The sequence below is a fragment of the Sphaerodactylus townsendi genome, linkage group LG08 (genome assembly GCF_021028975.2).
Source record: "Sphaerodactylus townsendi isolate TG3544 linkage group LG08, MPM_Stown_v2.3, whole genome shotgun sequence".
In the NCBI taxonomy this organism is placed as follows: Eukaryota; Metazoa; Chordata; class Lepidosauria; order Squamata; family Sphaerodactylidae; genus Sphaerodactylus; species Sphaerodactylus townsendi.
Genome location: NC_059432.1, coordinates 86,018,877 through 86,155,972, shown reverse-complemented (window position 1 = coordinate 86,155,972; position 137,096 = coordinate 86,018,877). Strand labels below are relative to the sequence as shown.

Genomic DNA, 137,096 nt, shown 5'->3' with positions numbered 1-137,096 from the left:
AATCTTCATTATGTTGTCTCAGATTGGCTGCAACTGTTTTAAATCGATGCAGTTTTGAAAAACAAAGTGCCACTAGCCAATCTGATTAAAATATCTGACATGAAAAAAGCCAATGAGGAAACATATGAAGAGAATAATGGAGTATAATTCCTTCCATCATAATTAAGCAGTGTGGGCAAAGGAAGGCAGAATGGCTGTCTGGTTCCTTCTAAATGATCTAAGTAATAGAAGAGACAAACTGTAGAAAATGGCCTAAGAGGGGGGAAAAAACCTTCTCAAAGGCCGATTCTGCACTCAACTGACCTAGGTTCGATCCATCGGGCTGAAAGTGCCGACCTAGGTTGATTCCTCCGTTACTCCGCACAGCAGCCGAGGTCGTCCTGCTGGAGCTGAGCTCAGAGGGCGGGATCACCTTGGCGCATCATTCGCTCCTCGAATTCCTGATAGGCTGCTGCGTTGCTATGAGCAGCCCTCCATTTATGCGCATGGCCGTCGCTTATAGAAGTGGGGGGGCGCGCGCGGAAAAGAGCTGATGCTCGTGTCCACCCCCCCTTTTCTCTTTGCAAAGGATCCAGTGCTTGTATCCACCCCCTTTTCTCTTTTTGAAAGGAACCGGGGGAAAAAAGGTGCGCTTTTCGCCAGCATGAGTCTCCCATTCTGCGCATGCCCAAGACATTCGTCTGTCATTGGCTGAACTGGCGAATCGAGGTGACGGAGATTCTGCACTCACTAACTCAACCTGGGTTCGACCTAGGTTCCTGAAAAAACTGTACCTTGGAGGTGGAGGTGGAAATTTAACAGCGGGACGGAGCAGAGCAGGAATGGACCTGCTTCGAACTCGCCGGAGTTGGTGAGTGCCGAATCGCCCAAAATGATAAGGAAGGTGTAATTACATGTTTTTTTCAGACTACTTTCTTCAATTAGAAAGAAATTTGTTTTTGAGGTATACAATAAAAAATTTCAGCCCTTGGGAAGGCGAATTCATGCTGAGGTTATGGTTTAGAATTTGCCCCAAACTCTAACCTAGAGCGTTCCCCCTTCAAGACATGGCTTGCAGTTTGGCACTAGATGTGATGTCATGTGCCAGTACAACACCAGTTCGCACCTCATTTTCCCCTACTGGACTGTGATGCACTGGCAGAGGTGGGGGGAAATGCCTGGGACACTATATCCTGTATTCTTCCTTGCAATTTGTTGTATTTTTCCTGTTTATTTAAATAATAGAATCATAGAGTTGGAAGAGACCCCAAGGGCCTCAAATCCAATCCCCTGAGGAACACTTAATCAAAGCACTCCTGACAGACTCTCCAAAGAAGGAGCCTCCACCGGACTTTGAGGTAGTGCATATTTTTGGAAGCTGCTTTGGATCCTCATTGTAGAAAAAACACCCAGGACTAAATTATTAACTAAATGATTACCCCTCCTCCATTTTTGTTTGCAGGGTCAGAAGACATGCTCACACTCCTGCAGTATAATTCTAAGCAGAGTTACACCCCTTTAAGCCCATGGACTGCTGATTACTGAACTGGGCCCATCAGTACAATTTTTCCAGAGGGCTGAATTTCCCGAGGATGTTGTATCCTTTGGAATGCAATTTTCTCCAGTGTTTGAGATACAGTTTGTCAAATTGTACTGAATCACCGCAGTGATGTGTAGTGGTTCACTGCTAGTCTAATATCTGGGAGACTTGAATCCCTATTGTGCCACAGAAGTTTGCTTGTACTGCATAGCATTGTTGAGAAGATAAAATGGAGGAAAGGAGAATTGTGTATGGGTCCCAGACTTCCCACTGAGGAGAAAGGAGGGGTGTAAATGAAGTAACCAAATAGTAATAGCTGAACTGTCTTAGCTGAGTTGACTAAAGTTTGGGCAAGTTTGATGGGTAGCTGTTCTTTAGGGGAACTTAATGCAAAGCCTCTATGTCCATTGGTTCCCTCTGTTGGTTCCCAAATGATTCTGCTTATATATCCGTCAATGAAATGATAGTACAAAAAGTCTCCATAGCATGAAGGAAGCCCCGAAGGAAGTAAAATGCTTTATCATTAACTTCTCACTACCCAAGAAACTGAGAAATGCTTAGCAGCACCTCTGCCAATGAACAGCAACAGGTAACTATTGCTTGACTGCCACCTGGTGGCATGAATTACTGATTTCTGATGCAAAGCACAAGGTTGCTCTTGCAAATTTTAGGGCAGTGATGGCAAACCTTTTTGAGACCAAGTGCCCAAATTGCAACCCAAAACCCACTTATTTATCACAAAGTGCCAACACGGCAATTTAATCAGAATACTGAGGTTTTAGTTTAGAAAAAATGGCTGGCTCTGAGGCATGTGTTACTCGGGAGTAAGCTTGGTGGTAATCGGTGGCTTTGCTTTGAAGCAACTGTGCAACTCTTTCAACGGGTGAATCACGACCCTAGGAGGATTTACTAAGAAGCAAGCCCCATTGCCAGCAACTGAGCTTACTCCCAGGTAAAGGATTGTGCTTTAGTTCTTCGCATGAAAATCAGTGGGGTTTAACAGCCCTTAACAGGGTTACCTACGCTGCCTCCCCAAAACTAGGTCTTAGGTTTAATGCTAATAATTGAGCCCAGCGGCCCAGGCCAGCCTAGATGTGTATGTGTGTATCCTCGCCCCCACTCCCAGAATGGTACCACATCTGAATTCAGGTTGAGAATCATATTTGAATTATTCCCCACATCAAAAACTCCCCTTATTTTATAGGGAACAGATTAGGGCTTAGCTAGAATGCTTCTCACTTAATGTTATCAAAATTAAGAAGGAACTATATACCATCATTAGGACAGGTAGTTCAGTATGTTACACTCACAAGTTTTTTTTTAAGGGACAAGCTGTGTTTGGAGGCAGTAATGTTGGAATGTTGAAGTGGATGTATGTGTGTGTATGTTATTCCCCACCCGGAGTTTCTTTGTTCCAGATTGCCTCCATCCATATGGTTTCATCTGGGAGATGCATCTTTACACACTAGTTGCACTAGATTCTTTTTGGGGTTTTCTTGGGGGTTGCATCTCAATTTCTGTGCCTAAATTGGAGATTACTATTACCACTACTTTGCAAGACAGTTGTGCCAACCAAGGCAATGAAGGTTTATGCCTTTTATTCCAGTCTTATCAAATCCCCATGTACAGAAGAATTGTACAGTAGAATACGAAAAAAATACCCTACCATGAAATTGTTTACTGTTCTGGAAAAATGCCTCTTGGTGGGTCCTTGCTATAAAAATAGTAGACCAATCTTTCATTTGGCCATTACCCAGATTTTAAAGAATGTCAGCTGAAGTTAACTGACCTCTATCTGTTGAGCAGAGCTGACTCTTAATAGGAGAACTACTTAAAGTAAATGGATTATGGATTGCTGTTAGGCCACCATGTGGGCTAACTCTGGTGGCATCCTATGTGCTTGGCTAAGTGGGACCAAACCATTCAGTTCAGGTATGCAAGATGAATCCTTTTCTGTTAAATAAAAATGGACAAACTGACCTTGCATGTCTGTAGTTCTTTAGAAAAAGACTTTAGAGTACAACTTAGGATACCAGCAGATCCCTAGTGGTGTTGTACCTCCTGTTGTCTGCCAGACTGACAGATAGTGTACAATGCTGATATATGGGAATACACGAACACATAAGGCTGACACATTCTGAATTAGACAATTGGTCTTTAAGGCCAGCATTGCCTACTCTGGCCAGTGGCAGCTCTCAATGCATCAGGCAATAGTCTTTTTCATTGCTCATTATCTGGTCCTTTTAACTGGAGATGCTGGGGATTGAATCTGTGACCTTCTGCATACCGAGCACATAATCTACCATTGAACCACAGGGCCTCTTAAGATTCATATGGTGCGGAACTAATCCAGTAGAGTAAATGCAAGAGAAGGCTTAGAAAATCAGTTGACCTTCATACCCAAAAAAGTGAGAAAGAAACTGTGAACCAAGTTTTCTTTAATAGTTCTGGGCTGCTGTTTTAATACAGATGATCCAGGACATAGCTGGCAATATATTTAATGGCTATCAAGGTCTCCTCACAAGTTGGCTTTATTTGAGACTCAGGAAGAGCAAAACCATAGCGCCCTGTGTCACGAAGCTCGAAGGTGAAGGAATACTTGATGCCCTGGTCATAAGCCCAGTCATCAGACCCACCAGCAGCTGGATCTGCAAGGATCAAAGAGGGAAGAAATCCTTTGAAAAGGAGAACGTAGGCAAATAAAGCATCACTTCAAAACTTTATTGCATTTTCACCACATCATTGCCACTGGGACTGCTGATTTTTGCTTTGATAAGAAGAATTTTACCTCTGGATTTCTGATTGGGTACTGATGTATGGTAAAACCCAGCTAATGGCATAAGAACATAAGAACATAAGAACAAGCCAGCTGGATCAGACCAGAGTCCATCTAGTCCAGCTCTCTGCTACTCGCAGTGGCCCACCAGGTGCCTTTGGGAGCTCACATGCAGGATGTGAACGCAATGGCCTTCTGCTGCTGCTCCTCCCGAGCACCTGGTCTGTGGAGGGATGGAGGGATGGAGGCATGGAGGGATATTACAGGTGACCACTGTAACAAATGGTTATGTGCATCTCATGGTAAATCATCAATTGGGAAATGGTTGGGCTCACATTCCCTTGGTTCAAGAAGGTCAGGATCTAACTACACACAGGAGCAGCAGTGGCGTAGTGGTTAAGAGCAGGTGCATTCTAATCTGGAAGAACCGGGTTTGATTCCCCATTCTGCCGCCTGAGCTGTGGAGGCTGATCTGGGGAATTCAGATTAGCCTGTACACTCCCACACATGCCAGCTGGGTGACCTTGGGCTAGTCACAGCTTCTCGGAGCTCTCTCAGCCCCACCCACCTCACAGGGTGTTTGTTGTGAGGGGGGAAGGGCAAGGAGATTGTAAGCCCCTTTGAGTCTCCTACAGGAGAGAAAGGGGGGATATAAATCCAAACTCTTCTTCTTTTCTTAAGTCCTTGTGTTGCGTCCAGGACTGCTATAAGAACGTTCAGTCAGATGTGAGTTTCAAATTGAGAATTCACTTCCCAAGCATGTGGGCATACAATACAGGGTAGGACTTTGGCATGCAGGAAGAAGGGCTTATGACTACCCGCATATCATTTTCTAACCAAAAGGTGTTGGCTCTTGGATGTGCTATTTGCCCCGTTTGGGAAACTTCACTGGGACAAACAGGACTCATGGGGCTGTTGCAGGTCAGGAAAGTGGCACATGTGGAAGCTCTTCTTCCTATGCATGGCCATCATGATCTGCACTGGAACCCTGTGCACCTGGGAAGTGGCAATTTCTGTCTGATTGAAAGTGGAGGACCTGGACACATCCCTGTGATCAAAATGAATGTGATTGAGCAAGTCAGTGCGTTGCTTGTCTACTGCATAGTTGAGTGCATCTGTAGAGCAGTACAAGTTTAGCAAACAATGAATGGTAGGAAAAGTAAAGGTATATTCATTTTCCGGGGAAACTTCAGGTGATGATATACCCTTGTTTAGCACATTCGATGCCTGATGCTGGCACAGCAGTGTAATAGAAATGTGGGGAGAACATGATAGAGATTGTCAGAGAAATGCAACATTCTCAACCCCCCCCCCCCCCCCCCAAAAAAAAAAAAAAAAAGGAAATCCAGCCCTTCTATGTTGTTTAATGCTAATGCACTGATTTGGGAATGTGTGCATTTGCAGCATAGAAGGTATAAATGAGACCTCAATGATGCTGAATTACAACCAAGTTTGAACATTAGGGTAATACTTACAGATAGTTGAGGCTCCTGGGCCATATGTGTATTTTGTGCCATGCAATGTAGCTAGTTCTTTAATAGTAGCTTTAGCCAGGGAATTCTACAGGGAGAAAGTAGGTAAGGTCAGATATGCTGCAGTTTTACTTGCCTAATTCAGCTAAGTAACTTGCTGTGTAAATTCAAGGGTATTAGTTCATCAACAAGAAATGTACCTTTTTGGCACATCAAAAGTTCTCAGCCCCTTTAAATTCAGAGTAATCCTACTAATGTTAGTGGGAGTACTAGGAGGATAATGCAACCTATCTTCTGATTGCAAATCTCATTTTCTTTAAAGACACCAGAATAGAACATGCCTCTGCAAGGAGACCTTCTTGTCTCCCCCACTTCTCACCTCTGACCTGTCTCATCCCCATCCCCTTCACTACTCACCACCCCTGTTCTGACACCTGAACTCTTGTGACCTCAAAGGTTTGGAAAGTCTCATTGGGCATATGCAGCAGGCAGTGCTGTCTTTTGACTCTTGTGGAACTGGAACAGAAGGAACAATTATCCTCTACTCTTGGGTATTGGCTGGGACGCAGACAGGTGGCAATTCAGGGGTGGTGAGTGGTGGTGGGGGGGGGGGGGTTGAGCGAGGGCAGGGATGAGTGGTGGGGCCAGGGCAGTGAGAAATGGTAATGACAAATTTCCTTGCTAAGGCGCCAAAATAGCTTAGTTCACTGCATATTCATTGACTGCTGCATCTCTTTAAAACTGTTCTGTTTAAGTTCAGATGTACAGATAGCGGAGGCCTGAAACTGACCTGTTCCTGCCATCCTAAATGACAGCTTGAGGTTTTTACTTACAGGATAGCATAGCCTCGTGCCTTTTCACAGTTGTGAGATTGCAGGAAGTTGCTTCGCAATGCTTGCTCAATTCACCAAATCAGATTTATCTTAACAAAACTGCTTCTGCTTAAATATGTCTCAATTTGGGGGCTGTTTGAACAAAGTCATCATAGCAATATGTAGCTTCTACATTTTATTTATTTGTTTATTCTATTCACATCACAGGCTGCATGAAAAAGATCTGAACTCCTTTGCTTTTCCTCATAAGAAAGGTGCTCCCTGCAACCTGTCATTTTTCTGCCCCCTTTCCAGTGCACCAGTAATTTTTTTTGACATATGGAGAACTGAATACAGTATTCCGAATATGGTTACACCATAAATCTATAGCATGCCCCTTCTGTTTTCAATCATTTTTCCTAATAATCCCTATTATAGAAGTTGCTTTTTCATTATTGCCACACGGAGTGAACATTTTTATTGATCTACAAAACCAAAAAGCTCTTTCCTTGTCAGTCACCACCTGTTCAGATCCCATTCGCAATGCTTGTTTTTCTTTGAGCTTAATAACTCTTTAATAACAGTTGCCCCCAGTTTCTTTGAAACAGGCATTAGGCTAACTGGCCTTCAGTTTCCAGGATTTCCTCTGAATTTCTTTTTAAATATGGCATTATGTTTGTAACCTTCCAGTTCTCAGGAAGAGAGACCGCTTCTAGTGGCATGTCACACATTTTTATTAGGGCGGCCCCCCCAAATGCCTTAAGAATCTTCAATGTATGTCATCAGGTGTATGGTCTGTTAATTTTAAATTTTAGCCCTTCAACTTCTATCAGATTTCCGTTCTTCTGACACCCTTACTACGATCAGTGGCACAAGAATGAATAACCACCTCACATTTTCTGCAGTGAAACCTGATCCAAGCAATTCCTGCAGTTTTTCCTCTAATCTCACTATCTTTCTTGAACAATCTTACCATGTATTTGCTGTTCATGGGCCCCACTCCCTCCCCGGCTGTTTTCATGTTTTGGGCGCTTTTAAAGCATTCCTTGTTGTCTCATTGTTTTTAGTAACACACACTTGACACATTCCCACATTGCTACCAACATGGTTTCCTTGACTTCATCTTGCACAAAACCAGTGCTTTTTTCTTGTTCACTTCATTTGGGCAAGCCTTTCCATTTTAAAGGAAACTTTCTTATCTTTTATGGCTCTCTTTTCTCTGCTTGTTAACTGCATTGACATCCTTTTAGATTGGTGGAAACGTTCTTAGTCTGTGATATGCATTTATCTGAGCTTCCAGTGTCGTGGATTGTTTCTGTAGCAGGCAGATATAACACAGCTGAGATTAATACTCCTGATCATCTGGGGGCATTTTCAACAGATGTGCAACCGTGGGGCTGCCTCCATTTTTCCAGCCTCACATACTAATTAATAATCCTGCTGTAAAGTAACAAATTATGAGGCTCCTGACCATAGTAAGTATCCAGGGAGTGCAGGAAGCCCAAATGTGGAGACTCAATTGGTTTTAAGACTTGTAGGGCATTCTTCAAAAGGGTTTTTTTAACAGCAATATGAAGGCTTATTGCTCTGAGTGAATACAACGTCCAACACAAGAACAGGTGGATGTGCCCTTGACAGCATTGAGTGCTGCTACCCGCTCTGTAGCTCAATTCTTGCATAACATGAGCACATTGAATAACTTGCATGAGAACAATTATGGAACTTCCATCACCACCTCTTGATAAGGTCACCACCTGTAGCAAGGGCACCACTTCTTGAGCAGCAGTGGTGTAGTGGGTAAGAGCAGTGGCTAAGAGCAGGTGCACTCTGATCTGGAGGAACCGGGTTTGATTCCCAGCTCTGCCGCCTGAGCTGTGGAGGCTTATCTGGGTAATTCAGATTAGCCTGTGCACTCCCACACACGCCAGCTGGATGACCTTGGGCTAGTCACAGCTTTTCAGAGCTTTCTCAGCCCCACCCACCTCACAGGGTGTTTGTTGTGAGGGGGGGGGGGGAAGGGCAAGGATATTGTAAGCCCCTTTGAGTCTCCTACAGGAGAGAAAGGGGAGATATAAATCCAAACTCTTCTTCTTGATAAGGGCACCACTTCTAGTAGGGCCTGAAATCTCTTTCCTAGTGAACTCACCCTGACCTGACTAGCCCAGTCTTGTCAGCTGTTGGAAGCTATACAGGGTTGGCCCTGGTTAGTATTTAGATGGGAGACCACCATGGAAGCTAAGGGTTGCTACACAGAGGCAGGCAGTGGCAAACCACCTCCAAACATCTTTTGCCTTGAAAACCTGACAGGGTTGCTATGTCAGCTGCAACTTGACAGCAAAAAACCTGATGCTCAGCAGCAGTAGCTGTAATGCTTCCAACAAACCATTGCATAAATTATCTGTGCTCTGAAGCTAGTCTAAATTCCACCGAATCTGGCCTAATTGTCAGAATGAAGATGGCCAAAAAGAATCCATGGATGTTCCAATTGTATCTTCAAATTCTCTCAAAGGAACTATGAGTAATGTCTCTGTCCTTCCAATAAATGCTCACACAACTACAAATCCTTTTTAAAAAAGTACTAATCTTCCATGCATATGTCTCCTGGAAGGATGTTCCTATCAAGCATTTTCTTTTTATGGTATGAATAACAAAGATAATGGTACCCCCATTATCACAGCTCTTACACAATAGTCTTTGGGTAATTTCTTGGAAGCAATGCATCATCTACAAAAAGTACATTGCCAAGGTTTCACAACTCTGTCCACTTAATTGCACTCCTGACAGTTGTATTCACATGTGTGCATGCACATACACACAATACATGATCTCTAACTATCATTTTTTTTAAAAAAAATTGAAACAGTTACAACAACTTCCTTTCCTGCTATGTTACACTTGTACTCTTTAGTTGGGACCAGTTGCTTTTTATCTTTGCAATCAGACTTTCCCAGCTTTCTTTTAATATTTACATTGAGTCAGTCAAAAGCTGTGTACATTTAATTACCTTTTTAAAAAAAGAAACATTTTGGGCTGTATTTTGAATTTGCTCATACTTTGGCCTGGGTTCTTGATTAGATCATCTTATATTCCCTCCCGGTCCAGCAAAAATGAATCCAACCTGTTTAGCCCTTATTTGTCCTTGCATTTCTTTTTAACTCTTGGAAAGTGATAGTGTGGCAAATACCCTGTTTGTAAATGTCAGAAGTCTGACAATAAACCGTCTGAGTTCTGTGCATAAACTCAGGAAGTACTGGTGAAGTCACTCCTAGACCAAACAATAAAATAAAATAAATCCTGGCCTATTTGTTCTGGCTACATAAACACTCTGTTCAGATTTCTTTAGTTTTAGTTCTATTAATTGCCAGATTTCTTTTTCTACTGGTATTATATTAATGGGGTTATCTTACAGTAAAAAAACAATAACCCTGTACATATTTTTATGAGTATTGCTTGGGAGAAGTACTGAATATATTATGTTTAAAATTGTTAGAATAATAAGTATCTGCTCTGTGTTGATAGGTCTATTAAAGCCCAAACAAGATTGTCAAAGACTGTACACCGCCATCCATCTTGAAAAGGGAATATGCACAACAATTCAGCTCCTATTTGGTTTGGCTGTTATGGGTTTTCTGGGTTGTGTGACCATGGTCTGATTTTTTGCTCCTAACGTTTCACCCACACCTATGGCTGGTATCCACAGAGGTATGTCACAGTAAGATATGTTCCTCTCCATGGCACAGTGTGGAGCGATAGTGTGGTGACATGCATTTGCATATGTTTGTCCATTTCACATGTAAGGGTGGGATGAGACGCATTTGCCTGTGTCTAGATGGCAGTGGCATACCTACAAAAAATTGCATTCTTAGAAGATGTATATTTGTCTGCATCTCGACGGAATTCAGAAGAGTGTGCAAAGGAACATGCCATCTTAAGGACCGTGAAAAGATTTACACACCCCAAAGGTCATTGGGCTTGTGTTCTAATATGCCACAAGATAAACTGGGTGTAATTTCAGTGGTAGTTTTTGATATGGCATGAGGATTTGGTATTCAAAGAACAAAAACAAAGTGAAAAATACAACTAACAATACTGAAGTCCTTGGGTGAGCCTTAAAGTAGCTTTCTGGATCCCTGCCTGTGTTTTGCTTTTGATTTAGACCAAATGACAATGTGTGAAGTTAGAAACATTCTGTAAGAATCAAAGGCCAACAAGAAAACAGAGAAACAATTCCAGTTTTCTGGAATAATCTCAACAAAACTCCTTGGATGGAGTAATAATGTAATCTAGCTTAATGAAACCAAACAAAAATACATTTTAAAAAATGGAAAAAGAGGGAATTGTGCTGCCAGATGTCCAAGGCAAAGACATTAAGCTGCCCCTGCTCTTAGTTTCTGACTCAGAATCCTGATATTTTCCCTTGGGAGACATCATAAATCTGTCAGAGTTCTAGGGCCAACTTTTTGTTTTGACCTTGGACTTTAACAGCTGAAAGAGAAAATTAAAATGCTGTTAGTTTTTTTAAAAATGGGTTGTTTGTTGTGGTGTTTTAGTGCCAGTAATATCCATTTATTAATATTCCACAGCATTGAAGTAATTTTCTACTGAGAAATTGATCACTCTTGGACAAAAAATTATAATATACTAAGAAGAGAAATTTGCTTTTTAAAAATCAAATTGTATCATGTTCCTAGGTTTAGAGTATTTTAAAGATGTGTTTTGAACATGATTTAGGAATAAAACACCCATTGCTATTTTAACATATTGGCCAAGTAAGTCAGAGAACAAATTCCATTTCTCCGGATGTTACTTTACACTATTAAGGCTGATAGAAGCTTGGAAAGAATAACTGAAAATAAGAATCCCATTATTTCCATGTGGGGCTGTACATTTACTCTGCTTAGGTTAACTCTGTGTTGAACAGTTGAACAGGAATCATTACTTAAAAAACAGCAGAATGTCAATAGAGTCAGAAAACTGTTTATAAAAATAAGATGAAGTGAAGCTGACATACCCCTCAGTACTGTAGACTGCACAGGTCAACCTCCTTGCAAAATGGCTCATCTTAATAAAGAAGTTTTGCCTCTTACCTGTGATTATACACCTAAATATGGTTGAAGAGGTTGTGTGAAGAAACTACTACTACTACTACTACTACTACTACTACTACTACTACTACTACTACCCCCATTCTTAGACCAAGGTCTTGAACAATAAATCCATAATATTTAAATGTAAGATCCACATGCAAAAATACCTCTCATAATCTCTTCTCTGCAACTTCTAAAATGAGTACCAAAATAAGTACATTGAGGGTTAGAGTCCTCCAAGAGGAACTGAAGCTTTCCCTCTGAAGTTGCTCAAGAAAACCATGTATTAAAACATGGCATAATCCATTTTAACCCTACATTGGGACACAAAAAGGGCATTGCAAAAGGGTATGTTCCAAGCAATCCATTAACTGAAGAGGGGAGGGACAGTTGTGTGGAAGGAAATAAACTGTAGATGTTGCACAAACAATTCATTTGGACACTATGATTGTGATACACTAAAACTGCCACACTATAACTAGAGTGAGAGCAAAAACATGTCTCTTTTACATCACTGAATCTGAAACACATATGTCCAATCCAGAGGGCACCATGGTTGGAGATGGCTCTGCTGCTACAACACCCCCAAAAGGTTTTCAAGTGATGTGCGGGTGCAACCAACAAAAACACCCTCGCCACCTGAAAGCCCTCCATTGGGTTGAATGGAGTTATGCCACCCTTTTGGGTGGTGTAATTCTAAGGCCCTGATTGCAGCATTTCTGGCTCAAAAGGTCGGATGGAAGCCTACTACAGTCAGCTCCATCCCCTGGAACACCTTTGACATGCCTCTGCTGCATGTGCCCTGGAAAGAGCAAATCTGCTGGTGTGAGCCCACACCCCATCCAGAAGCCAATTCACCCCCCTCTCTGGCTTGGGATGTTTATCTCACATCTGACCATTTCTCTTTCATTTGTTTCACTTTCTTTTGTTTTTACTCTGTTGACCGACTTTTAAATATGTATCCCTCAATCAACTTTTAAAGAAGTATCCCTTGATAGGGCTGTACTTTGTTACTTCAATTATTGTAACTCAGTTCAGTTCCACATGACGTAATAACTTTACTGTGGATGCCTTCCACACACACATGCCACATTTTAAATGCATTTAACATGTACACCGGCCCATTTGGATGAAGTGTTACTAGGACAGTGGTTATGTGCTAATGCTTTATGCAGATGAACTGGCTCATGTGGTAAATGCATTTAATATGATGAGATACACTGCAAAGTTTACACGTGACCTATGACATGTATAAACTGGTCATCGAGCAGTAAAACAATAGGTTCCATTTCTTATTTTGTGATTATTACAAGACATTCACTTTCTTTACCAGATGCAGTTATGGTTGCCTTTTTGAGAGGGTTGCCAGCTTCAGATTGGGAAATACCTGGAGATTTTTGGAGCAGAGCCTGAAAAGTGTGGGGTTTGGGGAGGGGGAAGACTTGAATGGGATTTAATGCCATAGAATCCACCTTCCAAAGCAGCCATTTCCTCTAGGTGAACTGATCTCTATCATCTCAAGATCAGTTGTTATCCCAGAAGATCTCCAGCTACTAACTGGAAGTTGGCAAACCTAAAAGGCCTGGGAATCTTTAATAGCTTCATTCTCTATCATTTTGCCAATCAAAAAGTCATCCTGACCTCCTTCTCCTCCCTGCTGGGAAAAATTCAGAGATACCAAATGATGTCTGCCTGATTGCAGATTTTAGCCATTTAAACTGTGCAAAACTGGAAAAGTAAGGACTTCAGACTGAGGGATCCTGTAAGAATTAAATTTGTGAAGCAAAAATGGTTGAGACAACTAATGTAATCTAGCCAGGGGAACAAGTTTGCCCCAACCATTCTATCTTTCAAAACCACTCTAACCGTTCAAAGCTGCCATTTTGTTTCTACTTACCAGTTCCACGTTGTTACTTGCTACGTCATAAGTATAAGAATATGGATACAGCAGCATCTGGGAGTAAGAGTGAATAGTCAAGTAAGCTTTGATGGTTGAGAGGTTGTTACGGATGAAGTTAACCAAGGCCTTTGTCTCCTTTTCAGATTCAGGTGCACTGCCACAGTAAGTGTCATCACATGGTCTTCTGGAAGCACCGACACCTGTATGCCAAATAAAGAGAAGCCATAAATGGAAAGAAGGTAACAAACAATAGCCGTGTCTCACAGCACTGGCTTAGATGGAAGCAGAATTTATAATGTTAGCTTCCTAGGAAGCAAATCTAACCAGGTCTATTCAAAAGTGAGTCCCATGGTATTAAATGAGGATTACTCCCAGGACTATATCTTTGGAACTGTGGCTTTAATTTAATAGAATACGTGTCAAAGTACATGCCACATGGGACTTCTATAACTAGATCTTCCAAAGTTTTAGGCAGCAAAACTGAATTTGATTAATGTCAAGACACTGTTCAACAGGGGTTTAATCCCCCCCCCCCGCCCCATACCGTTTCACTAATCAAAACCATCCCCTGAATCTTCTGTGAACTGCAGTGGAGGGAAAAAAAGACACACCTATTACTTCATGCCACTCCCAAATCTATAGGAATTTTTCAACTCAGCGCTGGCAAACCTACAGTCCAGTACAGTGGCCCAGCTCTGATGAAATCCTGCTTTGAAACCTTGAAACATTTGAAAACCTTAAACTTAATTTTAAAAAAAGTTATCACAAATTTCCTGAGAGGATAGTTTTGGCCAAACTGCAAGTGACCAAATGAGCTAATTACATGTTACAACCTGTTAAAAATATGTGTTTATTTACTCCACTTCTAGTGTTCCTTTCTTGTAAAAACTCAACCACCAAAACTATGGAATAAAATAGTAAAACACATATAACTGTAAAACTAAATTACAAAATTGGAGAACAATATTAAACATACAATTATCGTTGCATTAAAAAAGCTGCCTGCAGATTTTTCACAGACATTAAAACTACAACCTAATCCTTTTACAAAATGCCTTTTCCATTTGCAAAAAGTTGGCTTTTCTAGAAGTCTCCAAAATGTCTCCTCCTCTGCATCTTTCTCCTCATAGGATTCAAAATGTACCTTTACACTCCCCCTTGATGCACAAAATACATCCAAGAGCAGGTTTTTTTTAAAGATCCCAGGACTCCCTTGTACATGTCTGTGCAAGCCTCTCTGTGATGAAATGAGATTATGCAAAGGAGAAAGAAAACAGGCCTGGCATGCTAACACAGTCCCTGGAAGATAAACAGTGGAACACTATGCAGAATTGCCCACTGAAATTAGTGTACAAAATATATTAGTCTGTATGGGATTGCATTGAAAGCAGCCTGAAGGGTCAGAAAGATACCCATTGTAGGACAGGATCTTGCTTCCAACTACAAAGACGTTAATGTATTGTTGAAGGCTTTCACTGCCGGAATCACTTGGGTGCTGTGTGGTTTCCGGGCTGTATGGCCATGTTCTAGCAGCATTCTCTCCTGACGTTTCGCCAGCATCTGTGGCTGGCATCTTCAGAGGATCTGATGTTGGGAAAGCAAGTGGAGTATATATATCTGTTGGAGTGTCCAGGGTGGGTGGAGAAACGTTGTCTGTGAGTAACAAAGAAGGCAACCAGGTCAATAGTTGAGGGCATCTGAATAGAAGTATGAGTAACAATGAAGACTATAGCCTGGGAGTGTCAATGGAGATAGCAAGGTCACTGGTGGGAGCATCTGAATAGAAGTATCCTGGCCTTTGTTTCTTTTGTCTATGGTCATCTTGTGTTTGTGTGGAGCTGGTTAGACACTGTCTTGACTCTAGTATTTTTCAACACTGGCAGCCAAGTTCTGTTCATTTTCATAGTTTCTTCCTTCCTGTTAAAATTGTCCATGTGCTTATGGATTTCAATTGCTTCTCTGTGTAGTCTGACGTGGTGGCTTTCAGAGTGGTCCAGAATTTCTGTTTTTTTCAAATAATATTCTATGTCCAGGTTGGTTTATCATGTGTTCTGCTATTGCTGATTTTTCTGGCTGAAATAGTCTGCAGTGCCTTTCGTGTTCTTTGATACATGTCTGCGCGCTGCGTTTGGTGGTTCCTATGTAGACTTGTCCACAGCTGCATGGTATGCGATAGACTCCTACAGTAGCTAAAGGATCCCTCTTATCCTTTGCAGAACGTAGCATCTGTTGAATTTTCTTAGTGGGTCTGTAGATTGTTTGTAGGTTGTGCTTCTTCATCAGTTTTCCTATGCGATCAGTGGTTCCCTTCATGTATGGTAAGAACACTTTCCCTTTAGATGGCTCTTTATCTTTGTTCATGTGGCTTGTTCGTGGTCTTGCAGCCCTTCTGATTTCTGTATTAGAGTAACCATTAGCCTGTAGAGCCCTGTTTAGGTGATTCAATTCATCTTGTAGGAGGTGAGGTTCACAGATTCTGTTTGCGCGATGTACCAAAGTTTTTATGGTGCTCCTTTTTTGCCCTGGATGGTGATTGGAGTTTTTGTGTAGATATCTGTCCATGTGTGTAGGTTTTCTGTATACTGTGTGTCCCAATTGCTGGTTTGGTTTGCGGATGACTAAAACATCTAAAAATGGCAGTTTTCCTTCATTTTCTTTTTCCATTGTAAATTGGATGTTTGGGTGGATCTTGTTGATATGGTCCAGGAACTTGTTTAGTTCTTCTTCTCCGTGGCTCCAAATGGTGAATGTGTCATCCACATAACGGAACCATATGGTGGGCTTTTTTGGTGCTGTTTTCAAGGCTTGTTTCTCAAAATGTTCCATATAAAAATTAGCTATTACAGGGCTAAGAGGGCTACCCATGGCTACCCCATCTTTCTGTTCATAGTATTCATTATCCCATTGGAAGTAGCTAGTAGTGAGACAATGTTGAAACAGGGCTGTGATGTCTTTTGGGAATTTCTGGTTAATGAGTGTCATGGTGTCTGCTATGGGGACCTTGGTGAATAGGGAAACCACATCAAAAATGTGGACATAGAATATTATTTGAAAAAACAGAAATTCTGGACCACTCTGAAAGCCACCACATCAGACTACACAGAGAAGCAATTGAAATCCATAAGCACATGGACAATTTTAACAGGAAGGAAGAAACTATGAAAATGAACAGAACTTGGCTGCCAGTGTTGAAAAATACTAGAGTCAAGACAGTGTCTAACCAGCTCCACACAAACACAAGATGACCATAGACAAAAGAAACAAAGGCCAGGATACTTCTATTCAGATGCTCCCACCAGTGACCTTGCTATCTCCATTGACACTCCCAGGCTATAGTCTTCATTGTTACTCATACTTCTATTCAGATGCCCTCAACTATTGACCTGGTTGCCTTCTTTGTTACTCACAGACAACGTTTCTCCACCCACCCTGGACACTCCAACAGATATATATACTCCACTTGCTTTCCCAACATCAGATCCTCTGAAGATGCCAGCCACAGATGCAGGCGAAACGTCAGGAGAGAATGCTGCTAGAACACGGCCATACAGCCCGGAAACCACACGGCACCCAAATACAAAGACTTTAATTTGCCCTCTTGTGGATTTCTTGCAAAAGCTGACCTTAACAGACAAAGGCCACAAAGATCTTGAGCTTGCCTGACCATTTGCCAAGTCAAAATTCCCTACTCTAAAAGGGATGGATTTCCCACCATTTCGGGTAACAAGATGATTTGTTCACTGTAGATAAACTTTGAAAGGAACAAATCAGCAGCACAGATCTCCAGGAAAACAAAGCAAAAACCTTGCTGAGGTACAAACATTTAAACTGATTATGACTTCAGAAATTAGACTTTTCTACAATGCTTTCAGGTACAAACATACTTTTATTGATGAGCTCCTAGGTTGGATCCTCTCTTACACATAGGATTCCATTGACACCAGCCTGTCCTTTTCCGAGAGTGAAACTAAAGTGTACAAGGTCTGCTCATCACTGGAGTCAGGTCTAATAATAGAGTCCTCTCTCCAGATAAAGCTAAACCCCTTTGCCGCTCTCTCAGGCAGAGCTACCCTTCACTCTGTTCTTTTTCCTGAGTTAGACCTGAGCTGTCACTGTTCTCTCCTTAAGGCAGAACTCAACTGTCCCTTCCACTGTGTTCACTCCAACATCTCATTCCCCTTCTCGAAGGTGATTGGATGTTGGAGCAGCACTCCTATGGGCTCATCTGAGTGGCTGATTTTCCCGTCAGGGGTAGGACAGCCTCCTGTCCATCACACTATCCCTTTTACTTTGCCTGCTCTTCAGGATAAATAGGAACATGGACATACTTGTCATAAAAAGATAAAGCATACTTACTGCACCAGCCAGCATTGAAATTTCTGTTGGGATCAGTTCCAATGCAGCTGGTACCAGGGTTTGTAGAACGGGTCTTTCTCCACATGCGAGACTGAAAAGGAGCACATTTGTACATTGAACATTGAAGATCATAAGAGGATACGTGGACGTTTGAGCTTTTTATTCAGGAAAAAAGACAAATTAGTTACCTTAGTCCAAGTATAGACATAGCCATCAATGTTGAAGACAGGCAAGACATAGAAATCCAGCTGGTCAAGAAGGCGGGTCATGATAGTTTCTGTCCCATAGGTTCTAACAGCCTAGGTACAGATTAAATAGTTAAAACAATTAGGATAAGTCAAACTGCTTACCTAGTTTTATGTTGATTGTTGGAAACTACCTCCCTATTTGGGTAATTGCTATAATTTGTTGTGAAAACATTTTGATGTTGTTTGGCACTTTCTCCTTTCAAAGTATTGATTTTTCTGTGCTTTCCCCCATCTCCCCTCCACTGCCCAGGCCCCTGCTTGCCCTCACTGCCCTTTAATACTTATGGCTATCATTGGCTATGTGATTTTGTATATAATGATACCTTTGACATGCTGACAACACAGGCAGCAGTAAAGAAAATTGTTCCACGGTCTATCTGATTGAACTCTTAATAAAGATAAGAGGAGCAAAGGAGAAAAATGGTGCTGAGAAGCAGCAACATCCAGGGAAACAAAAGGATACCAAACAGCATAGCAGAAACACAGATGTGGGATGTTGTGGGTCTGTTTTCCAGCAGCTGACTCAGCAGCACTGAATATAACAATTCACAAGAGAATGTCTAAATTTCAGCCCTACCCCTGATACGTTTGTAAAACTCATGTCTATAAAATGATATAACATGTTCTGTAACAGGCACGTTTTCATGTGATATTAAAGCTCATGCAGAAATTAGTGTACTGTAGTAGCATACTGTACGAGTGTACTGGTATAGTGTATTATAATATCAGAGTATTCAAAAAGAATGGTACTGATTACAGGAGCTTTATTAGATGGCAGCTTAAGGCCACCAAAAAGTAATCTTTTGGCACAGAAATCAGTCAAAGATGGATTTCAGGTGAGAGCTGAAAGTAATGGCTTCAGGTGCGTTACCTCCAGGAAGTCGTTCTCAGGGGAATTTGCTTCCAAGTAAGACAATGATGCAATAATGGTACTTAATAGTGAAGGATTTAGCAACAGACTCCCTCGACTGAATGAGGTATAAAATGAGAGACTCTTGGTTGCAATTCAGTCAAACAGATCTGCATGCAAAACCCAGTAAAACCAGTGGATTGTGCATAGCCAGCTTCAGCCAATATTCAGGCTATTTCCTAAATGTGGCACCAATCCCAGTGAGCTAAAATCTGGGACTGACTGTGCTAAAGGGTGAGTGATAGCGGCAGCAACCAGAGCTGCTAAATAAGGTTATGCTTTATTCTCTGCTGAGTTACTGAGAGAGATAAGGCGATCACATTTACAAAGGCATGACTGGGGTGTCACTTTCAGTTTCCAAGGCTGCTTGTGCACACATATCTGAGTGGACAGGAGGGGCTGGCCCGTCACTGCTGGGTCTCTGCCAAGGCTATCAAGTCAAATATTTTCACTCACTTGATTTGGATTTTAACAGCCTACTGCTGCTTTAGGTTATTTTTTTAAAACTTCAACGTACTATGGATGAGAATGAAGCAGCTGGAAGTTGCTTTTTAAGGTTATTCTGATAAAGGCAAATGCGGATGACTGTTACAGCTGTAAGTATTACAGGAATGGAGCTTACTGATAACACATCTCCTTCTCAAATGCCAGTGGCCACTGGTCAGCTGACTGACTCTTGAGAATTAATGAAACTGGCAGAGTGTCAGGGCTGTCAAGGAGGAGGAAAGGTAGAATTTGTCTAGGATGACTGTAGTCAACAAGGACAGCAGAGGCTGCATTTGATTGGCAGAAAGAGGATTCGCACAGTACAGGCAGATCATTCTCCTTGGTTTGCTGGGGGGTCGTATTTGCCAAGGCATGTAGGGATTCTTCCCTGGCTTACTGAGGGTACAAGAGGAATCCCTCTCTGATAATGCACTTATTGACTTCCTAATGTGCACGTGCTGTCCCACTTCTGTCAATCTTATTAATTACCTACTACATCTATAATCTGTAGTCCACCACAGAACAGTATAATACATACACAGTGGTGGGATCCAAATTTTTTAGTAACAGGTTCTGATGGTGGTGGGATTCAAACAGTGGCGCCGCTGCACACACGCACCTCCAGTCCCTATTGGGCAGGGAGGTTGCTTTAGTAACCCCTTCTCGGCACTCAGAAAAAATTAGTAACCACTTCTAGAGAAGTGGTGAGAACTGGTTGGATCCCACCTCTGCATACGAACAATTATAATACATACAATAAACAGTGCAATAAAACTGCCTCAATTATTTCCACAGAAATTAAAACTACCACCCTTTATAAAAAATGCCCTGCTGAAGAATTCTGTTTTACATATTCTGTGGAATGATGAAAGCATGGGAGTCTTCCTGACCTTCTCAGCTTGGGCATTCCACCAAGTTCGAGTCACACCAGAGAATGTTTGGGCACAAGCAGCTGTTGATCTTACCCTTTGGCAGGGTGGCATCTTCAAAAGCCTTATAAAGTGGAGTGAGGCAGGAGAGAGGGTCCTGCTGATATGGGAGACCTAGATCCTGAAGAGCTTTATTGATGCGTTGAACTCAACCTTGAATCGAACTGTTTTTTTAACTGAACCCAGTAACTAATTGGTAACCATCAGAGTGACTACAGAATTGCATGCCCACATAGCTCCTGTAAGTAACTAAGCTGTGGTGTTAGGTACCCTGATACCCAGAGAGGTCTGCTGCTATTCTCAAGTATTATCTTAAGGAGAAATAATAGGGTTTTCACTTTTGGTATTCCATTGAAGAATTAACTTAAGACCTATTTAGCTTCAGCAAAGTTACTTTATCACTGTGCATTCAGACTGAATCCTGCTAAGGGCTTTATTTGCTTTATTTACTTTATTAGATTTATAGACCACCCTTCCACATTGGATGGACTCAAAGTGACTCACAACAGCCCCACTGCCAGCCTCCATGCAAGAAAGCCAGCTTTTGAAAGCTGGCCTGTGTGGAGGTGGGGGCTGGGGGTTGGTGGCAGTGAGCTGCCCAACCCGCCGCCATGCCCTGCTCCCGCCTCCCTGCAGCCAGCTCCTGGGGCCGGGGCTTGGTGGCATGTGGCTGGGGCACATGCTATTTGGTCATGTATGTATGTGTGGTGTGTGTGTGTGTCCAGCACCCCCCATGTGACCAAAAGGCATGCGCCTGGGGACATGGGTGACCCCATGACCCTAGGTTGGTACGCTCCTGGCTGCACCTCTGTTTTGTGTAACTGTATCAGATCTGAACTGCATGTAGAAAAACTAGGAGAAGAGGAAAAATCAGGGCATCCTCTCTCATGGTGCAATCAGTTCTTGCTACTGAGGAGACGTTGCCCAGTCTGTTTTTACACTGAGTTAAACTTGAACTGATCAGCAGAAATAGACCTCCCCCACCAAAGAAAATAAAAAAAACCTGGATGCTGCATTACAATACTCAAAAATTATATTGTTGGGGCAGGGAGAGAGATTTGGAAATGACAGTTTTAGAAAACCTAGAATGAGAACTTTCCCAAGAGAGGGTTTTTTTAAAAATAAAACTTTTTCTTCCAACAGAATCTGTGGGCTCTGCGCATATGCTAAGTTAACCAACCTGTCTCACAAACCACTGGCAGAATGCAGGTGAGATCCATTCTCTGGCATGGAAGCCACAATCCATAAATATGGCCTTTTTGTTTGCACCACGCTTTCCCACCTGCACAGGTAAAAATAGCACAAGAAGGAAGAAGCAATCTATATGGCATACAAATATTCAGTTCTCTTTCTTTAGATTGCAGCCTCCCTTGAAACCAGAGAGTTCTACTGTTGGAACTGAAGTCGAGAGCTGGGAGTATATTCTCATCTCCAGTGAATTACACACAAAGAAACACAGTGAGAAAGAACACCTTTTATATAAACAGAAACAAAGAGTGGTCAGAGGCAAACCAGGAAAAAGTTTCTTTATCTGTGGACACTGGACAGGAAGAAGTTTGTCAGATGAAATTTATCATGCAGGAATGGCCTAGGACTGCCAACTCTGGGTTGGGAAATTCCTAGAGGTGGTGCCTGGGGAGGGTAAGGTTTGGTGAGGGGTGGGACTTCAGTGCCGCATAATACCATAGAGTCCACCTTCCAAAGTAGCCATTTTCTCCAGGGAATTGACCTCTGGAGACCAGTTGAGAAATAGTGGAACTGCCATGTCTTGAAATTGGCCTCCTCAACTGGGTCCCTGAGTAGATGTTCAGTGAGTCACTATTGGATTTCTTGAAGACCAGGCTGTTACTCAAAAGCATAAAAATTACAATGCTTTCCTGTATTATGATTTTACTTGTAGGAGTAATCCACATGAGGTTCTTATTATGGTCACACAGAATAAGGTCTGTATACACTGGTTTCCAGCTCCATACGGTACATCCAAACTGAAGCTTCCTCTAATTCTGGTTGGGTTGTGTAGGACATAATGGGAATGTAGGAAGTTCCAGGGAAGGCAGACCTCCTTTCCTTTGGGAAAGTGAAGGCCAGCCACACAAACCCCATAGCTCCCACTGCTTTCATATGAACCCAGATTCCACACATTGCTTGAATTGCAGAGATCTGACAATAATTTTTTTTAAAAAATAAGAGTCTGGCAAAACAGTTTCCTTTTGTTCAAAAGCGCTGTTTGATGGAAACTATTTCAGAAGGGGGAAAAACTGATAAATTGTTTGCTTCACACAGTAAAAAAAGAAGAAGTAGTTCTGAAGTTTATAGATTGCTTCATAACAAATAGGTTTACAAACAACAGATGGAGTTCTCAGTTACACAAAGGTGGATTACCATTTACCTTGCTTACAGGAACACAGTTAAATTTATATGTGCAAACTGTCAAAGCTGTTATTATGGTCTGTGCTATTTAGAAAACCTTCGCTATAAATCAAAAGGATAAAAATGTCACCATAATGGAATTCACAAAACCTGCTTGGTTTCCTAAAGCATTTATTAAAAATACAGATCTGGAATTTTCGAGGGCCTAATAAATTTTATTTCCTACACGCCAAGAGACAATAGTACAGATTGGCTGTGAAACTCAAAAACAAATACCTTAAGGAGATACATTGGACGTCCCTCAAAGGTTGTTCCTATCTGTGACCGAGAAACGAGATCTGGGTTCTGATTGGCAATGTCAGCTGTCCAAGCTGCTATCTGTTGAATTAAAACAAATGTGTACATATGGGCATTTCATGTCATCAAAAAAAAAACCAACTACCTCATACCGAGTCAGGCCAATGGTCCATCTAGGTCACCGCTGTGCTTGTTGATTGGCATCAGCTGTCCATAGTGTCAGTCAGAGATAGCAGAGATGGAGTCTGGGACTTCAACAAAACTGAGATGTAGAAGCAACAGTCACCAAGCAAAATTTTCAAGTGAAAAATAGAGGATGATTTTAGCATACGAATGTTTTACCGTTTCCCAGTTGTTATATTTCTCGTACTGGTATCCAGCAGAACGAACATGGCTGTCAAACTGCCTGTCGAGCACAGTCTGAAGGTTGTCAATTAAAATTCTGCAATAAACCCAACAAGGACAAGTCAAAACTGAACTTTTTGATTTTCTTCTGTTCCGGGGCTTTCTCATCCTCATGCAAATCAGTGCTATGCATACAGCAGTCATTTCTTTCCCTTTTGCCTAAAAAGTGTCATATCTATGCATCACAGCACTGCAACCTCTTCCTATTTGTTTTATTCAGTTGCTTGCAATATTTTTTTTTTGCATTTATCTGTATAATAAATAAATAAACTTCCTAAACTTCAGCCTGCTTCCTAGGCTGAAGCAGATATCCCCCTCCCTCCCTTGAATAAACTGCAATCTGTTTGAAAAAGAGATTGCTGTACACGGTATGTACACTAACCCAATTTACTAACTCCACTTGCAACTGCAGTGAACAGTCTTTGCAAGCTTTATGTTGTTTCAAAAACATGAAGAAACCCTGCTTACCAAGAGATGGCAGTGGATTACATGTGTGCACCATAGAATGCAAAATGAATTCAAATCTTTAAAATACTGTTTACTTCCTACTGAGATTCACTAGTCTCGTTCTTAGAGCTATCTCCATACATTCTGGTTGGTAGCTCCTCTTCCTCTCTCTTCTCTCCTCTCAACCCAAATAAAACAACTAGATAAAGAAATGTGCAGATAGGATGTCCTTGACCAATGGATTAGAGAGTAAGAGAGGCCAGTTTACAATTCACTCCCAGCCTTCATAATGAACACTCAAACTGGTTGCATTGACATGATGTCAGGACACTGCAGCTGCACATCAAAGGCTTGCTGTCGCAAGGACAGCGCACTGACGTTTTGTCAGGGACAACCTGGCAGACACACATTTGGGTGCAAGAACTTGTGTAAATTCATTATTAGCAGCGGCTATTTTGGCACATGGCACAGTAACTCTTCCATTGCCCCTGAGAAAGGATGCTAAAAGGTTGCACATCTGGAAGACGGTTGTGCTGCAAATTATCTGCTGCAGAGCTTTTAGGCACTGTTTTTCTAGTGCATGACTGTTTAAAGAAATGTAAGAATGGATGACCTCTTGATGTACTTGCCTTCAATTTCAAGATACAACCTTATGCTTCAGGACATTAACAGCCCCACGAGCTAATGTCCAGTCACTGTGCTGTGGTCGCCCCTGGCTACTGCCCCAAAAGAGGCTTCCTGGTGAGTCTGGAAGCCAAACAACGTTCCCACCACCGAGGAGCCTCTATGGGCCACAATGGACTTACACCAGTCAAAAGTTTGACTTAAGTCTTAACTATGGCCTACCAGTGTAATGCTGCCAAAGGCCAGGAGGAAGTGAGCTAATGTTGGTTCCTCCCCTGGTCATGCCCTGGTCTGCCCCTGATATGCTAGCAGCAGAGGGAGTGCTGGGAAGCTGGTGTGGTGTTGAGTGTTGTGTTCCAGTGCCCTGGAGAGAGCAAATCCTCCAGAGCGGCCATGTGCTGCTCCCACAGGTGGATTTGCTCCCACCCCCAAATGGGGCTCTTTGTGGTCAAATGTCCTTGAACACATTGGGAATTATCAGCTGCTTCTCGTGGTTTCTAGCAAGTCATTAACCATGCCTGTTCCTTTAGAAGCTCTCAGTTTCTTTTAGTAGACTTCAATGCATAAAGTACCTACTGTGTGCAACTCAAGGAGTCTACTCTTTCCTGTGCCTTTTTCTGGCTTTCAGCTCAACCAGTTCTACTGCCTACTTCTTTCTCCACCTACATACACATTTATGGTGGTTCATATTTAGCAACATGTATCTTAGCTTCTCTTTATCCGAAAACCATGTTTCCATGACTTTATTTAATTAAAGGCACATTCAAATTGCCAAGCCACTCAATATTTATTTATGCTTTATTTGAAACATTTTGAGCCACCTTTCTGCCATATTTAGGGTTCCCAATGGAGTCCTCAAGGTGGGGAACCCTATTTAACCCACATATTAATAGAACAAACATAATAATAAGAAAAATCATACTCATAGTTCAGTCCACTCTGTTGCAGAAGTCTTTCAACTTCAGAGCACTGATCTGCTTCAACTCGAAAGTCAACAGTCATGCCTGTTTTCACCAGGGTGACAGAATCTGGGTGCCAGAAGTCAACCTGAACAGGAACCAAGCAAAGATGCCCTTAAAACCAAACATGTAGCTGTACTGTGCACCCATCTGCATGTGTGAATTTGGCTTGATCATACCACTTCTTTGTCATTGTAAGACATGGCTGTTTATTTATCTAGAGTAGACTGACTTCATCAAATAAAGGTCAACAGAAAAATATCTAAGGAATGAGTCTTACAACAGAGCAATCTTGTCAAATCAGTAAGCTAACAATGAGGTCGTAAAACAAACTGACCCAATCCAGCAATGGAAGTCTGATGTAACCATGTTTATTCTTATTTTTCCTCTAAATCTTCATACTTGAAAATTAATTTGCTACTTTTAAAAAAAAGCATTTTACAGACTGACCATGAAATTCTAAGCAGAATTACATCCTTCAAAGCCCATTCACTTCAGTGGACTTAGACAGTATAACTCTGTTTAGGAATGCACAGTACTTGATCCCCCAAAAGGTCTAAACTCATTCTACCTATTTTGTCTTTAGCACACAGTACATCTATGTGCATCTATGCACATCTATGCATAGAGAGGGGGCGGGACTGAGTCCATTTACCCTGCTTATGATCAAGCACACTCAGAGGCGTAGCTAGGCCAGAGTGCGCCTGGTGCACACTCTGGCTTTTTTGCCGTCCATGGCACCCCTGGCGGCCCCCCTATCCCCTGCAGCCCCCCTGCCCCCCGCGGCCCCACCACAGCACCCCCCCATGGCAGCCCCTCCCCCGGCACTTTATTCCACTTACTTTTAGGAAAGGAGCAGGCCAAAGAATCCTGCCTGCGTTGCCTGGGCCTGGTGGGAACTACATTTCCCAGGAGCCCCTGGGAAATGTAGTTCCCACCAGGCCCAGGCAACACAGGCAGGCTTCTTCTCTGGGATGTTCCATTCCTAAAAGTAAGTGGGGGGTGCGCCGTGGGGGGGCGCTGTGGGGGTGCGGGGGGGAGGGTGCTGCAGAAGGGGGCAGGGGGCGCCACGGGGGGAGCACGGGGGATTTTTCTGCCCCCCACATGACCAGAATCGGTGCACCCAGTGCATTGCGCACCCCCCTTCCCATGGTGGCTTCGCCACTGGCCCCTTCCCATCGTAGACATGCTTGTCTGAGGTTGCTAACTTTCAGATGTAACCTGGAGATTTTCTAGAATTACATAGACCATAGATATCAGTTCCCCTGAAGAAAATGGCTGCTTTGGAGAGTGGACTCTATGGCTGAGATCCTTCCACCTGAGCTCCACCCCCACATATCCACGATTTTTGCAACCTGGAGTGGGCAACCCTAACCTAGCACAATGCCTACCTGTGCAAAAGCTCTAATCTCAATTGAAAATCATTTCACACGTTTTCAAACATTACAAAAACGTGCAAACATTTGACTAAAGAAGGAATCAAAGGCAGGAAGAACAGGGAGCTCAGTGCATCCAGCGGAGGAATATGGGGACCAAATGGCGCACCTCCCCCCATGTGGCGTGGAGCACTGAGCAGCTGACTTGCTAGTCAGAGGCTGAGCAGCTTACTCGCATGTTGGGCTCCAGGAAGAGGCATGGCAGCTGGAGCACTCCAGCCGCCACCATGCTTCTTCCTGGAGCCCGAGAGGCTGAGTGGCCCAGCAGCCACTGTGTAAGGAAGGCATCTGATCATGGGGGGGGGCGGGGCGGATTTTGCACCCCCATGTGGCCAATTTGATATGAACAAATAGTTTGTAATGTTTTAAGCCATTGTATTTAATCATATACGTTATATGAGTGTAATTCACTAGGCACTAAGCACTTCAGAAACTTATTTTTGTTGAGAAAAACAAAACTCAGAGCAGCCCGACACTGGCCTTGAGTTGAAAGAGAACAGGGCCCCACCAAGGAGATAAGGAATTAGCAGAAGCTCACAAATACAGATAACAGTAAAATAGAAACTTAGTTGTTATAAAAACCTTTGCGTAAGATGTTTTTAACTTAAGTTGCACCAAATATGGGATGAAAAGGTGTGGTAAAAGGTGGGATGAAATGACCGGGTCTGTACGTCTTCTTGACTCAAACCAATAGTCAGAAGACAAGGAGGAATGTTTGTAAGAAGGTATAAATTATGTTACACAGGCAGCAGCTCTTTGAACCTTCTCCCTGTTGCTGACAGAGGAGAGTTCCCTCTTCTGCGCAGAATTGAACAATAAAACTCTTAACACTGAAGAAGCTTATGGATGGTTATTTGTGAGTAACCGGACAGAGCTTTTGCTCTAAGGACAGGGCCCTGACCTGTCCCTAACAAATTAGTTGCGCAAATACGCCACTTGTATCCAGTAGGGAAAGAAGCTGGTTGTATAGAATGCATAGACCATGCTGATTTCAGAATAATTCATATCTGACAGAGACCATGAAGTACCTGAGGTATTCATAGTTCTGCAATATGATGCACTGAAACGTATACCTGGAACCCTAAAGCAAAGCTGGATCAATGTGTCTTAAATTCTGAAGTGAATCAGAGTTATAGACACAATTGAAAATTTCAGCTTGAGAAAAGCGATCCCTAATTTTGTATGGTGGTGTGTAGCATGGTCATAACTGTGTTCTTGGACACTGTCACTATGTTTTAATTTAGCACACTGACCAAATTAATTATTATCTTGGTATAGATTCCAGTCAGACTTAATTGACTTTTAAATGACCCTACTATTTATATTTTTTTCACCCTCACATCTTTCAATAGCTGGAAAACAGGTTGGACATTTCACATGAAGAACACTGTAGTCATGATAGTGCCATCCCTTAAGAGAAACAACTTACAGTTTATGACCTCACAGTGACTTTTGACTGAATTTCTAAGAGAGGAACTAGTGGCCTAATTCTCTCTGGATGAGCCAAAACAGTCGGTAGGGACTTCTTCAGCGTTAAGTATTTCTGAAAGGTGCCTACTATGTTGGTATCTAAGCAGTGAGCAAAATATTTTTACCTCAGGGATTACAGTACTATAAACAGGGAAAGCTATCATCTAAATATACCATGATAAGTTGGAATTTTCTCTTAGGTCACATATAACTGTCTTTTCATTATAATTAAAAATAACTAGGCCTCCTTGTATTTGTTGTGGCCTTGTTTTATTTATTTAATCTTTTCTTTCTTACTCCACATGTATTTGTGTCATACCATTCCTTAAATGGAGGCTTTTGGATCTACTCAGTGGTAAGTTAAACAAATGTTCTCTTTGTAGAGGATTCATAGAAGTGGCTTTTGAAAATATATTGGATTCCTTATCGCTCTTACTTTTTAAATGACAAAAGTGCACAAGGGAGCCCATTTATCTTGTTTATTTTAAAAAATCAGAATCTAAATCTTGCTTTCTGCACAGGGGTGTATTTAGAGTGGGGCAAGTCAGGGCTCATGCCCCAGGCACCATTTGCCAAGGGGCGCCCTGGCTGCCCCCTTCCCACTTATGCATAATAATCCCTAGTCATTGGAAGTGATAGCCACTGAAAAAAAGCACAGTTACAATTGTGGCTGCCTGTGAACTGGGGACAGGGACAATGGGGAAACTGGGAGCCAACACCTATCTGGTCTTACCCCAGCCAATGCAGCTTTCTCTGATCATGTGGGTGAGGCAAGCAACCGTTGTACTAATTTAAACTGTTCACTGTCAGGCAGCTCCTGTGTTGTGCTTTTAGGCTGCTAGTGAGAGTTTGGGATTGCTAATAATGTGAGTTTTAAAGAAGTAGCGCGGGGGGGGGGGGTTGAGGGTGGGTGGTCGAGCTGAGGGCAGCTGGTGCACTGTGGGCTGTTGGCTGGCTGCAGGGATGGGGGATGGGGAAGCTGAGAGTCACTGCAAGCCTGGGCTGGGGTTTGGAGGAGGAGGACCTGGAGCCACTGCATTGGGCCCATGCCCACCACTGCCTGGAAAGCTTTTTAAAAACATCAGGCAGCAGCAGAGATCACACACTTTCTGTACTGGGGGGTGGGTGGGGGTGGAGGGCACATGTCATGTGTATATTTGTGTGTGTGGAGCTGGAAGTGCGCAGCTGAGTCAAGGGTGGCTGTTGTGAGCACTGGGCTGCTGACTGGCTGGCTCCAAACCTGGGGGTGGGAAAGTCTGGAGTCGATGCCTTGAGCTCTTGCCCACTGGCCTGCCACCTGGAAAGCTTTTTAAAAAACTAGGCAGCAGCAGAGATCATGCATACGCCATAGCATCTGGAGGGTGTGTGTGCTGAGGATGAGTAATGTACTGCTGGCTGGCTGCACACCTGGCCTGGGATGGGGCTTGGGGAAGAAGGCCAGGAGATGCTACACTGAGCCCTTTCCTGCCACTGCTGTGCTGATTGGCAGCAGAAAAATCATTCACTCCTTGTAGTGTTTGGGGGAGGTGCCCATGAGTTTGGAGGAGGAAGAAATAGAAGAGGGAGAGCAAAGGGTGCACTTTAACTTTGCAGGATTTGCTATTTGCAAGATGGGAAAGGACGTGGGGTTCCTGCTTCATAGCAGTATCCAAGACAGCTGAGGCTACAACATGCAGACCTCAGAAGGTCCAGCTGTCTTTAGATCTTCAGAGGCACTAGTCCTAAAAGGAGAGGGATACCTCCTCCAGCACCGCTGAAGCCCAGACTGACTTTGACTTTTTCAGCCTATTGTGTATTACTGTTTTAAAAAGTCTGTTTCTTTCCACAATTCTTCCCCATCTTCACTTGTCCACCTTCTTAAAGGAACAGCCTTTGTCTCAGGAGTGGGGAAGATGGCTGGACAAGAGTCTCTCTAAAGCATGTCATGTAAGCCTTCTTGCCACTGCCTAAATGTAACTCACCATTGCTCTAGAGCAGGGGTAGGGAACCTGCGGCTCTCCAGATGTTCAGGAACTGCAATTCCCATCAGCCTCTGTCAGCATGGCCAATTGGCCATGCTGGTAGGGGCTGATGGGAATTGTAGTTCCTGAACATCTGGAGAGCCGCAGGTTCCCTACCCCTGCTCTAGAGGGAATTCATGGGTGTGTGAGCAGTGGTGGGATCCAAAAATTTTAGTAACAGGTTCTCTCGCCAGCCCCCCCCTCAGCAAAGGGGGCAGAGGCGTACCTAGGCAAATCTGAGCCCTGGGCAAAACCTAAGTTGGATGCCCCCCCATGGGCAGCCACCCCACCACAACCCCCAATTTTTTTTGCGCCAGGTCATTTCTAAATCATCATCATCACATTATAGAAAATGCCCCAACTCACAAATCTGAACAGAGCAATGGTGAAACACACAGGTTCTTTGATAGAGACTGGTGAGATAAAAGGTACGAAAGGCTGAGAATCAATGAATTGCAGTACCTGAAAGGGATTAACCCAGTTCAGGGAGTTACATTATTAGTCGCAATTGCTATATGGAACCTTCACGTTCAAAGGCAGTATGCCTCTCGGGGAGGCGAGGGCGTGGAGATGGAAAAGCGGACCCAATTAGTAACCCCCTCTCAGCACACACAAATAATTAGTAACCCACTCTCGGGAACTGGTGAGAACCTGCTGGATCCCACCTCTCTGTGTGAGACACATTTATACAGGACTGCTCTCTTTGAAAAGGGCAGTGATTCTACCCATTGAATGCCAAAGAAGGGGTTGAACAGCCCCCCCCCCAAATTCATAGACGTTGGGTGGAGTGTCTCAACATGCCTGATAATTCTTCTGAATGGGAATCAGCTTGAAGAAAAATTAAAGCCTGCAGGTGATAATATTTATCTTTGCAAAACAGGCAGCTATAGAACAGGGAAAGCTTCTCTCTTGCTGGAATGATTGTTCCTTCCCCTCACTCAGTAGAGTGTGAATGTCAACCTGTGTAACTGTTCAAGTTACTTTTCCCACTTTATTCCAATTTTAAATTCTTTATCTTTCTTGTCTAGAAGATAGAAATCAGTTAACCTGAGATGTATTTCATATGGGGGAGCAATCACACAATGGACAGAAAAATGACTAACATCCTAGTAGGATGAATGTTAGAAGCAAAACTGGAGGCATTGAGTAGTGCTTATATTCAAATAGGTGCAGAACTTATGTGAGGCAGGTTAAGCTGAGACAATATAATTGTCACCCACCAAGTTTCATGGAAGTGTGAAGATCTGAAACTAAGTCTCACAGATACTAGTCCAACTCTTTGACCATTACATTGCACTATGTTGTTTTGAAAATACATTATATTAAAAAAATATGCTTGGAAATTTAGCTATATAAACTGGTGACCCTCAATGAATCACAAGGGGGAAAAAACACTGTGAACCTCCCGCCTCCCTCATTTTCCATTTCAAATCAGATAAACTGTCCAACTTGAGCAGATAAAATCCCCCTCCTCCCAATTCAATTGATTCTCCACTGCTGTCAACGTTTAGTGCTTCCTGGGTCTATTCAGTCCTCAGCAAACTTATCATTCTTGGCATAGGGGTATCTTTTAGGTTAGTCTGCAAAGTTATATTTAATCTATAAACTTATATTTCTGTATATTCCCAAGTATGTAGACTTCCCTGCTTGGTTTATGGGTGGTCTAATGTTGCTCTGTGTAGGATTACATAGGGAACCTATTTTTCCACTGAAACGTGTGATAACCAAGTTAGAATTGTAATTTGGATTACTTAGGCTGATATATGTTTGTGACTGTGTGTTCTTATCAGGATGTGGTGGATAATGGGCAGGTTGTCTTGTTTGCCTTTTAGTCTCTTTCAGATCTAGGTTTCTTGGTACAAAGCCCTAACAATTGCTTCTGGCAAGCTAAGAAGCAGTCTAACACATGGCTGAATTTTTGGCTTAATGAAAGAGAATGGCAGAACTATTCATTTGAATATACAGGCAATACAATGGAGAGCAGAGGTGGAAGTGGAAGAGACTCTGACAATTAGACGCTGTCCAAGAAAATCCCTTCTATATCTGTATATCACTAGAAATGCTACATTTTGTGGTACAAAGTATAGCCATTTTCCCTTTCCTTTTGTAACTGTTTCTCAACATCAAAGCTCCACACAAATATTGAGAACAGATCTGCGATCTTGGGTTGTTTTGTCTCATACCATAATATATCTGCATCAAGGTCACACAGCATAAATTTGGAATGAAAAAGAAGTTTAGAGAACATTCAAAGAAGAGAAGAGGGAGGGAATGAAGACTATGTGTAAACACCAGGCCGCCACTGGAAGGAGTCTTACTTTGTTCGAGGAAGGCTTCTCATGAAACATGAGTTGTAAGGTCTAGCTGCTTTCTGATGTTTTTAATAGCATTATGATGTAGATACCTTTAATACAACACTATGGAATGATAAGATCCCTTAGTTCAAGTCATCCTGCTGAAAAGGAAACTACACCCATTCTGACATCTGTGTTCAATTCCCCTATGCCTTCTTAAAAATAAGTAATATTTAGTTATTTCAATATTTATGCTTTTCCCCCCATGGGGGATATAATTGTTCCCCCTCCTTCATTTATCCTCACAACAACAACCCCATAAAGTAGGTTAAGATGAGAGATATGACTAGCCAGTGGTCACACAGTGAACTTCCATGGCAGAATAAAGATTTGAACATGGCTCTCTCACATCCTAGTCTGATGGTCAAACCCTACATCATGCTGGCTCTCTGAGTTCTATAGCCTCCTTTATTGACCCCAATCCCGAGGGCAGGAGGGGAAATCCACCCATGGGGGCGTTATGTGGCCGCACTGGCTGATTCAGTCTCCTCAGGGCACTTACCCTGGGGGAGGGTAATCCCACTGGAGTGCAGCTGCTGTGGCTCTTCCTGGAGCTGGAATATGGCATCAGGCATGGCACCAGCATTCCAGCATTTCTGCTGCTACCACCAGCATAGTGGGGGCAGGCCAGTAGCACGGCCAGGGGAGGAGCTGATGTTCATCAGCTCCCTCCCAGCCGTTCACCTCATTGCACCGGCATATTCGGACCTATGCAACCTTAAAAGGTGGTATAAATCCATTAATTCCAATGGAGGCTTCTTGGTGGCAGGGAGACATTTTTGCTTTTTAAGTCTCCCTGTGCTGCAGGGACACCTCTGTGGGATGGCCACAGTGCTGCAGCCAACCACCTGGTCCTGTGGATGGGTCTGCCCAACAACTATCTTTCAGTAGCAATGGAAACAATCAGTAAGACATGCTCCAAATGCAAAATTACTTTTAATTAATGTCACCTCAAGGCTTGAGCTTACCTGTATATTACTGGCCAAGGCAGTGAGGACTTCTACCTGTTCTTCATTGTGAGGGGTTACACGAAACACTTTTTCCCTAAAGAAAATGGTGGACAGCAATTATGTGTACTAGAGATCTCACGTGTACGTATTCTGAAACATGCAAGTGATTAATATTTTCTTACCCTTTGAAGGTCTGCGTGGAAGCTTCAGAAAAGGCAGACAGAAGACCCACCGAAAGCAGTAATACCCACATCCTTGTTTTCATTTGCAACAGCATGGAATCGGACCAGATTATTCTCTCACCTGCTTTTATAATTTACTGGTCCTTTTAGTTTTGATTGATGAAACCAGCAATTCAGTCCTCTTGCTCATTGATTGATGACTCTCCTGGCCTTGTTTTGTTTGCAGACTATTTGTCATCTTTGTATTGCTCACCTGTGGAAACTGGAAAGAAAATCTCACGGGTTATTAATGGATTACGAAAGGGGAGATGGTAAACAATTCTATTTACAATCCTGATAGAATATTTAATATTATTCCCAATTCTTTTTACCTCAGTTGGCAACAGTTCTCCCAGGTATTTGTGCAAGGGAGAGATCATGTCTGCCACCTCACTTCTTACCTGTACATGTGAGCAATTGAGTGATTGCCCAATTAATTGAGTCTTAATTGAGCCCGCATACATAGTGAGCATAGAGTTTTGAGCAATCACTCAAGCGTTCTAGCCTTCGCTTCTTCACCAACGGCATTCTCACACAGATGAACCTTTGGGCAGGAGCCATAATGTTTGTCTTTCGAAGTTACACCACACTACAGACTAAGCACTTGCTTTTGATTTTTTGCCTTCCAAATTAACCAGTGCAATGTCATTCATGACTGATGAAGCTTCATGAATCAAAACAGGATCTTAGCTGACATCCAGTCTTTCGCTCTTCTCTAGTCTGTAAACTTTTTAAAAATAGAATTGCCATATTGAAATTGCATTTGGTATCTGTATGGAAATTATTTTCTGTATTTGGCTTGTAAATAATTTGATAGTGTTCCTGTTTGTTGCCTTATCTGGTTTTGCATCATATTGTGGTACAATCTATAACTTTTGTAATTACAACAATAATCTTTTGTATTTTCCATTACATTTCAAAAGTGTTGAAATATATATGCACATTTTGGTATTTTTGATGTTTCTACAATTATTTTGTTTAGACCTTTAAATACTCTTCACCTCTTGTTGTTTTGTTCAGAGGTTTCCCCCCTTCTTTTTTATAAGCTATGACAAGTCATGGGGCTGGATCTACCAGAGGCTCCAAGGGGGCCGGGGGTGTGCGCGCGCGATGCACCAGGCGTGGGCCCCTTTGGGGGTGTGGCAAGGGCGTTCCAGGGTAATGGTGGGGGCATTCTAGGGTGGGACAGGGGCAGAGGACTCCAGTGCACCGGGCATTTTCCCCCCTTGCTACGCCTCTGGGATCTACTAGAATGGGCAGAATGATTTCCACTTATAGAGTGTGATTTTCCTGACCTTTTTTTCATTTGCTGCACAAATTCCCCTGACATACTGTTCCTTGAGGGGGTCTCTTATCCCTGTCTTCCAGTGGCAACATTCTGGGGGCAATTTCAGCTGGAATGGGGATTAGTAAGAAAGTCATTTTCCATAGGCAATAATTCTTTCTTCTGCAAAAATCCTCCTGTGGATCAAAGCCACAGTTGCCATCATCTTCAAATCATGATTTGAAAGCACAGTTTGGGGTAGTACTTTTGCAAACCATGGTTTACAGTTTGGCATTAACCATGGTTTATCATTTCAGATGCTATGCCCTGGCAGTACATCTGCATGTTTTTCCCCATTAATAATCATGGAAATTTGAGAACTATCTATAGCTTTTCAAGTGCGCCAACGTGCGAAAGGGAGAAGCAACTTCTTTTTGATAATCAAAAAGCTGTATCAGGGATCACCAGACAGACCTGGAGAAAAACCAGATGGAAGCTATAAGAAAGTGAATTAGGTGAGAATGAGTGGCAATATTGGCAAGGTCTAAGTCACAGAAACAATTAAACTGTAATCTAATACCAAGCTCTTAATGAACCTTGACCCTGGGAATCCTTAGGAAAATCCTAAGCATTTTAAAGTGGAAAGCTGTGTAATGGTTTCCTGAAATGCATCTCCATATCGACAAACATATCCTAAAATATGAATGCAAATGCAGAAAGTAGGTTGTTCAATGGCTAAATTAAATGCAAACCTCCTATGATTTGAAGCAGATTCTACACTAGTTAATTTACTAGGTGGCCATTTTAGTGCAATAAAACAGCCCTGAATGACATCTATAATTAAATCAACTGAATTGGGGGGAGTGCTGCCTACAGATTCCTCAGTGCTTTGCTTGGAATCAGGTACACTAAGCATGGTGACTGCAGGAGCTATCCTGCCAAAATACCAGCTCCGACGTCAGAACATTTAATCTGAAAATAATGAAATCTGCAGTATTTGATACAATTCTACAGGCTCCCAAGCAGGGCAAAGACAATAACGTTGAGTGATCAAACCAAGAACTCACAATAAATAAAAGATCAAAAGGAGTAATCAAACAAATTGCATATGTCATCATTCCCTGTTGAGAGGCTGAAAGATACTCAGAAATAGAAGATTGTCAGATTTCCCCACGTTTGAATGCACTTTTAAAGAATTCTTTGTACTTTTACAAGCAGTTGGAGACCATTTTTAAAAAACAATCTACAACGCATCATTAGCCCGTTGGTAACTACTGAGATGCCAAGCTATATGAAATATTGTAAACTTCTGATGACAGTCACAGTGCCAGTGAAGATTAGGTTAGAAACACTAGGTTGCATGGCATTCCAGTGGTGATTCATTTTTCTGAATCCAAAGATTGACAGCTATATGGCAAGCTATATCAAAAGCAGCCCTACACATGTTTTTCTCCCTTCTCTCTCCCTCGTAACTGCAATAGAAAAATGTAAGTATGATAAAGGGCCAGCGTAGAGATAATAAAATAGCAAATTAAATTTGGGGAGGCCATCTGCTCTTCTCATTTTATGACTCTCAGCCTGCAGCCTATCTGCTGGCCAATGATGCACACGGTACTCCCTGCATAAACTTAAAAAATGGAGACAACTGTTAGCAAATTCTAGCATAATACAGAAGGCTTAGAAAAATATGCAGGATTATGATTGCACCATGTATCGAAAAAGCTGGCTTTTGAGAGTAGAATTTCCATTCCCTCAATGACCCGAAGCATGCGACCCAGAAATAAGCATGCCTTCACCCCCACTGCAGAGTGTGCTAAAGGCTTAGAAAAAAATCACCTGAGGCTTAAGAAAATTAGAAGTAAGATTTTTAATCACACTGTTTGTGCAACTTTCCATTGATGTGTTTTATCAAAGTTTGGAATGAAGCTTGCTTAAGAGAGAGAGAAAAAGTTCCTTGCTAAGCCTGATCTACACATACACCAAAACTGTACATTTAGAAGGCAATGTATGGCTGACTTTCTGCAGACACCCTGCTTAGAGGCTTTATGCATCCAACTGGGAATGCTAAAAAAAACAACCCAATAAAAAAACCACGGTCCTCATATAAAGGACTCACTGAAGATGCTCAAATGTAGGAAAGGGATATAAGAATGCTGTTTCTCCCTGAACCCCTGAGCTGGGTTAGTGAGCAGGGCAAATCTTAGTGTGGACAATACCATTTCAAATTGTAATTAAAGATACTACATTTTTAATCTTCATTGATCTGACCTGGGTGGCCCAATCATGTGATATCTCAGAAGCTAAGCAGGGTTGGCCCTAGGAAGTACTTGGATGAAAGACCTCCAAGGAAGTCCAGGGTTATTGTGCAGAGTCTCTTGCATTGAAAACACTATGGGGCCATTATAAGCCTGTTAGGACTTGGTGGAACTTTCCAGCACCAAATGTCCATTGTCCAATAAGGAAGCTGGGCCCATTATTTGTTCCTGTGACATCTAGTAAAGATAAAATGGACACAATGTATGCTGCCCTGAGCTCATGGGAGAACAGATGGAATCTATAGTGTGAAAGAAAGGAGACATGGGGATTTGCCATATAATTCTTCAATGTGATTCTTTCATTGGTAATTTAAACATTTCTGGGGCAGCAAAGACTCTATTCTGGTAATATAAGAATGAACATTTTCAGACGCTACCCTGTAATTCTGTATTATTCTTCCTAGGGGATGGGAAGTTCACACTGAAAGAGCTGAGACCCAGTATTGCAAGAACTTATTCAGGCTGGTATAAGGTGGTAGTATTTAACATCAATGTGAATCTAAATGTATCTATTTAGTGGTGTTTTAAAATATTTTTATATTACTTTAGATGCTGTATTCAGGCACTGTGTATCTGGGCCTTGGTTAATGCTTAAAAATATGCAAACAGTTAAACAAGTTGTTAGTTTGAACCAAAGCATCAGTCTTCTGATAGGCAGTATCTAAGTGAGATGAAATCCTCTCAGGCCTTGCCCAATTGTGGCACAGGAGAAGCTACAGCATCACCCTCTGTGAGTGTATTGATGGAGGAAGACAGGGTGGAGCAGGTAGAGACAAAGTCTCGTCCCTATGCAGATGGGAACATCTCTATACAACATGCTGGGCAACAGAAGGTGTCCCGGAAGTCAATCAAAAGAAACAAGGTTGGTCCCCAAACAATGAATCTGGGAAAATATAAAGCCTTTGATGTGAAGTGAAATGATGTGGTATTAATAATATATTAGTGGAGATAAGGCCTTCCCAAAGTGTGGCACATATGGCTAAAGGCAGAAGCTACAGCAAATAACCTCTTCAAAGGGTTCTCTGAGGCCTCTTGAGTGTATTCCGGAGCAACACCTTTCAAAATAAGCGACAGCATATTACCTTATCAACAGCTCTTGCCATAATTGAACTGACTCAAACCCCTCCCAACCAAACACAAAACAATGGATTATATGACACAGGTCAAAATTATATCTTCAACAGATTTTCTAGTAGCAGGAGCAATTTTTTCTCTGCATCAAAATTAAACAGAATTCTCTGTATATCTTAGCCATTTACTTTGAGAATTGAACTGTGTCATGGAGGAGTTTCATGATCAGCAACCCTACCCTTTCTTTGAAGTTAAACCACCTATGGGGAGGGAGCAAATTAAATCTGGGTTGCAGTACAGGTGCTTCTATCCTCCCCTGTGCCAATTATTCAGTTTAACACGCACACCCCTTCACAAGAAGCTGTGTGTACTTGAGAAAGAGCATAGAGATACTATACGTATTCCCTGCAGGAAAAAAATGGCAATTTAGGTAGAAGCAAGGGTTAAAAAGTTTTTTTGGGGGGGATCTGACAGACACATCTCTCGAAAACATTGACTTCAAAGGTCAAATTAATCAAGTTGCAGGAGGTCCATAACATTTAATTTTCTAGGCTGGGAGTTGCAGTATGGGGTTCAGGGAGTAAATAGGATTGCCAAGAGGCCTGGAGACAATTTCCTGCCCTTTTAATGGAGGATTAATGGGCAGCTGAAGTTTTTCATGGCATGGAGGCAAATTATATCACTTAGTAAATACCGTGTTTTCCCAAAAATAAGACAGTGTCTTATATTAATTTTTGATCCCAAAGATGCGCTATGTCTTATTTTCAGGGGATGCCTTATTTTTCTGTGTTCTGTTCGTCAGGCATGCTTCCAACAAAAACTTTGCTACGTCTTACTTTCAGAGGATGCCTTATATTTCGCAGTTCAGCAAAACCTCTACCATGTCTTATTTTCAGGGGGTGTCTTATATTCGGGGAAACAGGGTAGTATTCACTTAACCCCCTGTAAAACAGACAGGACATTTTCTGTACAGTCACTTGGCAACCCTGGAATCTGTTTAAAATTTTGGAGCAACTATTTGAGGAGGGGAACGGTGTTACAGCTTTCATTCAAAGCCACTGCTTGCAGTTTTTTTTAAAAAAAATCCTGATCACAGATTGACCTTATAATATGCAACAATTGACATTGCTCTTTAAGGGCAATTGAAAGAGATACTGCAAACTACAAGAGTTTGTGATGGGGATTTGCAGAAATACTGTAGCTAATTCCTGGTGGCAACTTGTGAGTAAATGCTCAATCCAGGGACTGTGAATGAAAGTGGGGTTTTTTTCTCTGTGGGAAGCCATCAAGTACAAGCATTAAGTGAATAGGTTGGCTCCCAGAAGGGCAAATAATTCTTTTTCAAAATCTCCAGGCTGTTTCAACTGCTGAAAACAGCACAGGAGCAAAAGCAGGAATTCTTCCTTCTCCAGCACAGGAATCCCAATGCAAATTTATTCACAAGTTGCCCCCAGGAACCAGTAGCTGTAGCAAACTTGTGCTGTTTGTAACTCCCTGTAGCAAACTCGTGCAGTTCGTAACACCCAGTCTCTAATTTTGCCAGATCTCTGCATCTGGTATGACTGAATGATCTAATTACATGCAACACAGAGACACAGCAGACTTTCCCAAACTCAATACAGAAGACTGATAAGAGGGCGCGTCAAAGCAGACAATCATACAAGGACACATAACACATATTCCTCTTGGTTGGGTGCTTTAGGATTTTAAAACTGTTAATTATTTTATATGTTATTATATAACACATTATACGTTATGTAGCAGACTTCTCTCTGTGATACACCTCTGAAGATGCCAGCCACAGATGCAGGCAAAATGTTGGGAACAAGATCTACCAGACCACAGTCACACAGCTTGGAAAACCCACAACAACCTACTGAAGACTACAGTGTATTATGACAGCTTGTGTAAGAAAGGCCTATGCCAGTGTCAAAAGTATTATACACCTGGATTTTGAGGCCCTACGTTTCAGCCTGACAAGGCCAGTTGTTCTCAACCTTCCTAATGCCGTGACCCTTTAATACAGTTCCTCATGTTGTGGTGATCCCCAACCCTAACATTTATCCACTTTACAGATGGAGAACACTGATGCAGAGAGTCTTAGGCGACCCCTAGGAGAATCTTAGGCGACCCCCCTCGTGCTGGCAAGGGATGGTGGGAACTGTAGTCCATAACATCTGGAGGGGCGCAAGTTTGACACCTATGACCAGAGGTTGGCAACATAAGCCTGCAGGATGAAAAACATCCTGAGGTTCAAAAACAGCATCAACTTAGGGATCTCTAGTGCTAAGCCTCCATGGCTTTGACTCTTTATTTATCACTACAGTATACTTCCTGGTGTTTGACTTGTGTTTCTTACCGCTGCTAACACCAGCTAACACAATTTTGACTCCATTCCTTCCTGTCACACAACTGTGATTTCCAGGGTTGTCAGGTCCCCCTTGGCCCCCAGCGGGAGGTGGGGGAAAGGTTGCCAGTGCCAGATTGGAAAACTTCTGAAGATTTGAGGCTGGAGGCCGGGAAGGGCAGGGAGTTCAGTATTGTACAATGCCTTAGTGCTCACTCTCCAAAGCATCCAATTTTCCCCCAGAGGAATCAGTCTCTGTGGTCTGAAGATGAGCTCTAACCACCTGGAGTCTGGCGTCCCTAGTGATAGCTCTGTGTGTCCTGTGGTACTGTCTGAGGGCTTTAAAAATGAGTTCTCAGTCAGGAAAGGTTGAAGATCCTTAATTTAGATCATCAGGTGCTACTTCTGCTGATGCAAGCTGTTGCTCAGGCTAACATGGCAACAGAAAGGTTAATGAGTTAGAATGGATCTGATTAAACGTTTGGTGTCTGTTGGGATCCTGGGAATAATCAAAGGTGGAAATGCTATATTTGTCACCTGCAAAATTTAATTAACTTTGCCTGTGGCTCCAGAGAATTTCCAGTGCTTCTCAGAAAAAAAAAGTCTTGGCCTCTCTCGTGTCTTTTTGGAGCTTTTAGTGGAACTGTGCCACAGAAACCCAACAGATAGACTCACAAGGGATTGCAAGCAGGGCTGGGAAAAGGCGATGTCAGACATTCTTCTTCCTCCCTTTCCTGGATGCACATGGGAAAAAACCCCCTGAAATTAATTCCAAGTGAAAACAAGGCCTTCCATGGATGAGAAATGCAGTGCAAAATGCTGTTAAAGCATACCTAGCATCTGGCACAATTTATTGCCACATCGCTAGTAACTACCTCAAGTCTTTTCATGGGGAAATAAATGACATATAAATTATATTTACAACTCTGCTAATACTAGCCCAAATCCACGGTGTTGGTTTTAAGACTCTGATTAATTCAAGGCCATCAAGAGCTGTCCTTCTCTCTTTAGAAAAACTGGACTCCCATTTTGTGAGGCTGATTTTTGCTACTTCCGAGCGGAGGTTAATTCTTGAGAGCCAGGATGGTAATGTATTTGGAAGGCTTATAGTGATAGATTTGGGACTTGATATTTTATCATTGGTTTTTTCTGGAGATGTTTTAGCAATTATTGTAAGCAAGCTTGAACCAAGAGGAAAGATGGGATGTACATCTTTTGATAATGAAATAAAAATAAATGTTGGAACACCATCAAGGTTAGCAGCTGAATCAAATCTTGATCCTGAAAATGTCTTCTGAACACCAACTACCAAATCCATACCCTTTCCCAAACTTACATTCACAATCATGCTCCAACATATAAAATGTAGCAACATACAGAAATACACACTTATCAAAATATAGCAATATGACCGACATCGCTCATTCCTTACATTACAACAGAATGAAGAATGATTCACAGAACTTGGCACCAATCATGGTTCTTGCAGTCAGATAGAGGATGCAGCCATGAGATGTGCAGTTACATGCACATATCTTCCATGCTGACACAGCTACCAGTGAACCTGAAAAATAGCTGTATCCCACTGGAGAATCCCCATGTTGCCCAATTCACACATTACAAGATTGCATATATTGGGTATGTTGTGGGGACCTGCACATTCCTTATACATGTGACTGATAGGCTACTGCAATGCTTGAATTGAACACCATCACAGTATCTTCAAATGGCTAAAGAAACAGCAGTTTTTCGTGACAAGAGTATCCCAGGAATTTTCTCTCTCCACCTTGCTTGGCACACCAAGATTGAAACCTTCCAGTTGGTAACAAGCTGCAAATTGCCATGATATCCAAATGTTTTCTTTGGTTGTCTGACTGCAGCTGGAACCTTTCTGTCAACCGACTTTAGGGGCTGTGAATTGTAAGCAAGACCAGATGTTCTAAGCCACTCATTTGATGACTACACCTGGAAGTTTTGTCAGTGGCCTGACAAAGGAAGAGCATTCTCTTCTCTCTGTTTTCTATAGTTCTCTTGTTAACAAACTTTATGCTATTCTATGGAGCCAGGCTTTAAATGGATCAACACAGGGACAGCCGGACTTGAGAACAGAGAAGAAAGGTGGAGATGGGCTGCTAATGTTTTTCTATCTGGTTCACAGTAATTTACCATTCTGTTTTGCTTTTTCTGTAAGTTGACCTTCATAGATGACGTAAATCATGACAGTTCCCTTTTTCTCTGTCTGTTGTTTGTGATCCTTCGGCATGATAAAGTCTAAAGCACAGGGGTTACCTTCAACTCCAAGAGTTTTAACATGTGGTGGGTGACCTTTTATTGGAGTCCATCCTTCAGTTAATTCAGAATTGTTTGACCAACTAGTGTAGAAGACTGTTTATGAGAGAGTTCATTCTTTTAATGGGTGCACACTCATTAGAAGTGAAAGAGTGTTGTTGAGACAGTGGGTCCAGTTCATGTAAAAATCTCTTGACTGAAACCATTTAAATTAATAGGCACTTGGTAACAGGAGACAAAATTCCTGGTGGATGACACTGGAAGATGCAAACTTGCTGAGGCTGAATGAGACTGGCTCTGGTTGGTGCCTGAATGGGAAACCTTCCAAGGAGCCTGTGTGCACTGTGTTGAGTACCACGATGTAAAACAAGTAGAGATATCAGTACTGTGACACTGATAGTCTGCCTTTCTTTCCACCTTGGAATTCCATCAAAGTAACATGCATAAAGATCACACTCAGGTGATGACCATACAGAGGCCCGTTTAGTTTCAGCCATGAAGTGGAACTTCATGGAGTCATCATGGGTTGATTGCAACCCAATGGAACTCATCTAGATTTCCCATACTAGACTGATCTTATCAGATCTTGAAAGCTAAGCAAGGTCAGCCCTGGCAGGGGAGACCTCCCAAAAAGTTGAGAGTTGTTACACAGAAGCAGGCAGTGTCAAACCACCTCTGAATATCTCTTGCTCTGAAAACCCTAAGGGATTGCTAGAAGTCGACTGTAACTTGACAGCAAAAATATTTGCTACATCATCTAATGAATACATAAATACAAACTTCAAAGGAAATTTATATCAAATGGATATAAAATACAGCCTACTGTACTGAACTGAAATTCAGCTGCTTGAATGGAGAATAAGAGTCTCCTATCCATCTACTTATTTATGGACTACTGAAGTCCTGGGATTTCAAGGCAATGCTTTTATTCTGCAGATTGCTATATGTGTACATCACCCCCACTGCAGACATTATAAGAATTTTAGCTACTGCTTAGTTAAATAGCCTCTGCTCAGCATGCACAAGATCCTAGGTTTAATTCCTAGCAGCTCCAGTTGAAAAGGACCATGTACTAGGAGGTGATGTGAATTACCTTCCTGAGACCCTGGACAGCTGCTACAAGTCTGAATAGATAATGTTGACCTAAATAGACCACTGGGCTAATGCACTATAAGGCAGATTCATGTGTAAATACTTTATTCAGCCTCATTACATTTCATCCTGATTTGCCAAAGAAATGACAAATTTGTAAGATCATTAGAGGGCAGTATGTTATCTCTTATAATCTATATAACACATGAATTACACTCATGGCAGTATGCCTGTCACCATATTGTAACATGTGAAACTAAAAATTAACTTAGCTAAAACACAGTAACTCTGAATGCCCTTCAAATCTTTTCCAAATTTATAAAAAACTATGTTATTCGTAAATATGGAAATCTAATTACACCATGTTCCATTCAAAACAGTTCCCTTTCTTTAATTTGTGAAATGTACTCATCAGGCAGCTTTGAAAGCAACTAATTAGTATATTAAAATAAACAAATGTTTTTTCTTATTCAATAATACACCAGTGATAAAAAAGGAGCTGAATAATTCTAGGAAAATTAACAACTCTGCCCTTGCAGTTACATTATTTCATCATGAAAACAGATTATGCTGGAATTTAAGAGAGTCATCCGCAAAGGGACAGATGATACTATGAGAGACACAGTACAAGAAAAGTAAGCACATTTACTCAGACTTTGCTCTGCAGTGGTGATGTTCCCTTCTACCTTTCCTGACAACAATACTCCAGAATGCACAAAGTTGCATAGATTGCCCTGCATCATGAAAATAGTCATTGTGGGAAACACTACACTTGTGACAGTATTGCCAGATCTAGCATGCAACATTTCTGAAGATTTGGGAACAGAATCTGGAGAGAGCAATGTTTGGGAAGGCAATGGAGCTCAGTTGATCTGTGTTGACATACAGTCTTTCCTTAGATGCTGCCATTTTTTAAGGGAGAAACTTGTGAAAAGTACAGGGTTTGAAATGGACTCCACTATCATGTGATTAAACTTCCATCCTTGTAGCCTTGCGAGTCTGCCTGCTTTGGTGGACAATCTCTTGCTGCCACCTTTTGGCCCCCACTGCTGCTCAAATGAGTGATGGTGGTGGGGAAATGGGGGAAAAAAGAGATGTTGTGTATATATCTATGCCACTTCCTGAAAAAAAATAGAAGGGACATGATTATCAGGGTAAAACCATAGAGACTGGTAAAATTCTAAACTGATGGTGCTGTCACTTCTAGATTCTTGTTAGAAGTGACATTGACATGCATATGACAGTTCTCTCCCCCCCCCTCCCATTCCACTCTTCAAAGTCTCCTGGGGATTGCAGATGTGTTCTTGGCAACTCTACCTGCATGACATCCACACAAGATCATCTCCGCATCTCCCCATTTTTTCCTGTGGCATGGGAGATGTTTCAGTGCTTCATAGACTCAAAGGGTTATGGTTTCATAGATCAAATAATAGCCTCTGTGAAGTTTCAAGAACTCCAAACTTGGTTCAGTTCTGGAGACCAGGACTTAACGTGAATGATCATTTGTAAACATGGCAGTTATCGCCAGTATTGTTTCCTGAGAGGCACAAAGAAGTGGCTGTTGTGGGTTTTCCAGGTTTTGTTTCTCTGAAACACATCTTACCATGACAGACCTCTGAAGATGCTAGTGTAACCTCAGCTTGTGGGTTCTGTGGGGCAGAACCTGGAATGAGTTTGCAACACCAATTTTTAAAAACAAAACAGTTTACTTCTCTTTACAAATAACATTAAACATCAACATTTACAACATAGAAAAAACAAACAACTACCTTCCCAGTAGTTCCCAATAATATTGCAGTTTACCTTAACAAGGCGTTAAGGGCTTATAGAACCAAGGTCCGAGTCTGGTAGCCTTGTCTTCTCCAAAGAGCTCTGCAGCCTTTCTGCTGCTCTGAGTCTCCATCCCCTTACTGGTTCAACCCATTCTGGGCATGGGGATTACACTAGCTATAAATGTGTGCAAAATGTTAGAAGCAAAAACTACCAGACCATGACCACACAGTCCAGACAACCCACAACAGCCAGTTGATTCTGGCCATGGAAACCTTCAGCAATACACACAAAAAATGGCTCATGTAAACAAGCTAAAGCATAATGAACTACTGATATATGACTCTCAAGTAAACTATAATAATGAGTTTTAAATTAATAATAAGTTTATGGTGCTACAAAATTGTTAAAGGAAGCAAGATGGATGTAATTAAAAATGTCAGACCTTTGGATCTGGAATTACTTAAAATAAACTCAACTTTTGGAAAAGAGAATGCATACATATTTCTGGCTAATTTAGCTCTATGAGGAAAAGACAAAGAGAGGGCCAAACAGAGGGTTCATAGGTAACAGCAAACTTTATTGTAAACACAGAGACTTATCAGGAGGAAATCTTGAAATGAACTGGCTGCTAGTCAGAGCCAGACTAAACTGGACAGTGAATCTGCTTTTGCTAAGAAATAAACCCCAACACTTTCCAATAGGGCAAGCTGCAAAGTCAATATGCTGCAGAAATCTCATTTAGAATCAGTGGTGGCACTAAAGATATAACATCTAAGAATAGGGGGGGCATTTTGAGGTAGGCTTTATCCTAGAAATAGCAGAAAAATCCTTAGATTTGATTACCTTAAGGTTTAGAAGCAAAGGTGCGTACCATGTTTAGAAGGTTAACAGGAAGCCTGAGCAACCCCAAACAACAAGAACCACTGTGCAATATGAGAAACAACTCAGCTGATAACCCATTAATATGGACTGGTGGGAAATCCTCATGTAAGATGTATTATAGTTAAAAGTGTTATAGGTCATTTCCTTCCTTCCAAATACTGTTTTTTTAAAGTAGTTCCAAGTTGATGCAGCTGTTTCAGTTACACTGTATCAGAAGCATATGGGTAAGACAAATGTCTAACAGATGCTGCTAAAGAATTGACCACACAATGGATACAAGGCTACTTTTAAAGTCATTGGTTTATTGCCGGTAGGTTAACTGGGTTTACCAGGTTCAGATATGGACAATCTTCTGCAAATTTAGTGATTCAGCTGGAAAGATTCCATTCAGTTAATTCTTCCCTAGAATCATTCTTCTCCCATGTTCATAGAATTTAGGGGTATGTGACTCAGGGCATCTGCTTTGCCTGCAGAAGGTGCAAGGTTCAATAACTGGCATCACCAGTTAAAAATGATCAGGTAGCAGGTATGTGACAGATGTTTACCAAGACTTTGGAAAACCACTCCCAGTCACAGAGTAGACCATAATGACCTTTATAGTCCATTGGTCTGACTCAGTACAGAGCAGTTTCACATGCTCATGTGTATTCTTGCGAAACAACAGAAATTTCACTTTGCCTCATAACAGGCAACTGGAGAGTGCTGGTGACTCAAGACACAATAACAGTCCCATCTTGCATTGGCACTTTTGGGTACCTACTGGAATGTAAGAAGCTTTACCTAAGCCACTTCAGACAGACAGTTTTATTACGGCCATTAGGCCAGCAAAAAGAGAACTAAGCCACTTCATATTTAAAAAAGCCCTAATACTTTGTCATGAACTGGCCTAAAGGATCATCTGTTGGAGGAATGCACCATCAGAGTTCTTTGAATAGTGACATGGAGATCTCTGTGCTCTCCTTGAGTATGCCCTCTCTGAGGTAAACCATAGCCCTGTGCTAAGCTCAAAATAGCTCATAATACCCAATCATTTGGGAATGATTCCCCAGTATTTGACTAGCACCAGGGAATTCTCCATTCAGGTGCACTTTGATGCAATGGGGAACAATGAAGTTATTTGGGTGCTGTGTGGTTTCCGGGCTGTATGGCCGTGTTCTAGCAGCATTCTCTCCTGACGTTTCGCCTGCATCTGTGGCTGGCATCTTCAGAGGATCTCATCTCTTCAGAGGATGCCAGCCACAGATGCAGGCGAAACGTCAGGAGAGAATGCTGCTAGAACACGGCCATACAGCCCGGAAACCACACAGCACCCAAGTGATTCCGGCCGTGAAAGCCTTCGACAATACAATGAAGTTATTCTGGTTGCATACATGGGTGCATTTGCACTGTCCTTTGAAGACTGTCCCTTCAAGAGGTTGTCTGAAACTGAGGGCATGTCCAATGAAGCTTTGTTTGGCTGTCATTTGTTGAACAATTTCCTTAGCTCAACATCTTTGTTTCAAGCTCCTCCTTTCATGCATAAGTTGATTCTTCTCTGCATTAATTCTGACTGAGCTGTCAGCCCTGACCAATCCCTTATTTGTTTCTGTGTCTTACAGATTTCTGATTAGGTGGTAGTGCAAATGGCCAGTTCTGAAAATCTGTTCATCCACTGAAGTGTGTCTAGGGCCCAATCCAATGTCGGCATTTCCCTTGCTGGAATGGGGGATAGTAAGGTCTGGCTAATGGAAATCCTAGTATGTATTCAGACATCAAGACTAACTTCTGTTTGTTTGCTCCTGCACTTGCTCCTGCCTTCCCCTCCATCCTTTTTTTGGATATAGCAGAACTGAAGATTTCTGATCTTTGAGACTTACAGTCAAATATCAGTTTGCCTTGATGTGTGTGAATGAGGTCGGATAGGCAAACTGAAGTTTGTTTCCTTCCCACAACCAGGATTCATAACCATGTCAAACAGGCAGAAGGTTGAAAAAGAAAATGTTCTGTTTGCTTGCTTGGCTCAGTTTGATGCTCTTTTAATCGAAGTCATTCCTTCAATATTGCCATTGCAATTAAATACTTCCTGCTGCTGTCACAAACTCAAAGTAACATTCAGCTGCCAAAATGACACACCATGTCTCAAGGGACTAATGACTTTCTTTTTTTACTCCCTGATCATATTTTTAATAGCTTGTTTTCCAAATGCTGCATTCTTGAGCTTACAAGGGGAGAAGAATAGCAATAGGACATTTAAGAAGCAGCGAAAAAGTTGGAATTTTATTTTTACTCCAGAGGGATTAATTTTGTTATAAACTTATCCCCCTTGAGATCCCCTAAGTTGACTTCTGGCTGCTAGAGGTCAGCTTTTCTCTGTAATAACAGGGGCAAGTATGTTCTGATCAGCTTTCTGTTCCTGAGACTTCAAATTAAAGAATCTCTGGATTAGGCTTTAGCATAGCAGTACAATCTTATTAATTCTTTCCTGGGAGTAAGTCCCATTGAACAGACAGTGGTAGAATTATGAATCGACACGTTTAAGTTTGCACTGTAAACACACCCTAATGTTGCCAACTTCCAGATGGAGGATAAAGTTCTTCCAGATTTCAACTGACCTCCATATGACATAGATCAGTTTCCCTGGAGACGATGGCAGTTTCAGAGGATGGACTGAACAGCACCAGAACATCACAGAGCTGCATCCCCAGACCCCACAACCAAATCTCTAGGAATTTCTTAATTTGGAGTTGGCAACCATACCTCCTCCCCATTTTATAATTGTAGGGTGCCAGTCTGTAAAACTTTTTTGGGACTTAAAGAAAGGAGGTGACAGAGATATGTAAGCCAGGTGGGCATACTTTAGGCTGATCCTGCACTGAGCATGAGTTTGGACTACATGGCCTGTATGGTCCCTTCCAGCTCAATGATTCTATGTTTTGTAGGCGGCAGTGAGACACGTGCATACACAACAGTAAGTAAAACAAAGATTTACAATCCTTTTTTTTTTTTTTTTTTTAATATTTTTATTGATATTTCGGAATTATTACAGATTTATATTGTATACTTTATATACATCCTCCATATCATTTTTCCCTCTTTCTCCCCCCTCCCTCCTTCTTCTTCTCTTCTTTAGATGCACAGCAGCAGGTCCATTCTTTTCAATCTTCTTATCCATTTTTCTTCTGTAATTCCAATTTCGTTTAGCCAGTCTTTGAATTCCATCCAAATCTCCTTCATATCCTTTTGTTTTTCTTGCCATATTTGATTTCTTGACATTGTGTCGAAAATTTCTAATTGTATTTGCTCCCATACATATTCCAACCATTTCTGCATTGTCCAGATTTTTTTGTCCTTCCACCCCAATGCTATTACTGCATGGACCGCTCTAATCATGAATTTGAAAAGTTTTCTTTTTCTTTGTTCTATTATAGTATAATCCACTATACCTATAAATAGTAAATCTATATTTATCTTTATTTTTACCTTTACATATTTTTCTATGTATTTTATCACATTTTCCCACATATTTTTTACTTCTATACATTCTAGCCACATATGGGTATATATTGCATTTTTTTCTCCACAATGCCAACATTTCGGACTGAGCCCACTTATCATATATGCCAACTGTTTCGGTGTTCTATACCATTTTAATATTAATTTCTTCTCTAGTTCTGCATATTTATCTATTTTTATTTTATTCATATTGTCTATAATCCTTTTAATAAGGTCTATGTCTTTCACTCCATCTTGTTGCCATTTTTCCATTATGATTCTTATCATGAATTCTTGATCTTCTATCATGTTTTTGTATATAACTCCTAATATTTGTCCTTTCTTTTCCTCATATATTTTTATACAACTTTTCATTATACACTCTTCCTCCCTCCTGGAGGCTTTTATCTTTTCCCAGATTCCTCTTAATTTGAATATATTCCAAAGCTACCCGTGTTCAAGTTTATTTCATTTTCGAACTTCATCCATCTGTCTCTTTTATCTATTTGAATTCCCATCAAACTTTTTATTTGAAATGCCTCGTAATATTCCTGTAATTTTGGGAGCCCCCAGCCCATTAGTTTTTTAGACATATAGACTATTTTATTCATCACTCTTGGTTTCTTTTGATTAAATGCCCATAGTTTAATTTTCTTATCCCATTCTTCAAATTGTTTTTTCTTAATCTCCAACGGCAAAGTACGAAATAGATAGAAGAGTTTTGGCATTATACACATTTTTAATGCTACTATTCTCTTAGAAATAGATAGATTCTTCCCTTGCCACTCCTTTAATTGCTTCATTATTTTTTTCCATATTACTTCGTAATTATATTTAAACATCTTTTCCTTCTTATTTGTTAATGTTATACCTAAATATTTAATCTTCTTCTTCACCATTTCTTTTCCTAGTAGTTTTTTTTCTCATATTTATTCCCAGGATTTTCAGATTTCTCCATATTAACCACCAAACCAGAATGCTTTTGAAAGTCTTCTAATATTATTTTTAATTCTTTTAAAGTTTCTACAGGGTTAGTTGTTATTAGTAATAAATCATCTGCAAATAAGTTTAATCTTATTTCTTCTTTATTGATTTTATAGCCTTTGATCCTACCATTATTTCTAATTCTATCCGCTAGGTATTCCATTGCTACTACAAATAATGATGGAGAAAGCGGACATCCTTGTTTCACCCCTCTTTCTATCCTAATTTCTTCCGACCATCCATTATTTATCATAATCTTTGCTTTATTGTTTTTATATAATTCTTTTAATATCATTATTAATCCCTTTCCAAATCCCGTCTGTTCCATTATTTGGAATAAATATGCGTGGCTAACTGTGTCAAATGCTTTATAGACATCTAATTTTATCATGGCATATTTTTTTATCCTTACCATGTTCCATCACATTCAATACATTTCTTATGGGATAGCTAATATCTCTATCCTTCACGAATCCGTATTGATCTTGACCAATTATTTTTGGTAATATTGCCTTTATTCTGTTCGACAATATTTTAGTAAATATTTTATAATCCTGGTTTAATAAACTTATAGGTCTGTATGATTCAACCTGTTCTGGATCATGCTCCTTGGTTTTAATATAGTGATTATTTCTGTTTCTCTCCATGTTTCTGGTATTTTCTGTCCCTTTTACACATCTTATTATATAACCCTTTGTAATTCAGGTAATAATATTTCTGCCATTTCTTTGTAATACTCTTGCTGTAAATCCATCTAAAACCAGGAGACTTGTTGGTCTCTAATTCTTTTATTACTAAGCCTATTTCTTCTTGTGTATATATCTTTCTCCATACTTTGTTTCTCCTCCTGTGTTAGATCTTTTTTATGTATTTCCTCTATCCCTTTCTTGTGTCTATCCTTTTAAATAATTTTTGATAAAATTGTGCAAACCTTTGTCTAATTTCTTTTATGTTTCCTGTTATTCTTTCTTTGTTTTCAATTCTATTATTGATTTAACTCTTTGTTTTTCTTTTCTTTTCTTTTAAATAATTGGCTAGTTGTTTCCATTGACTTTATATTGGTTCTTTGAAATTGATTTTTTGACCCATGTGTCTTTTTCTCCATAACCTCTAATTGATCCCATTCCTCCCACATGACATTTTAGTAATTTTAATTCATTATAGTCAGTTATAATACTTTTGTTCTGTAGCTCATCTCTGCAGTCTCTTGGATTTTCTTCCACCAATTGATGTCTTCCCTTATTTAATGCCTTTTTCTTGTCTTCTTTTTTGTATTTCTATACAATAATTCCTCTCATTACTGCCTTCGAGGTATCCTTAATAAATATCCCACAATAGAGACGGTAGTTTCTATTTTCTAAAAAATAGTTTTTCATTCCTTCCCTGTAAAATCTTCTTATTTCTTTCATTTCTCTCATTATAACATTGTCATATCTCCATCTATACTGTTTGTCCCTCTTTTGCCAGTCTGGAGTAGAAGCTACCAATCGAGTATGGTCTGACACCCACTCTTTTGTGTGTCTGAATCTCTACACATTGTATAGACTCCATGTTCTTTGTCAGGATATAGTCTATGCATGTAAATTTTTTATGTCTGTTAGAATAGCAAGTTGGTTGTTGTGGATTTTCCCGCCTCCTCATACATATTAGTTATATTCCATTGTTTTAAAGCCCTTATAAGTTCTCAAATCCATATTACAGTCTCCCACCATTAATGTTTCTCCTTTATATTCCCTTTGTACTCTGTTAAATTGTTTCTGTAGGAAACTCCTTTGCTTTTTGTTAGGTGCATATAAGTTCATTAGTGTTATTTGTATCTCTATTAAGGAAACCTTGTAACAAAATCCATCTCCCATTTTGATCCTTCATTATTTTTTTGCACTTGTATGTTTATATTATTTTTCACTCAAAATAGCAACAATTCATTCTTCCTTCCCTCTGCCCTTGATTCACATAAGGTTCTCCAGCCCGGTAGCTTTATTAAAGGAGCAATATCTCTCTTTCTTTTATGTGTTTCTTGGATGCAAACCAAATCCCAGTTTTCTTTCTTAACTAGTTTGGCTAGTTTAAATCTTTTGAAATTGGAATTTAATCCGTTAATATTTACAGATACAAGTTTTAAATCTCCTGCCATAAGTAATAATTTTTGTCTACTATTTTCGGGCCTGCTGCTGTTTCATATTCATTCTTTTTTCCCCTCATTTTCCCCCCTTCTCCCCCTTCCCAGATGTTCTGAGGAGAGATTCCTCCCTCCCACATCTTGGATTTTCGGCCTCTGCGGTCTTCCCTCCCCCCCCCCAGCATATATTCTTAGTCAATTCTCTCTGTTAATGGCAATCAATCAGTTTAAAAATTCTTATAACATTCCAATAAAAAGATACTTCTAAATACATACATATCAACTAAATTGCATCTTACAACCTATTTTTCCCTCAGAAGAGAGTTTTCTGTCTGGGCATTCCGCCCATTTTGATGTTTACTGAAACAGTGTTAAAGCTAGATAATACTATTCAAAACAAATGTCTGGGAACCTTTCCCAGATTGTTAAAGTAAACAATGTTAGAGCAGATTACTGTTTTAATATCTTCCAAAAACTACATACAAGAGTTATTTTAGTTAGTGATTGTTATTCAGTTAGATTCTATTAGTACTTAGAGTGAAATGTTATATAGCCATTTAAAAGAATTTTTGAAGAAGTCTTGGCTTATGTTATCTTTCTTTGGCGCTTTGAACGTCTGGTATCTTGTGAAGTCGCAGCCTGGTCCTGCATGTCGTCTTCTTCTGAATCACTGTCTGTCTGAGGTTCTGCAGCTTCCAAGGAGAGACCCAGTTTATCCAGAAGTTGTTGTGCCTCTCTTGGGGTTCTTGCTATATATTTCTGATTGTTTTCAAAATGTAGGATCGCCATTGGTAATATCCATGAAAATCTTCTATTTGCTTTAAATAGAGCGTTTGCATATGGCATTAGTGTTTTCTTGATTTGCAGCGTTTCTGGTGAGAGATCTTGTCTCACAAAAATTTTCTTTCCTTTATACATCAAAGGCTGAGCATTTCTCAGCTTCTTGTATAGTGTTTCTTTGATCTCTTCTGTGGTACATTTGAAAATAATGTCTGGAATTCTGTTTCCCTGAGAAAATCCTCTGTGGGCTCTATCTATCGATTCCGGTGTCGTTGGAATGTTTATAGAATTGAGCCACTGTATTAATTGGTTTTTTATATCTGTTTCGTCCTCCATTCTCGGGACTCCAATTAAACGAAGGTTTGCGCGTCTTTGTCTATCTGAGAGAGAGGCTATTTTTGATTTCAAGAAGTCAATATCGTCAGTGTTTTTCTTTATTTGTTTCTCGTTTTTAATCACTCTCTCCGCAGTGTTAGAAAGTTTCTTTGACATGTCTTGTATGTCTTTATCAATTGCAATCAGGTTGATCTGTGTTGTCTTAGTAAAGTCATCAAAGGAAGCCTTTATCTGATTTGTTAGCTCTGACAAATCTGTTTTAGTTACATAAGTTTCCTTGGGCGCCATGTTTTTGCTTCGCCCTTTATCTTTTTAGTATTTTAATTGGACTCACCGGTTTGTTTTTCGTCTCTTCAAAGCTGTCCGGTGTTCTCTCTTTTGAGTTCTCTGTTTCAAGTTGATTATTAGTCTTTATCTTCTCTTTTATGCCATTAAATCTTTGTTGTTTGCCGGGAGGGTGTCGAAAAGCGTCTAATCCTTGTCGGACATGCGCAGAAAAGCCAAGATTTACAATCCTGGGGCTTGCACATATGTTTATTATGGTTACCAATGGGAGTTGGGCTGTTGTGACTTTGGGCTGGACCAAGATAAAAAGTTTGAATCTTCCTGACAGGTGTAAAGTTAACTACTATCATACTTTGGTGGGAAAAACTGGGGAAATTGTTACCTACTGTGATCAAATTCTGGATGGGCAGGGCAACTTGTGACTGGCAGTACGCTGTAACTGAACACCAACTTTGGGGCTGGGCAGGTATCTTCAAAGGGAATGTATTGAACAATGAGTGATGTCCTTAGAGTTGAAAGGTCTTTGTTCTTAAGAAATATTTGCCACAGAGCAGGTGGAGATTACATTTAATCTCTTTTAATTTCAGCAACACCCTTCCTCATTCCTGGTACTCTCTAATGTCATGGCTGAACCCAGGTGCCTTTATGAGACTACTCATGTTTCAAATCCCCTGGCACTTAGGCACTAAAAGGGGGCGCCTATTAAAACAAATAAGTCCAAAATATAAAAGAGGACCATACTATCTAAGGGGCCTCAGCTGGAGGACAGGACAGGGTCCTCACACTTCTTGACTCCACCACGAAAGCTGATGGGTGACCTTTGACCAGTCATACAGTCTCAGCCTAACCTTGCTATCAGCATTGCTTTGAGAACAAAATGGAGAAGCAGAGAACATTGTAAGCCATTTTTGGTCCTCATTAAATAGAAAAATGGGGTATAAGTGAAATAAAATTAATTTTTACAAACTTATAATATTTTGTGGTTACACTGTTATACCAGTGCAGTTGTATTTTACAGTTTGAAGGCACTGAAATGATTATGGTGTCTTGTTGCAATGCTGCAATGCTATCTCAGCGGTTCTTCTACTAGGGCCCCACACCTGACTCTCACAACATCTTGCCTTATGGAGCCAACGATCACAAGGCTACAAGGCTGAGAGTGACCTTGTATTTATGATATGAGATGGTCAGCTTGATGAACTAGGGAGGGTATATTGCTAGCCAGACTGTGATCTCAATTGCACATGTTCAAATCCCAATTCATTGGAGTAACACCAGCAAAAAATGAGATCAGAGTTTGGCTTATTGAGTCGAGGGCGCTGATAGATACAAGAAAAACGGAATCATTTACTCGCGAGGCAAGTGGGCGTGCAACTATTTGAATCATAATTCTTGTATTTTAACATCTGGTTTTGCTTTCTCCACATAAAAAAGCCTGAGAATTTTTCCTGACTCATAGTTTCTGTCTTGTCTGATTGGACAGGGCAGATTGACTAGGAAGTAAATCCTATTGAAGTCAGTGAGGACTTCCTTCCTGCTCAGGGTAAGGGGAAAATTTGCTCAGGGAAAGCAAGAAAAGTGTTCCTCTGATGTCAGTACTTGATGTAGCAGAAAAAAGTGGTATGGTTTTGTTTCAGATTTATCCCAATTCATTCTAACTGGTGGACCACTCAACATCTTCAAGCATATAACTTGTATTAAATTTTTCCGTCATAATTCATTACCAACAACTGAGTTTCCATTAGTGAAGTTCAAAGTACATATGGAGTTTAACCCAGTCAGTTTTCTTGTTGGTAAAAAAGAGATGAAAGTATTCCATTAGACTACCTAAAAGGCTATGCAAGGGGTTATGGGTCTGGTATTGTAAAATGGGAAGCAATTGGATAAGATTTAGTTAAAATGATAATTGCTCATCTGTTGTGTGCTGCGCATGTCCTTATTTATTTAGGGAGGCAAAAATAATTACTTAAGAAGATGTAGAATGGGACATTTCTTAGTCTCTCTAGAAATACTGATATCTAAAGAAGAAGAGTTTGAATTTATACCCCCTTTCTCCCCTCTAAGAGGACTCAAGGTGGCTTAAAAACTCCTTTCCCGTTGTCTTCCCTCAATGAGGCTGAGGTACTTCACGCTTTGGGCCAAAAACGACGGCGTTGAGGCTGTAAATGCTTGTCGCCCCGAGGCCGGCGTTCGCTGTGACTCTGCTGCATACGCTTTAGCGCCGACTTACAACTGTGCAATAACTTCCCCAGGGCGGCGTCAGGCCGCCCTAAACAACAACCCTTTAAAGGGTTGTTGTTGAGGGGAAAGCGTCTTCCAGATGGCGCGGTCGCGAACCATACCGCCGGGGAACCTGCGCTGTTTCCCCTTCCCGCGCCTGTACCTCTCGCGTAAGCGTCCTGCTGGCCTCCTAAGTCCCTCGCAACTGTCCTCCAACCCCTGGAGGTTGGAGGGCAATGTGGGTAAAACTGAGGAGAACCAACAGGACAGCGACACGAAAGGTACATGCTGAAAGGGAAGGGGGGAAGAGGCGGCTCCATGCGGAACCGCCTGCCATTTCTCCAGAACGTCCGCATGCCTTCATGCAAACTGTATCAACATCCACGCCGGCGAGTTATTCCTGCCGGTGATGGAAGCGCCCATAAACACGTCGCGGAGCTGACCTGAGAGAACCTGAAAGAGCTGTGACAGGCTGAAGGTCACCCAGCAGGGCAAATTAAGGAGTGGGGAAACAAAATTCCGGTTCACTGGATAAGAGTCCTCACTCATGTGAAGGGGTGGGAAATCCGACTGAGTTCTCCAGATTAGAGTCGCACAACGCTCTTAACTTATTTCACCCCATGCTGGCGGCTGGTTTTATCAATGAAGAGATGAGCAGCATCTCTTCCCGCTGTTGCATCAGCCCTGCATCAGCAGCATGAAGATTTATGCCATGCTGAACAAAGAAAATGAAATACTCAAAATCCATAATTTTCTTCAGACCAGTTCCGCAGGGCTGCAGTAACTGGCATGTCCATTCTAATTTTGCAGCTGTGCATAAGTTGTGAGATGGCAACCCCTTTATCAGGGAGTTTAAATGATAGTATTAATGTTGCTTTTTTGTTCATGGAATAATATATCAGATAGAGGAATGGATTAATCAAATTACAGATGTCACCCATATCCCATCGCATAGCATTTATTTTCAGCAATAGGATGTATTCATGTAACACAGCTGCCTATTTTGCGCTGGGGTCACTCTCAAAAAAACAGTACCTGGCTTTTCCACTGTAATTTGGCATTTCAACAAATGGTTTCTTAGGCAAATATTTGTCATTGCCAATAACAGTGATTATATTTTGATCCATGAAGGACATTATAGCTGTCACATCTGGACTTTTTACAAAGTTAATTGATTATTCTATTTGCCGTTATCTTGTACCCCACCAAGCAAGCTGCACAGCCAAGGACTAGATCTCCAAAGCTAAACTAGGCAATCCATTGTCAGCCATTCTTGATTGACTTACCTGCAGTGCATTGCCACCAGCCTTGCTATTTGTTCACTTTTCATATAATTGTTATCTCCTTACCTTTTTCCAGTATAGCCAATCGTACATTTCCATTGCTACTGTTAGCTGGTTTTAATTTTGCCACAAAATATTTTTTCAGCATCTGTCTTATCCAGTCAAAATGCCTCTGCATTTCAGACTTTTCATGGCTTCTTTCTCCATTTTTGTCTAGAACTTTCTTTCTCTGCATCTCTTTTCACTGCTTTCATTTCATGATGCTTTACACTCCAGTATTTGTTGTACCAGTTAGCTCACCATGCAATGTGCCTTCTTTAGCGGGCAGTCTGTGAGTTTTCTTTTTCCTGCACACTTTCACTTTAAAGGCAAACAAGATTTCCAGGGTATCATTTTTTGAAAGTTATATCCTGTCAGCTTATATCCTGGAAATGTTGTTGGTCTTTAAAGTGCTATTGAACTGGAAACTTTCTCTTCTACTGCAGATCCACATGGCTATCCTCCCTGCAGTAATTCCTTTGTGAACTTATCCTGCCACAAAGAGATGACTATACATGCTTTGTTGTTGTAATTATTAAGGATATGTATCATTTCTCTTTTTGTTGCTTTCTTTTTTAATATACGTTATCATTGTGACCTATTTTGTTTGGCTCATTTGCATTACTGGTATTTCCAATTGGTTCGAGCCATTATGTGAGCGCCCTCTCTGCTGGCCACCCCTGCAGGAAGACCACCTTGGCCTCATAGGAGCTCAGCTGCTCTCTTGGGTCAATTAAGACAAAATTCTGGCTTCTATTCACAGGTTGTTTACTTCCGTCAGGTAGTTTACAGCACTCCTGCAATCTTGAGCCCCTGTACACATCAACCCCTGACCCTCTTGTTCTTCCTGCCTTTTATTCCTCTCAGGAGGTCTTTTCTCCCCTGGAAGCCTCCTGTTCCAACCTCGTGGTACTGGCTCTTCAGCCTTCTTGGCCTTTTTCCTGGCTAGGGTTGTGCTGATCACACTCCATTCCCTAAGTCTGCAGTGGGCTGCTGATTGCAATTTTTTTCAGTGACCCTACTGTAACCAGATATTGTTGTGTCGATGATGGTCACTATCTTGTCCTTGATCACTGTGATGTCTGGTGTATTATATGCCAACATTTTGTCCATTTGGATTCAAAAGTCGCACAAGATCTTGACTCTGTTCGGAACGTCCATAATATGAAATCCATCATTTTTTTTCCTGATGGTGAATCACCCAGATTTAAGATTCTATATGGAATTATAATTGCATCAAGTGTGAACGTGTATCTAATGTGTGTATGGGAGGGTACATCCACAGCTGTTTTTTCTTATTAATGAAAAAAAATTGAGAACTTGCTTGTGATGGTATGGTAGATCAAAACTGGGGCACTTTGGAGGAAACATAAGTCCAGTTCACACACCTATCTGAACAATGTTTTTTTATTTATGTGCTAGATGTGTGCTGGGGGAAGGCCCAGGACAGGGTTGCTGACCTCCAGGTGGTGGCTGGAAATCTCTTGCTATTACAACAGATCTGCAAGTAACGGAGATCAGTTCACCTAAAGAAAGAGGTGGCTTTGCAAGGTGGACTCTATGGCATTATACCCCATTGAAGTATCTCCTCATTGTGCCCTTCTCAGATTCACAAATTCTCCAGTTATTTTCTATTCTATTCACAAATTCTCCAGTTATTTTCCAACCCAGAACTGTTAGCTCTAGCCCAGGAAAGGTTGTGACTCAGCGGCAGAACTTGTGCTTTGCATACGCCCAGGACCTTCTCCATTTATAAGTTAATGTTATAGGCCTCTGTCTTAGTTCCTGGAGAACTGCTGCCTATCAGAGCAGACCATACTAATCTCAATAGATGAAACTTCAGTCTAGTATATATGGGAAGGGCCCCATGACTTCAGATGCAGGCATGTACACACCTGTGATGATCCCTTGTCCCAGATCAATTCTTCTCCCCTTTTTTGGGGTCCTGAAATAATTTTCAGATCCTATGAGGTGATTACTGTACAAAGCTTTGAAAAAGGGGTGGTTTGTTTGTAATCTCTCAGAGATTGAAAATGTGCATTATTTTAAAGAAAAATAATAATAATATGTTCTTCTTTTCAAGGAACAGTTCATTTATGGAATAAAAAGTTGATACTACATTGTTAGTTTTGGCAGCTGTGGGAATGTAAAATGGCAGGAGCTGCTAATGTAAAATAGACTCTGGTGCTATTGACCTTTGTCTTTCTCACATTCTTTTTGTGTCATAATTTCTTTTGGTGTTCGTTGATAAAATTATTTCACATCTGCTGCCCCTTATAATCTTTTCCCCATAACTGGGTTATATGTTTGCCACCTTTGTGTGACATAATACCAGCGCCAAGTCATAAAGTGCATGTTATTGCTTCAAAGAAGCCTTCCTTGCTGACAAGAATTAATTAAAATTCTAAATTGTTATGTAAAGTCTTCTGTTCTACAGTGGGAGCTTTAGTGAAATGATGGCAATGGATAATTAGCAGCCACTATTCTGTCTCTTCAGTTTGGATAGTCCATAAAAGATTTGATGCATCCTTTTTCCTGAAATAAACAAAAACAGCTTCTGAACTGTCAGAAAACAACAGCAGTTCTTGAAGGCTGATCATTAGCAGGCTTTGTCATGGTCTTGTAATTGGTTCATGAATTCTGCTCCAATCAGGGAAAAATATGCTTAAGTGCCAATAAAAAGTTTTTAAGCTACTATGATGTTTTCCCCTCTGGGTTTGGGATAAATATGTTTTCAGACAATTCCTGTCTGTGTTCAAGATGTCACAGGAGACAACAGCCTGTGTGTGTGTGTGTGTGTGTGTGTGTGTGTGTGTGTGTGTGTGTGTGTGTGTGTGTGTGTGGTTAACATCTACTTGAAAGAATTCAAGTACACAATGATAGTGGTGGGGTTGTTGGACTTAGATCCACCACTAGAAAATGCACCCTTGACACGGCATTTGTAAATACGGTCGTGGCATTTTGAGGGTAAAACTGCATGATATGTTGAGGATCTGTGACCCAAAATAGCCATTGGATAGCCCAATATGTATCAGGTCTGTAGTGCTGATGAAGGAAAGGTTCATAATTCAGTGTCTGCTAAGAGGTTGTACTTTTCATTAAAACATGAGCTGTAATACAGAGAATGGAGTCCTGTTTTGATTTATTTTGCATTTGTTGTGAAATGTCGAAGACCACCAATGGATAAAATATAACAGCCAATAGTTCTGTAAGTACTATATGTGATGTCACTATTCCCTATGATTTATAGAAGTAATAGTAAAAATCCCTTGGAGAAGATTTGATTAGTGTCAAAATAAGCAGTGTTTTATTTCAATAAATTCACAACATATAAAATATGAACTTTATGCTTACACAGTATAACTGAAGTGTACTATGCAAACAATATACATTCTTTCTTAGGTAGTCATGGGTACCATAGTGGGAGCTGTAGGACTTTCAGTGTTAACCTGCTTTATGTTTTCACAGTGAAGAGTTGCAGTGTAAGAAACATGAAGAGTTACTTTGACGGAAATAGTGAAAAGGAACATCATTTGTTAAAACTTTTAATATTTGTCTTGTGAGAAAAAGTTAACCTATGTAACGTATGCATTCCTTTTAGTGACATAGATGGCCCTGCCCAGTCAATCAATACTTTGGTACTTGTTCTTGGTGGCTTAAACTTTAAGGTATTGTGGCTTGCAGAGTGAGCATGATGCTCAGCTTCATTCTGTTCCATTCTCTTCAGTTTTAGGGAATTTACAAGAACAAATCACCTTACAAGAATGAATCACCTTTCACGTTGGGAAAACTAGCACAATTTAAGGGAAAATATCACCCTGCCCCCTTTGATGTCTCCAGCACCCCCATTGATGGTAGGTTGTCATCGTGGCTTCATCACTTGAGAAACACTGTACCTGGTGTGTTTCTGGTGCACTGTATAATCCACAGGCAATATCTAATTGCAAAAAGCTTAAGTGGTTGACTTTATCAATAACTTGAGCACTGTCATCACAGCGATAAATAAAATCAAGGCACATGCTCTCGGTTCACGATGGTTTCGACAGCTCTGCATTCAGAATGATGGTTTTGAGCGTTTGTCGTTGCACACAGAAGTAAGATGACTATCCAAGGGAAACGGCCTGAGTCATTTCTATTTACTTTTTAACACACATGTTGAATTCTTCCAAGACTCCAATTCTATTCTCTGTGATGAACTAATAAAAATCCAGGATGACATTGCTTACTTAGCAGATGTATTCATAGTGTTCCACGAGGTTAATTTGCAGTTGCAAGGAAGTGGCGTGCTAACCTTATCAAAGTCAAATCAGTCTCCTCCACATTTCTAAGTTACAGTTGTTTGAACATAACATAGTCTGTCATGAATTCTTCTAGTTTTCGAGTCTCTCTGAATTAGAGAAGAAGAGCATAGCAGATGATGACCTTCAAGTTTATTGTGCACACCTGGATAAACTGCATAGAGACATGTCGTAACAGATTTTAGGATCTTTTTTTTGCTTCATATACCAGACAGGGTGATTGATCCATTCATAGATATCAGCAGTGAGGAGTCAGGAATGGTGGACGAAGAACTCCGTTCACTCCAAAATGACATTGAACTGAAGCCAAGGTTCAAAAAATCATATCAAGAATTTTAGGTTACAAAAAGACCTTCCTGACCACTACCCTGCCCTGTGGGACAAAGTCCCCCACATCATATTTAGTAGAGCAGGGCTTCAGTGCAGTTACTTAGCTTCTTGTCAAGCAGAAAAGCTGGTTGAATCCACCTTAATATCTTTGACTACTGATATGACTGAGGGCACCGTGGGTGGGTCCCTCCACGGTGATGCTGAACGAAGAGGTGAGTGGAGGGGATTGAAGGAGCCGGGACTGATCGCACACTACTTGCGAGCAGTCCCCGAGCCTCCACCGGCATAAATTATGCTGGTGGAAGTTCGCTGCTGCTGCCATGCAGAAAGGGCCATAGCCTAGATTTTCAAGTCCACCTATTACCTCATGACAAATAAACTCAGTTTTAATTCAAACACTTTTCATGTTCCATTCTACAATTCTTACATTTTAATTCTAATATCGACACTATCCACTATTTTTCAGTGTTGGATCAATATTGATGTTAAACCCTAGAAAGCTTGGGTATTTATGACTGCTCTATATGTTTTATGAATGATCCAGAGCTGCTAAATATATCATAATAGGCACAATACATTTAACATAACAGTTCTCAGGAAATGCAGTACTACTCATTAAACGGCATAACAATAACATGTTACACAATTGTAAACTTCCACATGTAGAGTGTGCAATACAGGAGATGTTTTATTCATGTTGCTGATTAAACATGCGTATGATAAAGAGTTACCTTAATATCTTTGACTACTGATATGACTGATTCATGTTATGGCTCAAATTAAAGTCTCATTGTTTACTGTTTTTCAAACAAATGCCCAGAATAGTGTAAGTAGTCAGTTGGATTCAACCAGCTTTTCCATTCCTGAAAAAGAGATGCGGGGGGGGGGGGGGGTCCCCATATGGATTGCAGACTGTAGAAAGTGAAAGACTTAGCAGAAGTGAATGAGAAGCCAGAGCCAAATGAAGCAGTCCATGTATGTGGTGATACAGGTTTCTGTCAATAGAAACCTAAATAGCATTATATGCTAGTCCATTGAAGACTGTAATACTGCTTCAAATGACACTGTTGATGTTTTTGTTACCGTAGATTGCCAAAGAATCACAGACAGTGTATTCCAGCAGATGGCCTTTCAGGTTCACATACACAGTGATACAGACATTTAACAGATTGAAGAACAATTCTGATGAACTCTTTTAATAGCAGTGTATAATATGGATGATGTCTTTCACAGTTTTTATAGATACTGGATCTATATTTTAGGTAGGCTTTATGGTACTTTAACATTACATTCAACTCAATATACGTGTATTAGCATATTGTACTGTTTCACTGTCACATTTATCAAACAAAAAAGAGATAATCTTTGGTTACATTGAGCTTTTATAGTTTCTATATACAATATATGCTGACAAAACTATTGAGAGATAAATTCCATAGGAAACTCACCTACATTTGCAGCACTATGTTGCCAGTTTCAGCTGTTTGAAAACATGCACTGTGGTGGAAACACTCATAAAATAATAGTACAATTTTTGGGCATGTTTCCTGTATCACCAAGTAAATGCTGAATATTTATAACATAATCTATAGAGATTTATATATATTTGATTGGTTTAATATCTGCATTAACATCCCTAGTGGAAATCTTTCTCACTGTCTCTACACTAGGGATGTTAATGCAGATATTAACTACCGGTAATCAAATAATAAAAACCATTTTAATTTATGCTGTTATTAAAGCAACAAAGTATTTAAAGTTAACAACAATGGCACTAATTTCAGAATGGTAGATGTTTTGGTCTGTCACAGAAGAGCTGCATTCAAGTCTAGTAAAACCTAGAGACCAACATGATTTTGGGGGTCTAAGCTCTCAAGAGTCAAAGAAAGGACCTCTGACTCTTAATTTCTAAGGTTATACTGGACTTGAATCTAACACTGATATTATCTAATGTTGACAGAAATCTAACATTGACAAAGAGAATCTAGCATTGACAAAGAGATCTTAATATTAACATTCTGATACCTAGATGCCTAGTTTGGTCAGACAAGAGACAAGGGGCAGGAAGATCATGAAGATCATGCATTTAATTCGTCCTCCTCTCCATTTATTGTGTAGGTTGGTGATAATACTGGTGCAAGAGTCCAAGCTAGGCCTGGGGCCATTGGTAATGATGCTGCAAGCCAGTTAGGTGACCAGAAACTGGGGCCCAGTACTTCTGTCCTCCAGTTTTCTGATATCTTTTGATCTAGATATTGTCCCTTTGTGCACACTGGGAAATATAGTCCAAGAGTGCATGTCATTAATATTAGGTACCCTGGGACTATGTTGTTCAGGGTGCATTGACACAAGGCATCTCAGACACATAGGAAGGACTGTTCAAGGTACTTCGGAGGTGAATGGAGAAGAATAAGAAGTTTCTTCACCCTTGCCAGTACATGCTGGTTTCTACCCAGCTGTCCAATAAGTGAGAAGAAGGAGAAAAAGAGGAAAATAAATAAATAATGAACACTGAATTAAAAAAAAGAACTGGATACAAATGAAAATTAATCAGATTTTTTTAAAAAACAAGAACTAATATTTTTGTGCACATCCCTGTTTTATTCTATATACATTTATGATCATTAAATTCAAGATAGAGGAAATGAAGTTTTGCTGTGCAATAAATAGAAATAAATATATTTATTTACAATTTTAGCAAGTTAACCCCTAAAAAAGAACTCTGCCAGTAGAAAATAGCTGCTTTCCATGTAGTAAGTAGTAGTGACTAGGAAAAAGTATTCCTGCATTAATTCAAACCTGTATTACCTGTTTGATAGGTGGGACATCTATTAACGTCAGCAATAATTTTGAAGGTATGACAAACAAATGCATATTCTGTATAAGTTCATGTATTTTGTTTTCGGTAGGAAAGTTCTGTAGAAATGGAAAAAAATCAGACTCCATTGTGATAATAAGAGGGTAATTATGAGTATAGTTAATTCTGGTTGTAGCCAATGGATGCATTCCAGAAGTAACTGCTTGTGGCTAAGGGGCTGTTTACATTACAGAACTTCCCTATGCAATTCCAGCTATTTCCATGAGTGCGGCTGCAATTTTTCAAACAGCTGGAATCACACAGACAGCTTGTTGTCCACTTACTGGTGAACAACTCTATTCACACCAACTTTCTCCACAGAACTGTGAATATGTAAGAAGGAGGGGGGGAAAGTCTGACTGTGCATACCATTCATGGTATATATCAGTAGAAATGAAATGAAATGTTGGCCGTTTCTGCATGACCAGAGAGCGGGGGTGCATTGGCATAAATTATGCCGATGTACCCCGCCCCCCCCCGCCGGGACCATTTGTACAGATTGTCCTGGTAGGGGTGCAGGCAAAGGCGCTACTGTTGCATTGTGGAGGCCGGGGGACATGCCCCCCTGGCATCCGTCTTCAGAGCCGTTGCTCTGGCCAGGGGGGCATGTCCCCCGGCCTCCACAACATGACAGCAGCCAGCAGGAGAAGGTAAGTTGGCTAAGGAAGGTGGGAGGAAAACGCCGCCTTCCACCTGCTGCCGTTCGCATGGCAGTGGGTGGAAGGCGCCACTTTTGAAAAACCTCGCTCATGGAGTGAGGTTCAAAAGTGGCAAGCAGCGCGAGCATGGTACTGCTGCATTGCAGCAGCGCCTGCTGTGCTAACTCCTCCCTAGGGACGGCGTTTTTGCCATTCCTGGGGTGCTTTATTCTGCCCGTGCGGAAATAGCCTTTGATAGGGTATACTTGCATGAACTTCTGTGTGTGGATAGTATCTGTCAGATATGCTTGCTGCTTGGTCCTCGCTCTACAGCAGCAACATGTCCTGCATGGCATACTTAAAAAAACCTATTAAGAAGCAATTAAAATCTATCTCAGGGTGGGTGTGTGGAATTAAGGTTGCCATCTATGGATTGGGAAATTATTGCAGATTTGAGTGTGAAGCCTGAGAGGGTCGGATTTTGGTAATGTCATAGACTCCACCTTTGAAAGCAGACATTTTCTTCAGGAAAACCTGCAGCTTAGAGCTGGATCCAAGCCAGGCTCAGGCAAGCTCAAATGGGGCCTTGCTACTCCCATCTCCATGTGGAGATTGGGTGTAGGGCCAACTGATTGGCTGAGGGCCAGACAGCTGGCCCCGTTCCCAATCTCCACATGGAGATTGTAGGTGGGGTGAGTCCCTCTTGCTGACTTTCAACTGCACATCTGTCCCAAACTCCTCAGGGATTTCTGGAATGGGGCACAGTTAGGGGTGTGTGGCCATAAATGCACCCCCAAGAAATAGCACTTGGGGCTCCAGCTTCACCAGTGGTCTGAGCAACATAACAGAGTTCTGCTACTGAAAAGGTGGCTTCCCTTCTTAACTCTGTTTCTACTGGACACCATCTGTGACCCATCCACATGCCTCATAATCATTTCCCACTGAGAGTGAATTTCATGTAACATGCTTCGTTGTGTAGATCCCCTTACTAGAATGTATTCCACACATTCAAAAAGCTACTACACGGGGGGGGGGGGGGGGGGAAATTCATCATCATCCAGGGCATGATGTGTTGGACTAGACCTGCACCTACAATATATTACGTTGCTTGGGTAGCACCCGTCATCTGTTTATCCCTGTGTTCTTCGAAATGAGTGATCTATGTCCTCGTAACTTTTGTCTGGGGCCCATGTTTTTGGGAGGGATGACAAAGAAATACTAACTTCTGATTTACATATTTACATAAAGTGTGTGTGTGTGTATACATACCTTTAATCTTCATTTCCTAAATATGAATTTTGTTAATAGCTCGAAGAACATTAAATTTATAGAAGCAGCCATTTCTTGAATCTGTGTTATTTTCTGCATTTGTTGCATTGATTTGTGAGCAATATATTCATCAGAAATGTCATGGCAGAAATTGAAATATTTTACATAATTCATGTTAATTTTCATGTTAATTTTGCTTTATATATACATTTTGGCCATAAATAATTTTGCTAATGCTACCAGTATTTTTAGGCACAATTCTGACAGCCTTAAATTTCCTGCTGACATAGAAATAAACGTTGTGTATGTATATACTATATATGCCTATATGTTACAGGTTGATCTGCATTACATTTGAGTGTTGTGTAATAAATATTAACATTTCTTGCAAAATTGCATGACTTTTCCTTTCCTTTCAGGACTTTGAAGCCAAGCCTTTTACACAGCTCTTGTGAGTAAGATCCCAAAAGGGTAGGCTGGAGCGGCTCCCACTTGTTCAAAGTCAGTTTCATCAAACAACTAGGATTAAGTTGGTAATTTGATCACACTTTCTGGCACATACCAAAATCTGTCCTGCTGTCCATATCAGAATTTGGGACAGCAGAATGTTGGCATATTTCTGCTAGCGCTCGCTTGTAAACAACCAACAATCCTTTTAGCAATATGAAATGAAGGAACATTGCTCAGTTTCCACTCGATGACGCCTCAGGTAGTTTAATTTGTTAAGCTCTGGTAACTGGGAGCTTGAGAATCATCATTCTTACCAGCTTGTTGCAGAAGACCCATGTTATAAGCCCATCACTCAATGTCCAAGAGCTCACCGTTTTTTCTGACAGATAGAATTAAGTTTTCTGAAGGTCGGTACGAAAGAGTACTCATCTTTGTGGTTAGACTAGAGTGCCTGACATTTGGGGGAATATACTTGAGAAGCTGAAGAAAGTATTTTCTAAATTTTTTCCCAAAAAAGCCATAAAAGAAGGGATTCAGACAGTTGTTGAAGTAAGCTATGCAGATGGTGAAGGGCATAGCTGTATCCACAATATCTATTGTAGAACAATCCACTATCACACCAAGCTGAATCAATACATCCAAAAATGTGAATATTTGGTGAGGAATCCAAGAAAAGAAGAAGAAAAGGACGATTGCAATAATCATCTTAAAAATGTCATCTCCTCTTGTCTTGTTTTTCTGAATCTGATAAGCCTTTTTCAAGGTCTTCCAGATTAATGTGTAGCTTGTTAAAATGATCACAAAGGGGATCAAGAATCCCAACATGTTTTTCGATAAACCTAATCCAACTTTCAGAGTTGTGTTGTTGAAGGTCTTGTACCAAAAAGCACACACTGTCACATTGGTATTGTCAATGACATATACACCTCGGTGAATGACGACAGGTAAGCTTGCAAGTGCTGCCAACAGCCAGATTACGATGCAAGTTATTTGAGCAATGAACATTGTACGCTTAAGTCGTGCCTTCATTGGATGCACTATTGCCAAATAACGGTCAATGCTAAGGCACGTCAGGAGAAACACGCTGGCATACAGGTTGAAGGTTGCCACGGCTGAAGTTAACTTACATAAGCAGTTGCCAAAAGGCCACTGGTACTGCATGGCGGTGTAGGCAGCCCACAAGGGCAAAGTCATTAGGAAACACAAATCAGCCAAGGCTAAATTCAGCAGAAATACACTTGCCACAGTTTTTAATTTCATGTAGCAGTAAATGATAATCACTACCAAGCTGTTTCCAAATATACCGATGATGAAAATGATGGAGTACACAGTTGGAACCATGGTGAATATGAACTCATGCCTTCCCGACTGGGAACATTCAACATGGATTCTTCTATATTCCTCTTCACTGGACGTATTCGTAGCCATCTTGATCAGTTCAGATGGAGGAATCTGGAAATCTGATGCCAATTTCACCTGAGCGAGAAAAATTACATAGTGATTACTTTTCTGTTGCCTGTATGTTTAAAGGTACTGGACACTCATTCAAGAGTTCTTAAGAACATAAGAACATAAGAACAAGCCAGCTGGATCAGACCAAAGTCCATCTAGTCCAGCTCTCTGCTACTCGCAGTGGCCCACCAGGTGCCTTTGGGAGCTCACATGTAGGATGTGAACGCAATGGCCTTCTGCGGTTGTTGCTCTCAATCACCTGGTCTGCTAAGGCATTTGCAATCTCAGATCAAGGAGGATCAAGATTGGTAGCCATAAATCGACTTCTCCTCCATAAATCTGTCCAAGCCCCTTTTAAAGCTATCCAGGTTAGTGGCCATCACCACCTCCTCTGGCAGCATATTCCAAACACCAATCACACGTTGCGTGAAGAAGTGTTTCCTTTTATTAGTTCTAATTCTTCCCCCCAGCATTTTCAATGTATGCCCCCTGGTTCTAGTATTGTGAGAAAGAGAGAAAAATTTCTCTCTGTCAACATTTTCTACCCCATGCATAATTTTGTAGACTTCAATCATATCCCCCCTCAGCCTCCTCCTCTCCAAACTAAAGAGTCCCAAACGCTGCAGCCTCTCCTCATAGGGAAGGTGCTCCAGTCTCTCAATCATCCTTGTTGCCCTTCTCTGCCCTTTTTCTATCTCCTCAATATCCTTTTTGAGATGCGGCGACCAGAACTGGACACAGTACTCCAAGTTACTTCTTTGCACAAGTAAGGTTGGTACCTGTCACAGCAAGTGTTTCATGGATTAATTTCTGGATTCTATTGAAGGCTGAATGCACCTATTACCCACTGCTGACATTTGCTGGCCTTGCCCTGCTCTGGCATGAAAAGTCACGCCAGAAGCGCTCTCGCTTGCCCCAGGGAAAATGAGAAACACGTGCCGAGGAAGAGGAAGCACGTCAAGACAAGAAATCTTGCCCCGGCAAGCCTCTTCTCTCAGCACACTGCAAACAGGAAGCATGTCAGAACAAGATGTCTTACCCCGACATGCTTCCTGTCCTACTGCGCGCCTCTGCACCAGTGGGTAATTGGCCAATGATGATACATCTAATCATTGATCCCCCTGTTCAATAGTAGTGCCAAACTAGACGATCACTTTGGAACCAAATAAGATTTTGCAGGGATGCTTCTTCCTAAATTATCTGGAAAATAGCCATTTTCATCTACTCTGCACTTCTCTGTGGGAGAGGAAATATGATTGACCTAACCAGATGGCAAGTACAGGGGCAAAGCATAGAGTTACTGCTAAGAACTCTGAGACATCAGTGTGGCTAAGGGAGCTTTGTCCTGTTCAACCCATATGGCTGATTCATCCAAGAGGTTTTAATGGGGGAAGTCTCTTGGTACTGGGGAATGTGTCAGAAGACTATAAAAGAGAACACTATGAAATGTGCCTTGGGGAATGTGTCAGAAGATTATGAAAAAGAACACTATGAAATGTGCATTGGCACATTATTTGATATTCAGGCAATGATGGATGACACACTGTACATGTGCATCATCCATAGTGTCTGAAGTTGGTAACTCTGGTTTGGGCAATTCTGAAGATTTGAGAAGTCTGAGAAGTGTGGGAAGAGAGAGCTCTCAGTGGAGCACAATTCTAGAGTCCACCCATCTGGAGACTTGCAATCTTAAGAGTTCTATGAGACGTTTAGAACCATTTGTTCCCATATCATGGAATGATGATTTGATTGCTGGGTCGAGCTTGGGTTAACTTAATTAAACAGCTGATTTGCAGCACCAAAGTTATAGTTAATAATTTCTCTCTCCAATATTAGTGTAGGTAACCTTATGCTACAGTTATTTGACTATGATTACTGTACAATCCTAAACTAAATGGCTCAGTATAAGATTACACAAATTCGTCTCCTGTGACCTCCACCAACAGCACAACATCCCCCTCCCTTCAGGAACTCTGCACAGCAGAAAATAAGCTACCCAGACGGATAAGGTAGTTTTTGCCACATACATGGGGCAATGTCTTGAGCCACTGAAAAATACAGTGCAATCCTAAAGAGAGTTACTCTAGTCTAAGCCCATTGAGGACTGCACTGTGAAATATGTGGGAGAAATTTCCAAATATTTCATTCCTCCACAGGGACCCAAAGCTTGTTCTCTCTAAAAGTAAACTTTATGGTTTTGCAAACTTATTGCAGGAAGCCTACATCTCCCTTCCATGCAGGAAGGAGACTGTTCTATTGCCAGTTATCCAGGGATTACAGGGTGAGGTCAATATGACTCTGGCCTCTGTCATCAGCCAGAGGACTATGGGCTGCTTTATTTTTCTGTTGTGTATAAATTGCCTTGGGGATTAATTGACTGACATCTTAAAAAAATTAATACACTAGTGCACAGGAAGGGCTTAGCTTCTGTCAGGCATAAACGTAATAATACAGAATCCATGTATTATAAAATTGCCGCATCTCGCAAGTATTCCAATTCAAATTAAAATGCGCATCTCGTATGTAGGTATAAATGTTTTTTCTTTGACTATTTAAGAAAAATGCCCCCTCCACCAAAATTTATGCTATTTAGAATATATGAATTGTTGATGTTTCCATTGTATTATCAATGTCAATTCTAAATATAACGTGAATGCTAGGCACCAGATAAAGTTTTCAGATTGTGTTACATTATGAGTAAAATGGCAAGCATCTGCCTAACTTTCTTTCCCAGGATATGTTTTGGCTACTCTTTGGAGACCAAGGGAAACAACAGGATTATGTGTGTTTTTAGTGAATCACTTAAGAGGTCATCTTGGATCACTGAGATGTACAAGCTATTAATGAAAACAAAACCTCAGCGTTCAGAAACTTGCCCATCTGAACTCTTTCAGGTCTCTTGCCAAATGCTAATTGGTGTCCGATTAACAAGCATGTTGGCTGTATGCTTCAAACAAACATGGATATGCTCCATCTCCCTTACAAAAAATGAATCAAAATCAGTGCAGCAATGTATGTGAAAGCTAACAAAATAATGGCTTGAAGAGATTATATGCATCCTGTTTATTGCTGGTTACCACAGAAATTCCTAGATATGTGGAATGAGAACATTTTGTATTAAGAAAATATGCTATAAAGGGATTACAGTCATGGGTTGAATCCAACCGGATTCTCTACTGAAAAATGAAAGAAGATTCCCCTCTGCTCCCTAAAAAAGTTTGTGTGGGGACCATGGGATTTGCCTGTTTAAAAGTCACATGGAATGTGGACTTTAATAAGGACAGGAAGTGGGCAAGATGGAGTGAAAAAGTGGCTCGATCCAGCTTGGTGTTCAGACATACAGGAAATACCTATAAAAGGAATACGAGGACTCCCTGCAACCTCTACTTTCCAGAGTGGGGGAAAACACTTTTGTCCTGAATTTAACCAAATATTCACATTACAGTTGGTATCAGTGTGAGACCCTGACTAGCCTCTCACAGAGCTGTTCTTTTTTTGGCTGTTATTTGGCACCCTGGCTAGCTTTTATCTGTGATGGTGCTATGATGAACATGACGCTTGAATGCACCTCTTTATTTTAAAGGTGGATAGAATTTATAGCAATGAATGTTAGAAACTTCTGGAGGTGTTTTTATTAAATAATTTTTAATAAATATGATTATTTTAAATAATTATTGGACAAATTGCTTCATCTTAAAATGAATATTACTCCATCTTAAAATTCCTTCCAGTCTCAGGAAATCTGACTTTAAATGATAGTTTAAGCATCGCAGTTGTTACTAATGTCTCAGAAACCGCCTTACCAGTTATTCTGTGCCAAGTGAGGAGTTTTCGTCTAATGCATAGGTGTCAAACTCGTGGCCCTCCAGATGTTATGGACTACAGTTCCCATCATCCCCTGCCAGCAGTGGCAGGAGATGATGGGAACAGTAGTCCATGACATCTGGAGGGCCGCGAGTTTGAGACCTGTGTTCTAATGGAAGGAATTCCTCTCTGATGAAGATAGGATTTTTCCACTGGAAGACTTCATTAGATTGACTACATGATCTAGGACAACTTTAACCTACAGGTAGTGGTGGTATCCAGGATTTCATTCTGAAGGACCTGGATTACTTCATTCATTTCTCTCAGATTACCTGTTGGTCAAGGAAGCAGCCCTAATAGCTTAGACACTAGCCCAATCTCATCAGGTCTTGAAAGCTAAGCATGGTTGGCTATGGAAAGTATTTAGATGAGGCACCACAAAAAGAAGACTGTGGTTGCTGTGTAGAGAAAAGCAACAGCAAGCCCCCTTGGCTCATTTCTTGCTTGAAAACCCCAGGAAGTGGAACTTCATGGGATTACCCTAAATTGGCTGCGACTTGACAGCACTTTATTATTATTAATTACAAACTCTTCATATCTTGACAGTATTATGGGCCCCCTCCCCTACAAAGATTCTTGCTGGGCTTCTTCTCACATCATCAAGAGCCAACCAATAGATCATGTGAAACCATACACCATGTCTTGCCCAACAGGGTTCTTAAATGGCCAGGTTTCCTACAATGGTGCACTCTAGTCTAGGATTGCCTACTCTGGATTGGGAAATTCCTAAAGAATTATATCTCAACAGGGTATAATGCCACTCATCAAAGCAGTCATTTTCTCCAGGGGAGCTCATTTTTGGAGAAAAGTTGTCATTCTGGGAACTCTTCAGACCTGTTGCAGAGTAAATAATAGGGAAGATTCAAGTGTGTTGATTTGTATAACTTTACTAGATAACAAAACATAGGAACAGCAAACTCTATGCTATACAAATGCTCAGTCTGGGTGTCTGTCCAGTCTATCTATGCCTGTGTGTTTGCCAGTCTTCTTTTGCTGGAAGAAGAAACAGAGAGATCTTTCCGGAAGCTCATGTGATTCCATGATGCCAGTATTCTATCTACATACTCAACAGTTAACTCTTGCTTGACTGAATGAAGCAGGCACTTGTAAAACCCTAACAAGACCCCACTTGGAGGCTGACAACCCTACCTAGTGCCTCCCTCCCTTTTGTTAGCCCTATATCATGATGTTCCATCATGGGAGTAGGCCATATCTTTCAGTCCTCCCTCTCAAACATTTTGAACATTGTTAGCATAAACACTTTCATGTGCTTATTTTGGCTTTCAGCCTTTAAAGAAAACAGGGCTTCTGCTTCCCTGTGTTTTGAGTGACATTTGTGCTTTATTTTTCCAATGAGATGACACTCCATTGTAGTTTATTTCTTCAAAGGACATCCAGTATTAACCTTTTCGAGATTATGTGGTTAGACTAATGGGTATTTTAGGGGGCTACTTGTCCTTTATAGATGGAGTGATGAAATCTCCTAACAGCATTGTGCCAGCTAGGCCCTCAAATGAGGAAAGGAGGTTAAATTCTGCAAAATCTTCTGTTGATTTTCTGTGTGGGAGCACTTTGACTCCAACCTGGCCTTGAAAGCAGGCAGAACTAAAAATACATAAAAGAACTCTGTCACATGTTTATTTGCACAAAATATACTGCCTGCATTTGTTGTGAATTGATTAAGAATTATTTTTGGCATCATAAATTCTTGGAAAGTAACAGCTGTACAGCTTTTTCACCGATAAGATAATTGTAAAACATATCTGTAAACTTATCACCTATAGGACCTTGCCAGCTATCTATCTGAGGGTTTTATATTGCTTTCTGCACTTTGGCAAGTGGCCATATATTTAAACTGCACTGGGAAGGCGCTGCTAAGATCAAAATTGGATATTTTTCAGTTAAAGGAGCTTCTAACGCTTTCAAAGGTAGCACCAATGAAATTTGCTCCTTCGAAGATTCACAGCCTTTGCACTGGTCTGAAAGCTTGAAAGCAACTTTAAAAAGCTTGACATCAAAAGGAGGATGACATTCTTCCTGAAGTGTAAAATCAAGATGGCAGACCACTTACAATGTGATAGATAGAGCATGATAGCTCTGAACATGGTAGTGATGAACATACTTGCACTAAATTAGACCTTTTCCTTTCTAGAAAATGTGTAGATGTATCTATAAAAACTGGACTAAAGACATAGTTTTTGTACTGTAATGTATTTCAGTTATGTCATCATTAACCTATGGAAAGTGTGAAATTGTTTTAGAAACTGCATGAAAGATACTAAATGAGTTTTAAACACTGAGAAGCATTTTTTTTCTTAAGAACCAACAAGATGATCACAAATGTATGTCTGCATTCAGGATATCAGTTTTAGTGGGAGATTATCCAGAATAGTTCAGAACAGATCTATCTGCACCCCTTTAAAATGACCAATGAGTATTATCTGGTTGTTGTGGGTTTTCCGGACTGTGTGGCTGTGGTCTGGTAGATCTTGTTCCTAACGTTTCACCTACATCTGTGGCTGGCATCTTTAGAGGTGTATCACAGAGAGAAGTCTGCTATACACTGTGTCCAGTGAGAAGGGAAAGTTTAGTGGGGTATATATTGTCATGTCCCAGGGTGGGGAACCAATCAATAAGTGTTTGGGTGGAACTTGCTATGCAAAGGTATTGTTGACTGCACTGTAATGCGGGTGGGGTTTTTCAGTCCAGGGAGTGGTTCATATTTGCATTCCCTGCAGCAACAACAGTCTTAGTGAATGCAAACCCTGTGTCTGGGTGGAGTCCATTGTCCATTAACCCAGCATGCCCTTGGCCTTTGATTCTGGTGTTTTAAGTACTGGTAGCCAAGTTCTGTTAATTCTCAGAATCTTTTCCATGTTGTTGTAGGTTTTTTTTTTGGCCTGTGCATTTCAATGGCCTCCCTGTAGCAGAACGTGATCTAAACAAAACTGGACATAACATTTTATTTCAAAACACTGAAATTCTGGACAACTCAGAAGGTTACTATGTCAGACTACACAGGGAGGCCACTGAAATCCACAAGCTGACCCATCAAACAAAGCACCGATAGAGATAAGAACTCAGTGTCTTAGTCTGAAAATGATGACCATAGAATATGGTTATCTGTCTACCAAGTGAAAATCTGCTACAGGGTGTATGTAACCACGTGGTAAGACTGTAATATTTTGTCAAATTATTATGGATGGATTTACATCACTACCCCAGTAGACACAATTGTCATTACCATTTAGAACAGAGTTGAAAATAGTGAGTCTCCCACATTTTCCTGGCCACGTTTCTTTACACAACAGTTCCAAATTTCATTGTGCAGTATGAACAGACTGTTGCTTTAGGAGCTGCAGCTCTAAGGGCACCCTTTCCAACCTCCAAACTGAGATTTGATTAACATTGTACCAATAAAGTTAAAATAAATTAAAAACCGAGTCTATAGTGAAGCTACACAATTGTACATGCCAGTTAATTATAAACCTTTCTTACTTGACTCAACAAAAAAATTAAAAGGGATTAATTCTGGATCACTCTTTGCTTTCCGATCCTCAACAAATTGTTGAAGAGCAGACTGTCCCAGCTTAACCTACTGGGTATGAATTTTGGAAATCTAAACTTTCAATTGAACAGCTATCACAGTCATCACAATTATAGATGTCAAACTGTTCCTGTTCTGCTGTCATAAATTTGACTAATACAGTTGATTAGTACAAATTAATTCCATAGACACAGTTCCAGCTGGAACCATATAATATGGGTAGCGTTTGTCAATAGGCAAAAATTCAAGGGACTATAAATGGTGTGTGGGTGGTTGCTGGAGGCTTGGTTTTTCAACAAATTATCTGGGGAGTTGTTAATCCCTGTTGTACACGACTGTCCTGTTTGACCTTTTATTTTTTTTTAATTACAGTGATTATAATAAGTCACTGATGAGAATGCAGTGCTTCAGAGTGCTCTACCAACTATTATTTAGCACTCTGCTCATTTCCTATGTTGGATGATCATACCTTCTAATTAAACTGCCTGAGATAACAGAGAAAGATGTTGGGCCTCTGCAAGGTAAACAGTGCTTTGCCAAATGAAAAATATGATGAGATACCAGGCGGCTGCAGCTTCCTGTGAGAACTTCATTAACAATAGTCATGTAACCAGAAGCCACAAGCCAGGTTTCATGCTAACACAAACTTGCAGTGTTTGTCTTCCCACAAGGCCCTCTAGATAGGAAGCAGGCATACTGCCTGTAAATAGGTTATATGGCCATCAATATGGGATTGACTGTTTCATTGCCTGGTGTTAAGTTTACTGTTCTCTTACAAATGGATTGGAAACGTGACTGTGAGTGAGTGTGCTTTCTTTTGGTAGAAAACAGTTCTCAGTGTACATGCTGACATTAATCTGCATATTCCTTAAAGAACGATGGAAAATATTTTGAAATATGGGTGAGGCAACCCCTGTGCTTATCAAAATTATCAGAATTAAAAGGATCTGCTTTCTTCTTTAAGCACTATTTCAAACCACATGAAATGGTTGAAAAATTGTTTGATTCTCAGAGTGATCCAAAAGTACATGAAGCATTGTCCCTGCTGTGACAGATTTATTTATAAATTTTATATGCTGCTCCTCCTTTTGCAGGCTCAGAGTGGCTTCCAACAGTCGTACATAAACTATAATCAGTTTAAAATATGAAACTATTTAAAAATAACCCTAGATGGCAACAAAAATACATCCTGAGGAGATAGCTGACTCTAACCAATAAATGGAATAAAACCCAGATGGAAATAAATAAAGTGGGCGAGGCCAGATGGAACAACTGTAGCTGCCTCAACCATATGCCTAATAGAACAACTTTGTTTTGCAGACCCTGTGGAACTGTCATATATCCTGCAGGGTCTAGGTCTCATTGGATATATCATTCCACCAGGTTGGAGCCTGGACCGAGTAAGCCCAGGCTGAGGCTAGTTAGATCTCTCTAGGGCCAGGGACTTCCAGCAGATGTCCATTCACTGAACACACTGACCTCCAGACAGTGGTGTAGCACCAAGGGGACGGGGGGTGCATGATGCACTGGGTGCATGCCCCTGTGTGGGTGTGGTGAGGGCATTCCAGGGCATGGCGGGCGGCTGGGGGTGTGGCAGGGGCTCAGGGTGCATGCGTGCCCCAGGCGCAGTTCCCCCTCGCTTTGCCCCTGCCTCCAGAGGACACACTAGGAGAGGCGGTACCATAAGTATGCAGGCTCCAGACCATTTAGGACTCTACCAAAACCTTGAACTTGATTTGGTACTCCACCTGCAGCCAGGCCATCACTAAATATAATTGTCTACATACTGTTTTTCCATATCAGGTCAAATAAGTCATCACTGATATTTGGGATTTCTTGTGTAAGATTAAAATCTATAATGGTTGTCAGTGCAGCAGCAGAGACAGAAAACACTGACTAAAAGGATGGTTCTGAATGACCCCAGAAAGGTAAGACAATTAGGGGTGAAAATGAAAACTGGAAGACTGTTCACTCAGCATTATTTTGGAATACTATATTTTTCTGCTAATAAGAGTTGCCATTATTCAAATCTCAGTAGTTAGGGATTTTATTTTTTGTCTCATTTGTATTCATCTTTTTCATGGTTGTTATTTGCTGTTGTAAAATGAACAGAGTTTTAATTTCCTGTTTGCTTTTGACCTGTTCATTGCAGTAATGCAACACAGACAGAATAGTTATTCCCACGCTTACGCTTTCACATTTTTTTAACCTCATATTCTCCTAAGGTCATCAACATTTCCTGCACAGAAACACCGGTGATAGTGCATGTACTCTCTCTGTCCTTTTCTCTGTCTCTGTCTCTCTCCCTCACACACACCTAGAGAGCTCCTCTTTTGTCCTGAGAACAGAGCATATTGTTGATAAGGATCACTTAAGTTATATTTCTGGCTGAAAAATTCTTACTTCCCATTCTCGTTTTCTCTCTCCCTTTTTTAATTTGACATTTCATCATATGGTTACTTCCACACTGCCTTTGTATAGCCTTGGAATAGCTAAAGCTAAAGACCCGGCATGCATTGTGCAGGATGCAAGAATGTGGTGGTAAATGGGAGGATTTTTTTAAAAAGAAAAAAAATCTGAGAAAAATCATGATGAAGGGCACATTTTTGGCTTGAAGGTACAAAACCTGGGGAAGGGGGCCAATCAAGGAAGAGGGAGAACTTGTGGAAACTTTCCTCCACTGAGATAGCAGATAGAAATCCAAGCACCTTCAAATTGTAGACATTTCTGCCTTCCAAAGAACTATTACTGAAAATTAACAGATCCTAAGATTATCATGACATGAGGGAGAAACAACCAAATAATTGGGTTTTTACAGCAAGAAATTTGAAATAAGGCCATGAAACTTGGTTCATTCAAATATTCTTAAAGTATGATGTGCTACAGCTGCCATTTTCAATACACTCTCTGCTCAACAACTGACAACTCAGATATTTCCTATCTCATCTCTTCCTTGCCAAACTCACTTCTGCGCATGGAAAGTAGCTACTTAGACTTCTTTACTATTTCAGTAAAACAGAACTAACGAGTGACACAATGGCAGCCATTTCAGAGCAGAAAAATAGTCCTGCCCCTCCTGTCTCCACTCTCTTGAAACTATCCCAACATATATTGTTGAGTGGTCTCTATGGAATTGTTCTGCTTAGTTTCATGTTTTGGGAGTCCCAGACAGTTCCTGGTTCTCCCTTCCCTTCCTGCCTCTATGCCACCTTCTCTGCCAAACTAGCTGTGTTGGTTACCACCATCACTTGCCCATGTGTTCACTATCCCACTCTTATGACAGCCCCCTCCACAAGTGTGCTCTCGATTGCATGGACAGCCTGCAAGCCCTTCCCCTGATGGCACTGGCAGTGTGTGAGGTTGAAGGTACAGGTGGAGGGAGGGATGGAGAGATGTATGGGGGTGTCTCCCTTTTAGCCCATTATGCACTCTATGCAGTGACAGAGGAAGGCAGCTGGGAAGGGCTAATGTTTGGCCAGCTTCGTTGACTGCATACTGAACTGAGTGTAGAGCCAGGTTAGTGAAGTGGTAAAGAACAATAGACTCTAATCTGAAGAACTGGATTTGATTCCCAACTCCTCCACATGAAGCCTGCTGGGTTATCTTGGGCTAGTCATAGTTCTCTCAGAATTCTCTCAGCCCCACCCAAAGGGGTATTTAAGGTGAGGCAAGCCAGGGCTAGTGCCCTGGATGCCAGTTGACTTGGGGCACGCTGGGCATCCTGGTTGCCCTTTCAGAATCTTAGCAGAGACTACCAGCCACTGTCTTGTTTTTACACTGTTCCCACCACAAAAATGCATTGATTATGATAATGACGCTAGATATTAAGGACTCTATTGGCTACCATGTTTCATAGTTAGTAGACAAAGTTAGTAGACAATGCTAGTAATGTTAGTTGTCTAATGTTAGTAGACAAAGAAATTTGGATTAGAAACTTGCATGGCTATTTTGGGAACATAGGTTGCAAAAAAAAGAAGAGAGATATCATAGTGAACATCTTTCCCAGGTATCATAAGGTAACAGGATTTTGATTTCATGTTTTTTAAGAGATTAGTTTTGACTGAAATCCAGAGAAATCAATGTGTAAATATGCAGCTCTTATGCATGGATTTTTATTTCCAGTGGTAGCCCATCCTGCCCTATTCAGTGCTGTTCTGGAGATGTCTTGATCTTTGGAAGGCTTCTGGAATGAACAGACTTGTCACCAGGAGAAAAAAATCTGGAAAAATAGTACAAGGTCAAGGATGCTTTTGGTACTTTGAATACTGGCCTTTAAATTTTCTGGAAAATAGCTCAGTTTGCCCATGGACAAACTCCTTCAGCTACACTGAGACGTGGGCTTGGCAAACGGAGCACATTTTCTGAATTTTCCAGAAAATTTAAGGTGCCACAAAATTCTTCGTTGTTTTTACTTGCAGTATTAAAATCACCAAGGAAAGAGGGCCAAACAAGAACTCTGGAGAGGCATTTTTTTCTCAATTTGTAATGCTGCTAGCTGGGTACTACCACCAGAACAAGTGCACATTCCAACATTAGCAACCATGAGTTTTGACAGTATCGTTACCAAAACTTATCCTAAACAGAATGAACTGTTCTTTTGAATTCTTTGTGGTGAAATTGAAAGGATGAATAATAAAGGTAACTTGAACCAGATTAACATTTTTTTCTTCTGAGTACAAAATTTAGCAGAAAATTAGGGTCATTCTATAAAGCAGTACGAAATAGTTTTTGATTTGCCCAAAATCTCTCTCGAATACATTAAATGACCACTAGAGGTCTGTATTTCATATTTTTCAGAAAAGAAGCGAATAACTTTTTTAAAAATGCAACTGATCATTGCTTGGTGCTAATATTTGTGGTTTTGAAGAATCTTTTCATAGCACAAACTAACAATAGTGTGAAGTATAGAATGGAGGAGTCCCATTTATCCAGGGACCAATTAGAAGGACTAATACATCTTTTTCTTCTCCAATGGTTGTTATTTTAGTATATTCTTGATTCCCTGACATTTAACCTAATATCCTGCTCTTGCAAATCTTATCCAAAGATCATGACATCTGTTTCTAAAAGGCTATATAAAGGTTGCAATCCACAAACACTGTGATTCCAATTAAGGAAAACTCTGTATCTCCACAGCAGGAAATAGCCCTATATATATCTTATATCTTAAATAATGTATCTTAATGCTGCAAATGAACAATGTTGTATGTTTTTAACACCCATTTTATTTTATGTTCATTTTTATTAACCAACTGGCTTATTTCCATAATGGAAAAAAACTATTTTAGTTCCTGTAAGTGCTATTTCACTCCTATACACTCATTTCCTTTTTTTATTAGTTACTAGCGGGGCCCAGCCACTCGTTGCTGTGGCAATTGTCCTTCTCATCACAGTCTGCAATCCACACAGATGTCCATGCAGCAGGTCCAATGATCCGCAGCATAGCCTTCTGGGGTGGTCAAATGGAATCCCTCTTTCCCTTTTCAATTCACATTGTTATATGTCTTTTTTTTTAGTATAAGGTAACCCTTCCCATTCCACAACAGAACTGTCCAGACTGCGAATCCCGCTGTCCATGAGGCTGGTTGACACGCACAGTCCTGGCTTGGGTAAGGCAGAACTGGGGCAAGGAGTCTATCCCAGTCAGGCAGCAGAGGCAGGGTGGTGAGGCGCTCAGATCGAGGACAGCTCCCTGGGTTTTTAACAGGCCATGTGCAAAAGAAGCGGCGCCTGCAGTGTTGGTTCACCCCCACCCCGTGGATTTTCTTAGAAGAAAAAGGCAAACTCCAGCTCACTTTTAGTAAAAGAGAGCTGTGGTGAATATGGGTGAGGAAGTGGGTAACTGGTGGTTGGATATGAAGGAGGGCAGAATGAGGTGTGTGAGGATGAGCTGGATGTGCGTTGTGTGGTAGCAGTGGGTGAGGCACAGAGAGTGAAAGTTACCTGCGTGTGTGTGTGGGGGAACCCCACCTGACGTCTCACATGGCAAAGTGTGTATGTGTTTCACTTTCACTCTTATTACCTAACAGTATTACCTATTTACTGTTTCCACTGCTCATCTCTGCCCATCTGCGCGAACATTCTAAGCCCTCAGGCCGCAGACAGGCTGCACGAACATTCTAAGGGTGACAGTTAAACAGAGGCAGCTTCATGGCCTGGTGCTCCAGGAAAAGACATTTTACCTGGCTCAGGTATGGACTTTCGGCGATTTGAAGGTCCAATTACCTGCCCGCAACAGGGAGGAACATCATGTGAAAATTTGGGGGCGATTCGTCCAGCCGTTTCGGCGTTAGGGAGTGACTAACAAAGTCACTGTTTGCTTTTTATATATATAGATAAGTGGATGACAATTTCTGATTCTTAAATAGTATTAATTCTTATGTCTAAAATGTTTTGATCCAGAAGATTTATCTTCTAGGACATTAAAAAATTATAACCCTCAGAATGAAAGTCCAATTGATCTTGTTTTTGTAAACAACAAAGTAAATTTTAAGTTTAGTGCAAGGAGACAGAAAATGGCAGCCAAATAAAACTTCAGTTCACAGGTAGGAAAAGCAGAAATGTAACAAGAAGGATAGTTGGTTATTATATCTTGGTTTCCCCTACCTTTTAAGGAGTCTTATAGTCACCTTCCCTTCCCCTCCCCACAACAGACATTTTGTGAGGTAAGTGAGACTGAAAGAGTTCGCAGAGAACTGTGGTTTGCCCAAGGTCACCCACAGGCTTCATGCGGAGGAGTGGGAAACAAATCTGCTTCTCCAGATTAGAGTCCACCATTCTTAACCACTAGACCACTACAGGTGACTTTGAAATCTAAGTAATGGAGCTGTGACATTTGGTAGCTACCAAAATAGTGTCTTGTCCTATTTCTCAGTAAGGCTTGACTGTTCTTCAGTAAGAACAAATTGGAAGCATTTCAAGAGGGTTCCCCTCCACCCTTATGCATTGTACATGCCTCTCCTTCAATCTGTAGGAAAAATCCTAGTATTGTGAAGAGTATTATTACAAGAGTGTTTATTATTTTTAGAGGGGTTGGGGCCTAGCCAATGTGCAGGGAAACAGAAAAAGGACCATAAATGAATGTTGTTACTTCATGCCTGTCAACTAGATATAAACGGGTTGTTCCTATTTTTCAACACTATGTCCCATACTTATATTAATTCTGGAACCTATGTGATGTCAGCCAGTAAATAGTTGAACAGCCAGGGGATTTGTCCTCAGGAAAAAAAAATGGTGTCAGCATTGATAGGCTTTTTCCCAGAGCCAATAAAAACAGGCATATTTTGAAAAACACATTATAGGAAAACGAAAGGAACATGAAGGGTGTAATGAGTCTCCAGGGGGGAAAGTGCAAGAAAGGATTTGAAACTCAAACATGGATACTTTTCCAGTTTTTAATGAGAAATGATGGTGAGAGCAGGAAAATCTGGTTTTCCCAAAGTGCTCAAAAGTGATGTGATTTGACATAAGGCAGCAGTAGTTACTGAACCAATGATGATAGAAGACATTTTTGCCCATCTTTAGGAATGGAATTTTCTTTTACTTGCCCTGTAACCTTTCTGTGCTAGAACATATTTCTTGGGTGAAATATCTATATAAAGATCCCAAACAGGGAAAAATACACGTAGAATTTAGTTTGCTCATAAGCCTGAGGACATTAGCTTGAGGACAGTAGGTCATAGACTTGTGGACATTTTGTCATTGACTGAATAACCGTGGCTTTCTGATGCAAGAGGGAAACAGACAATTTCACTCAATTTCTATTCCTTACTGGAGCTCTTTGCTTTACAGTGGATTTATTTAAGATATCTCTTGGCCCTCATTTGTGGATTTTCAGGTATCATAGGGGGCTGCACAGAGAAGGGAAGATAGGAAAAGATCTGCTTCCTCATCTTGAAAAATTTAGGATCCAACCCATTATGAAAAGCCCTTATGTTACAGTGCACAGGAACAAGATTCATATGGGTACTATTACTTGGACTCTGTTTCAACCCTCCACTCTGTTATGAGCCTGAAACACATTACATTAGAAAGAAGATTTGAACGAATACTTTAGGAACAACCTGTATTCCTTGCTAGTGTTTATTTCCTTAAGTCATGATTCAGAACAAGCTGTCTTTAGCCAATTTTGTCTCTTGATGTTTAGAGTGCAGTAGCATGCAATAAAGGTCTTCATTAAGTTGAAAAATAAAACCACACAGCTGTGTTCATTCAGAAACAGAAGCAGTTCTCTTTTCCTTGATATTACTTTAAGCTCAAGTGCCAGAAACATTTAGGCTGCAATTCTCAAACTATTTCCTATAAGCCCCAATGAATAAAATGGGACTTACTTCTGAGTAGACTAGGTTAGGATTGCTCTCAAGACCAGCAGATGGAGGGATTGTGTGTGCATGCTGATCAGTTCTCCCTAAATCACGATGTACAGAAATCAGCTCCTCTGGAGGAAACAATAGCTTTGGAAAGTATACTCTAAGATGCCAAATTCCCTTCAAATCTCTCCCAAGGCACTACCCCCAAATCAGGAATTCTGCAAGCTGGCCACTCTACTGGAAACAGGTAGCCTACATGCCCTGAAGAAGGATGCTGTATTAATTCATTTAAAAATGCTCCTTTTTCAATGAAATGAAGAATAAATTTGCATTGCCATCCTGGATTACATAAAACCATGGATATGATTATGCCCTGACCCTATTCACAGTTCTGGGGGATTTCATTCTCCATGTTGAGGATGCCTCTGATGGTCCAGCTCAAAACCTCATGGCTGCCATGGCAACCATGGGACCGTCTCAGTTTGTTTCTGGCTCAGCACACTCAGCTGGACATGCTCTTGACCTGGTTTTGCGACCGGGCAGAGTGGAAACGATCCATTAAATGAGGGACTCAAAATCTGTCCCTTATCACAGATGGATCATTAACTGGTGAAGTTTGGTCTTCAGATACCACTTCCCCACTGCAAGAATGGAGTATTGATTAAGATAGTTCACTCTGGAGGAGGATGGAATCCCAAGGGTTCCTGAGAGTTCTGGGGGATTTTCCCAGTGACATAGTTGGCGCTCCTGTTGAGGCCCTGGTCTCCTTTTGGAAAGGTGAGACCCGGAGGGCCATTGAAATGATCACTCCTGAGCACCCTTGCCTCACTGGGCCCCATAGGAATCTGAGGGCAATGAAGCAGGAGGGGTGATGGCTTGAATATAGGTGGCAGAAATTGCAGTGCAAATCTGACCAGATACTAGTGAGAGCCCATTATTGGGCCTACTAAATGGTGGTATGGTGGAGCTGGTGAAGATGTATTTCTTCACCTGCATTGTATCCCCAAGTAGCCATGCAGCAGATTTATTTAGGTTAGTTTTCAAAATACAACAAAAAGTAGCAAACTTTTGATATATGGTATTAGAACAGAACAAAACAAACACCTTATCAACCCAACATGTTATATTTAGAGCCCCTCAGACTGTTACCAATTCAGTATGCACTAATGACCTGTGCATATATTGAGAAAGCAGATGGTGTACCAATTCATTGTGTACAATTTAAGGTTATGCTAATGTTTCCCATAGCGAGGACATAGGAGGGGATCATTCTGCTAAATAAGGAGTAAAATTTCCTCTTAGTTAAAAATAACTGCTGGATCCAATTCCAAACAGATAGGAAATGGATCATGGTTTATAAACTGTTCTCTGAACTCAACTGTTGGGTAGGGGCAAATAATTCTAGGATCGGAACAGGCAGTTGCCTTATATCTTTAATCAAAGTACGGTAAATTCCTTGCTCAACAATGCAATCCTAAGAAGTAGCACACTTTTCTAAGCCCAGTGGCTTTAGGAAATATAGGCTCATTCTGCACATGCAGAATAATGCACTTTGAAACTGCTTTCACTGCTCTTTGAACCTGTGCGAAATGGCAAAATCCACTTGCAAACAGTTGTGAAAGTGGTTTGAAAACGCATTATTTTGCGTGTGCGGAAGGGGCCTTAGAAAGGTATAACTCTGCTTGAGATTCCTTTGTAAGTGTATCACATTCTATATCCATCTCTGCTTGAGTTTCCCTAATAAGTACACCACATTCTATACCAAATGGCTGTTGTGGGTTTTCCAGACCATGTGGCCATGGTCTGATAGTTTTTGCTCATTACATTTTGCCCACATCTATGGCTGGCATCTTCAGAGGCATGTAACAGTAAGACATATTTCTCTCTGTGACTCTTCCAAATGACTTGGACCTTTATAGGCTATGGTTTACATGGGATCTTTAAGATGTATCAACAGGATTTCATCTCACTCCCAGGCTGTGACTACATTCTGCCATTCTGACAGAACAAAGACTAGCATGGACTTGTGGACTGAATGTAGTGGATGAAACTGTTCCCCAGGTAAAGGCTGTACTTGAGAACCAAAGGAAACAGAAAACTGCTAGCAGCCTAGTGAGCCAGAAGAGAAAAAGCAGCAATTAAGCAACCTTCTGCCAATCCTTTCCTTCTCCATGACTCACTCAACTGGTGTTCCTTCAAATAGATTTGAGACAGGATGATCCAAGAATGCATTTCTTCCTTAAGACAGAAATGCTTTGCTTTGGGAAACCAACATCTTGTTACAATTACAACCAACAATAAAATTTAATTAGGCCTCTGTGTATATTGAGCCTGTTGAGATGCCAAATTTTTGACACTATTTAAAAGCAAGTTGCTGTGTGGTATTGTCATATTCAGAAACTGTATTACCAGTAAGGAGTAGGGTGAAAAATGCTGGTTCAATCCACCTCATTTCACCCACCTCTGTATTTCTTCATACAGAACAACACTGTAACACTGCAAGATCTGAATGAAAATGTCCCATGGCTGTTTTGTGCACAGCTGCCAGAAATTAAAAAAAAATGATGAATAGCTCTCCATGAAATAGCATTTGTGCCTAATAGTGCTGCCCCACTTCAAAATTATGTAAGATTTAGATCTCTGGGGCTTAAGAAACTTTAGCTAATGCTAGTGAAGTTTGGGATATATATTTTTTTCTGGTTAGATCATGCAGAGCACTATGGAAAGTTTAGCTGGACCGGACTGTCTTCACCATTAATTACACACCAATTTAAAGGTTACAGTTCCCTTACAAATCCAATTCATGACTTGATCCTGTGGAGTGGTACTGGATGTAAGGGTAAAATATAAGAAATCTGCAATCATGTTTCTTAACACTTTCTTTAAAAACCATGGGGAGTGAGATTTGGATAAGGACCCTCGTGTGGGAGCAGGAGAATTGCCCTTGACCAGATAACAATGTCTCTTCTTCCAAGTTGCTGTCAGAATTAGTGGGAGAAAAAAGTAGATACTTACCCCAGCCCCCAGTGGCTTGTGCGGGGCGGGGGGGGGGGAGGTTTCTATCTGGGAAATGACATGGGAGAAAAAGTTTAGACCCTCTCAGTATCTGTCTCAACTAGCTCAGCTATGGCTGGGGAGAGTGAGGATTTAACAGAATAACACAAAAGTGAATAAAAGTGACCTATCTTCTGCAGCTGCTTTTACAGAAAAGTAACTACGTGCCAAGTCCTCATTCCAGATCTCCTACATCTTGTCTAGATATTTCCATACTAGTTACAGGGGTATGAAAGATGGAAATAAAGTAGAATGCTTACAGTTTTGTATACATGCAAACATTCTACAATGTATTGTCGAAGGCTTTCACGACCGGATTCAACTGGTTGTGGTGGGTTTTCCAGACTGTGTGGCCGTGGTCTGGTGGACCTTGTTCCTAACATTTCGCCTGCATCTGTGGCTGGCATCTTCAGAGGTGTATCACAGAGGGAAGTCTGTTACACCCTGTGTCCAGTGAGAAGGGAATGTTTTAGTGGGGTATAAATGGTTCCCCACCTGGGGACATGACAATTTATACTCCACAAAACATTCCCTTCCCACTGGACACAGTGTGTAACAGAATTCCCTCTGTGATACACCTCTGAAGATGCCAACCATCTGAAGGTGAAATATTAGGAACTAAAGTCATCCTGAACCCATGGCTGACCTAACTTTCCAGGAAACCACCTACAAGACATTCTCACAGGTTTCCGAGGAGATGCTCCCAGAATCAGGTTGATGTCCCAGAGGGAAGCAGGAGCCCACAATGAGCCAGGAAAAGCAGAGAAAACACTATGTATACTACAATTCCTGCTATCAGAAGCTGAACAGCATGCCTTGAATGCACTATACACATATGTATTGTATTGTGATGCAATTAAGAATTTAGAAAATTCAGGGGACATTTTAGAAAACATCTGTCTCATTTGGCAGCTGGGCAAACCTGAGACTGAGAGATGACAAGCCAAAAAACATCAATAAAATCAAAACATGATGCATAACCATCCCTTTATACAGTTCCTTTTCCCTCTCTTCACCTCTTTCTGGCACACGCATAGAAAGAGGTAGAGCACACAAAAATAATATTGAACAAATAAAGTAATATGGAGAAACCATAATACATATAGTGGACACCGTGGGGGAGATACATCTGTCCACAAATGGTTTTGGGATATAATAGGTGCAGAGAAACAATTGTATACAGCCACAGGGCATAATATGTGTATTGTGGACATAGAGAGAAACATGCCTTCACGAGGGTACACAGAATGTGATAAATATGGAAAAAGGGACACAGCATGTTCAAGATTGAGAATAAGGCATGTACGGAAAAGACAGAACTTGCTACACTATGTCTGCCCCATTACCACTCCTGCCAAGCCCTTGGAGAGTGATTAACACAGTCAAAAGTAAGGCACTTTTAAATACCATTGATTTCAGCAGGAGAGTTAAAAATTCCTAACACCCTGGGAGGCACAGAAAAGGTATGTATCAGACAAAAAATGCTTCAAGTGCATGCTTAAATCTCTCCCACTTAAAGTCATTGGGGAAAATGCTCAAATACTAAGAGGGAAGGCAGCATAGTATAGCCTGGTCTCATCAGAATTCAGAAGCTAAGTAGGATCAGTACTTGGAAGGAAGGCAATCAAGGAAGACTTGGGCAGAGGAAGGCAATGGCAAACCACTTCTGCTTGTCATTTGCCTTAAAAGTCCCTTGCAGGCTTGCCATAAAGCAGCTGCAACATGACAGTGCTTTACACACTTTGGCCCATTCCGCACATGCAAAATAATGCGTTTTCAAACCACTTTCACAACTGTTTGCAAGTGGATTTTGCCATTCCGCACAGCTTCAAAGAGCACTGAAAGCAGTTTGAAAGTGCATTATTCTGCATGTGCGGAATGAGCCATACTCATTCTCCTTTACCAGCATTCAGATCTGAACATGAGATTAGGTTTTGCTAGCTTAATCAGGTGACATGGTGGCAACCTCTGTCATTTGTTTTTTCTAACTTAAAAGCAAGTTGAAGAAAGCCCAGAGTCTGATGTGGATAAGGTTGCCATAGTTTTGACACTGGCTTTATACTTCTGCTTCTTCACTAATAGCTTTGCTGTTTGGCATCATTGTAGTACATTTTCAGTTGAGATTTTGGTCCTCGGTGATGTTTCCTGTGGCATTTCCCTCAGTGTTTTTCCATGCATCTTGTAGTCCCTCCCATAACTTCAAATATTCATGTAGTCATGAAAGATTTCAGCTACAGAACAACAGCCAAGTAGCAGTCCCATGGTACAATTAATGGCTTTTTCCCTTTAAAAAGCATACACCATCTGTTTGTGTCCGTTGAACATGATGTTCTGGTTGCAAAGTCTTGCAAAATGGTTGAGTTGTTGGCTCTTGGAGAGCTGCTTTCCAGATTCTGGCTGCCTCCATGCTTTATGAAGCTTGACTTAGGAGATTTTTTCCTTGCAGCATCCTTTTACAACCTACTGACTCATATGTTTTCAAACGTATCACCTTTTTTTGCTCCTGCTCTGCACCATTTACCTATATTTCCATTCCCTTATTTTATTTGGCACACCCACCTTGATTTTGCAATCTCGTCTTACTTTCGAAACTTGGCAGATTCTGAGGGTCTTTTCCAAGATGAATGCAAGAATTTGTACTGATCACAATGCCTCCGGTACCAAGCACTGGTCTCTGATTACAACCTCTGTTTGCCCTCCAAAACTGCAAACCTTGCTCAGGGACTAGAGACTGACTTCAAATATCAGCTGCCTTTCTCACAGAAAAGTTATGTCTCTTAAAATTCTCATTTCTTTTTGGAACACAGTGCTTTTCAAATCATGTTATCATACTCCCACCCCCCTCCATCAGGTTTCCAAGGGAGAAATACTGGAAAAAATGACTACCTTTTGTTGCTTTTCTATCTCTTTCTCATGAGAGAACAGAGGGGTTGTTTGCTTTCATTGGTTCACCTATCTTACTGGACAGTTTAAGCTCTTCAGAAATATGTTAGTGTTTCTTTCTGTATTTTTGCTCCTTGTTGATTGTTGCTCCAACATGGAGCTCCTGCTGCACTCCAACATGGAGCCCCAACTGCAGCTAGAGTTGCTAAGCCCCCTGCAGCCACAGACGGGAGATGGGGTGGGGGTAGGATTGCCAGATCCAGGTTGGAAAACTTCCGGTGATTTGGGGATACAACCTTTATGGAGTACAATGACATAAGAGTCCCACTATCCCAAGCATCCATTTTCTCCAAAGAGGAACAGTAATTCTGGAGAGGAGCTGTAATTCTGACGGATCCCCAGGTCCCACCTGGAAACCAGCAGCCCTAACTGCATCTGGGACTTCTACAGAACATTGGTCCTTCTCACACAACACAAATACAACATGTTGAGGCTAAAAAAATAACCTGTGTCCTGACAGAGCTCTGTACAGCTTTTTCCCCAAAGCAAGGTGACCATGTCTTATTCCAGCCTCCAAGTGATTTCTTTGGATGCTGGATTTTTGCAATCTTTTCTTCCCCAAGATGTGGTCACTCTGTTTTCTCTAGCCTATGCAGAGAAAGGAAGCATTTCTTTTTTTCTACCTTAGTTACTTTCAGTTTTTTTCTGCCTGCCATTTTCTCCTGCTGGAATCCCCCCATGCTGCCCGCCATTTGCTGACGTTTTCCTGGGAGGCTTCCTCAGCTGGGAGCATGGCTTTCCAACTTTTCAGTGATTAAAGCGCATGAATGAGCTCAGTTTTCCCTGCTGATTTTGGCAATTTCCAGTGGGAGAAAATGGCAGGCAGGAGAAGTCATCCCCATGAAGTCCTATTATGGTTGTGCAGAAAAGACCATTGCTGTCCTGTCACCCCCCCCCCCCCCCCCCGCCCCACCTGCCGATCCTCTTGGCTCTGCTGTGACTTCCTTTAAACTTGATTGGTTGATCTTTCCAAAAAGATAATACCCAAAGCAGGTTAGGGAAAGTGTAGAAGGGAAAATGCAGATTTTCGTACATATCTGCCTATACCCTGTGCCAAGTCTGGTGCCATTGTCCCCTGCTACCCATTATTCCCTGAAACCTAGAGGGCTTTTAACCAGTTTTTTTTAAAAAATATTGGTAGTAAATATAAAGTTGTCATGTTAAATCATGAAAGCAAAGTAATTATTAGTGGGGATTAGAAATAATTGGTGAGATGACAAATAATGACAAAGAGATTGCCAGCTGTGGAGGCCCTGTGCTGCTTCTAAGCCAGAGTATCTGCTTGCCTGGGTGATGAGTCTTTATGGGAAAATGAGGCTGTCATAGTGGCTGATCCCACAGAAGCTGAACTCCTGGAATGTTCTACAGTTAACTAGGTCCTCTGACTACCAGGAGCTATCCTAAAAGATCAGAAATCTAGATGGCCAATTCACGGAAGCCAGGATCAGAGACTGGGACTGTTAACTCACTGAGATCATCAGAGACCCACAGTCATTTTGGGAAACTTTGGTTGCCAAGCATGGTCTGGCAACTGGCAGGAGAGTGAGAAGGTGGAACCAACTGATATCTGTGATGCAGTTTCTAGAATGACCCAGAAATTATGCCATCACACTGGCAGCCACAATGTAGCACTCACCCCAAATTCTATGGAGAGCCAGATGGTTGTTCCCTCTGTGATGAATCACTTCTGGGTCATGCTAGAAGTTGCATCACCACACAGGGATGATGATCGTAGCACCACTGTTTTGCTGAACAGTTTCCTCCTGATGCCCAGCTGAGCAGTGTCAGGCAGCAGAAATGAGTGGTGGATGGGAGATCTCTCTCAATAAGTGGGAACATTGTAAGCCTACCTGGAGTGGAGAAAGGATGGATAGAAACTCAGTTCAGAGCGTGAAGGGCATGTATGGCACCCCAGAATGCTGGTCAGGATCCTGCTGTTACTGCCTGTAGACTTCAGGCTCCTCTATAGCTACAGGCACTACCTCCTTTAGGTAACCTCAGTTTGATTCTGGATGTGGTGGGATGAGCAGTTCTGCAAAGTAGTAGTGGCTGGACCAGAGGGCCTTGACCCAAGCAGGACACTGCAAAGGCAATGAGATTAAAATGGTGAATTAACCACTGTAGAAGCGCTAACTAGTATAATGTATAATATGCACAAAAGTAGTGAAGAGGAAAGTAGTATGCACCCTCAGATTAGCTTCTGCGAGATTCTTTTGATTCCCTTATATAATAGGTCCTATTCATTTTAACTACTCCGAACATTCTTGGAATGGCATCACTACCTGCTCCATTTCCACACTTCCTGCAGTGTCAGCCACCTAGTTCTTGACTTGCCATTTCCCAATTTCACTTAATTTCATTGGTCAAGTTGCCTTTGCATTAACACAAGCAGAAAGCAATAGATATTTTTGTATTATTGGATATAGTATTCACAAACGTTTGAAGAGCAGCAAGCAAATGTAACAAAATATTGCATTTTGTGTGTGGAATTTGGTCTAGTTTCCTAATATATAGGCAGATAAAGAGTTTTGGGAAACTCAGTAGGATTGGTTCAGTGGAAGACTACCTGAGGACCCTATATGTAAAGGAAGAGTGATTGATATAAGTTAAAAGTATAAGCATCCATTTTTGTCTTAGTGTGGCTTCATGTGACATAGTTGTAATTCTTGATTCCAGTGCAGTTAGTAATTTTTTATATTCTAATCAGCTTGACTGATACTTAGTCTGAAACAATATTCAATGTGGAAAGAAATGATTATCAATCTGTGAGAAAAATTACATGTAGGGTTGGAAAGGCAGGGTTGAAACTGTGGATAAGAGCATGGAATTAGTGACCTGATACCTGGAATTCTAGTAGGGCCAGGGAATCTTTCTTTCTAATACGTTGTGTATGGTAGTAAGCTTGTCAATATGAGATCTAACAAGTCTACTAGGACTTCACATTTTTTGTGATAGTGAGTCAATTCACAAACCCATGTAAGTTGAGAGTAAAGGATAAAATTTGTTAAAAATGAATAAATAACTAATAACAGCTATTTGGATGACTCTTCTTAAGTTAGAAACATGGGCCCCTTCCGCACACGCAAAATACCGGTAATGCGTCACAACTGTTTGCAAGTGGATTTTGCTATTCCGCACAGCTTTAAAGAGCACTGAAAGCAGTTTGAAAGTGCATTATTCTGCATGTGCGGAATGAGCCAAAGTCTCTGCACCAGCCCAGCTTTGCCTGTTCTTCAGAAAGTTTGATGTATGATCTTATACCCACAGTGTGTGGAGGCATAAGGTTAATGATATATATAGTGAATTCTCTTTCCCTATATTTCAAATGGCAGTCTAATTTGATGAGTGATAAGTGTGACGAGTGGATTGGCTTTCCACTAGTTCTATTTAAATCCATAAATTGCCCTTCTGGATCCAGCACCAACTGTTTCTTAATTGATAATAAAAATAGATACACATACTAGAAGGTCCTTTGCTTTCCTGACTATAAGAGAAACAGTGTGAGTTGTTCACTGTATGCTGCTGATAGGTAAAAAACCAGTTTCTTTTCTGGCGGGAATAAATTTACAGAACCTCTCTTTGAAACCTTGTGCAAGTGACGGCTTTTTCACAGGAGTGCTTGTTTCTTTGATTCTGAAGAGATGTAAGTTATGCTCAAGGACCCGCTTCCCATAATCAGCTCAATGTGAGAACTTCTGTTCCTGCAGAACTCCTTTTGCATTACATGACACAATAATATAGTATGTATATAGAAGAAACAAGTAGGGATAAGTCCACATCTGAAAGTCTGCGGGTGTCCCTGAACTCCTGGAAACTGCAAGATCAGTGGAAGCAGGCGCAGCCTGCCGGAGAGGCCTTCCTGGGCTAGTTCTAAGATTATGTGTCAAAAAACGGACCGGAAAAATTATACAAGACACACGTATGCTGCTAAAGTGGCATTCAATGTATTACCCTCTTATATTTCTAATCATACATAAAATACAAGTGCAACAATGCTTATTTATATTTCTATTCCAAGTGGACTTCCTTGGAAGGAGCACAGGGATTTTCTCGTTTCCATTCATAAATTTCTAGTTCTAAGATTACCCAGCATGTCTTTTTCGGAAGGCAAGGTTAGCCCTTCCTTCTTGTGCCAGTAGAAGAGATGATAGGATCCAACCCCTTATAACAGATTTACACATTATTGTACTATTTGCAGTAAAGCCCATTGTGCAAACAATACAACAGGCTCTAGAAAAATAATATTTGCAAGGCAAGAGATATGAACAGGTCATATCTACAGGATATGGCAACTGGCACAAACACTGAAAATGTGCACACACCCCCAAACATCCCATTTTGCCAAGGAGGGGCAGCAGAGTGCCTGTAAGATGGGGAGAGTTCTCTCCATCTTCACAGGCAACCCCCATTTGCAAAGCTGGATCCTAGCTTTGCAAAGGGATGAAACCAGGCAGCAGGGTGCCTATGAAGAGGCACCCCCCTTGCAAAGTTGGATCCCAGCTTTGCAAAAGGGGTAGTTAGTGGGATGCCTGTGAAGATGGAGAGAGTCCTCCCCATCCTCATAGGTGCACTCCTCCCCCATTTGCAAAGCTGACTTTGCAAAGGATGGGAAACAGTAAGGTGCCTATGAAGGTGGGGAAAGTTCTCATCTCCATAGCCACTGCCCACACATTTGGAAAGCTGAATCCCACCTTTGCAAGGGTGGGGAGCCAGCAGGGTGCCTGTGAAGATGGGATACCTGTTGTGTTAACAAATACAGTGGGCAAGTAGGAACCTGCAAGTGGAGACTTGAGATGTCATTACTCCCATCTTTTTCTTCGGTTCTCCCCTTCTTCTCTGCCTCTCACTCTCCATCCTGCCATTCCTTCTTTTCCCTATTTTTGCTCCACTACCTCAACTCTCTTTCTAGCCCCCTAACCAAGCTCTCTTTCTGCACAAACTCCCCCAGTTCAGTTTTTAACTTTCCACCCCCCTACCCCAGCTCTCTCTGTTTGTCCACTTATTTCAGCTCTCTTTCTCACTTCCTATCCCACCTTTCTATTCCCTGTGTTCTGCCACCCTTTCTGGCCACCTACCCTAGCTCTCTTTCTTCCTCTTCATGTCTCTCCCCAGCATTCATTCTCTTTCTGTCCCAATTTCAACTCTCTCCATCTTCCACCCACCACCCAGTATATCAGCAAGTTTGATTCTGTTCTTCTGATTGTTTAATGCTGCTGCTTTGAACAGAGAAACGATTCTACTAGGTAAATATATATTTAGATATCCTAAAGCCTTTTTGTGAACTTATAAAATTGTAGCAACGCTCTTTCTTATGGACTCTAGTATAACCTGGCTTATTCTGTGAGTTTTATGAAAAAAGAGCTATAAAGCTACTTATGAGCAGTAGTTTGGGGATAATTAGTATTTTACTGTAACTCAAATGTTCTGTAAAACTAGGAAATATACTGTGCTAAAACACTTCAAATTACTTTAATTCTCTGCTATAAACATGATTGACTATTAGGAGGTAGTGAGTAAATATAGACATTTCATAACAAAATGACACACTGCTGAATCCGTTAAGACATTTTAAAAACGCAATGTGATTAACTACTGTATAACTAGGACTTCATGTATTATGTACTAAAAATATAATCCAACTTCTGCACCACCAATAACTGGATTTTAATGTTAATGTTTTTAATGTTGCAGGTAATAAATGTAAATAGAACAGAAAAGAATAGAATAGAATTTTTTCCAAGTTGCTTTAATAATCATCTAAGAATTAGGGTTAGTATTCCTAGGGATGGTGTTAGTGATTCTGGGCCCTTGGGTAAAGGCCAACTATGCCCCCCACACCCCCTGTTTTATCCCTTATTCCAAGGATCTTAAAAAATCAATCTTAAGTCTGGGATAAACTTAGGTGGGATGACATGTTAAATGAGTAGAATATAGAGCATGGCAGGTTTGGGAGATAAAAGCACCCATACATTAACAAAACCCAGTCATTCAGCTTTTGATACAGCTGTTTGGTAGCTGTTGACATGTTAATAGATCTTTCTGCTGGTTACCTGGAAATCTCCACACAGTTGATTTATTTATTTATTTATTTATTTATTTATTTATTTATTTTATTGGACTTTTATACCGCCCCATCCCCGAAGGGCTCTGATTGCCAACCCTATGGAAGAGGGGGGAACACTGTACACATCCTTGAAAGGAGGGTAGGATAAAAATATTGGTGCCAACTTCAAGATGTTAACAATCCAAACAAGCATCTGTATGGCTAATGGTACTGTTGTACTAGTGTCTCTAATATTTAATACACACTTAAACAATCAGCAATCAGCTTTTATATTGTGTTAAACTTAACATCATAAATAATATGTACACAAGCTTATTACTGTGTGATAATTTACAGAAAGATTTCTAAACCAAATAGTCCCTCTACAGAGGGCTGACAGCAACAAATTAACATGAACAATATGCACATGGGCTGTCATTCGAAACTTTCACAGTGGCCCCTTATCCAGTGTAATATTAAGAAATACTTATTGTCAAAACACATTTCAGAAACAATATAATAGCACTAAAAAATGAACAGAATGAAACCTACTTGTAATCTTCCAAACAATCCTTTTCCAAAAAGGCTACCAAAACCCCCTTAAGGTTCTTTTATACACTGCTGTATAAGAACTGGCTCTCCTATAAACCAAAAATACAGAAAGACTGTATCACTTGTAGGAGTTTGCTATCGTAGAAACACTCCTAAAAGAAAATCTACAGGTATTTTCCAACCCAGAGCAGGCAACCTTAGATAAAAAGGAGGTGTGGACAGAATCCTTTGCCCAAGTTCCTGGAGTAACTAAGGCTGCCCTAGACACACTTGCATAGACAATTATTAAAACAGTTTAGATAAAATTCAGGTGATGGCTGCAAAAAATTGAGTATATATCATTGTGGTGCTAGAAGCTGAAATGAACAAACTGTAGTTACTGTGCCACCTGTACTATACTAGCGGGAGATCTTCAGGGGCCACCTGGATGATTGCAACCATACCCTATATGTTAAGTATTGGGGAAGGATTAAGCAGTGAGAGAGCTTACCTTGTGTTCCGTATGTTCAACAAATTCTGCTGTGAAATCTTTCTGTCACAAACACTTCCCTTTTCCAAATCCTCTATAAATGCCAGAAAACCTGAAGGAGGTCTCATTTCCTTCTGAACTTTCAGGAATGCTGTAAGCCTATCTTACTGCATCTGGATTTTCCAAAGTCCAGTTCAAAATAAAGAACCACCCCAAAATAAAGAACCACATATTCACTGCATGGACTGGAAGACTTGTGAGGGGATGAACAGGTTCCTAGGGCCAGCCAAAATGAAACAAGGAGCCAAACAGAGACCTTGTATGGAGAGACCTTTCAAACTGGGTACTCCTGTTTCTTAGTGACTAGATTGTATTTGTCTGAATGGTAAGCTTTTCACTCACTATTTCTGTGAAGTTCTGATTTTTGTGTTATTCAAAAATCAGTTGAGCAAGCAAGCATATTTCCTCCACCCCTTCCAAAATTATTAGGAACCAAAATTCGAGTAATTGGGTGTGCCTCCAACAATCTGCCTACATTGCAGAGAGGGATTTCTACTATTTCCTTCTAGCTGCAGCCCACTTTGCTCTCATCTGCCTCACCAAGTATACAAATGGTTTTATAGGCTGTTGGAAATTGAGAATGTGATGTAGAATACACCTCAAATTCCCTGGAATGCACAAAGCAAATAAATCAACACAGAATCAATTTCTTGACAAAAGTCTCTGTGTTAGTCATTCAGCATTCCCTATCCTATTAAGCTAAAAGCTTATTGTAGACTCTGTCTTTCCACTTGATCACCTCATCAGTAAATCACTGGGCCAACTGTTCATTTTAATGCACATGTCTTCTCTCAAGCTCTCCATGCATTATTATTTATAGAACAGGAACTGCAGATAAGGACCTTCCCGCCCTCTCAGCTCTATGCCCAAGTAGCTAATTAGTTCATGCCAATGATTCCCACAACCTTTTTACCTGGAGCTTGTTTTCTTTTTCTGGAGGAAAATTTCAGTCATACACCCAAAACGATGCCGTCATTTTTATTTCAGACAGCTTGTAGTAGCAATAAGTAGAGAACTTACAGACAGGGGAGAAGCACAGTTAACATTATCTCACCCAATTCCAGTGTTGCTCCTACCCAGTTGAACAAAGATGGAACTGTGGTCTCTGAACAGCAGAAATGAGGTTCCCATGCCTACAGTCTCTTGAAGATCTCTTGCTATTACAGTTGATCTTCAGGGGACCAAGACCAGTTCCCCTGGAGAAAATGGTTGATATGTAGGGAGGTCTCAATGGCATTATACTCTGATGAGGTCCTTTTCTTCCCCAACCCCACCCTCCCCAGGCTCCACCCCCAAAATGTCCCAATCCAGAGTTAGCAATCCTATGCATTTGCCCCCGCCCCCCCAGTATAAAATAATATCAGGATGCTCTTATTTCCTTCCTCAAAATAACACTGCCCATATTTGGGGAAAGGAAGCATCAGTACTTCATAGATGCCTTACCTTTTCAAGATACAACTAGACCTTTGCCCAGCACATTTATATGCTAAGTGCAATCTGGGAATCACTGGTCTGTTTAGTAGCATTTAAACTGTAACTACGTATATTAAAGTGGTGAAGCGTGATTAACAAAAACAAATTCTTCTTTATCCTTTGATAACCATTTTGGCGTGGAGAATACATTACAACACAGGTGTCAAACTCGCAGCCCTCCAGATGTTATGGACTACAGTTCCCATCATCCGCTGCCAGCATGAGCTGAGAGTTTGACACTTATGCATTACAGGGATGATTACCTCATTCATTCATTCATTCATTCATTCATTCATTCATTCATTCATTCATTCATTCATTCATTCATTCATTCATTCATTTAGATTTAATATCTCACCCTCCCTGGCCAGTGGCCAGACTCAGGACAGTTAACACACATGCTTAAAAAATGATAAAATTAATAAATTAATTAGTAGTTAAAATGTTTAAATCCTCCAATACATATTACATATGCAGTTGGTGATTTAATCATAGTTACCTACATACATTCCAACACTGACTGCAAAACTAAAAACAACAGGTGAGAGAAGAGGGATACAAATTCGGGGGTGAAGATGTTATTATTTAGGACCAGCTACATCAGTTGTATGCCTGGTGGAACATTTCGGTCTTACAGGCCCTACGGAATTGATTTATAGCCCACAGGGCCCTGATACCCATCAGGAGTGAGTTCTATCAAACAGGAGCCAGGCCCAAAAAGGCCCTACTTCTGGTGGCACTCAGCCAAATGACCCTGGGGCTGGTGACCAACAGTAGATTACCAAAGAGGACCAAGGGTCCTCTGTGAGCGATGTGGGGAGATGCAGTCCCAAAGGTACAAAATATGGTCCCATTTTTCCAAAACCCAGAGAGATAGTCACTTCATAATAATATTTGAGTAACGAAGTTTGCTGACTCAAAGTGGCAACCTAAAATTGCTCCTGAAATTGCAATGTACCATGCTGCTCTACCCTCACATGCACAGTGAAGCTTTTTTTTTTTGCATGCTACTACAAATCCATACTATTTTAACATTTGTAGTTCTGGCCACACCTTGGGTAAGAAGAAGGGAAGGGAAACGGAGTGTGCTGATCTCTTTCTTATTCTTCTTAGCTACAAAATGGTTGAAAATGCTACTTTTCAAACATTCCTGACAGTAGGATGAAGCCTTAGCATGTACAGTTTGTATATGCATGTAGGTAGAGGGTGAGGCCAATGTACTGGATTCTTATGTGCTTGCATACACAGCCCTGTACCCACTGTGTGATGTCACTGTGTCATGTATACAGGGCTTCCCTACTGCTCACGTCACAAGTTATAAGCTTGTAAAATGAGTGCCCTGGAAGAAGGAGGAAGGAGGAAGGAGAAGAAGAAGAAGAAGAAGAGGAGGAGGAGGAGGAGGAGGAGGAGTTTGGATTTATATCCCCCCTTTCTCTCCTGCAGGAGACTCAAAGGGGCTTACAATCTCCTTGCCCTTCCCCCCTCACAACAAACATCCTGTGAGGTAGGTGGGGATGAGAAAGCTCCAAAAAGCTGTGACTAGCCCAAGGTCACCCAGCTGGCATGTGTGGGAGTGCACAGGCTAATCTGAATTCCCCAGATAAGCCTCCACAGCTCAGGCGGCAGAGCTGGGAATCAAACCCGGTTCCTCCAGATTAGATACATGAGCTCTTAACCTCCTATGTCACTGCTGCTCCAGGAAGAGTGGGACCATAGAGTCCCACTGTACCCTGACCTTGGAATGTTCATTGGCAGTATATAATAATAATAATAATAATAATAATAATAATAATAATAATAATAATAATAATAATAATAATAATAATAATAATAATGGAATGACTCCATAAAGCCTACAAGCATAGAAGAGCATGGACAGAGAAATCTTTCTATGTGGTTGAGTGGAGAAAGTCATGTATATTTTAGCCTTTTTACATACATTCCAATTAACACACATAAGTTAGAAAGAAAGAACACTGCTGACTTGCAATCATATGCAGGGTTACTCCAGTCTAAAACCACTGAAATGAATGGGCTTAGACCGGAATAGCTAAAATCCCAAGGAGTTGGCATATATACTTCCTCCTGCATAAAACAAAGTTGTTTTCCATACAGCATAAATTAATGTCTCATATTAGCCCTGAATATGTAAGCTGGACTCATTTGTTAATTAGATTGTTATCCCACACTTCCTTCAAGGAGTATAGGGCAATGTACACAGTCCCAATTCATCATTTTTATTCTTATGGAAATTCTGTGAACTAGATTAAACTGACACACAGAGATAAAGCATATATAACTAACCCAAAGATACCCATTTGGTTTCATGGCAGCACAATCATTTGAAACCAGATTTCCTTGTTCCTAGTTCAGAACTGCAATTTCTACAATAGAAGGAGTCTCAGTTGTCAGTCTGAATAAAAAGGATCCAAGCTGACTTACTTCACAGAGTTAGTGTGATGATTAGAAGCATCTTCTGGTACAAGAAGTTATTAATAAGTAGATCAACACAGGGATATTCTTCCCAAACCTCAAGCAAAACCTGAGAATATTTGATTTACTCCAGGGAAATGAAATATTTAACTTCAGATTTACCTCTGATTGTTCACTGACCTATGCCTCACAGAGTTACCGGACCAGCAACATTTAGGTCTAGTGGTACCTTACAGACCCTTTAGGTCTAGTAGTAGCTTAGAGACCCTTAAGATTTTCCAAATATAAGCCTGTGACAATTGAAGCTTCCTTCCCTTTGGGATCTGATGAAGGGATTGTTGACTGCCAAAAGCTTATACCCCAAAAATCTTGTGAATCTCCAAGGTTCTGATGGACTTGAATCTAGCTTTTCTATTATAGACCAACATACTTTCTGAAATTTTTGGGACCAGTCTCCGAAAGGAGACTCCCCTTTCCACCCAGTAAGAATCTAAAATATGAAGAAGCCCTCAGTAGTATGGACCACTTATATCACAATTGTCTTCATAGTTGAGGTAATATAGTATTGAAAGAAGAGATGAATTACAATTTGATTTTGTTCCCATGGAATTAAGTAGAAAATTAATTCTGCTTGACCTTCTGGGCTTCAAGCCTATGAGAAGAAGAGTGGTCAGATACGGAATCACATAGCAAAATAGGTTGTGACTAACTGTGTTTTACTGGAATATGTTAAACAATAGGGAAAGGTAGCCTCACAAGCATGTGTGTTACTTTTTAAAAGTGCTATTGTCACAAACCCTTTGACAAAATTTCCATTAAAACCGGCAGAAGCTTGGCAGACTCAGATGCAGATTGCAGGACGCTCTTCCAAGGCAAGGCGTATGGATTATCTCTTGACTTATGCCAGCATGCATTACCAGTCCCTGCCAATGTGATTTCTGATTGTGAGAAGAAAATTAAGCCCTAAATCTCCAACGTTCTGAACATTATTTCAGAAGATGTATCATAGCCTTACCACTCTAGGAGATCACTGAATAAGTTTCAAACTTCATAAAGTTGTGGTTATACAGCATTAATGCCCTATCTACAGTAGTTAGAAAACCCTAGTGAAAAAGAATCATTTAAAAGATGTGATTAGTGTGCTTAGGAATAAATGGCTCAGACAAGTGCTGATGAGTAAATGTACAATGATGGCAACAAATGAAATGGGTTATACAAACCAAAAATATGAAATATCGTCCAGAGAAAGTTTAGTTTTTGTTGCTGGCATCCCAATTTAAAAAGAATGGTCAATAGATTTTTACAAGAAAGGATCTCTGCCTGAGACCCCAGAGAACTGCTGCCAGACAGAGTCGGCAGTACTGACTTTGATAGACCAATGGTACGACTAAGGAAGCTTCATGTTGTATGGCTGGCATGTGACTCAGTAGTAGACATCTGCTTTGAAAGATCTGTCTAAGAGAGCGGAAATGTTGTCGCTGTTCTCTATTCAGGGTGCGGTCATGACTCAATGGTAGAACATCTACTTTGTATGCTGAAGGTCACAGGTTCCAATTTCTGGCACTTCCAGCTAAAAGGATATGGTAGTAAGTGACCCGGAAGAACCACAATACTAACCTGGATAAACTAAAGTTCTGACTTAGTACAAGGTAGCTTCATATGTAGTCCCAAAGACAGACAGATTCCAAAATTCCAGCACAAAAAAAGCTATAATCTAATGCATAGTTACAAATAACATGAAGTGTCATGGGATATATTGACCCACACTACATATCCATACATTTCTAAGATTGCAAATTGCACCAAGCTCTGCTTCTTTACTGGCACAATTATCTAACAGAAAATTGTTTGGAAAACCATTACTAATTACTCTGATTTCTCTCAATTAATCATGAATTTCTAATTAGAGCAATTTTTATATCGATGGATTATATTCAGTCTCTGTTTTCTCTGGCAGTTATAGTGCACTTTCAAAGGATTACTTTTTGGGCCATGCCTAGAAGACAGATAGAATTCTTTTATGCTTGGGTTCTTTTGGCATGGTGTGTTATCTGCTCAATTCCCACCACTGTGTTTTGGGGTTTAATTGGGTAGAATGATGAGATCAACCTAAGAACCAGCAACTGGTTAATATAATCTGAGATTCTGTGTACTTGTATTTGCTATACACTAGCTGTCTGTCTGTTGAGGCATCTACATGTGTGTTAAAATTAGACACTCATAGGGAAATATGCAATCCAAAGGCCATCAAGTCCAACTATGAGTTGCAAGGTAGAGTTGTGCTCACATCTCTACAAAGCAGCACATCAAGGGTCTTAGGAAGGCGTTGCCTGGTTTGTATTGTCAAGTGTCCAAATCAAGATTTTAGGTGAAGCCACCAGCTCTTCAATAGTCTGGGGTAAAATTCTTTCTTTGTTTCATATTTTACAAATATTGATCTCTAGCCTAAGACCAAACAGAACCCATGGGATTTTTCAGAGGACAATTTTTATAAGCAAGCTGTGTTAACTAATAACCTGCAGTGCACTATGCTAGATTTTGACACCCCCTGAAAGGCATGGGACAATTTAAGCACCTGGAAATAGCTGAAAAACATACACACAGTCATTCAGCCCTGCAATGCACAGGAGTGCAGCCTTTGCCAATCTGCACATGAATTAAATGCACTTATATCTGCTAAAGTCAGTGATGCAAACATCCTTAACTCTGCACTGGACTGTGATGCTGATCATTGGTCTTAAAGTAAGACCAAACTGATACTGTAGGCATATGTTTTAAGAATTAACATAACCTTCATATGAAGGGGTTTTCTTTTGAAAGCAGTAATTAGCCAGTCTGATTAGGATCTGGGAGGCCCCAGTTTTGCATTCCCACCCTATGGGCAAAGCCTGCTGTATCCTTGGGCCTGCCACTCTCTCTCATCCTAACTTTCCTCAGACAATTGTTGCGAGAATAAAATGCAGGGGAGGAAAACAATGTAAGGAGCTTTAGGTTTCTCATTTAGGAAGAATGCTGGCGACAAATGAAGAAGGGAAACAAATGAACAAACGAATGAAATGAAATGAAAACAGGACAGAGCAGATTGACATCCTTTGAACCAGGGGTCCCCAAACTTTTTAAACAGGGGGCCAGTTCACTGTCCCTCAGACTGTTGGAGGGCCGGACTAAAAAAAACTATGAACAAATTCCTATGCACAAATGATTGTAAAATGTTTGATTTCACCTTTCAGCCTTTCTGTCATGGTCTATTTTTAGAACAGTGACCAAAGTATGTCAAGTTCAGGGTAGGCTCCAAATATTGTTGGGGAGGCTGTGGAATACCTTCCCCTGTAAAAAAAGGCAGAACTTTCCCAATGAAGCATTCCATCTAACCCAGGATCAGGTATCTTCCTGGGTTCTTTCCTCCCTAGCAGCCAGCGAGCGATTCACCAGCCTGGCTGATGCCAATGGGAGTGAGGCGGAACAGAAAGCCTGAGAGCAACACATGGAGTAGCCGAGAGGGAAGGGCGGAGCAGGCATTGCCACATGTAAGGTTTCCAACTCTGGGTCAGAAAATGCATGGAGATTTGGGGGTGCCATCATGTAACTGCAATCAACGGCCTTTGGGGCCAGTTCCTCCTCTCCCTCGAGCCCCCACTGCACATGAATGGAGCCATCACTGCCATGCCTGGCGGGCCAGATAAATGCCTTCAGGGGGCCACATTTGGCCCCCGGGCCGTAGTTTGGGGACCCCTGCTTTGAACTAAGTCACAGTGAAACTTGAATTATGCCTGTCATATTGAGAGTTGCAGCGAAGTTAGAAAGTCCGTGCCTTACTACTAGGACTCTGTCAAAGTGGTGGCTCAGACCTGTTGACAAGAAACAGGAGAGGTTTCACGTGATAAGCCCATGAGCGCTCTCTATCTCCTCCAGGCACATAAATCTGTGTCATGGTTTCAAGGAGCTGGCCTTGGGACAACCAAGCTCTCTCCATTGTCGGCTGTTACCATTAAAACACTTGTTTTGGCAGTCAAGTGAAATACAGAGATTCATTTCCCACCCTGCAGAAGCAAAGCATACAGTCCGCATATGACCTCTCTCCGAGTCTCCAAAGTCATAGACACGTTTTCTGGTCTTTAATCAACTCGATGAAGCCTGTTTATTAGACCAACTCCACAGAGCCACTCATGTTAGGGAATTGTTGAGGAAATTAAAATACATTAATTGCATTAGTCAACTCAACTCTCTCTTTTGTCCAGTGCATGATCCAGATGAAGTTCAGCCTCTCCAAATCCCATTGGCTTCAGCGGAAAGGTGAAGCGCTTTTAATTGAAACCAGCGGGGCTTGATTATGCTTATATTCAAAACCCACCTTCTCACACATACCAAGGCGGTTAGGAATGTGGTCTATATAAACAGGAATCAGCATTCCATATTCTGCGGCAAAGAGTTTGTGGCTTCTCTCCCCTCCCCTCCCCTCCCCTCCTATTATCTTTAACAGTTTCAAGTGATGGGAATCGAGATGCAAGAGTCTAGCAGAAACTTTCAGACCTCACACGCACATGGGGAGGAAAGGGGGTAGCCCCCCTCTCCCGCAGTGATCCCAAATGCTTATTTTAAAAAGGCAAACAACAAAGCAGTTAACTTACCTGACCCCACCTGTGAGCCGGGGGGGGGGGGGGGGGGAGGAAGAAAAGGCAACTGATGTAAGTTACAGGCGCGCTTGGGGTTGCCTGAAACTAAACCCGCCGCGGGCAGAGGAAACTTACAAGAAAAGAGGCGCAACTTGCCAAGGAGAGTCTGCGCTCAGCTGGCCGGGGGAGCGGTTGTGCAACTGCAGATGCGCCACTCGAGAGTTGCCCCCTCTCCGTCTCTCTTGGCTGGAAGAAGCAGCCGCGGAAACGAGCCAAAGAACCGCGGCGAGGCCAGCTCCGGACCTTCCTGCAGGCAGCGGCAGCCCCCCCCCCCCCCTCAGGCAGGTCTTCGGGGTCTTCCCGGAGTCTTCCCAGGCTTGGCTTCGCCTGCCTTCCCCGCTGGATTTATAGCTAAGGACGCGGCTGGCTGCACGGTTTGTTTCCCATCTCCCGCACTCCACCCGCCCCAGTCCCTCCCGGGAGACCCCTTCTGGCCATCGCCTCTCCCCCCGCCCTGTTTCCCCTCCCCAGCACATGATTCAGTCTGAACACCCGGGCGCGGCTCCCCCCATCCCCGGCCCTTCATCCAATGGCTCCTGATCGCCACTCGCGGGTCTCTCGTTGGTAGCCTCAGGCTAGGGTGTCTGTCGCAGCAGGGCGCGGATCCATCAGCCCAGGGTCATTTTTACGAAGTTGCATTTCATCTTTTGACCAACCACGCTGGGATCAGGGGAGTTCGCATCCTTCACCTCCAGAACTGGGGTGGGGGGAGGAGAAGGAGAAGAAGGGAAAGTTGGATGAAACTGGACCGAGAGAGAGAGAGAGAGAGGCACAGAGAGACCGCTCTTTGAAGCCCCAAACTTTGCAAAGTTTGGCGTCCCTGCTTTTAGGCTGGGTTGCTACAACTCGGTGGAGTTTGGTTCAAGTTGCAGGGGAGGCGACCCAGTCCTCCTTGAATGAAAAGCAGGGATTAAAAACAAAGCTAACAAAAACGAGCGAACGAAACCTCAGAGCTAGAAACTATAAACTGGTCCAATCAGGACCAGCAGAGCATCTCAAGAGAGCAAAGTTGTGGTTGAGCGGTAGAGCCAACACCCGAGCTCGCCCTTCCCCGTGGAATGTAACAGGCAGAGGATTTTGCTCCCTCTCTCTTTCCCAACCCATCCACAGCCCCTGAAGTTCCTAAATAAGGGGGGGGGGAGATGGGGGTGTCGCAAGTTGGGAACATCCACTTCCCTCCTTGATGCTCAAAGAAAGACTGAAGAAAATGCAACTGCTTGGAATGTGTATGTTCTTTTTTTTAAAAAAAGAATTTGGTCCAAACTTTTGGATCAAGTAATTAAGTTCAATAGGTAAAAGTATGAAGCTGACAACTGACAAAAGTGAGGAACTCCTACATTGACTGTAAATTTCCCTTGATTTGCCAAGGGTGTTTTTACAGACTCTAAGGTGTGCAAGGTTGAGATGTCTCAGTGGGACAGAAAGGAAAGTAATTTTAATGATTAAACAGAACCTCCATGTTTAGGAGCAATGTCCCCTGGAATTCCAGATGGGTTGCTACCTTTACATCCTCTTTGGCAACTGAATGACCTGAAGCACCAGCAGATGGCAGATGTTTAAACAGGACACTGGGCTATGGAATGATTCAGCAAGCCAGTTTTGATATTGTTTATTGTTATGAATGGGCATTCTAGTCATTCAAATTATAGACGTGGAAATGTCTGTTCACAAAATCTGTTCCTTTACTCTTATCCTTCTTTCTTATAAGGAACTGACAGAAGAAGTCCCCAAGCCAGCTTTTTCCCTGTAGCAAGATTTTTGCCTGGGACATGGACAATATATACTCCAAACATTCCCTTTTCTCTGTTATACAGACTTCCCTCTGTGATACACCTCTGAAGATGCCAGCCACAGATGCAGGCGAAACGTTAGGAACGAGATCCACCAGACCACGGCCACACAGCCCGGAAAACCCACCAGAACCCATTCCAGGCAAATTAATAAGTAGAGGTCATTTCCTGGCATCTTTTGACATTGTCTTGGCAAGTGTCGTTCAAGACAATGTTATAAAACCCCTCTTCCCATTCCACAAAGGCACTTATAACATGCATTGATTTAACCCCTGAGTCCCAACCTATTTGTGGAGATCTTCTAAATTATGTGCGACAACCTTTAACCAACTTCAGAAGAACCTATGAAGGCTGTGCAGACACTGGATACAGGGAACTTTATGCAACTTCACCAATCAGTGACAAAGACCACATGCAAAGCCTATGAATTGAATCTTAATAAGAAAATCATAAACATACAAGTACCCTTACATCTTCAGTGGTATATCACGGGCCCACACCATTTGATCACGTGGGAGGTGCTGGGTCCAGTCGGGTCCTTGTGGGACCTGGCCGGTGCCTGGCGGTGCCCTCCATGCTGCTCAGGTGGGCACCGTGGGCACAGGCCGGCTCCTGCACTTCCTGACCTCCCTGCTGACAGAGAGAACAGCTGCAGCACCTGCCTGAGCCACCTGCTGCAGAGCCCGGCTGGGCCGCAAGGAGGCGAGTGGCTCAGGTGAGCGCCTGATTCTGGGTCCTGCACTCCCTGGCCTCCCTGCAGGGAAGCTGGCTGTGGCCGCAGCACCTGCCTAAACTGCGAGTTGTTGAGCTTGAGTTGTTGAACCGCAGGCCAACTCCTGTCTGAGAGGGAGGCAGGTGCAGCCTCAGGAACCCACCTGAGCTGCAAGTTGTTGAGCTGCGGCTGCAGGCCGGCTCCTGCCTGAGAGCCGGCCTCCCTGTCAGCAGGGAGGCCCAGGAGGCAGGAGCTGGCCTCAAGCACTTGCCTGAGCTGAGAGCTCCAGCAGAGGCTGGCTCTCGGGCAAGAGTTGGCCTGTGGCCATGGCTCAGCAGCTCACAGCTCAGGCGGGCACCTGAGGCTGGCTCCTGCCCTCCTCAGCCTCCCTGTTTTCAGGGAGGCCGGCTCTCAGGCAGGAGCCAGCCTGCGGCTGCAGTGTCCACTTGAACTGCTCGCTGCGAGGCCTGACCCCGCCGGCTAAAGTATGTGGGGTGCAGGGGGCTCAGGGGTTGTAGGGGGGCACCCTAAGCAGGTATGCTGGGCACCATTCTCCCCCCCCCCGTATGCCTCTGCAGGAGAGGAAGGTCCTTAAATCACTATCCCCAAGCAAGAGTTTTACGACAGTTCCCCAGCATCCGTCTTCAAATCTGGTACCCTTCACTTCTTAACTCAGTGAAAGTATGAATGAGAGATTTATTAGCATAAAAACTCATTTACCCAAAACTTCAAACAATACTCACAACAGAATCTTCTGTCTCTAACAATCAATATTTTCCCAACTTCATGACCTTACTCAAGGCAGTGATGCACAATATAGTATCAACAATACCCAATTCTGCTCTTACACAGGCTGCAGAAAAAAGAACCCATGGCTGTATCTTTCTGGTCTGTGAAGGAACTGATTTTTCAGGGAATTTGATATTATTTTCCTTCAAGAAACTTGGTCACTAAAAGATAGGTAGGATACCACAGTGGATATCAAACCTTCTCTCTCCCAGACCCAAAATTAGCCCATAAAAGGCAGTATTGAGCAGAGTTATTCTTTTTTATTTCAGACTGTTTAGATTGTAAAATAATCTAACCAGATCCTTGTGATCCTTGGGCCCATGTGATTATCTTTCAGTTTCCACATATCTGCCTGCGGCTAATAAATGTGCGTTTACCTCCACGTCCTTTTTACCAGAAGGTCAGAGTGCATTGGAAGACTTTGTGCTCTTATATAGAAGATATATAGAAGAGTGCAAATTCCCCCATGCAGAATCTCTAATAGCAGGTGATTTCAACACCAAGATTGACAACAGTGACCTTTGTAGGGAAGGTCACGGGCCTTGATTCACTTGACATGCTTTTTGCTTCCTTTCAAGGCATTAGGCCATCCTGCAATTTTCATATAATAATGGAGGTTCTTTACTGATGGAATTGTGCATTACTCAAAATAAACTAAATGGTTCCAAGCTGGGATATGCTCCTGGTGAATTTACCTTCTGTTCTACAAGTGGTTGAGTGTCATTGACTGCCCACTGATTTCTCCAGGGCTAAAAAGGAGGTCTATTTTTCACATCAGTGTAAGAACTGACAGTGATCATCTGCCATTACAAATAACTATCTTGGGATAACACTGAAGAGTCAATATCCTCCTTTTCCACTCTAACATTTACCAGGAACCACCACTAATAATTAAATGGACGAGTAATCTGAATGTCAAGTTTGACCAGCTTGCCAACTCTTGGCATATAGAAACTCTGTATAACAAAGTTTCCAATGCAATGGAACCCTGTGATACCTGCTGCCTGTATGATTCTATCATTTTATTATCAGAGCTCTCCAGCCAACAGTGAAAGCAATCTGTCCTAATAAGGAGGAGCATATTCATGCCTGGTTTGATACCGACTGCCTTTCTTCTAAAACTCAACTTGGAGCCATTTTTGGCGAGTACCTTTGCAGTAGGAATCTGACCTTTTGAACATCTACTTTGCCCAGAGACGATTATTTCAAGCCAAGACATTAGAGAATAAAAAACAGCATGAAATAAACTGGAACAGTTTCGTAGAGGCTTCTAAGTTAGGAAATAACCGACGGTTTTGGGACTTAATTTCTTGGGAATTATATCATCGCAGAACTGGTAAATATTTTTTGCTGACCAGTTTTCATATCCAGACAGCCTCTGTCCTTGGCCGTTTCCGCACGGCCCCCCAGGCGCCCCCACGCCGGCAAGAATTCTGCCGGCGTAAGGCCGCTTGTTACGCAAGCGCGCGTGCGCTCCCAGGAGAGGCCGGCAGATCTATGGCAGGTGGCTCTGCATGGAGCCGCTTGTTCTTTCATCACGGCTGCAGCAGTTCGCCTCGCTCACGCTGCCCTCCGACCTCCAGGGGTCGGATGACATATGAGGGAGGGGCTTCCGAGGCCAGCAGGCCGCATGGACGGGGACAAGGTGAGTGGGAAAGGGAAGGGAAAACAAGGTGGTTCCCGGGCGGTGCTGTTTGTACTCCCAAGGCTGAAGTTTGAAGACGCTTGTTCCCTCAAAAACAACCCTTTGCAGTGGTTAGCTTTTAGGGCGGCCTGATGCCGCCCTGAGGGAGGGGAAGGGTATTAGGTCGGCGCTGCAAGCGCTTCAGCAGCGCCGGGCTTTCAGTGTGAACAAAGCTGCATGGGGTGGCGTTTTCACTGTAAGTCCGCCGTTTTTGGCCCATGCGGAAACGGCCCTTGTTCCTTGAAGGAGATAGAAACTGTTCAGCATGTGCTTTTGTGTGTTGCTTCTATGGAAACATTAGGAAAACTTTAATTCATCCTCTGAAACTCATATAGCCCCTCATCTGATTATAAAATTATGATCTGTTTATTAGCTGGTTTTAACCCAATTGTTACTAATAAAGTAGTTAAATTTCTTAGCTGTGTGATTAAAAGAACAACAGTGTTAGTTAAGCTGATTTTAAAGTTTTGTATTTAACTTTTATGCCAATAAAGGTTGGGGTGGTGATGATGATGATGATAACAATATCCCCAAGTCAGGAAGGAGACCAATAATAGTTATTGGGGGTGTGCAAAACAGAACAAAAAAGTTTTCACCCTCTGATGGACAACATCAACAACAATTCAGGGAGACAGATGAAGTGGTCAAACTTTATGTAGCTCACAGAATCACAAGAGAGAAGCACATGAATACTGTCATAACCTGCATTCTACCACTACAGCACTTTTTTTTGGAGTGTTTGAAATATTTCATGCATGTTATTTCAGCAGTTCTTGTAACACTAAAAAAGGATATTATTGCCCTCATATTGCAGGCTCGAGTCGAGACTCTGAGTCAATGGTTAAGGAACTGGGCATTTCCTCTCCTATTTTTCAAACCAGCAGCCCAGACCTAGGCATGTTTATTTGAAAGAATATAAACTGACTTGCTCAAAAGTAAGCTGCTTGCTTCTCAGTGTTGTAGGAATGTACTCAGAGTGTCCTGTCCTTATACTAGACATCTTTGAACCAGCCTTAATGATTTGAGGAAACGTAAAATAATGATGACGATTATGGGGGCGGTGAGTTAATGCGAGACACAATGTCTTAGTTCTGTGTCATTGTTTGAGCCAGAATGACATATGTTCCTCGGCAGCTGTTCATGTATATTCAATGGGAGTAGTCTGGAAGCATGTTAGATGCATCTGTTTGCTACTTCAGAAATTCAAATACAATTTAGGGCTCTTCTGGGGTGCATCACAGGTCTTCTAACATAGTAAATGAATGACTTGGAGACTTGAAAGTAGGTATTATGGATTTCATGCATTCTTATATTGCAGATCATGGGCTTCTGTCCCCCCCCTCCCCAAATGTTTTAGAAACTTTGGTGCCCTGGAAAACGGGAATACATTAAGGGTCGTTTTACACAAGATGAATTTCCTGCAAGCAGTGATTCAGTGAGCGATGAATACTTCTGTAAAACATAATGTTCATGTACTATTTTTCATTTAACAAGAAGGTAAATTATCTTATTTCTACCAGAACTATGTTGTGAAATCTGCAAAGAGGTCTCTCTCTGTTTAAGATGTGTTTGGTTTGGCAGATTCATTTTTAATGTATTAACAAGCTGACCACAAAAGTAATTTGTAATTATCAAAGACGTATTTATCTAGAGCAGAGGATGTAGTTGAGGTCCTTCTTGCCAGAGATATCAGTGGAATGAAGATAGGAATGTCAGTGCTCTTTTCTTTTAAAGACATTTGCATGATCAGCATTCTCATACTAAAGGCATGTTTAGTATATTGAAAGAGAGAGAAAGAAAGAAAAAGGGAAAATGGCATTAGAGTTCTCTTGCTTGCCTGGAAATTCTTTTGATCATAAAATTGATCGAGAACAACTGAGGGAAATCTGATGATGGCCTCGCGATAGAATGCTGTGAGGATAAAATCAGAGAATATGCAATCATGGCCAAACTAACTAATCTTGTGAATCGACATCCAAAAGATGAATTTGAGGAGAAATGGGAGTCCTTATTTTTCATATTAATCCGACCTGACCATGTACAAACAAAATATCTTGAAGTCTGGAATTTAACAATGTTTAAGATATAATAAATGGATTAGTAAAAAATGCTTAGAAGTATATAAATGATAAAGATTTAAAAACCTTATAAAGTCTTTCTAATTAGAAAATGTTATATCGGAATCTTTCTTTTTTGAGGTAATCATGTATGTTTTCTATTATTTCCTTTCCTTGTCTTCTTTTTTCTTTTTCTTGTATGTTTAATAAATGTTGAAAAACAATAAAAAAGAATGAGAACAACTGAGCCTTCTCTGATGCTGTTCTTTATCCTTAATCATGAATCCATAAAAATAGTTTCAGAAGGTAGTTGTGTTAGTCTGCAGTCCAACAGTTAGGTTTGAGTCCAGTATCATTGAGTCCAGTATCATCGTAGAGAACAAGATTTTCTGACTGGCTGCTGTGGGTTTTCCAGGCTGTGTGGCCGTGGTCTGGCAGATCTTGTTCCTAACATTTCGCCTGCTTCTGTGGCTGGCATCTTCACAGGTGTATCACAGAGAGGAGTCTGTTATACACTGTGTCCAGTGTCACTGTGTCACTGGACACAGTGTATAACAGACTTCTCTCTGTGATACACCTCTGAAGATACCAGCCACAGATGCAGGTGAAACGTTAGGAACAAGATCTGCCAGACCATGGCTGCACAGCCCAGAAAACCCACCAGAACCAGTTGAATCTGACCGTGAAAGCCTTCGACAATAAAAGATTTTCTGAGTATAAGCTTTTGAGAGTCATTTTCCTTTCATCAAATATGTGCAGGAATGGAGATCTTGAAGTCTTTAAATCCCAAGGAATTCAAGAGGCAAAGGTACAATATATATATTGTAATCAGCTTGATTAGAGCAAAGGTGAAATGCTGTATTGCTCAATAGAGTTGAAATGAACTGTTTCCTAATGTTATGGTAAAATATGGTTTCCTCTAAGATGTTTTTGATACTTACCCTTGAAAAAGAATGGTACACTCTTTCTGTCTGGGATGGTTGTCCTCTTCCACTGAGCATTCAGCTTTGGGAGGGATGCATATGGAGTTGCCAGGGTGGCAGGGGTCACCCGTCTTGCCAGCCAGATCAGCCGAATTAACCCTAGCAATGAAAAGGGTGACAGCTTTCACTGCCAGATCACACTTTCTAATTAACAGGGACACAATCTACAGGGAAGTTCTCAAGTAACTTTAAAATAAATGGCAGGTATATGAGGGACTACTGATGGGTTGTGTTCCATTAGAGATATCTGCCTCCCAATTTAATTCAATTTAAATCCATTGCCTGCAAATCCTTTGGACGGGCAAATTTGCTTGTGGAATCAGTGCTCGGCTGCACTGGCAGATTTGCCCTCCCCAAGGCATTTGCCCCAGCGAAGGGACAATTCTGCCGGCATGTGGCGCCCATTGCCCACCCAGTTTTGGGTAGATGCCCTGCCAGCATTCCAGGGCCCCTGCTGCTGTAGAGAGACTGGGGGTATGACCAGAGGAACAGCTGTCTTTTTAAATAATGATTTTTATTGAATTTTAACAACTACATACCACAACTAAAAGGTTGTACTATTGTCATGGACCAGCCAGGTCCAGAATGTATTGAGGACTTCCTGTGGGGTCAGACATAAACCCACAGCCAGATTCCAGTGCAGTGACCACACAGCCATACAACTCTGAGCAAGCTGTGGAAAGCCAGACGCCAGCCTGCTCACCTCCCTCTCATTCCCAGAACCTCAGGAACAGAGGAGGGGGAGAACACACAGGGCCCTACAGGACAGAAGGTAAAGTGTGTGCCTGGCAGCCCAGCATAGGTCTTACATGGACAGTGAGGGGCAGTAGGTCTGAGACAGCCCGAGCTGGTCTGAGGCAGCTGGTAGGTACACAACTCAACAGGCCCTCTGAGTAGCCTTGTCTTTATAAGCAGTTGGAAAAGTTGTCCCTGCACGGAAGTAACAATTTTTAGGAAGCAGTTCAAGAATGAGCAAAGTATTTGTGGTCCAATTTAGGACACTCAGGGAACACTGATGCACTTGGTTAGGACTCAGGCAGGCAAATGGAACAGTACATGACTTTTGTCATTAAAAAAAAAGGAGGGCACGATCTAGCCCAGCGGTGGCGAACCTATGGCATGGGTGCCAGAGGTGGCACTCAGAGCCCTTTCTGTGGGCACGCGTGCACAGAGTACGTCATGTAAGGGGGGTGGAAAATCACCCCCCCACACACACATCTAGGCTGGCCTGGGCACGATCCTTAACCTGGGAGTAAGCTCGGTTGCTGGAAATGGGGCTTGCTTCTGAGTAAACCCTCCTAGGGTAGTGATTCATCCATTTGAAGTGTTGCACAGTTGCTTCACCAAGCTTACTCCTGAGTAACACATGCCTCGGAGCCAACTGTTTTTTCTAAATTAAAACCTCAGTATTCAGGTTAAATTGCCGTATTGGCACTGTGATAAATAAGTGGGTTTTGGGTTGCAATTTGGGCACTCGGTCTCGAAAATGTTCGCCATCACTGATCTAGCCAAAGTTGATTATGTCCTATTGATTTGAATGGGAGAAATTAAAGCACATTTTTACTCTCCCATTGGACACACGAGTGGCTTAAAGGTGTTTGTCTTTGGCTGAACTATATCCTATATTTAGTTTTCAACTAAACTTTCTGCATTCAACTAATTAGGATGTTCTCATCTCTTTTCTACCAAACCAATTTTCTGTTCATTACTTTGGGTATTTTTCCAAGGATTGGTATAAATCTAGGTTGTTGATAATTTCTCCAACCTTTATTTTAGCACATCTTGAGGAAGGGGATGATTTTCATAATTATTTCCTTGTACCTCACTGTGGTTGGTATGGTTCATTTTGTTATTTCTCTGTTGATTCAGAATTAAATAGGATGTACTTCACTGATAAACAATAGTGGGCTAAATTAATGCTGGATGTAACTCTGTTAGCGCAAATGGAGTTACTGCCATTCTGTCTCAGCTCAGTTGGTCTTTGCCAACCCAATAGCTCAACGAGACCATGCTAATCATAAGGAACAATTTGCAACAGCAGTCATATTATTTGTGATATACTTCCTGTTTGTTGAACTAGTATTGTATATCCCCTTTCACTCCTTTCCTTCCTTCTGACAACTCTCGTAACATTACATTTCTTTGCTTCCTTCTCTCCTTCTTACAGGGTTGTTATGAGGGACAAATAGAAAACAGCCGAACCATGTATGGGTTTTTTTTAGATTTAGAAACTAACACTGGGGTAGTATAAGGCAGAATAGAAGGGATGGGACAAAAACTGTCAAATGCTGAAGTCTACAATAATTTTAAAAACCCTACAAAGAACTCTGAACTCTGACAAAATCATGAACAGAAGAAATGAAAATGAGGACAATCATTTTTTTCCAGTTAAAACGCAAGTAGGGGCTGAGCGAGGGCCTGAGTAAGGGGGAACTGTGTCTTGGGCACACGTGTGCCCTGTGCCCCCACCATGCCCTGGAACACCCCCACACTGGCGCGCAGCCGGTGCATTGTGCACCCCCTTTCCCCTTGATGCTACACCACTGGCTGAGAAGATGACAGAGGAGATAAACTGTAAACCCTGTGTTAGTTACATATTTTATTTATTTCATTTATACCCTGCCTTTTTTTTCCAGCTGGGAGCCAAAATGGTTTATATAGCTCTGTTCTCCATTTTATTCTCACTACAGTCCTGAAAGTTAGCTTAAGCTGAAAGAGTATGACTGATTGAAAGTCATGCAGCAATCTTCCATGACAGAGCTGGGATTCTCCCTGGGTCTCCCAGATGCCAATCCAACATTCTAGTTACTATGCACCACACTGTATGTAATATTTTCTTATATGCTTTTAATGAACGATTCAAAGTTTTACAGGAGAGATTAACATATTAATAAGTTCAATAATGTATACCCATATAATAGACTTAACTGGTTTAAGAGCCATTCCATCACCACGATAATTCTGTAAACTGAAGTTCTCTCTAAGAGAATATCTGCCAAGTTCTATTTTGTTATTTATGCCCTCTGTCTGCAAAGGCACTTACAACAGCTTGTGTGTGCAATGTTGCTATTAGCTGACTTTTGGTGACCCTGTAAAATCTTCAAGGCAAGAGACATTCAGAGGTGGTTTGCCATTGCTTGCCTCTGCATGGGCTAAGAGAGTTCTGCGAGAACTGTGATGGGCCCCAAATCACCCAGCAGGCTTCCTGGGGAGGAGTGGAGAATTGAAGGACACTCCCTCTGCCCTTTATTGACAGAAACTAAAATGTGAAGGCCATGGTTGCCTAACAATCCACATAATGGACATTACAGAAGGTGTTTGTTTCTTAAAGTACCAATTTTGTTGCTGTCACTTTGGAGGGTTTTAATCCCCCTCTTTTTAGATTTCAGATTTTTCTGCAAACCTGGTGGTCTTTTTCAGGTTTGTGCAAATATCGATCTGTGAGGGAAGGCAACATGGTATAGCCTGATCTTGTCAGATCTCAGAAGCTAAGCAGAGTCAGTATTTGGATGAGAGACTACCAAGGAGGACTCTGCAGAGGAAGTCAATAGCAAACTACCTCTGCATCTCAGTTGCCTTGAAAGACTCTTGCTGGGGTTGCCACATATCAATTAAGAATTTACCACACTTCACACACACAAAAAAGATCTGTGTTGTCTGTTCATGGGTTCAGTCTCTGGATGTAAATATCCACAGATTAACCATGTGTTGATAGTTAGAAGCCTGACCTTTGCATCTATAATAAAAAAAGGAGGCATCTATCTGTCTGACCATCCATCTGTGGCAGGAATCAGAAAACAAAGCTAGGGGCCTCAAAACTGGCTATCTGCTTTGGGGAGATTGATGGAGTTCCAGTGCCAAATACTTGGCCAATCAGTACATTCTGACTCAGGTTATCTTCAGTCCTCCCCCATATCCCCTTACTAGCTATTTGCAACTGAAGCTGAGGTGGCCTGATTGCGGCAGGCATAATCATCAGAAAATAAACCTAGGTATTTAAAAATTGGCCACCAAGTTCATTATGATGGGAACTGCCCTGCCGAAAATGCAAGCAATGAAGCATTCTGGCCCTGGTTATCTGTCAACAGATGGATCTTCAGCATGAATGAGTTGGGCCCATATATAAATACAGAAGATTGCTATGTCAAGTCTATTTTTTCCCTAGCACACATCTCCCAAATGTACAATATTTCACCCTGAGAAGTAGTATCAGTAAAGCTAACCATACAAGATAAGAAAAGATAGGAACAGCAATAAATAATTCCTGCTATTCATGTATTTGCAGTATAGTTCTAAACCCCTTCCAAGCTTACCACTGACTTCAACAAAAGGTAATGCAACACAGTGTTCTCAGTTCACAAATTTTAGATTTAGGTAAAGAAAATCTAAAATAATTTCTTTCTATTGGGCAAGACTAATGTTCCCTAACAGATGTTTATTTAACCTGCTTAAAAGCTGAGCAAAGATATATGGTGGATACAAAGGTAAGAGTTGGAAATACCATTCTTTCATTTGCAATAATTACTGCCTTATAATGATTGCTAAATTCACAGTCTGTTTTCAGTGCTCTTAGTTGACTGAGAACATTCCTGTCATTTTGGGCTTATGCGTTCCTTGTTCCACCCCCTAGTGATTACTGTCAATCACAGATTGCCAGTCAGTTTACGTCATCTTTTTTTCTCAGCATTTTCAACTCTAAACTAATCACATTTTAACATCTGCCGTTGCCATATTCCCTGTTCTCCACTGAAGCCCATCCAGCATGTCAATTTCCTCCTTAAAGCAATTAACCCCAAACTGGCACAATGCTGTGACTTGAGCAGAGCTAAGGATATTGGAACCCATAGACACAGGGTGACTCCTAATGCAGCCCAAATGACATTTGCCTGCTGTGTTGTATTATGTGGCCACAACAGTAGATTGTTAGTTAGCTGTAACCTACTATAATTTCTGATCTACACTGTAATGCAGGTTTTGTTTTGGAAGTGATGAAGGGAGCAATCTTAAGCAGGTCTACTCGGTAAATCCCATTTTAGTCAACAGAACTCACCTCCAGGAAAGTGTTCTTTGGATTGCTCTGTAAGCTTCTCATAGTAATTAGCAGAATGTCAGTGGAAACAGAGGATGACTGGGCCTTTGTTACCTTTGACTGAGGAGGAGGAGGAGGAGGAGGAGAACAGCAACAAAAGTTTGGATTTATACCTCATCTTTATTTCCTGAAGGAAGAATCAAGGTGGCTTACAAACGCCTTCCCTTTCTCTCCCCACAACCTTGTGATATCTTATGAGGTAGCTGAGAGAGTTCTGACAGAACTGTGCCTAGCCAGCAGGCTTCATGTATAGGAGCAAAAAAACTAACCTGGTTGACCAGATTAGAGTCTGCTGCTCCTGTAGAGTGGTACGGGGCATCAAACCTGTTCTCCAGATTAGTATCCACGTCTCTTAACCACTACACCACACAGGCAGAAGGGACTACAAAATCATACTGAAATCATGAAGCTGGGAGCCCAGTAGAAGTTCCCATGAAAAGGCAGCAGCAGGGCAGACTGATGTACACACGTGGATGTTAAGAAATAAGTGCCTGGCCTTGGAGGAACAAGCATTTCAGATGACTAAAAAGTAGGACTGCCAACTTCCAGGCTGTGACTGGAGATCTCCTGCTATGACATCTGATCTCCTGAAAACATAGATGAGTTCACTTGGAGAAAATGACTCTATGACATTATCCCCACTGAAGCCCTTCCCCCCCAAACCTTGCCCTTCTCAGGCTCCACCCCCAAAACCTCCAGGGATTTCCCAACCCAGAGCTGACAACTCTACTAAAAAGAAAAGACATGACAAAGAATTATATACTAGACACTGGAGGGACTGTGCGTGCTGCTTAACCCTTTCCTCACCTGCTTCTTTCTGCTGAAATTCCATCCATCTTCTTTCTCAAACATTTTCCCTCACAACCATTCTTCCAGCAGTTTGGTGATGGTACAATTAATAGTGAAGGCAGTGAAAAAAAAGATCTCTATGTGAGTGGGGTAAGGATTCCTTCTTTCCTCTTCATTTCCACTCCCAATCACTCTCTTGGTTTGGTCACTTCCTTGCGAGTCGGGTTTGATTTCCCCACTCCTCCACATGTGCAGCGAATTCTTATCATGTGAACTATATTTATTTCCTTGCTCCTACACGTGAAGCCTTGGGCTTGTCACAGTTCTCTCAGAACTCTCTGAGCCCCACCTACCTTATAAGGGGAGAGGAAGGGAAGGAGTTTGTAAGCTGCTTTGAGACTCCTTATGGGAGAGAAAAGCAGGGTACAAATGCACACTCTTCTTTCCCTTCTTCTCTAACAACTGAAATCCTAGGCAGACCTATGTCCTTTTCAGTCCTTTGAAACCAGTGTGCTTAAGGGTGCAACTCTGCATAGTTTTGTACATGACTTTTTGTAAACAGCTGTTTTATTATGCACATATGTTTGACAAATTTTAAGTCCTTAACCACCATTTGATATTTTAGTTTTTTGGGGGCAAAATACATGTGCTAGACCAGCCCCTTTTAGTCACTTAAAATTAAACAGCAGTTTCCATTAATTATTTGCAAGCAGAGTAGATTATATGCCTACAGCTGGTAACCAAGGCATTAGAGAAAGGAGGGAGAGCAAAACAGTATGGTACAGTATCATAGAAATATTGAATCAGAAGAGACCCAGTGAATCATCTAGCCAAGCCTCCTCTTTGGAAAAGAAACAAGAAAAATGAAGAAAAAAATAAGAAAAATGAAGAGCCATTTGGGACTCACATTTCATATTTCTGAGTCACATAAAATTCTTGGAAAGACACTTCGTGATGAAATGTGGAGAGGGACATTAGAACATCTTTTAAAACAAATTATTAAAAGATGGAACTGCATTTGATTTATTAGTATCACAGTATAATAGTCACCTTCCAACGGGGAAAAAACAACCTATTAAAAAACAAAGGTGGATTTATTTGCCTTTTTACCAGTGGAGCACCACTGCATGGACTAAAATGAATAACTTTTGGACCATTTGCAGTTAAACAGCTGTAGTGACAGGGGATCGGTTCAGAGAAAGTTGGGTGTGCTGAATCTGATTGAAATCAATCAGGCACGGAAGCTTGCAATGTGATATGCTTCAACCCTATTCATTGCAAACAAGGACTGCTTCACACAAGTGGCATAGATCTACCAGGTGCGTGCATATGTGGTGGCTTAAACATGTCTGCCAATCAGGTGATTATCATGTGACCTAGCCCCACATGGATTTCCAAAATGCAGAAGAGTTATACAATTGTATCATCAGTTTCAGGGAATGTTTTAATCATGGAAAACAGGCTTAAAGAAAAAGAAAACCGAAATGAGGGTGGGAGTAAACTGTTCTATTAATGTCCCTAGAAGTTTACAGGACATCAGAGAACAGAGAACAGTTAGAATTTAAATGTGTACAATGACATTTTGTAACTTTCTCTCTTAAAAGTTCAGTTTCATTGCTGATGAATAAAGAAGAAATAACATGAAATGCTGATTTTTTAAAAAAAGAATACACGTTTAAGCAGCCATCATGAACAGTAATTTGTTCAATTTAACAGCTCTTAGTTTATCTATGACAGCACTGGATTCATTGCATACAGTCAGCTCTGTTATTAACAGTGGATTACATGTATGCAATAACATCAAGCTAACAAGAAGAGCGTGCAACATTAGTTAGCCATTTGCCTTCATGAAATATTTCTAAGACCTCTGTTGTAGTTAAATACTAAGGAAGGAGCAGAGCTTAGAATTTTTTGTCCTTAGAATAAATCCTTTCCAGGAAAGTGATAAGCCTCTAATTAAGGTAGCTAGCTACAAAGTGTATCTCCAAAAACAATTCTTTATACCTTTGCACATAGGAAAGTTTGGGCTTGCTATGGAACATATTACACAGTGACAAAACATCTTGAGTTTTGAATGGTCTTCTAATTTGTTTGGAAGGATGAAAAGGCAGATAGTGTTCCATATAAGTTTGCATAGCAATTTGTGGGAGCCATTTCAAGTGAACTGGGACCACATCATATCTGAAGAGGAGCCTGGAGCTCTTAGATTTGTGCATAGGAGATTGTGTTGCTCCTTTCATTTTTGTTATTAATTCCAAAAGGGGCTGTTCCATTAGTGGGTTGTTTCCTATGGTTTTATGTCATTGGTGTTACATTTTCATGATTCTATTTTATTTCCCATTGATTTCAGTGGAAGACCCCCTTCCATTTTATTGGGTATGCACCTTCATGGTTTGCTATCCAAACTGGACACAACTCAGAAGCACTGTAGTAATCCCTGAAAACACCCATATTAATGAATTTCAGACAAATAAAGGTAGGGGGCTTTTATGAGACAATGAAATGTACGTATGTTTAACATTAAACTCTATGGCAGAAATGATAGGAATGATTCCAAACAGTAACACAAATAGCAGCACAGCTGCTTAGAATGAGGAACAGTAGCACGAGGCAGCAGGAGGTTGGTCTTTATGTAGATATGCTGGGATGTGGTAGAAGGTTTTGAGAGCAGCAGGAAGCAGGAGAGAGAGCTGAGGCACAGGGAAGAGAGGTGAAGGCAAAGCGAAGCACAAGGAAGGGCGGTGAAGGCAAATCCTTTAGTATTGAAATATCACACATATGTGACTACATCTTTCAATGAATCAAAACAGCCCAGAGCCCTGCCCCATCTCCTTAAGGAACACAGTGCTCTCCCTATGACTTATTAGGAAAATACTGGCTGCCTTGTAAAAGTAAAAGCAGCTGAAAGGAACTGGAACTAAGGCCCCTAATGTACATGCAGAATAATGCACTTTCAGTCCACTTTCACAATTGTTTGCAAGTGGATTTTGCTATTCCGCACAGCTGCAAAGTGCATTGAAAGTGGATTGAAAGTGCATCATTCTGCATGTGCAGAAGGGACTTATGCATTGTTTTTGTAGGCGGCTTAGATGGGGACTTTGTTTTGTTTTCATAATCATTAGGATAATTATAGAACACCCGCTTTTTGTAATTATTGTAATTAATAATGAAAAGACAATACAGGTTTGTTTCCCCACTCCACCACATGAAGCTTCTGGGTGACCTTGGGTAATTCATAGGCCGTTTCCGCATGAATGCGGAAGCGGCCGGGTCGGCGTACTTGATGCCGACCCGACGACGCTAGGACCGTCCACATGGATGGTCCTAGAAAGAGCTGGGCAGCCGGCGCCGCGGAGGGCAGGGGGGCGTGTTCCCAGGCCTCGGTGACGCGCCGGAGGCCCAGGGACAAGGTAAGTGCCGGGTGCGAGGAGGGTGGGGGAGGCGTCTCGAAGCCTCTGCCGTTCGCTCGGCAGCGGCTTCGAGGCAGCGTCTCCCCAACAAGAGCGCTTCCGAGCGCTCTGGGAAAACGCCGGGTTCGCGGCGGTCGGGCGGCGCGTGGGCGGTGCGGCTGCGATGCAGCTGCGCCCCCTGTGCGAATGGCAGCCTGGGGGTGGCGTTTTTGCCATCCCCAGGCCGCCATATTCCGCCCGTGCAGAAACGGCCATAGTTCATTCAGAACTTCCTCAGCCCAACCTGCCTCACAAGGTTCTGTTATGAGGAGAGGAAGGGAAAGGAGTGAGCCACACTGAGTGTCCTTACAGGAGAAAAAGTGCGGTATAAATCCAAAGTCGTCTTTTTATACTGCATCAGACCATTGACCTATCGTCAGCTCTGGCTAACACTGGCTTTCTGGGGTATCAGACAGAAGTCTTTCAAATCTCTTTTTACCAGATCCTTTCAACTAGAGATGCCAAAACCTGAACCTGGAACCTTTTCACAGAGAGCAGTTGTTGCACAACTGAGCCACCCACAGTCCCTCGTATTGTGCTGCGGGGCACTAGATCATGCTGTGATTGAGTGAGTGTTGTTTCATGTATGCTGTGCAGTTCATATAAGGAATTTATAGATATGTTTGACATGCAAGGCTTGACTGTGTCTTGCTTACGTAATTTTGCAGATTTCCTTAAATTGCTCTTTTTTCTTCAGGCTTGAAGGACTGGGCCAAAATGAAGAGATGCATTGTTCATTGGTAGAATGAGCTGTGTAAGTTTGATCTTCTGCCAAACTAGCTGTCAACACAAAAAACAAGACCACACAGTTGATTGTACACCCAGAAATAATCCCACTGTGAAAATAGTGATTATTGGAGCATACTCAAAGAACCACCATATAATTCCTTTAGAGAGCATGAATTAGATCTGGAATTCAGTGAAATTTGTTTCCCCTCCTTTTTTGCCAAAGTTCTGGGTAAAAACCTTTGAAATGTAAACTTTTTTCTTAAAGTCAACTTAGGTAGAATAACCTGTATGCGTATATAGGATAGATGTATATGGGGTGTGCCAGTGTTCCCTGTATCTATTCAACAGTGTTTTGTTTTATCAGATCTGGAGTTATCAGATTATTTTTAAATTAAAGTTTAATTAATACATGGACCGTATTGGCTGGGAAATACTTTAAACCTGAAGCAAATAAATAGAGATCAGTATCTCCTTAGAGATTAAGGGCTGTGTGCCCTGCAAAGACTGGACGCTTTAAGGGAACTTTCAGTTACTAAGCAGCACTGTGATGCCTTAGCTCAGGTAAAGAGGTTTTCATTCCCATATGACTGTTTAAAGTTATGCCTCTTCATGTATGGATCCAAATGATCCTCTTGGTAACAAACTTTTATTACAGCTTTTAGATGCTGTTACAGTTTGTAAGCCTTCTTAGTCATTCAAGAAGAGGCATATATCCTCTACACCCATGTTTGGGCAAGTAAAATTACGCTATTTGTCGAGCACAGAATTTTTCACAGTTCTCTTTGCATCTGTGCAGTTGGATGCATCTTTTACATAGCTTTAAATACACAGTCTTCTGCTTCTTGCACACACAAAGGCATCTATCATGTAATCACAAAAAAATGGGTTACTTCCACGTTGTGGCAATTCTCCATGAAGCCACTGTCTTGCCCAAGCTGGGTTTTCGTTTTACTGAAATCGGAAGAATGGAAGGCTGTGTCATCCTTGAGCTGCTACCTGAAACTTACATCTTTTGGGATTGAATTCAGATTGTGAGCAAAGCTTTGACCAATTTTGACCTGTTACACCTGATGTTATAGGGACTATCTTATGACATATAGGCACTATCTTGCAGTCTTCCACCCTGCGCTAACAATCATGGTTGACGGACCTGGGCAGAAAAATCTCATTGTCCCAGCATCTCTTTGCATGTGTAGGACTTTGTTCAGGCAGGTGAATATCCACAGAAAGCTTCCCCATACACATATGTTCCTAATTGGAGAAAGACCTTAATTTGAAGAAAGCCCCAAGAGACAAACAAACATTCAAGCACATTCAGACTTGGGATGTTACCAAATTGCTCCATCAATTGATCATGAGATGTAATTATGAATGTGGATTTTTCAGATACCAGATGCCTGGGGGCAAAAATGTTGAATTGTTGCCTAGTGGCAATGTTGCCACTGAATTTGAAAGGCAAAATGAGATGAAGCTATCCTGTTGTTATGAAATGGAGTGTTTACAAAAATATCCTTGCTGCTTAAGGCAAGCATCTGGCTTAATAGTCTCTGTGTTGTGTCACAGTCAGGCAGAGAGCTGAGGATGCTAATGACAGGCAACAGTGATTTCCTCTGGCCTTAGGGTAGAGATCTATTCTCAAACTTTATCTACTTTAATACCAGCTGCAGACCAGAAATGTAAAAGTGGAACCAGTATCTAGTGGTACCTAGGCCAAGCAACAGTGAGTTCAATATGACCTGACCTGTGGATCCTTAAATCCAGAGATTGGGGTTATGGAAAGACAAGACAGTCCTTCAAAGCTGAGAAAAGGCCCTTATAAATCTGACATCTATCACCATCATCGGGTTTTTTGGCGAAACTCTTGGACATCACCTGAACCATCTATACATTTATAAAATCTCCATCTATCAATGGTAAGAATTGCTCTGCAAGTAACTACCTTATTTGCATATTGACTTTTGGGGGCCTGTTTTCTTTAGGGATCCTTTACAGTAATTTGTTATTTAAAGTATTAAAATATTAGAGAGTTGCACAGAGGTTTATATAATCTTTATTAAATTGTAGCAATTACTGCATTAATAATGACAGTTATTCTGGTTCTTTAATACTGTTCTGCTTCTTTCTCCTTTTGTTGCAATTACAAAAGGCTATGTTGCTTGGATCTGCATTTATACCATGTCGATACATTATGACATCCTAGGTTCTTGGAAAGAACATGTTGAGAATGAAGGTCAACATTGGCTGAAGACCTGGTGGCTGTGATTTCAAATAATAATAAAAACAACAATAACAATAATTGGTGGTTATAATCCTTAAAATAGAAGTAGTAACTTGTAGCTTTAAGAAACAATTGGCCTCAGTGGCTGTAGCTCGGCAACCACAACATTATTGCTAGCCTTCAAGCCCTGGTTTCTGTCAGGCAGGGGAAGAGGTCTTTCCAGGGCTTCTCAAGCCTTTGAGGGAAGACCGGGCAGCCACCACAGGCCAGACAGCAAACCCAGGTGACTTACATGACTCACCCAGGAGTGGGTTCTTGTTACTGTTCACACCAGCCACCCCATGAAACCCAGCATGTTGTAGTAATTAGAGTGTCAGACCAGGATCTGGGACATGCAGTTTCAGTTCCACACCGGGTGATTTTGGACCAGTTATAAATTCTCAGTCCAGCCTACTTCACAGTGTTGGAATAATGTACAGTTGAAAAAAAATCTGTAAAATGACGACTGTTCAGGTTTTTCTACCCATACCATTTTCCCCTCTTAGTCCCTCCCACCATTTTTCTAGTTATTCTGTAAAGAGGACTCTTTCTGGGGGACTGGGGTAGCTGTTTTTCAAGAATGTGACACAAAAATAACATGGAATCTAGTTCTTTATGTCCACTAAAGACCTCCTAAGTTTCAAGCGAAATCTATGGTTCTCTGAACAAGGCATCCCCAGCCACCCTACTTGTTTCCATTGTTTGCTGTAGGAAAAATAATTACATTCTTTCTCTAGAGAGAGAAAAAAGCCAGTAGCCAAACATGCAAGAGCATTCACTGGCTGAAATCCTTCAAATGGAAACAGAACCAAGAAACTCAAAAGAACAAATGTCAAACCAGGGAATCCAACTTAGACCCGCCAAAAGCATAAACCCTTTAAAAACTGAAATGCAAAACAATTCAAAATTGTAGAACAAGACAACAAAAGACTCCAACAAAACAGCACAAGCATTTAGAATACTTTTTAAAACATCACAAAACAAAATAAAACTATTTTTTCGAAAGAGCTAGAAAGAAAACAAAGGTCCATTATGCATGGACTCTTCTCTGCACAGTGAGCTTGCAGAGGAATTTCTTTGCATTTCTCTGTTTACACGCGAGGAGGCACTCACTCATTTTCCTGGAGTTTTTCTGAAGAGTACTGTTCAGGTCTGGTGCTCTTAACTCTGTCCATCAAGTGATTCTTAAAGGCACAGATCTTATTACACCCAGTAGTCAAGACTGCTGGTTTAGCCCTGTAAGTTGCACTTATGTTGATATTACTGTTCCAAAAGTAACCCCCCCGCCCCCCAATGAAAGAGGCAAATTAATTCCTTGGACCACAGGCCACTGAAGAAGGGGACTGTCTTAGAGCAGATATTCTCTCTCTCTCTCTCTCTCTCTCTCTCTCTCTCTCCTCCTCCTCCTCCTCCTCCTCCCCTTCCCACCATACAATACTTCCTGCTGCAGGTGCTGCTGGTGCCGGAGGACAGAGGCTTGCTATTTCCAAGCTCTCCTCATATCGATATCTTACAATATTAAGATAATTAGAGGTCAGTTTTGTGTGAATGAGCTTCTTATCTGTTAGTTGAAGCCAGCTACATGGAAGGGGGGGGGGTGAGGAGGAAACTGTGCATAGCAACGAGAGGAGGAGGGAAGGCTGGCCGTGGGTGGAGGGAAGATTTCCAAAGCAAACTGTGCCCATTGGCAAACCTCCATGCTCTGGTGGTGAAGCAATTTAAAAGTCGTGCTAAAAGTATTCTCACTTGCCATGGTGGCAATGGAAAGTGAAAGCAGGGCTTGAGGAAACAAGTCCATACAAGAAATCTTGTTGCAACGGACATTTGCCACATCATGCAGCAAACACAGTTTGCGTAATTGGCCAAAGGCTCCCTAAAACCCCAACCTCCCAGAACCAATAACAAAGCATGTACTCCCACACAGAGAAAAACAGAAAATAGTATTTTATATAATATTTCAGAGCAAAATCTATTGTGGGCAAATCAATTTTGAATACATTCATTCATTTATACAGCCCAGTCAAAGCATGGATCAGTGGAGCCAGGTCAACAGATTCAAGAAAGGAGAACAATTTATGAACCAAACAGATAACTATATGAACTAAACAGATAACTATATGAACTAAACAATTGACGAACTAAACAGATAATATCCCACTTTCCTAGGGCTACTTACCCCCCAGGTGAGGGCTGGAATTCTTCCAGAATAACAACTGGTCTACAAAGATCAGTTTTCCTGGAGAAAATGGCAGCTTTAGAGGGCAGACTTGATGGTGTCATACTCCCACATTTCCCTCCCCAAACTCCTCCCTCCCCAGGTAAATCCCCCTCTCCACAATTTCCCACGCCAGTTTCCCTACACAACTCCATCTTGTTGTTCCAATGGGATGGAGGAGTCTAGAAATATTCCCAAGCTCTTTCCTAATTGGATAAGGGCAACTGTTTAAAAACTGTTGGTAGGTCAGAGGATAAGAGTTGGGGTGGGCTATCGCACATGCAGAATAATGCACTTTCAAACTGCTTTCAGTGCTCTTTGAAGCTGTGCGGAATAGCAAAATCCACTTGCAAACAGTTGTGAAAGTGGTTTGAAAATGCATTATTTTGCGTGTGCAGAAGGGGCCATAGTTTTCTTGAGTTTTCCACAGAGGCAGCTGGCTAACCTCTGTAAAAAATAGGATGCTAGTAGGGAGATCTGGCAGAATGTTTTGGGTGTGTGTGTGTGTGTTTTAATGTAGGCTGAGTTCTGCCCTTGCCTTCACCCTTCATTTCCTGTGTGTTTCTTGCTCAGCAGATAATTTTGTTTGCTCTTTACTTAAGTGTTTTACTGTTTATTAAAAATAATTATTATAATTTTTTGCCAATTAACTTTACGTTTCAGCAACCCTTAATTCATAGTAGAAACTCTATGGAATACAGCCCCAAACCCGTTTTGAACAAATTCATCTGGTCATAGTGGAAAACACAATTAATGTACTTAAAGGTTTGAAACAGATGCTCTTCATTAAGAATGACTTTGTGGAAGCATTATACACTCTGCAATCAGTACTGAATACTACACATTTTAATGTCAGGTTTTTTTTTACAAAAAGCTCCACAAATAAGAAGAAAAATAAGAACACAAAATAAACATCATATCCAAAAGGGATTTATAATGTTAAAAAGTTCAAACAAAATACAATCTGCAATCTCAACTAATGCTGGTACCCTAATTAAAATGATTCCTTTGAGGTAGCCATACTAGGCAATAATTGATTTAGATATTTTCTGCTAAAGATGCCTTTAGTTCCCTTAATGCAGGGCCCTCAAGGAGGAAAGCAATTATTCTGGTCTTCCTTGCACATTTAAATAGCATATCAACCCCCAATTATCCATATCCCATGCCTATATGGAATATAAGTAACTGAGTATCCCATCTATATGGATGGGATATTCAGTTACTTACTGGATCCAAATAGACTTTATTCAGTTCTGAAGTGAAACAGAACATTTTTGTACATGTGCAGAAAATCCCTGCTCCCAGCCAAAATGTTCCCATGCCCCACCACACACCAAAAGAGAGTACTCATAAAGCATGCTGTATTCTGCATTTAAACAAAAGTGAACCATTTTATGCAGCACAGATATGCCAGTGCCTGTGTGCAAAGTGCTGTCAAGTTGCAGAAGACTTTTGGTGACCACAGCAAGGGACTTTCGTGGCAAGTGAGAAGCAGAAGTGGTTTGCCATTGTCTTACTCTGCAGAATCTTCCTTGGTAGTCTCCCTTCGAGATGCTGACCTTGTTTGGCTTCCAAGATTTCAGAACATCAAGCTATACCATGTCACCTTTTTAAATCACCGACAAGTGTCTGTCTGTATGTAATTGTGTTTGTGCTGCATTAAAATTGTGACTATTTGTGATGATTTGGGAGTTAGTTAACTTTAATAAGCATTTTCTTTTCATGCTTTCCCACTCCCTCACCTTTTTGTTATCTATCAAAAGCTCTACCCAAGAGTACTAGAAGAGAATTGATCAGATTTTGGCAGCTTTAACAAACTTGTTGATCAGCACTACCATACTCTCTGGTTTCTCTGGAGCAAAAATATTCCAGACCATGGTCACACAGCCTGGAAAAACCACACCAGCCAGTTGACTCCAGTGGTGAAAACCATTGACCATAGACATTTGATCGTTTCTTGGCAAAAGGATCATTTTCTGTTGATGGATGCCTCCACTTTAACCAAAGACCAGAGGAAGGGGTCATTACAAAATTAGGGCATGTTTGCATCTTTTCCTCCTGCTTCATCACAACAAGCAATTGAAGAAAGTGGAATGAGCTGTCAATGGCACAAGATATACCATGCTGGCTTTGTTTTGGCATTGGTCTCACTGATATCTTTATGATCATTTTCCATGTTTATGCCTATCAAAGGTTAATAAAGATAAAAATAAAGATAAAGATCATTTTCCATGGGCAATGGATCACTGTGGACATAAAAGAAGGACAAGCACTGTTTGATCTCATTTTATTCCTTCCTCCAGTCCTTAAGAATATAGAAAGATCCTTGCTGGATTATCTGGTTCCATAATGGCCTATCAGTTACTCTGGAGGACACGCCAGCTGGGTGACCTTGGGCTAGTCACAGTTCTTCTGAGCTCTTTCAGCCCCACCTATCTCACAGGGTGTTTGTTTTGAGGGGGGAAGGGAAAGGAGTTTGTAAGCCCATTTGAGCCTCTTCATAGAGAGAAAGGGGGAATATAAATCCAAACTCCTCCTCCTCCTCCTCCTCCTCCTCCTCCTCCTCCTCTTCTTCTTCTTCTCCCCATATTGCTCCACTAGATCCCTCCGCTTTTTCAGCCCTGGCCCCGACCTGGTGGAATAAGCTCTCTAGTGAGATCAGGGCCCTGTGGGACTTGAATGAGTTCTGCAGGGCCTGCAAGACAGAGCTTTTTCACTAGGCATTCCCATCTAGCCAGTCATCCTGACCATTACTATCATTGGCCTCCCATGGATGCAGGGGGGGGGGGGAGTCATGCCATCTATGGTTGTTTTTTACATGCCATCTATGGTTGTTCTGTTGATTATTTTATTTTGTATTGTTTCTGTGTAGTTGCCGCCCTGAGCCCTGTTGGGAAAAGTGGGATAGAAGTAAAAGCATAAACAAACAAATAAAGTAAGTCAGTATTGCCTACTCTGACTAGTGGTGGCTTTCCAAGGTTTCAGGTACATCACTTACTACCTGATCCTTTTAATGGAGACACTGGAGGTCGGACAGGACCTTTCTTCATGTGCAACAGATGCTGTACCATAGAGCATGGTTGCTTGCTACAGCAAGCATCCTTAAACTGTTGTCCAGCCCTCAAACAATTATGTCAGAGATCACGTCCCATATCTATGAGGTGCTCCTGAACTTTGTTCTTGAAACTGTCATTTGTACAACACCTGAGGTCATAAATCTGTTTCCAGACCACTACCTGCCTCCTTCTCCTCATATATCTTCCTTTTGCTGCCTAGCATTGTATCATCTAACTAGCCAGCTTTGCCTATTTTTCTGCTCTAGAGGGACATTATCTTATTTGTGCCAGCTATTTTAGCATTTTTAATGAAGCCACAAGGAAAGATCAGATTTCACTATAACTTTACACATATTATTTTTTGATAAGCATTTTGGGCTTCCTGGAAAGTGCATTATTTACAGTAATCTCTAAAATTTAATTAGAGGAAGTGAAAAGAAAGGCTGGCAAAAAAACCCTAATTACTTTAAGCAATGTTTTTTTCCCTCTCTGTTTACAAAATAGCTTGCAAACAGTGGTGGGTCTCAATACATTACAGCTGTGAGCAGCAAAATGTTGCAATACTAATAAAGCAGTTTATCTGTATATTTCAAAATGCTTCAAAGGAATGGATTTTTTTTAACTGAAGAAAGCAATTTGGAGCATGGGGGGGGGGGGTTAGGACCCACTATTGCTGTGTGGGTGTGGATGTATGTGTATTTGCATTAACCCTCCCTCAGTCTTCAGACATCTCGCTAAATTATTTCTGAAATATTATTCTCTGTGGCTTCCATATTTCTTAATCATCTCCAGTACTACACTCTGAACATAATTGTTTTTTTCTGTTTACCCTTATAACCCTCTGCGCCATTTAAGCTCACTCCTGGGCAGCCATCTTTATTTTATTCTTCCCTCCAAGCTCCATGCTTTCTTTTGAATGCTGCTTGTACCTGGCGCAGTTCCTTCTCAATTAATAAAGATAACTTTCCGGTTTTCCAAGTCCCTGCTCAGTGTGTGCTTCTTAAATCAAACATACTAGGCAGGTTGTGAAGAATTCCAGAAAACTCTTCACCGGCAACAAAATGAACAAAAAGGAGGGATGCCAGCCCCCAGGTGGGACCTGGTGATCTCCCCAAAAACAGCTTATATATCTAGACTACAGAGAATAGTTCTGTGGAGAAAATGGACCCTTTCATGAGCAAACTCTATGGAATTGTAACCCCCTAAGGTTCTTGCCCTCTGCGGGCCCCATCTACAGATCTCCAGAAGTTTTTCAACCTGGATCTAACAACCATATACCTCCCTTCCCCTGCTGGTGGCCAGGGGGCACCTGGCAACCCTAGAGCATACCTGACTTGAAGTAGTCTTCTCCTGCCATATATATTAGGAGGACTATTGATTGCCTGTTACCGCTTATATTATCATTTTGTCATATCCCCCAATGCTTCCTAACTTTCTCTTATCCTTTACCTACTAATTACCGTAGATAGGGCCAACCTGATTTCTAGACAAAACTTAGTTGTCCAGGGTGACACATTTTGATGAGCATTAAAAAAAGTGAGAGATCCTTCCCTTACTGACTTGAAAGGAGAGCTTATTATCTGTCCCACTAGAATCTCCATACTTACTGACTTGTTAGCTGTCATGGAGAAACATGGAGGGCTTTTGAAAAGTTTATCTGTTTTGATTTTTAAATTCTTCATTTTTGAATGTGCACTAGATAAAATGTTCATTCTAAACTTCTCATTTCTCTTTCTACTGAATGGAGGTACCAAAGTCATAGTTCACCTAGGGTGCCAAAGTACCCCCCCCCCCCCGCATGGTACAGCCTGACCTTCAGTTTCCCCTAAACTTTGTTCTACGTTAGAAAATGATCTTGGAAAATACTGTGTTATATTGACTAGCAGCACCCCTTATCAGTTTAAAAAAGGGGAAAATATGAACTTTAAAAAGTCTTTAAAATTGCCAAGAGAAATGGGAAACCTCATTTTGATCTGTAATACTGATCAGAATAAAAATTATCCTTTTCTGTTCTGATCAATCAAAATCATGAGTGTATATGTGCACAACTTAACTTTCATAGATTAATGGAGATCCATTATTTTTTCCATGTCTGTTTTAGCCATCATAGTAAGTGACTACAGACATTCATTCTTTTATATGTGAGTCAGTGGATGGTTTTGACTGGAGGTTTGCATAGCAAATGCATGAAAATACCAGTAGCAATTATTGTGGGTTGCATCTGAGTAGCTATGCAGGTGCAGTCAGTGATATCATGGGATGATCGGTCTGGCTATGGGGGTTTATCTCTGCAAGCCTCTGTAGCTAAGCATGTTTTGCCAGCAATTAGAGAGAGAGAGAGAGAGAGAGAGAGAGAGAGAGAGAGAGAGAGAGAGAGAGAAGCATCTCCATGTGAAGGGCTGACTGCAACCTGGATTGTTTCCATGGGCTTCAATCGCTGCCTGCACGGGGCGCATGTGAACAGGTAAACATGAAAATGGGTTCTTTTATCACGACTTCAACCTTTTACACATTTGTTGTGCAGAATTGACCAAGGACTGTTTCCTTCTATATCTTCTTATGCCTTAAGAATGGACATCAAGAAGCCATCTGTTTGCTAGCCCACTACGTAGGGTGGCCTACCTGGCATCACCCACAGTCTGGAACATTTTCATTGTGGCCTATGAAATGGGTTTTCTGAAGAGATGAGTGGGGGCTCCCTGCCTGGAGAACCTGAAAAACCTTCCTGTTTTCCAAGGCTTTGGAGTGGGTTTAAATCGCAGGCAATGTTTAAGGAGAGAGGACTTGCTGTTTTATCTTTGGCTTTAGCTGGGGACATTTTAACTGCTACTGTAAGTACCCTTGAACTAAGAGGAAAGACGGAATGTAAATGTTTAAATAAATCAGTTAGTAAATGCTGGGGCCTTCTCCCAGCCAAGGAGACATTCTGCCACTGAGCTGTAGACCTCCTCCCAACTTACTAACTGTAATACCTTCTGTACACAAATTCTGATTTCTTAAGTGACTCCCCAAATGTAGCATTAAACACGTGTGACATGACTAAAAAACCCTTTTTTTACAAAGTAATATGCACTCTTCTGGCCAAATTCCCTTCAGAAACTGTATGAAAATTAGTCTTAGGAAAGGAGTTTCCTCAGACCACATGCTGGGTGGAAATTGTAAGATGTGGTCATAATGATGAGGGAAAAGATTTTTTGAAATGGAGGCAACAAGGATCCATTTTTATTATGCACAAGTGGGTGAGAGTGAATATCCATGTGCTTACAAATTAAAGTAATATAGATTTCTTTTAAAATAATTAATGTGACAGTAAGCGAATTAGACTTTTCTGAGGATAGAATGGTTATTTGATTATGTTTCATTAGAGGAAAGAAAGGCAAAACAGAACAGATGCATCTGACCCTTTATAATTTGCTGTGTTTTAAATTGATTCATAAGAACTCTCCAGTATGCATATTTTGTGGAAACTAATTTCTACCTTTCTGATTGCCGCTGCTAACACTTGCTTCTTGAACAGGCAGCCATGAAGCTTAGTGTATTTTTTTCATGTTGCTAGGAAAATCAGCAATGCAGACTGAAGGAGGGAGTCTCTGGCTAAACAACAAGATGTCCCGTGTTCAAAGACCATTTCTTATCAGTGATTCTGATTCATATGGGACTTCAAAAGCATCTTAGTACTTATTCACATCTACCCTGGGTAAAATATAATTTTATCCAATTGAATGATCACTCCATTTTCTGACAAAGACAGTGATTTGCAGTTTTTCTTATCCAAGTTTTCCTTTGAAATGCTGCTTTTAGAAAGTGAGGGAAGAAAATCCTAAAGAATCCCTTTTGTTGAACTAGGAATTATTGAGTAATTTAAGGTTACAACATATAATGGTGAAGTATTGGAGGCTTGAATATCCCATATTCAAAAGTACATTCCAGTCAATATCATCAGTCTTTGGCTGTTGTTGGTGTGATAGTTTTGTGTATAAAAACCAAACCAAACCATTGAGACCTTTGGAATCCTGAATCTCTTTTCTGCCTTTGCCGAATCAGCTCGATCAAAACTTGAGCTCAATTTTGTGAAGTGATAAGTAAATCTTTTTGGCCAAGTACAGCTGAATTAATACTGATTCTGTAGCTAAGAGAGCAATCCACAGTAGGCATACTCAGAATCCTAGCCAAATTCAATGACACCAAGGCCTCTTCCGCACGTA

At 41.4% G+C, this 137,096-nt stretch overlaps 2 protein-coding genes across 6 annotated transcripts; both read right to left on the bottom strand.

The window, feature by feature from the left end:
• Window positions 1-3,949: 3,949 nt before the first annotated feature.
• On the bottom strand, window positions 3,950-34,077 carry LOC125437975 (carboxypeptidase B-like). Of its 2 annotated transcripts, XM_048506084.1 has the most exons (11): window positions 33,990-34,076; window positions 33,826-33,901; window positions 25,561-25,685; window positions 23,505-23,604; window positions 23,142-23,243; window positions 21,676-21,777; window positions 18,111-18,221; window positions 17,923-18,013; window positions 13,564-13,766; window positions 5,771-5,855; window positions 3,950-4,167 (listed from the first exon to the last, which is right to left on the bottom strand). In XM_048506084.1, the coding sequence occupies exons 1-11, from the start codon at window positions 34,070-34,072 to the stop codon at window positions 3,980-3,982; spliced, it is 1,266 nt and encodes a 421-aa protein (XP_048362041.1). In that variant the 5' UTR covers window positions 34,073-34,076; the 3' UTR covers window positions 3,950-3,979. The 2 variants fall into 2 exon arrangements, with proteins under 2 accessions (XP_048362041.1, XP_048362042.1); XM_048506085.1 differs by lacking the exon at window positions 33,826-33,901 and having other exon boundaries at window positions 33,990-34,077.
• A 33,882-nt stretch (window positions 34,078-67,959) lies between these two features.
• Window positions 67,960-107,616, bottom strand: AGTR1 (angiotensin II receptor type 1). Of its 4 annotated transcripts, none has more exons than XM_048504894.1 (3): window positions 107,368-107,488; window positions 93,440-93,670; window positions 67,960-69,896 (listed from the first exon to the last, which is right to left on the bottom strand). In XM_048504894.1, the coding sequence occupies exon 3, from the start codon at window positions 69,846-69,848 to the stop codon at window positions 68,769-68,771; it is 1,080 nt and encodes a 359-aa protein (XP_048360851.1). In that variant the 5' UTR covers window positions 69,849-69,896; window positions 93,440-93,670; window positions 107,368-107,488; the 3' UTR covers window positions 67,960-68,768. The 4 variants fall into 4 exon arrangements, with proteins under 4 accessions (XP_048360851.1, XP_048360853.1, XP_048360852.1 ...); XM_048504896.1 differs by lacking the exon at window positions 107,368-107,488 and adding an exon at window positions 107,248-107,265; XM_048504895.1 differs by lacking the exon at window positions 107,368-107,488 and adding an exon at window positions 98,185-98,269.
• Window positions 107,617-137,096: the final 29,480 nt, after the last annotated feature.

What these genes read in the sequence shown, in the direction of transcription:
- LOC125437975 (XM_048506084.1), bottom strand. Translation starts at nt 34,072, where the DNA reads ATGAAAACAAGGATGTGGGTATTACTGCTTTCGGTGGGTCTTCTGTCT. An exon ending in TCCACGCAGACCTTCAAAGG is followed by an intron (nt 33,902 to 33,989) that starts GTAAGAAAATAT and finishes CATTTTCTTTAG; the next exon opens with GGAAAAAGTGTTTCGTGTAA. An exon ending in GTCCAATGTATCTCCTTAAG is followed by an intron (nt 21,778 to 23,141) that starts GTATTTGTTTTT and finishes TTACCTGTGCAG; the next exon opens with GTGGGAAAGCGTGGTGCAAA.
- AGTR1 (XM_048504897.1), bottom strand. Translation starts at nt 69,848, where the DNA reads ATGGCTACGAATACGTCCAGTGAAGAGGAATATAGAAGAATCCATGTT.